This window comes from Salvelinus fontinalis, chromosome 6 (assembly GCF_029448725.1).
Source record: "Salvelinus fontinalis isolate EN_2023a chromosome 6, ASM2944872v1, whole genome shotgun sequence".
NCBI lineage: Eukaryota > Metazoa > Chordata > Actinopteri > Salmoniformes > Salmonidae > Salvelinus > Salvelinus fontinalis.
The window spans coordinates 12,220,799-12,363,880 of record NC_074670.1 but is presented as its reverse complement, the minus strand read 5'-3'; the positions used below and the strand labels follow the sequence as shown (position 1 = coordinate 12,363,880).

At 43.1% G+C, this 143,082-nt stretch overlaps 10 protein-coding genes across 17 annotated transcripts in view; 4 read left to right on the top strand and 6 right to left on the bottom strand.

Moving 5' to 3' along the window:
- LOC129857071 (extracellular matrix protein 1-like) overlaps window positions 1-8,059 on the bottom strand; it is a 15,542-nt gene extending 7,483 nt beyond the window's left edge. The window contains exons 1-6 of the mRNA XM_055924986.1: window positions 7,724-8,059; window positions 6,934-6,990; window positions 6,780-6,848; window positions 5,671-5,739; window positions 5,203-5,555; window positions 4,502-4,707 (exon numbers count right to left, since the gene is read on the bottom strand). Of these exons, the coding sequence (XP_055780961.1) occupies window positions 4,502-4,707; window positions 5,203-5,555; window positions 5,671-5,739; window positions 6,780-6,848; window positions 6,934-6,990; window positions 7,724-7,787 (818 nt within the window). The 5' untranslated portion in view covers window positions 7,788-8,059. The remainder of the gene's footprint in view (window positions 1-4,501; window positions 4,708-5,202; window positions 5,556-5,670; window positions 5,740-6,779; window positions 6,849-6,933; window positions 6,991-7,723) is intronic.
- A 20,893-nt stretch (window positions 8,060-28,952) lies between these two features.
- On the bottom strand, window positions 28,953-33,199 carry LOC129856797 (nuclear receptor ROR-gamma-like). The gene is made up of 4 exons (XM_055924509.1): window positions 33,126-33,199; window positions 30,312-30,460; window positions 29,900-30,009; window positions 28,953-29,126 (listed from the first exon to the last, which is right to left on the bottom strand). Exons 1-4 carry the CDS (start codon window positions 33,197-33,199, stop codon window positions 28,968-28,970), a joined length of 492 nt encoding a protein of 163 aa, XP_055780484.1. The 3' UTR covers window positions 28,953-28,967.
- Window positions 33,200-45,963: 12,764 nt separating this feature from the next.
- On the bottom strand, window positions 45,964-54,504 carry LOC129857069 (extracellular matrix protein 1-like). The gene is made up of 8 exons (XM_055924985.1): window positions 54,232-54,504; window positions 53,390-53,455; window positions 52,819-53,168; window positions 52,238-52,425; window positions 48,542-48,827; window positions 48,151-48,359; window positions 46,980-47,067; window positions 45,964-46,753 (listed from the first exon to the last, which is right to left on the bottom strand). The coding sequence occupies exons 1-8, from the start codon at window positions 54,290-54,292 to the stop codon at window positions 46,565-46,567; spliced, it is 1,437 nt and encodes a 478-aa protein (XP_055780960.1). The 5' UTR covers window positions 54,293-54,504; the 3' UTR covers window positions 45,964-46,564.
- Window positions 54,505-63,761: 9,257 nt separating this feature from the next.
- LOC129857068 (nuclear receptor ROR-alpha A-like) lies at window positions 63,762-87,553 on the bottom strand. Of its 2 annotated transcripts, XM_055924983.1 has the most exons (11): window positions 86,853-87,552; window positions 82,706-82,735; window positions 70,486-70,571; window positions 70,221-70,362; window positions 69,726-70,046; window positions 69,393-69,622; window positions 67,271-67,403; window positions 67,027-67,134; window positions 66,322-66,432; window positions 65,649-65,758; window positions 63,762-64,876 (listed from the first exon to the last, which is right to left on the bottom strand). In XM_055924983.1, the coding sequence occupies exons 1-11, from the start codon at window positions 86,911-86,913 to the stop codon at window positions 64,718-64,720; spliced, it is 1,491 nt and encodes a 496-aa protein (XP_055780958.1). In that variant the 5' UTR covers window positions 86,914-87,552; the 3' UTR covers window positions 63,762-64,717. The 2 variants fall into 2 exon arrangements, with proteins under 2 accessions (XP_055780958.1, XP_055780959.1); XM_055924984.1 differs by lacking the exon at window positions 82,706-82,735 and having other exon boundaries at window positions 86,853-87,553.
- A 2,868-nt stretch (window positions 87,554-90,421) lies between these two features.
- On the bottom strand, window positions 90,422-93,913 carry them4 (thioesterase superfamily member 4). 2 transcript variants are annotated; one of them, XM_055924975.1, is made up of 6 exons: window positions 93,421-93,913; window positions 92,577-92,835; window positions 92,270-92,432; window positions 91,998-92,108; window positions 91,684-91,808; window positions 90,422-91,526 (listed from the first exon to the last, which is right to left on the bottom strand). In XM_055924975.1, exons 1-6 carry the CDS (start codon window positions 93,580-93,582, stop codon window positions 91,483-91,485), a joined length of 864 nt encoding a protein of 287 aa, XP_055780950.1. In that variant the 5' UTR covers window positions 93,583-93,913; the 3' UTR covers window positions 90,422-91,482. The 2 variants fall into 2 exon arrangements, with proteins under 2 accessions (XP_055780950.1, XP_055780951.1); XM_055924976.1 differs by having other exon boundaries at window positions 92,646-92,835; window positions 93,421-93,908.
- A 96-nt stretch (window positions 93,914-94,009) lies between these two features.
- LOC129857067 (cilia- and flagella-associated protein 141-like) lies at window positions 94,010-98,229 on the top strand. Of its 2 annotated transcripts, none has more exons than XM_055924982.1 (4): window positions 94,010-94,232; window positions 94,340-94,376; window positions 94,519-94,645; window positions 97,776-98,229. In XM_055924982.1, exons 2-4 carry the CDS (start codon window positions 94,348-94,350, stop codon window positions 97,875-97,877), a joined length of 258 nt encoding a protein of 85 aa, XP_055780957.1. In that variant the 5' UTR covers window positions 94,010-94,232; window positions 94,340-94,347; the 3' UTR covers window positions 97,878-98,229. The 2 variants fall into 2 exon arrangements, with proteins under 2 accessions (XP_055780957.1, XP_055780956.1); XM_055924981.1 differs by having other exon boundaries at window positions 94,011-94,232; window positions 94,336-94,376.
- Window positions 98,230-98,611: 382 nt separating this feature from the next.
- Window positions 98,612-107,615, bottom strand: LOC129857066 (restin homolog). 2 transcript variants are annotated; one of them, XM_055924980.1, is made up of 5 exons: window positions 107,523-107,615; window positions 102,787-103,084; window positions 100,573-100,627; window positions 100,012-100,129; window positions 98,612-99,825 (listed from the first exon to the last, which is right to left on the bottom strand). In XM_055924980.1, the coding sequence occupies exons 1-5, from the start codon at window positions 107,573-107,575 to the stop codon at window positions 99,792-99,794; spliced, it is 558 nt and encodes a 185-aa protein (XP_055780955.1). In that variant the 5' UTR covers window positions 107,576-107,615; the 3' UTR covers window positions 98,612-99,791. The 2 variants fall into 2 exon arrangements, with proteins under 2 accessions (XP_055780955.1, XP_055780954.1); XM_055924979.1 differs by having other exon boundaries at window positions 102,787-103,087; window positions 107,523-107,613.
- A 492-nt stretch (window positions 107,616-108,107) lies between these two features.
- On the top strand, window positions 108,108-111,801 carry LOC129857065 (uncharacterized). Its single transcript, XM_055924978.1, has 5 exons — window positions 108,108-108,404; window positions 108,590-108,644; window positions 110,419-110,533; window positions 110,666-110,925; window positions 111,340-111,801. The coding sequence occupies exons 1-4, from the start codon at window positions 108,108-108,110 to the stop codon at window positions 110,913-110,915; spliced, it is 717 nt and encodes a 238-aa protein (XP_055780953.1). The 3' UTR covers window positions 110,916-110,925; window positions 111,340-111,801.
- A 15,257-nt stretch (window positions 111,802-127,058) lies between these two features.
- msmp2 (microseminoprotein, prostate associated 2) lies at window positions 127,059-128,149 on the top strand. Its single transcript, XM_055924401.1, is given in 3 exon segments — window positions 127,059-127,189; window positions 127,285-127,393; window positions 127,518-128,149. Coding segments are annotated over 3 exon segments (465 nt in total). The 5' UTR covers window positions 127,059-127,068; the 3' UTR covers window positions 127,753-128,149.
- A 3,359-nt stretch (window positions 128,150-131,508) lies between these two features.
- The window catches only part of LOC129857062 (nibrin-like), a 17,974-nt gene continuing 6,400 nt past the window's right edge, over window positions 131,509-143,082 (top strand). For 2 of the 4 annotated variants that reach the window (XM_055924969.1, XM_055924967.1), the window contains exons 1-6: window positions 131,510-131,709; window positions 132,155-132,276; window positions 132,683-132,810; window positions 132,898-133,057; window positions 133,137-133,240; window positions 133,469-133,586. In XM_055924969.1, the coding sequence (XP_055780944.1) occupies window positions 131,679-131,709; window positions 132,155-132,276; window positions 132,683-132,810; window positions 132,898-133,057; window positions 133,137-133,240; window positions 133,469-133,586 (663 nt within the window). In that variant the 5' untranslated portion in view covers window positions 131,510-131,678. Of the gene's footprint in view, window positions 131,710-132,154; window positions 132,277-132,682; window positions 132,811-132,897; window positions 133,058-133,136; window positions 133,241-133,468; window positions 133,587-143,082 lie in introns of all 4 variants that reach the window. The other 2 variants (XM_055924971.1, XM_055924970.1) reach the window with 2 other exon arrangements.

Here is a 143,082-nt window from a genome sequence, read left to right as displayed (position 1 = left end):
ATTCTCTGGTCTGATGAAACCAAAACTGAACTTTTGACCTGAATACAAAGTGTCACGTCTGGAAGAAACCTGGCACCATCCCTATGGTGAAGCATGGTGGTGGCAGCATCATGCTGTGGGGAGGGTTTTCAGTGGCAGGGACTGGAAGACTAGTCAGGATCTAGGGAAAGATGAATGGTGCAAAGTACAGAGATCCTTGATGAGAACCTGCTCCAGAGCACTCAGGACCTCAGACTGGGACAAAGGTTCAACTTCCTATAGGACAACGACCCTAAGCACACAGCCAAGACAAGGCAGGAGTGGCTTCGGGACAAGTCTCTGAATGTCCTTGAGTGGCCGAGCCAGAGCCTGGACTTGAACCCGATCGAACATCTCTGTTGAGACCTGAAAATAGCTGTGCGGGCCAACGCTCCCCATTCAACCTGACAGAGCTTGAGAGGATCTGCAGAGAAGACTGTGAGAAACTCCCCAAATACAAGTGGGCCAAGCTTGTAGCGTCATACCCAAGAAGAATCAAGGCTGTAATCGCTGCCAAAGGTGCTTCAACAAAATACTGAGTAATGGGTCTGAATACTTATGTAAATGTCACATTTCTGTATAAAAATAAATACATGTTTATGCATTATGGGGTATTGTGTGTAGATTGAGGGGGTAAAAGCGATTTAATCCAGTTTAGAATAAGGCTGTAACATAACAAAGAATGGAAAAATTCAAGGGGTCTGAATACTGCCGAATGCACTTTATATGCTTAATTTTGAGTTATTTATGCAACTTTAGTTGTCATACAAATGTTAGGCTATAGGTTTTTATATTTAATAGGTTCTAAGTCTGCATGATGCGACTGATGATGCTTTTGAAAAAAGCAGGAAAGGCATGTGCTCTGCTCTGTTTCTTGCGCAGGCTACACACACTTCATCATTCACAATTTGACAAGCACTTGATAAAATTCCCACCCATCAGACTATTCTTAATTTAATCTGATCTTTACATATAGCCTACTAATATGTGTGGAATTACTTTTGATTAGAATGGCCCACCTCTTCCAGTTTAGATGGACGTCATATTCTATTTGTGCCCTTCTCGTAGGCCTATTATATAGACAGTGTCGTTTTTTATTGAAATTGTTGCCACTGTCAGCAGAATAGGCTACCCTTTAACTTGTCCTATGAAAAACATATTCTGCTCATGTCTCCAGTCATAAATAGTTTAGTAGAAATGCGTGAAATGTGTTTATAAAAAGACAACATTTTTCCCGTTCAAAGAAAGAATAAACGTAGGCCTATCTGATACAGCCTAGCCATACTCTAGTCTATGCTATACACGCTCACCCATGCATTGAATGGTATTTTTTTGCGAACAATGATTGAGTTCTATTATTAGCCTAAATTATGACCATCCAATCTACTCACATTTCCAATAGTAGGCTATTTTACATAAGAAACAGCATTATATGCATGTAAAGCTTTATTATAAAAGGTGCATTTTTATGGTGAAACATATCTTCCCCAAATATGAAACTCACGCACTGCCTATGTATGCCAGTTAGGCTACGCCGGTTGTAAAGCAGATGAATGTGCTTCATTTTAAGAATTGAGACATAAATATATCAGCACAAGAAAGCTGGGATCCTCTTTATTATAGTGGCCAGTCAAAACTCTGTTTTCACACCCAACTGTGCAATGACTGGGTTTATAAGAACACATGTTTCACTAGACCTGTATGCTATGTGCTCTCTTACTGTGTCCCAGGGGTTCTAGGTCTGTAGGCTATGTGCTCTCTTACTGTGTCCCAGGAGTTCTAGGTCTGTAGGCTATGTGCTCTCTTACCGTGTCCCAGGAGTTCTAGACCTGTAGGCTATGTGCTCTCTTACCGTGTCCCAGGGGTTCTAGACCTGTAGGCTATGTGCTCTCTTACCGTGTCCCAGGGGTTCTAGACCTGTAGGCTATGTGCTCTCTTACCGTGTCCCAGGAGTTCTAGGTCTGTAGGCTATGTGCTCTCTTACCGTGTCCCAGGGGTTCTAGGTCTGTAGGCTATGTGCTCTCTTACCGTGTCCCAGGAGTTCTAGGTCTGTAGGCTATGTGCTCTCTTACTGTGTCCCAGGAGTTCTAGGTCTGTAGGCTATGTGCTCTCTTACTGTTTCCCAGGAGTTCTAGGTCTGTAGGCTATGTGCTCTCTTACTGTGTCCCAGGAGTTCTAGGTCTGTAGGCTATGTGCTCTCTTACTGTGTCCCAGGAGTTCTAGGTCTGTAGGCTATGTGCTCTCTTACCGTGTCCCAGGAGTTCTAGGTCTGTAGGCTATGTGCTCTCTTACCGTGTCCCAGGAGTTCTAGGTCTGTAGGCTATGTGCTCTCTTACCGTGTCCCAGGAGTTCTAGGTCTGTAGGCTATGTGCTCTCTTACCGTGTCCCAGGAGTTCTAGGTCTGTAGGCTATGTGCTCTCTTACCGTGTCCCAGGGGTTCTAGGTCTGTAGGCTATGTGCTCTCTTACCGTGTCCCAGGAGTTCTAGGTCTGTATGCTATGTGCTCTCTTACCGTGTCTCAGGGGTTCTAGGTCTGTAGGCTATGTGCTCTCTTACCGTGTCCCAGGGGTTCTAGGTCTGTATGCTATGTGCTCTCTTACCGTGTCCCAGGGGTTCTAGGTCTGTAGGCTATGTGCTCTCTTACCGTGTCCCAGGGGTTCTAGGTCTGTATGCTATGTGCTCTCTTACCGTGTCCCAGGGGTTCTAGGTCTGTAGGCTATGTACTCTCTTACCGTGTCCCAGGAGTTCTAGGTCTGTAGGCTATGTGCTCTCTTACCGTGTCCCAGGAGTTCTAGGTCTGTATGCTATGTGCTCTCTTACCGTGTCCCAGGGGTTCTAGGTCTGTATGCTATGTGCTCTCTTACCGTGTCCCAGGGGTTCTAGGTCTGTATGCTATGTGCTCTCTTACCGTGTCCCAGGGGTTCTAGGTCTGTAGGCTATGTGCTCTCTTACCGTGTCCCAGGAGTTCTAGGTCTGTAGGCTATGTGCTCTCTTACCGTGTCCCAGGGGTTCTAGGTCTGTATGCTATGTGCTCTCTTACCGTGTCCCAGGAGTTCTAGGTCTGTAGGCTATGTGCTCTCTTACCGTGTCCCAGGGGTTCTAGGTCTGTATGCTATGTGCTCTCTTACCGTGTCCCAGGGGTTCTAGGTCTGTAGGCTATGTGCTCTCTTACCGTGTCCCAGGGGTTCTAGGTCTGTAGGCTATGTGCTCTCTTACCGTGTCCCAGGGGTTCTAGGCCTGTAGGCTATGTGCTCTCTTACCGTCTCCCAGGGGTTCTAGGCCTGTAGGCTATGTGCTCTCTTACCGTGTCCCAGAGGTTCTAGGTCTGTAGGCTATGTGCTCTCTTACCGTGTCCCAGGGGTTCTAGGTCTGTAGGCTATGTGCTCTCTTACCGTGTCCCAGGGGTTCTAGGTCTGTATGCTATGTGCTCTCTTACCGTGTCCCAGGGGTTCTAGGTCTGTAGGCTATGTGCTCTCTTACCGTCTCCCAGGGGTTCTAGGCCTGTAGGCTATGTGCTCTCTTACCGTGTCCCAGGGGTTCTAGGTCTGTAGGCTATGTGTTCTCTTACCGTGTCCCAGGGGTTCTAGGCCTGTAGGCTATGTGCTCTCTTACCGTGTCCCAGGGGTTCTAGGGCTGTAGGCTATGTGCTCTCTTACCGTGTCCCAGGGGTTCTAGGTCTGTAGGCTATGTGCTCTCTTACCATGTTCCCTGGTCTGCAGGCTGTGTTGAGTTATTAGGCCACGTTAGTTATGATACAAACCTTATCAAAACATATAGGCCTATGGGCTAGTCTACATGACGTGCGATTTGAAAAAGTAGGACTAAAAAAGGCACGCACTGTGTCTTGCCGAACTGCACATGCAGGGAATCATTAAGTGATAATACATCATTCACAAGTGATAATATTGTCACCCATCAGATTACTTTTATCTTGTCTTTACATATACTAAATAACATGTGTGAAATGTGTTATGATTTAGAATGGACCATTATCATGCACCTATTGGAATAGGGGAGCTTTTCCCATAGTTCATTTTCATGCACCCAGGTAGGCTATACTCCTGTTGTAAATCGAAGCAATGTGCTTAATATTAGGAAAGTTGAGAAATAAATATAGTAGACCTGGCCTATAGAAAGCTGATGGGATCCTCTTTTTAAAAGAGGCCATAAAAATTATTTTGGCGATTGCATAGCCTTTAGAACTGTTGCGCAACATGAGCTCATGGGTTCTCACAAAGTGTTTGATTAGAATTTCGATTACATTTCTATTGATGTCAGAGTGATTAGCGAGACAGTAAGGTGCTGAGTACCAGCACATTAGCAACTGACTGTTAGCAAGTTTGGTACTCTACTAATGACCATCAGCACCACCAGAGCACAGTTTTGGAGAAGCCTAGTTACCGTGACTAAACAGTCACGTAATATCGTCACCATAACAGCCCTACCCTAAACCTAAAGTAAACCGGTCTCTCTCTCTCCTTACTTGTGACAAGTGTTGGGGTTAAAGGTGAAGCCAGGTTCAGGTATGGGGGAGGAGCCTGCCCCCTGGGTGGTCGGCAGGTAGTTGGGGTTTGGGGTTTGGCTATGGAAACAGCTCAGTCTGGCCCCGCCCTGTTTCTTGCAGCAGTGGTGGTGGCGTGTCTTCACTGAGAACTCATCAGTACAGAAAGTGGACAGGGTCTGTTCCCACTAAGTGACATACACAAACATCAATTCACACATGAAAAATAGAGATAAAAGAAGTCCTAAAATGGTGAAGGTACAGCTTTAGCCCTCAAGGGCCTGACTCATGAACACCTTCCCCTCTACACAGCTATACAGATAGACGCCAAGGCTGATCTGTTGTGTCTGTATGGGTTTTCCTTCTCCTGAGTCCCATCTTCCCTATGCATCCTCTGTCTTCACTACTACTGTCTCGGATTGGGTTAAATGCAGAAGACACATTTCAGTTGAATGCATTCAATTGTACAACTGACTAGGTGTCCCCCTTTTCCTTATCTTCCCTAGACATCCTCATCACTGTCTCATCTTCCCTGGACATCCTCTGTCCTCATCACTACTGCATCTGTGCACATAGAAAGCGGTTCTGTTGGTACAATAGGAGTGAAAGGACCAGAACTGAACACAACACGACAGGACAGAATGGAACAGGACAGAATCAAATGTTGCCACAGAAACACTCACCGCCTGTGTAACGCAGCACAGCATCACTTCCTGGACCTGCGGTGTCCCGTTCCTATGGCAACATGCACTGTACCAGGACTCTACCCGGTTGACGGCGTCACCTTTACGACGAAGGTAGCCAAAGCCTGTCTGGGGTAAGGAGTAGGCAGGGTACCGGGGACGACGGCTGCTATGGAGACAGATGGCCTGGAGGTTGTTAGGGGATGGCTGACCGGGGGGGAAGAGGACACTGGGGTGGGAATCCCCAAACGAGCGAGGCCCAGCCATCGGCCGACCTCCAGGTGTAAAGTCTGTGTCCAGGTGCAGGGTGATCTCCCTCTGGGTCATGTCTACGTCAGCTGCCCTGGAGCCCGCTGGGAACACACACTTCTGTTACTGTACCTCCCTCACACGGGATACAACACACACGTCATACTGCATTGGCTGTGTGATATGAAGTATACCAGCAGGGAAGACATCGCCACCCACCTCTCTCCTTGAGCAGGTAAGACTTCACATGTTCATGGGTGACCTCTCTCTGCTCAATGTCAGGAAACTCTACACAGTGACAGACAGGAGTTAGTACTGACAGCCATACACTAATAACATGTAATGTGCCTACACTGTATTAAGTACATGGCAGAATGGCATGGGCATAGGAGAGGATGAGTCCCAAATACTTTGGAATACTTTCCTTCTCTCGTTTCCTTTCTTTCATTAACACGGATAGATCTGTGAATAGGCTGGATAGAACAAAACCCACCTCACCTATGGGTTACAGTTAAAACACACTCACCTATGGGTTACAGTTAAAACACACTCACCTATGGGTTACTTAGTTAGTTAAAACACACTCACCTATGGGTTACTTAGTTATGGTAAGAACACACTCACCTATGGGTTACTTAGTTATGGTAAGAACACACTCACCTATGGGTTACTTAGTTATGGTAAGAACACACTCACCTATGGGTTACTTAGTTATGGTAAGAACACACTCACCTATGGGTTACTTAGTTATGGCAAGAACACACTCACCTATGGGTTACTTAGTTATGGCAAGAACACACTCACCTATGGGTTACTTAGTTATGGCAAGAACACACTCACCTACGGGTTACTTAGTTATGGCAAGAACACACTCACCTACGGGTTACTTAGTTATGGCAAGAACACACTCACCTACGGGTTACTTAGTATTGGTAAGAACACACTCACCTATGGGTTACTTAGTTATGGCAAGAACACACTCACCTATGGGTTACTTAGTTATGGTAAGAACACACTCACCTATGGGTTACTTAGTTATGGTAAGAACACACTCACCTATGGGTTACTTAGTTATGGCAAGAACACACTCACCTATGGGTTACTTAGTTATGGTAAGAACACACTCACCTATGGGTTACAGTTAGAACACACTCACCTATGGGGTACAGTTAAAACACACTCACCTATGGGTTACTTAGTTATGGTAAGAATACACTCACCTATGGGTTACTTAGTTATGGTGAGAACACACTCACCTATGGGTTAGTTAGTTATGGTAAGAACACACTCACCTATGGGTTACTTAGTTATGGTAAGAACACACTCACCTATGGGTTCCCAGAGTCCCCCAAAGTCCACCCCCCTCTGGGTCATATCAGGCTCCAGCTGACTCACCCCTGGAAGACATATACATGCAGCACTGTGAGGGCATTGAAACACACACACACACTACATTTCACACACACTATATTTCACACTAACCTTGCAGGAGCTCCTCTAGGTCAAAGGAGGCCTCTCGCTGTAACATGTCAGGCTTATCTATGGAAGGGATGAGAGAATGTAAACAGACATAAAAACACAGAGACCGGCACACACGCCCACTGGTTACATAAGCCATCACACTCTGACCATGTAATGCCAGTACTGTTGTCCACCACCTATATTTCACATAGAAATATGACTTATAGATATGCTATTCTCATTGAAAGCAAGTCTAAGAAGCGGAAGATCTGTTCTATGTGCGCTATTTCTATCATTCCCATTTCTTGTTACATTTTTGCTTCTGGTTTTGTATACCAGCTTCAAACAGCTTAAAATACAAATATTTTGGTTATTGAAAAGGAATTTCATAGCGGTTTAGATGGTACAATGATTCTCTACACTATACATTACTTGTTTTGTCACAAACTGAAATTAGGCTAACTATTAGAATTTTAGCAACCAGGAAATTGCGGGGCCACTTCTGCATATTGCACCTTTAATTAACATGGCATGAATTCTTTAGTCTAGATGTTTGTTACACCTAGAATAATAGTTATACTGTAAGTAGACTTGGACAAAGTTGTTCCACACTAAACTGGTGGAATGGAATGTATCACGTCCAACAAATAATGTTTTTCTTCATGATCTTGATAGTGCATAAAAATGGCCTCTTCTGCGCACTTCTAACAGACCATGCACGAACAGAAGGTGAGCCATAAACATACCAGTACATAAAACAAGGACAGAAAAAACTGATGATTACATGCAGAAAACCTCGTAAGCTACAAACCTTCAGATGCCGCGGACACCAGCACTAATGCACACCAGCAGGCTAGAGCCCAAGACCAACCCATTTCGAGTACTGACACGGGAGGTGTCTGATATCCTTGTCCTCTTTCACAGGACTGTTTTCACTCTCTCGTTCTCGCCCCTTTTCACCACCCCACTCTCTTTCCCTGTGTTTCGAAAAGTCGTTCCAAAGCCACGTCAAGTTCAGGAAACGAACCTTGAGCGTCAAATCAAGGTCCTTCCTTTTCAAACCGTTAAGTCTTTTTGGAGCGGTATGAAATAGAGAATGAGAGTTGTGAGAGGGCATAGATACACGTATGTTTGTTTTGTGATTGGAGGGAAAAGAAGGAGGGATATTTTCCACCATGAGTCAGCAGTGACGTGTTATCATGGAAGGAAGCCAGGCTTCTCCAATGGATAAATAAATTATTGTCCTTCATTTCGCAAGAGGCGGAATGTATCACACTGGAAAAAGCATCGGAACGAGCGAAACAGCGCCAATCTGTTTGTGTAGCGTCGAATGCAAGGGAAGCCAGCAAGCATTTGCCCTCCCTTGATAAAACAAGTATAAAGTCATAGCCAATCAGTGTTGAGCTAAACCGAGTGAGCTCAACTGTGAATGGTCCTGGCACACCCAAAAAAGTGTCAAGGAAGCCAGTTTGGACTTGGCTGCAGTCCAATCACATCACATCATGTCACATCCAGAGCCTAATGTCATTGACAGAAACAACTTGAATCTTGTTGTGTTGTTATCCTCCAGTGACTAGCTAGCTAAGATTGTCCCTTTCCTAAATTAGCCATGGATGAAGATAAGGATTTGGACTTGTGGCAAATGATTATAACAGCGATTCTGATCCAACCATAAATTCATACATTGTGCCCCATGCCTGAGAGGATAGAAGTTCAATATGTAGCTAGATGTAGAAGGCTAATGTTAACTAGCTGGCTCATCGTTTCCCATGAAAACAAGTCAGGCTAGGGAACAAGCATTCTAGCCAGGTAGCCTAGAACAACAAAAAATAAATGCGTGTACTGTATGACAGAGTCATAGACCGTTTAGTCAACAAGAAAGAGAGGAGGATGGCATTGGCATTTCTCTACAAGTAGGGTGAGTAAACTTGTGCGTGCATGCACACAGGCACTCACACACACTCACAAATCAAAACCATGGACAGCCACATCATATTTAGCTTATGTCGATTGGATAAAATTATTTTTGGTATCTTTTAGTTGTCACTGTTAGACTAAGCATGATTTGATGATGTTGAAATTATGAAGTTGAAATGGTGCTGGAATAGAGGAGGCAGCTACTGTTTCCTTTGCGACTTGAGTAACTCTCCGTGGTTCTAAATCAATAGTTGTTTAGTAGCCTGAAAATAATACGTTTTTAACCTTAACATAAAATATTAATTGGGAATGATATAAACATTAAAATATCATTAAGAAATTCTCAGCAATCTAATCTAATCTAGTACATTTTTCATCAGTACTAAACACAATTATCACGTTGACACTGAGCATACTCAAATTGGTCAGCATGGTGGAAATAGCTATTTCCATTCCTATAACACCATCTGTAGAAACTCAAATTATCTTGTTGGACAAATCCAGGTAGTGACTCCCAGTTTAAGTAACATTTCTTCCATTTGGTGCCTAATGAACATGACCCAGGACAAGCATCATGATCCCACTATTTATAAGGGCAATGCCTATGGACTCTATGTGCCATTAGCACAAACCTGCTATAGTTCCTGAGTATTATCATTATCATCAAATTGTAATTTGTCAATGGGATATAGGTCCAATAGATTAGGAACAGATTCACTCTCAGGATCAGAGGGTTCCCCCTCTCCATTCAGCAGGGGCATGGTGACAACACACAACTTCTACTAAAGCTGTTGGGCAGTCACAATCAGCATAACAACAATCAATCCATAATACATTAATTTCTCCAGTCATATAGTTATTTATTTACTAAAAACTTATTCAAATCAATCAGTCAGTTTACAAAAAACATCTTTCAGTTTCCAAATCATAATTAAAACCCAATTAATAATCCAACCCAAATTTAGAATTACAATACTTCGTGATTCACGTTAGTTCTATCACTCAAAGTTAAATCCTTCAACTTAACACACACTGGCAGAATGTAAATTTACATACAATATATTCATCTTATAATTCTAGTATTACCTTTTCTCATCACGGTCATAATTACAGATCAGTATCTTAATGGATTCTTAGTCTAAATTACTATAATTTTTGCAGTGTGTAGACATCTACAATCAACTTGATACCCCAAATAAACAATTTAGGGCAACCCTAAATCAATTATGGGCACAGTTGACCAACCCCCCCTTTAGGCACTTATTCTTCTGGCATCTCTTCGTTGTCATCTTCAGATAGCTTCACAGTTCAAAGTGGATGGCCCATGATAATGTCCCAATTTCACTGTATCACCTGGGCCGCCACCACCTTTACCACCCATTATGTCTTGTCCATTTGCCAACCAGTATACCAGCAACATGAGAAACGGATCTCTTTCCATGTGTAACAGTATAACTTTAAACCGTGCCCTCGCCCCGACACGGGCGTGAACCAGGGACCCTCTGCACACATCAACAACAGTCACCCACGAAGCGTCGTTACCCATCGCTCCACAAAAGCCGCGGCCTTTGCAGAGCAAGGGGCAACACTACTTCTAGGTTTCAGAGCAAGTGACGTAACTGATTGAAATGCTAGTAGCGCGTACCCGCTAACTAGCTAGCCATTTCACATCCGTTACACTCACCCCCCTTTCAACCTCCTCCTTTTCCGCAGCAACCAGTGATCCGGGTCAACAGCATCAATGTAACAGTATAACTTTAAACCGTCCCCTCGCCCCAACACGGGCGCGAACCAGGGACCCTCTACACACATCAACAACAGTCACCCACGAAGCGTCGTTACCCATCGCTCCACAAAAGCCGCGGCCCTTGCAGAGCAAGGGGCAACACTACTTCTAGGTTTCAGAGCAAGTGACATTGATTGAAACGCTATTAGCGCATACCTGCTAACTAGCTAGCCATTTCACATCCGTTACACATGCTCCCTCCACGTGGACTCATGTCGCACTCTTGAGAGAAAAGGCATGACAGAAAAGGCAGTTGATAGCTTCGACTGTATGCTGTGTACAAGTTGCTGGTTCGGACTCAGGACTCAGGTCTCAGGTCTCAGGACTCAGGTCTCAGAACTCAGGTCTCAGGTCTCAGGACTCAGGTCTCAGGACTCAGGTCTCAGGACTCAGGTCTCAGGTCTCAGGACTCAGGTCTCAGGACTCAGGTCTCAGGACTCAGGTCTCAGGACTCAGGTCTCAGGACTCAGGTCTCAGAACTCAGGTCTCAGGACTCAGGTCTCAGGACTCAGGTCTCAGAACTCAGGTCTCAGGACTCAGGTCTCAGGACTCAGGTCTCAGTTCTCAGAACTCAGGTGTCAGGACTCAGGTCTCAGGACTCAGGTCTCAGGACTCAGGTCTCAGAACTCAGGTCTCAGGTCTCAGGACTCAGGTCTCAGGACTCAGGTCTCAGAATTCAGGTCTCAGGACTCAGGACTCAGGTCTCAGGTCTCAGAACTCAGGTCTCAGGTCTCAGGACTCAGGTCTCAGGACTCAGGTCTCAGGACTCAGGTCTCAGAACTCAGGTCTCAGGACTCAGGACTCAGGTCGCAGGACTCAGGTCTCAGGACTCAGAACTCAGGTCTCAGGTCTCAGGACTCAGAACTCAGAACTCAGGTCTCAGGTCTCAGGTCTCAGGTCTCAGGACTCAGGTCTCAGGACTCAGGTCTCAGGACTCAGGTCTCAGAACTCAGGTCTCAGGTCTCAGGACTCAGGACTCAGGACTCAGGTAGAAGTGGTGAAGGACCATACTGAACACCATTGTCATGTCTTTGGCATCATTAAACTGAAGACTGTTTAGTTTATCAAATCAATTCTCTGTAATTATTAATACGTGATTAACTAATCAGGTAGATGTAATTAACTAGGAAGTCGGGGCACCAAGGAAAATATTCAGATTACAAAGTTATAATTTTCCTATTCAGATATTTTAATATCTGATCAATTAGTCTTCTAATTAATGAATTATTCTTTACCTCACGTTAGTCTCATTCCAAACGTCGTAAATTGTTGGTTATTTGCACGAACCCAGTCTTCACTATGAGTCATCCATACATCAATTGTCTCAATCATTTACTTATTAACTTACTAAATAATCACAGAAATGCACACACAAACAAACAAGTAGATATGCTTACAAGGAAATGATAGGGGAATGTGCCCTAGTGGGCTAAACCGGTATAGCGGCTTGTTAGACAAAAGGACTGAGAAGGGCGCGAAAGATAAAAGACACTACAAAGTTGATAATTATAACAATTGAAATGCTAATCCTTTGCACATGAACGCTCACTCATTCTGGAATAATTGCAATCAATATATATATTTACGCTCAGTGTGTCGTCGTGATCTCTGTTGGAAAGTTTGTTTCTGTTGGTGATAAAATAATTTATATGTTTAAAGAAAATGATTAAATAATTCCACTCTGAAACCATATAATTGTATGAAATGTATTAGAATCATAAATCTATAATCTGATGATGTGTGTAGTTTTAGTCAGAATTAGAACAAGAACCTTTTGTTCCCTTTTAGTACGTAAGCAGGGTGCAAGTGGGAAACAAATGATAAGAGGAGCTATCGACAGACTGTGCTCCTTACAAGACATTTTGTCTCCACCCGTGGAGGGGAGAAACTGTTAGGCTTGCAGACAATTATGAATCATGTTGCAGATTAAAGAAACAATGTATCCTTGTAGTGGAGAAACACAGACTGTCTGAGCAAGGCGTAGCTTAAGATTTGAACTTGTCTGTGTGTGTGTTATAAAGACTGTGTTTATATTGTGGACTTCAGAACGTTATCGTGAATAAACGTTTTGACTATTGTAAGCTGGGGACTCTTGTCTGTATCATTCAACCAGAATCTTACAAACTCTGGGTTGCAGACTGAGTAGATTAATTGAAGTTAATGAACATTGATAACAAAATTATCATAACAGTTGGAGAGTTTGTCTGCCCTCTCTCTCTCTGCCGTGGTTAGAATGGATAGTTCAGAGTAACATTCAGCAATGTTGTTATAGAATAGTTGTTTCGGCGGCTGTCGGTCTTCGCATTCACGGGTACATAATTTCTAGCTGCAGACTAGTAATTAGTATTGATGAGTAGCTCTTATTCTGTCGGATCAATAGTCTCAGAGTTTAATCACGTGGCATGGTTAAAAGATTCAGCAATCTACTCAAACCTTAACTCCCTCTGTGATGAGGTACTGGTCTGAAACCTTAGCCCTCTCGTGGTTATCGAGGTAAGCTGGTCTGAAGTTGATTCTCCAGGTGGGGGTTATATTCGTAAGAGCAGAAAAAGGCTGTTCCATGATGCCAGATCAATGTCTGTGCTCATTGGGCGGGCCAATGACTTAGTTAACTTTAAAGGGAATTGGGTTCCCTTTCATTAAACAGTTTAAAATCACATTACATAATTTCACAAATAGTTTCATCTTTACTCATTCATTTTATACAACAATTAGATGCAAGCCTCAAAACTGGGACTCTTGTATAAACAGAGTTATGGTAATGTGGCTGTATTGTCTCTCATGAGTTTCACAAACATTAAACGAAATGGACCGATCATAGCTGGATTCTTTCCCGACCGTGTACACCTTCTCCAAAACATGTACGTTGTTCAGTTCTCAAGTTCTATGCTGGAGAAGAGGTTATTTTGTTCTCCTGTGAAAACTCACTCTCTTTTATACTCTGGCCATGAGGAGAGAACTCCTCAAGGAATTTATGACCTGCCTAACAGAGCCTGTTGGTAGGGGGAGAGAGAGAGAGGGAATGGTGCAGAGAGAGGGGGATGGTACTCGCTATCCCCAAAGAGGGCAACGTCATGACAACATTTTAGACATTACTTCAGCTGGTTAGAGGGGTTTGAGGTCCACACTGTTCCTTGGTCAAATTGTCCCTCTTTCAAGCATCTAGATACCATATCTAGAAACCGTGAGATTTCCTTAGATATCGTGCACCAGCTGTTGTTTACATACAGTTGAAGTGGGAAGTTTACGTACACTTAGGTTGGAGTCATTAAAACTTGTTTTCAACCACTCCACAAATTTCTCGTTAACAAACTATAGTTTTGGCAAGTCGGTTAGGACATCTTCTTTGTGCATGACACAAGTAATTTCTCCAACAATTGTTTACAGACAGATTATTTCACTTATAATTCACTGTATCACAATTCCAGTTGGTCAGAAGTTTACATACACTAAGTTGACTGTGTCTTTAAACAGCTTGGAAAATTCCAAAAAATGATGTCATGGCTTTAGAAGCTTCTGATAGGCTAATTGACATAATTTGAGTCAATTGGAGGTGTACCTGTGGATATATTTCAAGGCCTACCTTCAAACGCAATGCCTCTTTGCTTGACATCATGGGAAAATCAAAAGAAATCAGCCAAGACCTCAGAAATAAAATTGTAGACTTGCACAAGTCTGGTTCATTCTTGGGAGCAATTTCCAAATGCCTGAAGGTACCACGTTCATCTGTACAAACAATAGTACACAAGTGTAAACACCATGGGTCCACGCAGCCGTCATACCGCTCAGGAAGGAGACGTCGCCTAGAGATGAACGTACTTTGGTGCAAAAAGAGCAAATCAATCCCAGAACAACAGCAAAGGACCTTGTCAAGATGCTGGAGGAAACAGGTACAAAAGTATCTAAATCCACAGTAAAACGAGTCCAATATCGACATAACCTGAAAGGGCGCTTAGCAAGGAAAGAGCCACTGTTCCAAAACCGCCATAAAAAAAGGGTGAGGTTTACAAACCGAAGAACACCCTCCCAACCGTGAATCACGGGGGTGGCAGCATCATGTTGTGGGGATGCTTTGCTGCAGGGGGGACTGGTGCACTTCACAAAATAGGTGGCATTATGAGAGAGGAAAATGATGTGGATATATTAAAGCAACATCCTAAGACATCAGTCAGGAAGTTAAAGCTTGGTTGCAAATGGGTCTTCCAAATGGACAATGACCCCAAGCATACTTCCAAAGTAGTGGCAAAATGGCTTAAGGACAACAAAGTCAAGGTATTGGAGTGGCCATCACAAAGCCCTGACCTCAATAACATAGAAAATTTGTGGGCAGAACTGAAAAAGTGTGTGCGAGCAAGGAGGCCTACAAACCTGAGTCAGTTACACCAGCTCTGTCAGGAGGAATCGGACAAAATTCACCCAACAAGAAGCTTGTGGAAGGTTACCCGAAACGTTTGACCCAAGTTAAACAATTTAAAGGCAATGCTACCAAATACTAATTTAATGTATGTAAACTTCTGAGCCACTTGGAATGTGATGAAAGAAATAAAAGCTGAAATAAATCATTCTCTCTACTATTATTCTGATATTTCACATTCTTAAAATAAAGTGGTGTTCCTAACTGACTTAAACAGGGAATTATTACTAGGAATAAATGTCAGGAATTACATAACACATATGGAATCATGTAGTAACCAAAAAAGTGTTAAACAAATCAAAATATATTTTAGATTTTAGATTCTTCAAAGTAGCCACCCTTTGCCTTGATGACAGCATTGCACACTCTTGGCATTTTCTCAACCAGCTTCACCTGAAATGCTTTTCCAACAGTCTTGAAGAAGTTCCCAGATATGCTTAGCACTTCTTGGCTGCTTTTCCTTCACTCTGCGGTCCAACTCATTTCAAACCATCTCAATTGGGTTGAGGTCGGGTGATTGTGGAGGCCAGGTCATCGGATGCAGCACTCCATCACTCTCCTTCTTGGTCAAATAGTCCTTACACAGCCTGGAGGTGTGTTTTGGGTCATTGTCCTGTTGAAAAACAAATGATAGTCCCACTAAGCGCAAACCAGAAGGGATTGTGTATCGCTGCAGAATGCTGTGGTAGCCATGATGGTTAAGTGTGCCTTGAATTCTAAATAAATCACTAACAGTGTCACCAGCAAAGCACCCCCACACCATCACACCTCATCCTCCATGCTTCACGGTGGGAACCAAACATACGGAGATCATCCGTTCACCTACTCTGCGTTTCACAAAGACACAGCATTTGGAACCAAAAATTGCACATTTCGACTCATCAGAGCAAAGGACAGATTTCCACCGGTCTAATGTCCATTGCTCGTGTTTCTTGGACAAAGCAAGTGTCTTCTTCTTATTGGTCTTCTTTAGTAGTGGTTTCTTTGCAGCAATTCAATCACGAAGGCCAGATTCACGCGGTCTCCTCTGAACAGTTGATGTTGAGGTGTCTGCTACTTGAACTCTGTGAAGCATTTATTTGGGCTGCAATCTGAGGTGCAGTTAACTCTAATGCACTTATCCTCTGCAGCAGAGGTAACTCTGGGTCTTCCTTTCCTGTGGCGGTCCTCATGAGAGCCAGTTTCATCATAGCGCTTTATGGTTTATGTGACTGCACTTGAAGAAACTTTCAAAGTTGTTTAAATGTTCTGCATTGACTGACTTTCATGTCTTAAAGTAATGATGGAGTGTCATTTCTCTTTGCTTATTTGAGCTGTTCTTACCATCTTATGGACTTGGTCTTTAAATCAAATAAGGCTATCTTCTGTTTACCACCCCTACCTTGTCACAACACAACTGATTGGCTGAAACGCATTAAGAAGGAAACAAATTCCACAAATTAACTTTTAACAAGGCACATATCCATAAAGTTGAAATGTAGTAACACTCTTTTGGTTACTACATGATTCCATATGTGTTATTTTGTAGTTTTGATGTTTTCACTATTATTCTACAATGTAGAAAATAGTAAAAATTAAGAAAACCCTTCAATGAGTAGGTGTGTCCAAACTTTTGACTGTTACTGTAGGTATTACAGACTCAGTCAGGGGCAAGATGAAAATGTCAGGGCATGCCCTAAGTACACGTCCTGGTAATCCGTCTGGCCCTGCAGCCTTGTGAATGTTGACCTGAATGTTTAAAGTTCTTACTCACATTGGCTACGGAGAGCGTGATCACACAGTCGTCCAGAACAGCTGGTGCTCTCATGCATGCTTCAGTGTTGCTTGCCTCGAAGTGCGCCTAGAAGTAATTTAGCTTGTCTGGTAGGCTCGTGTCACTGGGCAGCTTGCGGCTGGGTTTCCCTTTGTAGTCTGTAATAGTTTGCAAGCCCTGTCACATCCGACGAGCATCAGAGCTGGTGTAGTAAGATTCAATCTTAGTCCTGTACTGAAACTTTGCCTGTTTGATGGTTCGTCTGGATTTTCTTATGTGTCCGCCTCTTTAAAGTGCCATCTCTACCCTTTAGCTCAATACAGATGTTGCCTGTAATCCATGGCTTCTGGCAGATGCAGAAATGCCCACAAGCAGGAACACCCCAAATTGCGATACAAACTTTCTAAATGTCTAAAAAAAATCACAGGACAAGTTATTGGAACATAGCTGCTGTGCACACGCAGAATAATAATAATTTGATTTAACTAGGCAAGTCACTTAAGAACAAATTCTTATTTACAATGACAGCCTACCGGGGAATAGCCCTGTTCAGGGGCAGAATGACAGATTTTTACCAGCTCGGGGATTCGATCCAGCAATCTTTCAGTTATTGGCCCAACACTCTAACCACTAGGCTATCTGCCACCCCAGATAATCCAGTGCAGAATTAACACTGAAGGATTCCATTGTAAATCCACAGACTGTGGCTCCCCCTTGCCTCACCCCTTTATCCCTTTCCTTTCCCTCTGTCCCTTCATCCCTCCTCCCCTTCATCCCTCCTCCCCTTCATGGGTGACACACAAACACAATGTCCCTGAGCAGTGTTTCTCAGCTTTAGAACTTCCCGGGAAAAGCAGAATTAAGAGGAGGAAGAGTAATATAGCTTATATGACTAAAACTCAAGGGACAATCTACCGATAATCTTCAAACGGTACTTTAATCTCACAAAAATAGTACTTTTGATGGTACAGAGATTGTATGCCAGATTTGACTGATAGTTTTTGTTCTGAGATGTGTCTAGAAGAACCAGTAAGTCAGAAATGTGTGTTTGTGCTGGAACAGAACACACATTCCCCAGGAAAGGCCAGAGAGCACAGCAAAAAACAACTCAGAGATTTCACAAATAGTTTCATCTTTACTCATTCATTTTATACAACAATTAGATGCAAGCCTCAAAACTGGGACTCTTGTATAAACAGAGTTATGGTAATGTGGCTGTATTGTCTCTCATGAGTTTCACAAACATTAAACGAAATGGACCGATCATAGCTGGATTCTTTCCCGACCGTGTACACCTTCTCCAAAACATGTACGTTGTTCAGTTCTCAAGTTCTATGCTGGAGAAGAGGTTATTTTGTTCTCCTGTGAAAACTCACTCTCTTTTATACTCTGGCCATGAGGAGAGAACTCCTCAAGGAATTTATGACCTGCCTAACAGAGCCTGTTGGTAGGGGGAGAGAGAGAGAGGGAATGGTGCAGAGAGAGGGGGATGGTACTCGCTATCCCCAAAGAGGGCAACGTCATGACAACATTTTAGACATTACTTCAGCTGGTTAGAGGGGTTTGAGGTCCACACTGTTCCTTGGTCAAATTGTCCCTCTTTCAAGCATCTAGATACCATATCTAGAAACCGTGAGATTTCCTTAGATATCGTGCACCAGCTGTTGTTTACATACAGTTGAAGTGGGAAGTTTACGTACACTTAGGTTGGAGTCATTAAAACTTGTTTTCAACCACTCCACAAATTTCTCGTTAACAAACTATAGTTTTGGCAAGTCGGTTAGGACATCTTCTTTGTGCATGACACAAGTAATTTCTCCAACAATTGTTTACAGACAGATTATTTCACTTATAATTCACTGTATCACAATTCCAGTTGGTCAGAAGTTTACATACACTAAGTTGACTGTGTCTTTAAACAGCTTGGAAAATTCCAAAAAATGATGTCATGGCTTTAGAAGCTTCTGATAGGCTAATTGACATAATTTGAGTCAATTGGAGGTGTACCTGTGGATATATTTCAAGGCCTACCTTCAAACGCAATGCCTCTTTGCTTGACATCATGGGAAAATCAAAAGAAATCAGCCAAGACCTCAGAAATAAAATTGTAGACTTGCACAAGTCTGGTTCATTCTTGGGAGCAATTTCCAAATGCCTGAAGGTACCACGTTCATCTGTACAAACAATAGTACACAAGTGTAAACACCATGGGTCCACGCAGCCGTCATACCGCTCAGGAAGGAGACGTCGCCTAGAGATGAACGTACTTTGGTGCAAAAAGAGCAAATCAATCCCAGAACAACAGCAAAGGACCTTGTCAAGATGCTGGAGGAAACAGGTACAAAAGTATCTAAATCCACAGTAAAACGAGTCCAATATCGACATAACCTGAAAGGGCGCTTAGCAAGGAAAGAGCCACTGTTCCAAAACCGCCATAAAAAAAGGGTGAGGTTTACAAACCGAAGAACACCCTCCCAACCGTGAATCACGGGGGTGGCAGCATCATGTTGTGGGGATGCTTTGCTGCAGGGGGGACTGGTGCACTTCACAAAATAGGTGGCATTATGAGAGAGGAAAATGATGTGGATATATTAAAGCAACATCCTAAGACATCAGTCAGGAAGTTAAAGCTTGGTTGCAAATGGGTCTTCCAAATGGACAATGACCCCAAGCATACTTCCAAAGTAGTGGCAAAATGGCTTAAGGACAACAAAGTCAAGGTATTGGAGTGGCCATCACAAAGCCCTGACCTCAATAACATAGAAAATTTGTGGGCAGAACTGAAAAAGTGTGTGCGAGCAAGGAGGCCTACAAACCTGAGTCAGTTACACCAGCTCTGTCAGGAGGAATCGGACAAAATTCACCCAACAAGAAGCTTGTGGAAGGTTACCCGAAACGTTTGACCCAAGTTAAACAATTTAAAGGCAATGCTACCAAATACTAATTTAATGTATGTAAACTTCTGAGCCACTTGGAATGTGATGAAAGAAATAAAAGCTGAAATAAATCATTCTCTCTACTATTATTCTGATATTTCACATTCTTAAAATAAAGTGGTGTTCCTAACTGACTTAAACAGGGAATTATTACTAGGAATAAATGTCAGGAATTACATAACACATATGGAATCATGTAGTAACCAAAAAAGTGTTAAACAAATCAAAATATATTTTAGATTTTAGATTCTTCAAAGTAGCCACCCTTTGCCTTGATGACAGCATTGCACACTCTTGGCATTTTCTCAACCAGCTTCACCTGAAATGCTTTTCCAACAGTCTTGAAGAAGTTCCCAGATATGCTTAGCACTTCTTGGCTGCTTTTCCTTCACTCTGCGGTCCAACTCATTTCAAACCATCTCAATTGGGTTGAGGTCGGGTGATTGTGGAGGCCAGGTCATCGGATGCAGCACTCCATCACTCTCCTTCTTGGTCAAATAGTCCTTACACAGCCTGGAGGTGTGTTTTGGGTCATTGTCCTGTTGAAAAACAAATGATAGTCCCACTAAGCGCAAACCAGAAGGGATTGTGTATCGCTGCAGAATGCTGTGGTAGCCATGATGGTTAAGTGTGCCTTGAATTCTAAATAAATCACTAACAGTGTCACCAGCAAAGCACCCCCACACCATCACACCTCATCCTCCATGCTTCACGGTGGGAACCAAACATACGGAGATCATCCGTTCACCTACTCTGCGTTTCACAAAGACACAGCATTTGGAACCAAAAATTGCACATTTCGACTCATCAGAGCAAAGGACAGATTTCCACCGGTCTAATGTCCATTGCTCGTGTTTCTTGGACAAAGCAAGTGTCTTCTTCTTATTGGTCTTCTTTAGTAGTGGTTTCTTTGCAGCAATTCAATCACGAAGGCCAGATTCACGCGGTCTCCTCTGAACAGTTGATGTTGAGGTGTCTGCTACTTGAACTCTGTGAAGCATTTATTTGGGCTGCAATCTGAGGTGCAGTTAACTCTAATGCACTTATCCTCTGCAGCAGAGGTAACTCTGGGTCTTCCTTTCCTGTGGCGGTCCTCATGAGAGCCAGTTTCATCATAGCGCTTTATGGTTTATGTGACTGCACTTGAAGAAACTTTCAAAGTTGTTTAAATGTTCTGCATTGACTGACTTTCATGTCTTAAAGTAATGATGGAGTGTCATTTCTCTTTGCTTATTTGAGCTGTTCTTACCATCTTATGGACTTGGTCTTTAAATCAAATAAGGCTATCTTCTGTTTACCACCCCTACCTTGTCACAACACAACTGATTGGCTGAAACGCATTAAGAAGGAAACAAATTCCACAAATTAACTTTTAACAAGGCACATATCCATAAAGTTGAAATGTAGTAACACTCTTTTGGTTACTACATGATTCCATATGTGTTATTTTGTAGTTTTGATGTTTTCACTATTATTCTACAATGTAGAAAATAGTAAAAATTAAGAAAACCCTTCAATGAGTAGGTGTGTCCAAACTTTTGACTGTTACTGTAGGTATTACAGACTCAGTCAGGGGCAAGATGAAAATGTCAGGGCATGCCCTAAGTACACGTCCTGGTAATCCGTCTGGCCCTGCAGCCTTGTGAATGTTGACCTGAATGTTTAAAGTTCTTACTCACATTGGCTACGGAGAGCGTGATCACACAGTCGTCCAGAACAGCTGGTGCTCTCATGCATGCTTCAGTGTTGCTTGCCTCGAAGTGCGCCTAGAAGTAATTTAGCTTGTCTGGTAGGCTCGTGTCACTGGGCAGCTTGCGGCTGGGTTTCCCTTTGTAGTCTGTAATAGTTTGCAAGCCCTGTCACATCCGACGAGCATCAGAGCTGGTGTAGTAAGATTCAATCTTAGTCCTGTACTGAAACTTTGCCTGTTTGATGGTTCGTCTGGATTTTCTTATGTGTCCGCCTCTTTAAAGTGCCATCTCTACCCTTTAGCTCAATACAGATGTTGCCTGTAATCCATGGCTTCTGGCAGATGCAGAAATGCCCACAAGCAGGAACACCCCAAATTGCGATACAAACTTTCTAAATGTCTAAAAAAAATCACAGGACAAGTTATTGGAACATAGCTGCTGTGCACACGCAGAATAATAATAATTTGATTTAACTAGGCAAGTCACTTAAGAACAAATTCTTATTTACAATGACAGCCTACCGGGGAATAGCCCTGTTCAGGGGCAGAATGACAGATTTTTACCAGCTCGGGGATTCGATCCAGCAATCTTTCAGTTATTGGCCCAACACTCTAACCACTAGGCTATCTGCCACCCCAGATAATCCAGTGCAGAATTAACACTGAAGGATTCCATTGTAAATCCACAGACTGTGGCTCCCCCTTGCCTCACCCCTTTATCCCTTTCCTTTCCCTCTGTCCCTTCATCCCTCCTCCCCTTCATCCCTCCTCCCCTTCATGGGTGACACACAAACACAATGTCCCTGAGCAGTGTTTCTCAGCTTTAGAACTTCCCGGGAAAAGCAGAATTAAGAGGAGGAAGAGTAATATAGCTTATATGACTAAAACTCAAGGGACAATCTACCGATAATCTTCAAACGGTACTTTAATCTCACAAAAATAGTACTTTTGATGGTACAGAGATTGTATGCCAGATTTGACTGATAGTTTTTGTTCTGAGATGTGTCTAGAAGAACCAGTAAGTCAGAAATGTGTGTTTGTGCTGGAACAGAACACACATTCCCCAGGAAAGGCCAGAGAGCACAGCAAAAAACAACTCAGAGATTTCACAAATAGTTTCATCTTTACTCATTCATTTTATACAACAATTAGATGCAAGCCTCAAAACTGGGACTCTTGTATAAACAGAGTTATGGTAATGTGGCTGTATTGTCTCTCATGAGTTTCACAAACATTAAACGAAATGGACCGATCATAGCTGGATTCTTTCCCGACCGTGTACACCTTCTCCAAAACATGTACGTTGTTCAGTTCTCAAGTTCTATGCTGGAGAAGAGGTTATTTTGTTCTCCTGTGAAAACTCACTCTCTTTTATACTCTGGCCATGAGGAGAGAACTCCTCAAGGAATTTATGACCTGCCTAACAGAGCCTGTTGGTAGGGGGAGAGAGAGAGAGGGAATGGTGCAGAGAGAGGGGGATGGTACTCGCTATCCCCAAAGAGGGCAACGTCATGACAACATTTTAGACATTACTTCAGCTGGTTAGAGGGGTTTGAGGTCCACACTGTTCCTTGGTCAAATTGTCCCTCTTTCAAGCATCTAGATACCATATCTAGAAACCGTGAGATTTCCTTAGATATCGTGCACCAGCTGTTGTTTACATACAGTTGAAGTGGGAAGTTTACGTACACTTAGGTTGGAGTCATTAAAACTTGTTTTCAACCACTCCACAAATTTCTCGTTAACAAACTATAGTTTTGGCAAGTCGGTTAGGACATCTTCTTTGTGCATGACACAAGTAATTTCTCCAACAATTGTTTACAGACAGATTATTTCACTTATAATTCACTGTATCACAATTCCAGTTGGTCAGAAGTTTACATACACTAAGTTGACTGTGTCTTTAAACAGCTTGGAAAATTCCAAAAAATGATGTCATGGCTTTAGAAGCTTCTGATAGGCTAATTGACATAATTTGAGTCAATTGGAGGTGTACCTGTGGATATATTTCAAGGCCTACCTTCAAACGCAATGCCTCTTTGCTTGACATCATGGGAAAATCAAAAGAAATCAGCCAAGACCTCAGAAATAAAATTGTAGACTTGCACAAGTCTGGTTCATTCTTGGGAGCAATTTCCAAATGCCTGAAGGTACCACGTTCATCTGTACAAACAATAGTACACAAGTGTAAACACCATGGGTCCACGCAGCCGTCATACCGCTCAGGAAGGAGACGTCGCCTAGAGATGAACGTACTTTGGTGCAAAAAGAGCAAATCAATCCCAGAACAACAGCAAAGGACCTTGTCAAGATGCTGGAGGAAACAGGTACAAAAGTATCTAAATCCACAGTAAAACGAGTCCAATATCGACATAACCTGAAAGGGCGCTTAGCAAGGAAAGAGCCACTGTTCCAAAACCGCCATAAAAAAAGGGTGAGGTTTACAAACCGAAGAACACCCTCCCAACCGTGAATCACGGGGGTGGCAGCATCATGTTGTGGGGATGCTTTGCTGCAGGGGGGACTGGTGCACTTCACAAAATAGGTGGCATTATGAGAGAGGAAAATGATGTGGATATATTAAAGCAACATCCTAAGACATCAGTCAGGAAGTTAAAGCTTGGTTGCAAATGGGTCTTCCAAATGGACAATGACCCCAAGCATACTTCCAAAGTAGTGGCAAAATGGCTTAAGGACAACAAAGTCAAGGTATTGGAGTGGCCATCACAAAGCCCTGACCTCAATAACATAGAAAATTTGTGGGCAGAACTGAAAAAGTGTGTGCGAGCAAGGAGGCCTACAAACCTGAGTCAGTTACACCAGCTCTGTCAGGAGGAATCGGACAAAATTCACCCAACAAGAAGCTTGTGGAAGGTTACCCGAAACGTTTGACCCAAGTTAAACAATTTAAAGGCAATGCTACCAAATACTAATTTAATGTATGTAAACTTCTGAGCCACTTGGAATGTGATGAAAGAAATAAAAGCTGAAATAAATCATTCTCTCTACTATTATTCTGATATTTCACATTCTTAAAATAAAGTGGTGTTCCTAACTGACTTAAACAGGGAATTATTACTAGGAATAAATGTCAGGAATTACATAACACATATGGAATCATGTAGTAACCAAAAAAGTGTTAAACAAATCAAAATATATTTTAGATTTTAGATTCTTCAAAGTAGCCACCCTTTGCCTTGATGACAGCATTGCACACTCTTGGCATTTTCTCAACCAGCTTCACCTGAAATGCTTTTCCAACAGTCTTGAAGAAGTTCCCAGATATGCTTAGCACTTCTTGGCTGCTTTTCCTTCACTCTGCGGTCCAACTCATTTCAAACCATCTCAATTGGGTTGAGGTCGGGTGATTGTGGAGGCCAGGTCATCGGATGCAGCACTCCATCACTCTCCTTCTTGGTCAAATAGTCCTTACACAGCCTGGAGGTGTGTTTTGGGTCATTGTCCTGTTGAAAAACAAATGATAGTCCCACTAAGCGCAAACCAGAAGGGATTGTGTATCGCTGCAGAATGCTGTGGTAGCCATGATGGTTAAGTGTGCCTTGAATTCTAAATAAATCACTAACAGTGTCACCAGCAAAGCACCCCCACACCATCACACCTCATCCTCCATGCTTCACGGTGGGAACCAAACATACGGAGATCATCCGTTCACCTACTCTGCGTTTCACAAAGACACAGCATTTGGAACCAAAAATTGCACATTTCGACTCATCAGAGCAAAGGACAGATTTCCACCGGTCTAATGTCCATTGCTCGTGTTTCTTGGACAAAGCAAGTGTCTTCTTCTTATTGGTCTTCTTTAGTAGTGGTTTCTTTGCAGCAATTCAATCACGAAGGCCAGATTCACGCGGTCTCCTCTGAACAGTTGATGTTGAGGTGTCTGCTACTTGAACTCTGTGAAGCATTTATTTGGGCTGCAATCTGAGGTGCAGTTAACTCTAATGCACTTATCCTCTGCAGCAGAGGTAACTCTGGGTCTTCCTTTCCTGTGGCGGTCCTCATGAGAGCCAGTTTCATCATAGCGCTTTATGGTTTATGTGACTGCACTTGAAGAAACTTTCAAAGTTGTTTAAATGTTCTGCATTGACTGACTTTCATGTCTTAAAGTAATGATGGAGTGTCATTTCTCTTTGCTTATTTGAGCTGTTCTTACCATCTTATGGACTTGGTCTTTAAATCAAATAAGGCTATCTTCTGTTTACCACCCCTACCTTGTCACAACACAACTGATTGGCTGAAACGCATTAAGAAGGAAACAAATTCCACAAATTAACTTTTAACAAGGCACATATCCATAAAGTTGAAATGTAGTAACACTCTTTTGGTTACTACATGATTCCATATGTGTTATTTTGTAGTTTTGATGTTTTCACTATTATTCTACAATGTAGAAAATAGTAAAAATTAAGAAAACCCTTCAATGAGTAGGTGTGTCCAAACTTTTGACTGTTACTGTAGGTATTACAGACTCAGTCAGGGGCAAGATGAAAATGTCAGGGCATGCCCTAAGTACACGTCCTGGTAATCCGTCTGGCCCTGCAGCCTTGTGAATGTTGACCTGAATGTTTAAAGTTCTTACTCACATTGGCTACGGAGAGCGTGATCACACAGTCGTCCAGAACAGCTGGTGCTCTCATGCATGCTTCAGTGTTGCTTGCCTCGAAGTGCGCGTAGAAGTAATTTAGCTTGTCTGGTAGGCTCGTGTCACTGGGCAGCTTGCGGCTGGGTTTCCCTTTGTAGTCTGTAATAGTTTGCAAGCCCTGTCACATCCGACGAGCATCAGAGCTGGTGTAGTAAGATTCAATCTTAGTCCTGTACTGAAACTTTGCCTGTTTGATGGTTCGTCTGGATTTTCTTATGTGTCCGCCTCTTTAAAGTGCCATCTCTACCCTTTAGCTCAATACAGATGTTGCCTGTAATCCATGGCTTCTGGCAGATGCAGAAATGCCCACAAGCAGGAACACCCCAAATTGCGATACAAACTTTCTAAATGTCTAAAAAAAATCACAGGACAAGTTATTGGAACATAGCTGCTGTGCACACGCAGAATAATAATAATTTGATTTAACTAGGCAAGTCACTTAAGAACAAATTCTTATTTACAATGACAGCCTACCGGGGAATAGCCCTGTTCAGGGGCAGAATGACAGATTTTTACCAGCTCGGGGATTCGATCCAGCAATCTTTCAGTTATTGGCCCAACACTCTAACCACTAGGCTATCTGCCACCCCAGATAATCCAGTGCAGAATTAACACTGAAGGATTCCATTGTAAATCCACAGACTGTGGCTCCCCCTTGCCTCACCCCTTTATCCCTTTCCTTTCCCTCTGTCCCTTCATCCCTCCTCCCCTTCATCCCTCCTCCCCTTCATGGGTGACACACAAACACAATGTCCCTGAGCAGTGTTTCTCAGCTTTAGAACTTCCCGGGAAAAGCAGAATTAAGAGGAGGAAGAGTAATATAGCTTATATGACTAAAACTCAAGGGACAATCTACCGATAATCTTCAAACGGTACTTTAATCTCACAAAAATAGTACTTTTGATGGTACAGAGATTGTATGCCAGATTTGACTGATAGTTTTTGTTCTGAGATGTGTCTAGAAGAACCAGTAAGTCAGAAATGTGTGTTTGTGCTGGAACAGAACACACATTCCCCAGGAAAGGCCAGAGAGCACAGCAAAAAACAACTCAGAGAGAGACCACATGTAACTCTCCCTCTCACTGTTACTGTGTGGGACTGATCCTAGTCCCTGAACGCAGGGCAACCTCTCTGACCGGATTTGAAGCGTTTGTGGTTGTAGGGCGGAGAGAGAGAATGGTTGTCTTAATCATGTCCTAACAACTCACCCGGGTCTTAGTCACTTCTCCTTGGGAGCTCAGTAAACAACATTCTTCAGTTCTCTCATACAAACTCTTAGACCGAACAAAAGTCTTCCCATACACACAACAAAGCTCAGCTGAATGTCAGCCACTGTCACTCTCACACACAGTTAAGTGGTGTCCTGTACCCACATCCAGCTAGGATACTTTCAGCTACAAGGTACCGAAGGTAAAGTCATGAAAGAAAGACAGACATCCGCACACTGCTGAATGCCTCTGCAGTTCATCAAGGGGTGAATCTTAACTCCCACTTAAGTTGAATTTTGACCCTCAATGACATCAATGCGTGACTAAGTTACATTTGAAACTCAAGTGGAAATGATGATTCAAGCCTGGACATTGCACTCGATGAACAGCCGCAGCATTCAGCAGTGTGCTGGGGTCTACTTTGCTTTCACCACGCTCTCTCACACACAAATACACACAGATGTCGATAGAACACACTCAGCTCATTGGATAGTCTATGAATCAAACACACACACCGTTGAGGACGGCTCAAAGCTGGAATGTCTGTGTGTGTTTTGTCATAGATGTGACGTTAAAACATGTCAATTCTACCAGTGTGCAGCTGCATGTACTGAGCTTTCCCCAGCTATGTTTCTTCAAGCTCTTTCCCTTCCTGGTATGCAATAAACATCCTATTTTGTACATTGGGAAAACAGACAATACAGGAACACCAGTCATTTTTTTAATCATATCAGCAGTTTATTGGAAGCCATGGGAATCACCATGGTAACACTTAGGAGACAAACTAACAGAGAGAGAATGTTAAAGAAACACACTGGTAATGTTTGTAAAATCTGTTTACAATAACAGTCATGCCCAAAGTTAGTCATTCAAATGCCTACATACTGTAGGCCTACAGCAATATTACCCAGCATCAAAGTTTTATATGTTCTAGATTACTCATATTTACATTTCTGCCTGTCTAGGATTTCTGACTCTGTTTTAATGCAACACACAGCCTCATTTAAAGCTCGATAGAGACACGTAGGATTGTTGGTCAAATTCGATCCACACACAGTTCATGACTAGCTATATACTTGACTGTGTGTTTGGGTTCTGAACCGTGGGGCCCATGGGCTATAGCTCAGGTACTCAGTCTGATGGGTTAGCCAACTCTGTAAAGTCACACGTTTAAAAACAACTCAGAAAACACCCATTAGATTTCATAGTGATCATCTAAATATGGTCATTTATACCAGCTAGCAACTGGTCTGGATACAGTCACAACAGCCGCCCCAACAGTCACAACAGCCGCCCTGAGTCAAAATAACATACATCATCTCAAGGACGAAATAACACTCTCAAAAAGGAAAAACAAAACAACAACCTATAAAACATTGTTTTGCATGAAAATCGCTTCAACGTCCAATCACTAATAGGCTACTGAAATCATTTAATCAAATCAAATCATTGCTCTCTGAAATGACAAAAAAATATATTTATTCAACAAGTGAAGCATTCAAAGTAATTTCATCTCATGTTATCAATGCATTCTCATGTGTCTGTGTCTCTGTGTGTCTCTAAGTGTCTGTATGTGTCTGTGTCTATGTGTGTGTCTGTGTGCGTCTGTGTGTGTGTCTGTCTACTACTGTATGCAAGTTTCTTCGTCTAATTATCTGTCAACATGTACGGTGCAGTTCAGAGGGAGTTCACAGGAAGTCCTCCGAAGGCAGGTCGGAGGTGAACAGCTCCTTGTATAGAGGAGGGAAGACAGAGTGGACGACGAGCAGGTAGCGCTGGCTGAACCAGTGCAGCTTCTGCACATGAAGACTGCACAGAGACTGCAACACTGACACCTTTTGGTAGAGCTGGGGACAACACACACACAGAGAGCTAGTCAATTACAGTTCTACACACAGTCCAGTGATGTCATAGAGTGTAAACACCAATGGTGGAAAAAGTACTCAATTGTCATACTTGAGTAAAAGTAAAGATACCTTAACAGAAAATGACTCAAGTAAAAGTTAAAGTCACCCAGTAAAATACTACTTGAGTAAAAGTCCAAAAGTATTTGGTTAAAAATATACTTAAATATCAAAAGTAAATGGAATTGCTCAAATGTTCATAAGTATCAAAAGTAAAAGAATAAACCATTTCAATGTCCTTATATTACACAAACCAGATGGCAACATAAAAAAACATTTACAGATAGCCAGGGGCACACTCCAACACTCAGACATAATTTACAAATTAAGCATTTGTGTTTAGGGAGTCTGAAAGATCAGAGGCAGTAGGGATAACCAGGGATGTTCTCTTGATAAGTATGTGAATTGGAAAATTTTCCTGTCAAAATGTAACGAGTACTTTTGGGTAGCAGGGAAAATGTATGGAGTAAAAAGTACATTCTTTTCTTTAGGAGCGTAGTGAAGTAAAAGTAAAAGTTGACAAAAATATAAATAGTAAAGTAAAGTACAGATACCCCCAAAAACTACTTAAGTTGTACTTTAAAGTATTTTTACTTAAGTACTTTACACCACTGGTAACGCTCTCCACTCACTACTCCGTCAAACTTGAATGCGTGAGTGTGTGTCTGTGAGTGTGTATGTGCAAGTGCCTGTGTGTGTGTGCCTGTGTGTGTTACTTTGTGCTGAAGGCTCTCTTGGTTGTCTCTGCGTAGCATGTGGCTGAGGCATAGCTCCAAGTCTCTCCTCATTCTATGTACTCTGCCTCTATCCTCAATACAGGGGCGATCTACACACACACACACACAAACAAAAATACACACAAAAAAAGATTAAAAGAGATAAAATAGATAATTTTATACCATTAATCAGCTTATTATGTTCTATGACTTTATGGATCTATGACTTTATGAATCTATGACTATGACTTTACGTTTCTGTGACTTTACGGATCTGTGACTTTACGGATCTATGACTTTACGTTTCTGTGACTTTACGGATCTATGACTTTGCTGATCTATAACTTTATTGTACTAAGATTATCTGCAACAATATAATTTTACAGAATGTGTGTGCATTTGTGTGTCTTACCTGGGTTAATGAGCACCAGTGAGCTGAAGAGAGCCATCTGCTGCTCAGTCAGTCTCAGGGCACACACACTGTGAGCGAAGTCAAACACCGCCACCATCAGATCACCACAGCCTGCAACAACACAGTTAGCATAGTTAGCACCACTAAGACTAAGAACCAATTGGTGAAGTTAATATGAGATCGTGTCCTCCGTAATTATTGGGACAGTGAAGGATTTAAAAAAATTATTTTGGCTCTGTACTCCTAAAGTTTGTATTTGAAGTTAAAGTTCAGATGGTTAGACACACAAATATCATACAGTCTCCACATTAATGTAGAAGTGTTAGCAAACATATTATATTCTTTACAATAAAAGTGACTCCAAAATGACAATGCATTATTTACCATTTATTTCTATTGGGCACAAAATAATCTGAAACACAACCAAAACAAACAACAAATGCATCCAATAAATGTTTTGAGTCACAAGCTTGATGTAATCATTGCGTGCTTTGAATATGGGACCAAATACTTAACTTTTTTCTATTTTAATACACATATATATGAATTCGTCCCAATAATTTTGGTCCCCTAAAATGGGGGTGCTATGTACCCTCAAATTAAAGCGAACAGTCTGCACTTTAACCTCAGTCATTTGATTTCAAATCCAAACTTTTGGAGCAGAGCCATAAGAATAAAAAATCCTTCACTGTCCCAATAATTATGGAGGGCAGTGTCATGACGTTGCCTGCTTGGGTACTGCAAACCCCATCCCCCTCTCCCTGCCTCTCCCTTTCCTACCACAACCCATGCGGTGATCACAGAGAGATGTCGTAAATTCCTGAGAATCTCCCCACCACAAACAGTATTAAGACAGAGGGTAAACTTTCAGGACAAAGGAATTCTCTTCCACCTCACAGAACTTGAGGTACGAACATATTTCATATTCCTGCACAAGTAGGAAAGATCGGTGGACAGTCCAGCTATGAACCGGTCCATTTGTCATCACGTGGGAAACTCATGTGAGACTGTGGGACCACATTACCATACCGCTGTTTATATAATAACCTCAGATAAGAGGTTTACATCTGTGTGTTGTATAAAATGAATGAGTGAGTATGATACTGTTTGTATAATTGTGTAATATGATTTTGGACTGTTTAATTAAGAAAAATACAAATACCTTTTTGATTTGAACTAAATCCAAGGACCGCCCTGAGCCCAGTATGGGTCAGAGACCATGGAACCACCCCTCTCTGCTATCTGAATAAAAGCCAACTCTTAAGAAATTACCATTAGACCATGTTTCTCTCAATCACGAGAGGACAAAGGTTGCAGACCAGCTTACCTCGATAACGAGAGGGCCAAGGTTTGAGACCAGACTGCTGAATCTTTTAACCATCCCACGTGGTTAAAACTCTTATACGAATCATAACAAGTCTTTGATATTGACTTCTAGTCTGCAGCTAGGAATTCGGTATCATTGAACGCGAAGAAAGACAACCGCCGAAACATCCATTCTATAACGAATGTCACTCTGAACTCTCCACAATAACTCCAACAAAAACGAACTTCTCTCCAACGATCAAGACGACACACACACTGAACGTAACTATATATATATTGATTGCAATTGTTCCCGAATGAGTGAGCGTTCATGTGTAAGGATTAGCATGTCAATTGTTATAAAGAGTATACTCTGTAGTGACTTCTGAATCGACCCCCCATCCATCCCTTTTGTCTAACAAGCCGCCATGCCGGTTCAGCCCACTAGGGCATATTGCTCCCATCATTTCATGTAACTATTTTAAGTTTGTTTGCTTGTTTATGCATTTCTGTGAATTCATTAGTTAGTAATAAATAAATGATTTAAGACAATTGATGTATGGATGACTCATAGTGAAGACTGGGTTCGTGCAGATAATCAACGATTTACGACGTTTGGAATGAGACTGACGAGGTAGAGTAAATAAATCATTAATTAGAAGACTATTGATCAGATATGAAAATATCTGAAAGGTTATATTGGGAAATTATAACTTTGTAATCTAATAACTTTCCCTGGTGCCCTCGAATTCATAGTTAATTAGTTACGTTATTACTCAAGTGATAGCGTAATCCCTAATTACAGGAATCTTTTATAAAAACTATAAGTCTTCAATTTAACGATAGCAAAGACACGACAGCAGTGTAGCATCCATTCAACAGCTAAGACTAGGAACCAATGGACTAACCCAGAGACTTGAAAAGTCATCTCTGCCCAGATGTTCATCCACCGCTGTCGCCGTACCTGGAAGAGAGCCCGGTCCGCTCTTTTGAAGACCACATTCAGGTATCTTCGACAAGCGGATTGCCACTGGACCCCTGCTCCCAACTATTGGCTCGGGCAGAGGGTATGGCTTTCCACCCGAGACCTGCCCCTCCGGGTGGAGTCCTGTAAATTTTCCCCCCCGTTTTATCTGCCATTTCCCCATCTCTAAAATCCTTAGCCCCTCTGCTGTTCGTCTTCTGTTGCCCCTCACCCTTTGTATCCCTCCTACGTTTCATATGTCCAAGATAAAACCTGTCTCACTGTACTTTGTCTTCTGACTGGTGTCCCTATGGGACCGCATAATACTGTCACACAGCTCCTCTATGTGAAGCAGGGAGGGGGTGTAGGGCAGTAGGGGTCTTCTGGGTCATACAATCTAATTCCCACCCCTATCGTCTGGTCAGGAGATGGCTGACGGGAGTCGAACCGTGAAGAAGAGGGAGTGAGAAGGAAGGGGTAATAGATATTAAACAGTGCTAGTCTGATTATGTGTTTCGAGTGTGTGTATGTGTCCACTCCCTTACCTCTTTTGTGTAAGTGCCCACTGCCAGGAGACACACAGGAGCCGTGGTAGGCCAGACCTGGAGCCTGGAGCCATGGGGGAACTAAATTGTTTAAATAAATTATATATCTAATTAATTAATTTATGATCCTATATGATGGAAGGTCCACAACACTATACCTTAGACACCCACCTGAATGACCTAGATACTAAGGAGAAGTCCCTAACTGTTTTATGGGCCTGCTGTAAGCGGTCTGTATGCAGCCAAAATGCGGTCAGAGACCTAGAGCAGCACTGCCCCCTCAAGATTCTGAGCCTGCTTGGCAGGGTTGGTCCTGCAAAGCCAAAGCCCCCTAAAGGGAGAGCATACTATACACGGAAATGCCAAGCTGCTAATGAGAACCTTGACGACCTTGTACCTAGCCTGTGGGGATTCCGGTGGGGTGCCCCCACCCAGGCAGTGTCAGTGCTGGCAACACAAGCTGCAGTAACCCATGGGGAGGGGGTCACACTCGGGCATTCAGAGAGGGGGTATATTATTTTGGCCCTGTTGGCACAAAATCAAAAGTCTGACTGCATGGAGATGTGTAAGGGGTGCAGGACTGGCTGCATGGAAGTCAGGCGCAGGAGAGCAGAACTGGGTAATAACCATAGCAGTTTAATAAGCAAAACCAACAGCACCCAGGAAACAACAAAATATGGGTACAAAATAACCCGTCGCGAACCAGTCAGAGTGCACAAGCACTTTACAATAAACAATTTCGCACACAGACATGGGGGGAACAGAGGGTTAAATACACGACAAGTAATGAGGGAATGTAAACCCGGTGTGTGGGAAAACAAGACAAAACAAATGGAAAATTAAATGTGGATCAGCGATGGCTAGAAGAGCGGTGACGTCGGCCGCCGTACGCCGCCCGAACAAAGAGAGGAACCGACTTCGGCGGACGTCGTGACAAGATGCTTGGTAATATGGTCAATACGGGGACCGTGTTGTGGGTATTTCAGGGAATAGGTGTACATTTGACCTCCATCATCTAGGACGTGACAATGCTTAATAAAATCTCTCCATTTCTGCCCATTTTTTTTTGCACAGTCTTGCAGGCCTTCTCATACAGCTGCAACTGTAAGTGCATTTGTAAATCAAGACCTATCTTGAGTTGGGCTCTGGGATGGTGCAACTGTTGAGAATGTGAGCCTATGGTTGTGTGGGGGAAAGGGTTGAGTGTGTATGTGCATATCCCACAACTGTTGCGAAGGAGTAAAGATGTTAGGGACAATATAGGATGATTCACAATAATTGCTTGTTAATATAATAATTGCTTGCAATAATGTAATTTTGGTAATGGCGAGACTGGTTAGAGATAAAATCCTTTGCATAAATTGCCTACATCACTACAAATATGAATAGCTAATTATGGAAAATAAGGAACAGGATTTTGATATATATAATGCAAATCGAGGTGAGGGCGATGGAAATGCATTTGGCGGTTGATCTGTTCTGTAAATGGCACTGTGTGCTCTTTTCAAAGGATGGATCCCAGTCTTTTCAGGGCTATAGGATACGGGGGTCGGGGGTGGTCTGCCGGGCATTGGGATGACAACCCAACTCGGGATGAGGAGGGCTTTTAGCGGGTGGAATAGTAGGCACCAATTGGAGGTTTACTTAGTAGCAATGCAAATATCATGGTACAGCTATATAGACACTCAATCATCATGTTACTTTTTAATGGTACGTTTACAAACATATATTTTGATAAATAGAATTGAAAGTTGTGTCTCATTATGGTAAGTGGTGAAATAAGTATAGCCAGTTACAACTGTAATGGCCTAGCAGATAATAAGAAAAGTCCACTATCGGCATATCTATTTATTATTGCCATCGAAATGTTAGCTGTTAAGATTAGATCAAACAATAATATTAAGGGATTAAAAATCCGTGGCTTAAAAACTAAGGTGTCATTGTACGCTGATGATTCATGTTTTCTTTTAAAACCACAATTAGAGTCTCTCCACGGCCTCATAGAGGATCTAGATACTTTTGTTATCCTCTCTGGATTAAAACCAAATTATGACATTACGTATTGGATCACAAACAAATGCAAATTTTACAATACCGTGTAGTTTACCAATTAAATGGTCTGACAGAGATTTGGACATACTCGGTATACAAATCCCAAAAGAATGAAATGATCTCACTCCAATAAATTTTTATAGAAAATTAGCAAAAAATAGATACAATCTTGCTACCATGGAAAGGAAAATACCTGTCTATTTGTGGAAAAATCACCCTGATTAACTCTTTAGTCATATCACAGTTTACCTATTTGCTTATGGTTTTGTGTACACCTAGTGACCTGCTTTTTAAACTATATGAACAAAAAAATTCAATTTTATTTGGAATGACAAGACAGACCAAATTAAAAGGTCCTATTTATATAACGAATATGAATTCGGAGGGCAGAAATGAATAAATAATAAAGCATTAGACCTCTCACTAAAGGCATTAGTCATACAAAAGTTACACTTAAATCCAAACTGGTTCTCTAGTAAATGTTATGTTCAAGAATGGCCTTTTTCCCTTTATTCAGATTGCACCTGCTCACTTTCGGTTGTTTGAAAAGGAAATATTCTCCAAAATATCGTTATTTTTTAAACAAGCCTTAGACAGTTGGTTGCAATTTCAGTTTAATCCACCTGAAAAGACAGAACAAATAATACAACAAATATTGTGGTTAAACTCAAATATACTAATTGATAAAAAAAACATATTTTTCGAAGAAATGTTTAAAAAAGGTATAATTTTAGTGAATGATATCATAAATAGGACTGGTGGAGTTATGTCCCACATGCAGCTAGCACAGACATATGGAAATGTCTGCTCTACCCAAAATTACCACCAACTAACTGCAGCATTACTACAAAAATGGAAGAGGCAAGTAGAAGGGGAAAAAAGTAAGGAACTTGTATGTCAGCCCCGTATTAAATTATGGACAGGGGGCAGTGTTTCCACTTTGAATGAATTGCATACCCAAACGGAATTTCCTCCTACTCTGCCCCAGAAGGTAATACAAGCATATTATTATTACTATTGTATAGAAAACACTCTGAAGTTTCTAAAACTGTTTGAATTATGTCTGTAAGTATAACAGAACACATTTGGCAGACAAAAACCTGAGAAGACTTCCAAACAGGACGTGAGAACTCGATTTTCAAAACAGTGCCAAATGATACCCCATATAGTTATGGATAAGCGAACACTTCCTAGGGCTTCCACTAGATGTCTGCGCCACCCGGGCCTCCCGGGTGGCGCAGTGGTCTAGGGCACTGCATCGCAGTGCTAGCTGCGCCACCAGAGTCTCTGGGTTCGCTCCCAGGCTGGGCTGGGTTCGTGCCCAGGCTCTGTCGCAGCCGGCCGCAACCGGGAGGTTCGTGGGGCGACGCACAATTGGCATAGCGTCGTCCGGGTTAGGGAGGGTTTGGCCGGTAGGGATATCCTTGTCTCAGTATGTAAAATGTCATGAAATGTAAAAAATGTAATAAAATGTATGCACTCTACTGTAAGTCGCTCTGGATAAGAGCGTCTGCTAAATGACTAAATGTAAATGTAATGTCACCGTCTTTAGATTTTGGTTATATGATTCTACTATAAAGGAGGGGCTCATAGGAGCTATTTTACTGAGTGGTCTTCAGAAATTCTCAGTCTCATTTTGCGCGCGAGTGAGAGAGAGTGCTCTCTTTCCAATGCTCTTTCTTCAGACAATGAAATTCTCCGGTTGGATCCTTATTGATGATTAATGTTAAACACATCCTAAATATGGATTGCATACATCATTTGACTTGTTTCTACGACCTGTAACGGAACTTTTTGAGTTTTTGTCTGGAGGGATTGCTCGTGCGTCATGAAAATGGATTCGTGGGCTGAACATGCTAACAACAAGTGGCTAAATGATGGGCTTTATGGAACTTTTCAGTCATTTATTGTCGAACTGGGAATCCTGGGAGTGCCTTCTGATGAAGTTATTCGAAGGTAAGTGCATATTTATAGTGTTTTTGTAGCTTCTGTTGACGCCAAAATGGCGACTATTTCTTTGGCTGGATTGTGCTCTGAGCGCTGTTCTCAGATTATTATTTTTCCGTAAAGTTTATTTTGAAATCTGACACAGCGGTTGCATCGAGGATAAGTTTATCTTTAATTTTGTGAATAGCACTTGCATATATTATAAATATATTTTTTATTATGAGTATTTCTGCAAAATCACCGGATGTTTTGGAATCAAAACATTACTGCACGTAACGCGCCAATGTAAACTGAGATTTTTTTAATATATATATTGTCACGGCTCCTCCTCTGCATTGCAGGGGCGGTTCCTCCTGCAGGCAGAGGAGGGTCGTTAGTGATTGGAGCCACCTGGGCTCAGGGTATAAAACTGCTTCACTAATCACCTCTCTCTCTCTCTCTGCTCCTCCAGGTATGATCATGTTTTGTTTGTTCCTTTGTAGTTTTGCATAGTTTTCACTCAGTCATGTTCACACACACATATTCACGCATCCATGCACTTTACATACACCTTACATTCTGATACTTCCACACCTCATTCCTTTTTCTTAGTTTTAAGTTAATAGTTTTGTTTATAATAAAGAACACTTTTAATTGGCCTATACCTGTTGTTCGTGTCCCCTCATTTTTGTCACAGGCTATGAGCCGGCTTGTGACAATATATATGCACATTATCGAACAAAACATAAATGTATTGTGTAACATGATGTCATATGACTCATCTGATGAAGATGTTCAAAGGTTAGTGATTCATTTTATCTCTATTTGTGGGTTTTGTGAAAGCTATATTTGCTGTGAAAAAATGTCTGTGCTTTTTTGGATTTGGTGGTGAGCTAACATAAATATATGTTGTGTTTTCGCTGTAAAACATTTAAAAAATCGGACACGTTGGCTGGATTCACAATATGTTTATCTTTCATTTGCTGTATTGGACTTGTTAATGTGTGAAAGTTAAATATTTCTAAAAAATATTTTTGCATTTTGCGCACTGCCTTTTCAGCGGAATGTTGTGGGTGTTCCGCTAGCGGAACCCCTGGGCGAGAAAGGTTAAAGAACATAAATGGTCAAAGAAAAGTGTGATAAATAAAAACATATACCAATTTAATTTAAGGATCAAAAAACTGACAGCTGTGCCATATAAATTGCTAAATAGTTGGGAAGAGATTTTCGATGTACCCATTCCATGGCACATGGTTTATGAATTGATACGCAAAACAATGCCGGATTCAAAACTTTACATTTTTTCTATTTACATTTCTATACAAAATTCTTGCAACCAATAGAATGTTATATATATGGGGGATACAATCTTCCCAGCTCTGCAGATTTTGCTGTGAGTAGGCAGTGTCATTAGATCATTTATTTTGTTATTGTCTGCATGTAGCTCGTTTTTGGTCACAGGTCCAGGAATGGCTGAAGAATTGCAACATTTGCCTAGAACTAATGCTGCTGTCACGATCGTGTGGCGGATTGACGGACCAAAACGCAGCATTTGGAAAATAAGCCATCCTCTTTTATTTTAAAAGATGACGAAAAATAAACACGAAACACTTAATACAAACTAACAAAACAACAAACGATCGTGAAGCTAATAAACGTCGTGCACATACAACAGGCTACAAACGTTCTGACATAGACACTCAACACAAAACCATATACTACACCCCATAACCCCTTTACCATATAAACACCCAACACCAACAAAACATAAACATTCCCCATGTCACACCCTGACCTAACTAAAATAATAAAGAAAACAAAGAATACTAAGGCCAGGGCGTGACATAACCCCCCCCTTGAGGCGCGAACTCCGGGCGCACCATACACAGTCTAGGGGAGGGTCTGGGTGGGCTTCCCTCCACGGTGGCGGCTCCGGCTCTGGTCGCGGTCCCCACGTCACCACAGTACCTAACCACCTCCTAGGCTTCCTCCAAACGACTCCCCTCCACATTAACCCCATTGTATTAAGGGGCAGTTCCGGACTAAGGGACAGCTCCGGACTAAGGTCCAGTACCAGGGTAAGGGGCAGTACCAGGATCAGGGGCAGTACCAGGGTAAGGGGCAGTACCAGGGTAAGGGGCAGCACCAGGGTAAGGGGCAGCACCAGGGTAAGGGGCAGCACCAGGGTAAGGGGCAGCACCAGGGTAAGGGGCAGCTCCAGGGTAAGGGGCAGCTCCGGACTGAGGGACTGCAGCTCCGGACTGAGGGACTGCAGCCCATGGCTGGCTGACAGATCTGGCTGCTCATGGCTGGCTAACGGATCTGGCTGCTCATGGCTGGCTGACTGATCTGGCTGCTCATGGCTGGCTGACGGATCTGGCTGCTCATGGCTAGCTGACGGATCTGGCTGCTCATGGCTAGCTGACGGATCTGGCTGCTCATGGCTAGCTGACGGATCTGGCTGCTCATGGCTAGCTGACGGATCTGGCTGCTCATGGCTAGCTGACGGATCTGGCTGCTCATGGCTAGCTGACGGATCTGGCTGCTCATGGCTAGCTGACGGATCTGGCTGCTCATGGCTGGCTGACGGATCTGGCTGCTCATGGCTAGCTGACGGATCTGGCTGCTCATGGCTGGCTGACTGATCTGGCTGCTCCTGTCTGGTCGGCGGCTCTGGCAGATCCTGTCTGGTTGGCGGCTCTGGCAGATCCTGTCTGGTTGGCGGCTCTGGCAGATCCTGTCTGGTTGGCGGCTCTGGCAGATCCTGTCTGACGGACGGCTCAGATGGCGCTGGGGAGACGGATGGCTCAGATGGCGCTGGGGAGACGGATGGCTCAGATGGCGCTGGGGAGACGGATGGCTCAGATGGCGCTTGGCAGACGGGCAGTTCAGTCTTCGCTGTGCAGACGGCAGACTCCTGCCGGCTGAGGCGCACTGTAGGCCTGGTGCGTGGTGCCGGGACTGGTGGCACCGGGCTGGGGACACGCATCTCAGGGCTAGTGCGGGGAGCAGCAACAGGACGCACAGGACTCTGGGGACACACAGGAGGCTTGGTGCGTGGTTTAGGCACTGGTGGTAAAGGGCTGGAGACACGCACCATATAGCTAGTGCGTGGAGGAGGCACTGGTGGTACTGGATTGGGGCGGGGAGGTGGCGCCGGAAATACCGGACCGTGCAGGCGTACTGGCTCCCTTGAACGCCGAGCCTGCCCAACCTTACCTGGTTGTATGCTCCCCGTCGCCTGACCAGTACGGGGAGGTGGAATAACCCGCACCGGCCTATGTAGGCGAACCGGGGACACCATGCGTAAGGCTGGTGCCATGTACGCCGGCCCGAGGAGACGCACTGGTGACCAGATGCGTTGGGCCGGCTTCATGACATTCGGCTCAACGCTCAGTCTAGCCCGGCCGATACGTGGAGCTGATATGTACCGAACCGGGCTATGCATGCGTACAGGAGACACCGTGCGCTCTACTGCTTAACACGGTGTCTGCCCGTACTCTCGCTCTCCACGGTAAGTACAAGGAGTAGGCGCAGGTTTCCTACCTGACTTCGCCACACTCCCTTTAAGGCCCCCCCCAAGAAATTTTTGGGTTGTACTCACGGGTCTCCAGCCTTGTCTCCGTGCTGCCTCCTCATATCGCCTCCTCTCGGCTTTCGCTGCCTCCAGCTCTTCACGAGAGAGGCGATATTCTCCAGGTTGATCCCAAGGTCCATCTCTTTCCAATTCCTCCTCCCAACTCCAGAAATCCTGTGTAGGTAGGTCCTGTTGCCGCCTTCCATGCCGCTTGGTCCTATGGTGGGTAATTCTGTCACGATCGTGTGGCGGATTGACGGACCAAAACGCAGCATTTGGAAAATAAGCCATCCTCTTTTATTTTAAAAGATGACGAAAAATAAACACGAAACACTTAATACAAACTAACAAAACAACAAACGATCGTGAAGCTAATAAACGTCGTGCACATACAACAGGCTACAAACGTTCTGACATAGACACTCAACACAAAACCATATACTACACCCCATAACCCCTTTACCATATAAACACCCAACACCAACAAAACATAAACATTCCCCATGTCACACCCTGACCTAACTAAAATAATAAAGAAAACAAAGAATACTAAGAATACTAAGGCCAGGGCGTGACAGCTGCAGATAGCAATACTGGGTGATTTGAAAAGCGATATTCAATCAATCAATAAAATTATTATTATTTTAGCAAAAATATATATTTTTAATTTACAATCTGTTGAAGCTATGAGAATAGAAAGGTTCAGTACTTTTGTCAAGCATCACAGCACAGTTGAAAAATATATGTCAAATAGAAATCCAAAATGGATGGTGTTGAGAGATAGATGGGAGGGGTTGAATGGAGCTGAAGGATGGGACTAACAACAAGATAACCAATGTAAAACATATGGGTCTGTAAAATGTATATAGGTTCAGGAATTTTGTGAAATAGCACAGTTACAAATAGAAATCAAACTGGATGGACATCAGAAATAAAGGAAGGACTAAAAACGATTGTAAAATAGATAGTGTCTGTAAAATGTGTATAAGATGTATAAACTGAAGGCAGAAGCCTAAGTGTTATTGTTTATTAGTTTACTCCAATTGGGGGAAGGGTGGAAGGGTGTGCGGGAATAATAAAGGTATATTCTAAAAAAAAAAAAAGTATATATGTCTATATAGGTATGTGTATGTATATGGTAATATTTACCCCCCAAAATATATGGGGTATTGGAAATGATACAGACAGTTACATTGATGGAAGCAACCATCTTTCTGCAATATTAAGCTGATCCACCCCTTTTTTTAAAAAGGAAAGGGGTGAGTTTTCATCATGCTGACACACTCTCTGGGCTCCCTGGGGTGTGGCTAGTTACGAGGCAAAGTATCCTAATCACTATGATCTCATTGGAGAACTAAAATCACAATCCTATCATCACAAAAACATTCTCTTCATCCTTGATGTTTTCTACACCACGTAAAGGACGTTAACCTGGTGTTAAAGCTCCTTAAATTTTTGTTATGTCTTTACACATTTTCCATATTCCATCTCTCATCATTCCCAGCATTTGAAATATATTGTCCCAGTGTTCATTGTTTGATGTTGAAGTTTTGGACATTCCATTCACCCATACCAGAGACCAGAAAGGAGTCGTCTGCTGCATTACAATTTACGATCTGTAGACGCTGATCCACTGTCCTGATCTGAAAAGTGTGTGTTTATTCAACCTTTATTTTACCAGGAGACATCTTTTTTTATGTGTGCATGCGTGTCTCACCATCCCGGCTCATGCCCTGGGTCACACACTTCTGCAGTCGGCAGCTCTGGCAGCGGTTGTGGCTGGCTCTGTCTATAGGACAGTTACTCTGTCTGGAACAGGAGTAGGACACGGACGGCAGCTGGCTACGCCGGAAAAAACCCTGAGGGGGAGAGAGGACCATTGACATAACCAATGAAAGCCCTGGAAATAAGTCATCTGACCACACAGTTTGTTATGTCTGCTTGGTCAGAGTGAAATTAGATGTGTAGTGCTGCAGTCTCACCTTGCAGCCCTCGCAGGTGATGACTCCTGATGATTCATCACCACAGATCACAGGCTGTGACTATTACCAAAGAATTCTCTTGGTAGGTAATACGAACATTTGATTGTGAGGTATTCTACTTCGGGTGAACAAAAGGACATACGTTTTTGTGTGTTATCATAATCACACCATGAGTAGTTAATCATGAAGCATACACCCCCGCCTTTCTTCTTCCCAGAGAGTTCTTTATTCCTGTCTGTACGATGTATTGAGAACCCAGCTGGCTGTATGGACAAAGACAGTATATCCCGAGACAGCCATGTTTCCGTGAAACAGAGTATGTTACAATCCCTGATGTCTCTCTGGAAGGAGATTCTCGACCTGAGCTCATCTAATTTATTAGCCAGAGATGAACATTAGCAAGTAATACACTAGGAAGCAGTGGATGGTGTGTGCGCCTGCTGAGTCGGACTAGAAGTCCACTCTGAATACCTCTTCTCCGCCGGCGGTGTTTTGGATCAGCCTCTGGAATCAGTTAAATTGCCCTGGGGGTACGAACAAAGGATCCAATTCATGAAAGTCGTATTCCCGGTGGTAATGCTGGTGAGTTACCGCCGCTCTGATATCCAAAAGTTATTTCCAGCTGTATGTAATAACACAAACATTTCCTGGACTAATAATGTAAGAAATAACACACAAAAAGCTAAATACTGCAAAGTTGCTTGGGAGCTAGAAGCAGAACTGCCCTATCTGTCAGGCGCCATCTTGCCTATCAACTGTTCAGAGGAGACTGCGTGAATCAGGCCTTTATGGTCGAATTGCTGCAAAGAAACCACTACTAAAGGACACCAATAAGAAGAAGAGACTTGCTTGGGCCAAGAAAAATTAGCAAAGGACATTAGACCAGTGGAAATCTGTCCTTAGGTCTGATAAGTCCAAATTTGAGATTTTTGGTTCCAACCGGCGTGAGACGCAGAGTAGGTGAACGGATCATCTCTGCATGTGTAGTTCCCACCGTGAAGCATGGAGGATGAGGTGTGATGGTGCTTTTCTCATGACACTGTGTTTTATTTAGAATTCAAGGCACAGTTAACCAGTATGGCTACCACAGCATTCTGCAGCGATACGCCATCCCATCTGGTTTGTGCTTAGTGGGACTATCATTTGTTTTTCAACAGGACAATGACCAAAAACACACCTCCACGCTGTGTAAGGGCTAGAAGGAGAGTGATGGAGTGCTCTCTCAGATGACCTGGCCTCCACAATCAGGAGACCTCAACCCATTTGAGATGGTTTGGGATGATTTGGACCACAGAGTGAAGGAAAAGCAGACAACAAGTGCTCAGCATATGTGGGAACTCCTTCAAGACTGTTGTAAAAGCATTCCTCATGAAGCTGGTTGAGAGAATGCCAAGAGTGTAAAAAGCTGTCATCAAGGCAAAGGGTGGCTACTTGAAGAATCTCAAATATAAAATATATTTTGATTTGTTTAACACACCAACACTGTTGGTTACTACATTATTTCATAGTGTCTTATTTCATAGTTTTGATGTCTTCACTATTATTCTACAATGTAGAAAGAGTCAAAATAAAGAAAGACCCTTGAATGAGTAGGTGTGTCCAAACTTTTGACTGGTACTGTATATAGTGAGAACACCCTGTATCATTTGTATGTGTGTGTTCATTGGCCTAGTTCGCAGTCCTGTAGTCAGACTTAGATCCCCATAAAGCAATCAGGCTTGTTATTGTGGGACCAAAACAGACCTGTCTATTCTCATGCCCTGACTCAAACTGGCTAGCTACCACAGTACCAAGGGAAGATCAACTGTAGCAAACACCGTAGTCAAGCTGTCCACCCACACAGACAGCGTTGTGAAGAAGGCGCAGCAGCGCCTCTTCAACCTCAGGAGGCTGAAGAAATTCGGCTTGTCACCAAAAGCACTCACAAACTTCTACAGATGCACAATCGAGAGCATCCTGTCGGGCTGTATCACCGCCTGGTACGGCAACTGCTCCGCACACAACCGTAAGGCTCTCCAGAGGGTAGTGAGGTCGGCAGAACGCATCACCCGGGGCAAACTACCTGCCCTCCAGGACACCTACACCACCCGATGTCACAGGAAGGCCATAAAGATCATCAAGGACAACAACCACCCAAGCCACTACCTGTTCACCCCGCTATCATCCAGAAGGCGAGGTCAGTACAGGTGCATCCAAGCAGGGACCGAGAGACTGAAAAACAGCTTCTATCTCAAGGCCATCAGACTGTTAAACAGCCACCACTAACATTTAGCGGCCGCTGCCAACAAACTGACTCAGCTCCAGCCACCTTAAAAATGGGAATTGATGGAAATTATGTAAAAATGTACCACCAGCCACTTTAAACAATGCCACCTAATATAATGTTTACATACCCTACATTACACATCTCTTATGTATATGTATATACTGTACTCTATATCATCTACTGAATCTTGCCATCTTTATGTAATACATGTACCACTAGCCACTTTAAACTATGCCACTTTATGTTTACATACCCTACAGTACTCATCTCATAGGTACATACCGTACTCTATACCATCTACTGCACCTTGCCTATGCCGTCTGTACCATCACTCATTCATATATCTTTATGTACATATTCTTTATCCCTTTACACTTGCGTGTATAAGGTAGTAGTTGCGGAATTGTTAGGTTAGATTACTTGTTGTTATTACTGCATTGTCGGAACTAGAAGCACAAGCATTTCGCTACACTCGCATTAACATCTGCTAACCATGTGTATGTGACTAATAAATTTGATTTGATTTGATTTGATAAGCGCCTGTACGATAACAGGCTTAGAAAGGTGGAGAAGACTCTCCTGTCCTGACCCAGCGTCACTGGGGTAAGGTATACAGACTTCTGCAACCTGATTGGCTGAACGCAATATGCAACATCTGGGACTAACATTCTTAGCCACTTAGCATGGTAGTGGAAAATAGTGTTTCAGAAAAAAAGCACAGTTTCCCCGTTTTTTTTCTTCTGCCTTCTCGCCATTAAATCAAATTACGGAGGAAATCGATGCCTTTGCAGCCTGAATGGAGAATGTTTCATGTAATAACCGGTCCACTAAGGATACAAGTGTATATAGCCGGCTTCATACAATGCCTTTGGACGGTAAGATGAAACGACTCAATATCGCCATCTGCCAGGCTTTGGGCTAAACTCCGTGGCTGTGACAGCTAGTGAGGACCCTGTCTGTCTATTAATGAAAGTTCTACTACACTAACTTAGTGGATAAATGTCAGTCACACAGTCACTATAACATAAGCTCCACTTCCATCAACATTTCAGTTTATTCAAATAATCATTTCAATGTTGTGCATGTGTCAGATAACGACAAATTACAATAACTGGCAGTGCTTCACTCCAAAATAATTAAGACATATTCTATAAAGATTTATTTCAAACGTTAGAAATAGAACAGGACAACTGGACTAGCAGTTCTGGAGCTATATGAAAAATACAACTAACAAATCTGAAACACATCTGCTTTACGAAACAAATCCCCATTTGAATTACCACTTATTTTTTATATTCATATCAGCTCTCCAGGTGTTCTATCATTATAACACCCTCTTAATGACAGACACTGACAGTCATACTGAAATATTATGTGCACTCGGATACCATACATTAATTGGTTGTCATCTGGCCATGCTAGAAAATATGGAATAAATGGCACTTTCTAACTATAAATTCTGCTTACTCTTACTCTTACTCTTACCCACACCCTAACCCCTGTTTGAGTAAATCATGCACTTTCTCAATAGTTACTCTGTATTAACCAATTCTATCCTTTCTGGCATGGTCATCTAGTGACTACTGCACAAATCCCCTGACCGCCAATTCTGACTGCCATCAGAGTAAAAACTAAATCAGGTGAGGAGGAATTTCCTCTTTCTGAGGGGTGGGGACTTGGTTGCCTTGGTGATGGCATTCATGAGCAGTCTGGAGAGGCACATAGGGGAGTCCTGGGAGAAGGAGGAGGAAGGGCAGGACTTCTGCAAGACAGCGGAAGAGGAGGGCTTCCCCTCAAGACAGCGTCTCTGCGACAGCATCACTAGCTGGGTTCACAGTCAAAGAGAGAAGTTAACAACTATATCAAAAAGCCTGCAATATGCAAAGAGCTACAATATAAAAATAATTGTTTATAACTAACTTAACTCTCAGTCTAAGATCCTGTTGACACCTGATGGCCAATCATGTTCATTTTATCCCATTGGGACAACCTGGTTAATATGAGATACGGGGTTGTCTGAGTGAACCTGCATCATTAAGTGTCAAACTCACCTGTATCTGAACACATGCAGTTCTCTGGTCTGATGGTAGGGAGCAGCATTGGCCCACTAAGTTCTGGACAGGGAGATCCAAAGGGAACCTGAGAGACCAGATTGCAAGATCATCTCAGTATACTACATCTTTGTTTAACTCGATAATCAAACCAAATCAGTCAAAGGGCTATGTAAGACAGATATGTACAAATGTCCCTGGATCAAACTAGCTGCTGTAATAAGATACTTGTGAAGTTATTGTATACTATTGTTTTTAAACTTTTGGTAATGGTTTTTGATACAAAGCAAATCTGGAATTTTAATGTCATTAACCACATTTCCATCCACAGTTTTATTGCGAGTAAGCTCATACCGTATAAAACAAAACCCACAACAACTGTAATGGAAAAATGAATTTTTTGTAGAATTGTATAAATACTGACAGATCATTTGTTCGTTTGACATGGTGGGATCTTTTCGTCTGTAAAATTAGTTATGTGAGAAATGGCGGTGGAAATGCCTTTATGCGCAAGTATTGATATAATAACCATCATATCGACGTAAACTTGCAGTCACTCAATAATATGGTGTGTGGTCCTTCCACTACGACTCAGGAAACTATACAGATTATTAGGCTACAGATGAAACAAGTTATGAAGAACTTCACAGGGTGGTGAAAGTGCACAGTGATGAGCTTGATGTTCCTTTCCAATAAATATTAAGGATCTTATTCTGGTGACATGGTGATTAATGTTTGACTGCCATTTGAAAAATGTAAATATTGCTCGCTGTTATCCATAATAATCTCATAATGTAGACAAGCCTACCCACACTGTATCTGCTAGCTGTTGGCTAGAGCACATGTGCCAAGACCAGAGTTGGCAATATTTAAAATCTGTCACCAACTGGATGGAAACCTAGCTATAGTCCCCATCTACTACAGTGAAATGTACCCTTTCTGAAAGTTCTGGTTCTGTCACCCAGAAAGATAAACAATCAGGCTGGGCAGCATAAAAATGTGACTGAGGAGGAAAAAAGTCAAATTAAAAACACACACACACACACACACACACACACACACACACACACACACACACACACACACACACACACACACACACACACACACACACACACACACACACACACACACACACACACACAGAATAATCCTAAACAAACACACTTACTTCTTGATGATCTTGTATGTTTCACAGATGTGTCCGAGGGTGTGAGTCTGTGGTGCGGCAGAGTCAAGCTTTTGGTCATAGTCTGGATGAGGGGCGCGGGAGGAGAAACAGGTGTACCTGTCCTCACCTTCTCCCACATCACAACACGAGGAGTTGCGAAGTCTCCCCTTCTGCTCTTCCTCACAGAACCTGTCAAGCACCTCACGCCACTAAGAGAGGAGAGAGATGGAAAAAATATATTATTGTTCACTGTATAGAGGATAGTTTATACAGTTGTTTCAGTTTATCAGCCTTCTTCAGTGTAGGTATGAATTGGATCCTTACTTTTCCCACGTTGCCAAGTGCAGGTAGGCAGGCCATAACACACACACACACACACACTGCTCCTTACCTTTCCCTCAGCACAGGGTAGCACGTCCTCCTGTCCCTTACAGCAGTGTTTGAACCCTCTCTCCAGACGGTTCATAGCCTTTGATTGGCGGGCCAGCCAGCCAAAGCCTGTACGTGGCAGGTACTTGGTGGTGGAGAGGGGTCGGCGGTTGTGTAGGCAGCAGACCAATTCAATGTTGTCGGAAGTGGGGCGTCCAGGGGGGAAGCTGATGTCAGAGTCTCTGGGAGTAGCTTGGGGGCTCTTCTTGTGCTTCTCCCCTCTGGCAGCACATAGACCAGGCTGGGACCTGGGAGGAAAGGACACAATACATATAGTCATTAGTTGCCAGGGCTGTGGCGGTCATGACATTTTGTCAGCCTGTGATTGTCATGCAAATGACTGCCAGTCTCATGGTAATTAGAGTTAATTAACATCAACACGTTTAGCATCTCCTGGCTTCCACACATAGCCTACAAACCACTGATGCAGACCTTTGGAACATCTACATTTTCAGAAGTCTAATAAATCCATTTAATATAGCCTACACCATCACAATAAATCCATGACTTATTTTTGACAGGTTTAAAGAAACATGACACCCTTTTCCTTGATGACAGCTTTGCACATTCTTAGCATTCTCTCAACCAGCATCATGAGGTTGTCATCTGTCATCATTAATTTATGGAATTTCTTTCCTTCTTAATGCGTTTGAGCCAATCAGTTGGGTTGTGACAATGTAGGGAATGGTATACAGAAGATAGCCATATTTGGTAAAAGACCAAGTCCATATTATGACAAGAACAGCTCAAATAAGCAAAGGGAATTGATAGTCCATCATTACTTTAAGACTTGAAGGTCAGTCAATCTGGAACATTTCAGTCGCAAAAGCCATCAAGCGCTATGATGAAACTGGCTCTTATGAGGTCCGCCACAGAAAAGGAAGACCCAGAGTTACCTCTGCTGCAGAGGATATGTTCATTAGTTACCAGCCTCAAAAATTTCAGCCCAAATAAATGCTTCACAGAATTCAAGTAACAGACACATCTCAACATCAACTGTTCAGTGGAGACTGCGTGAATCAGGTCTTCATGGTTAAATTGCTGCAAAGAAACCACTACTAAAGGACACCAATAAGAAGAAGAGACTTGATGGGCCAAGAAACACAAGAAATTGATATTAGACCGGTGGAAATTTGTCCTTTGCTCTGATTAGTCCAAATTTAAGATTTTTGGTTCCAACCGCCGTGTCGTTGTGAGACACAGAGTGGGTGAACGGATTATCTCTGCATTTGTGATTCCTACCGTGAAGCATGGAGAATGTGGTGTGACAGTGTGGGGGTGCTTTGCTGGTGACACTGTCAGTGATTTATTTAGAATTCAAGGCACACTTAACCAGCATGGCTACCACATCATTCTGCGGCGATATGCCATCCCACCTTGATTGCGTACAGAACAAGGACCCAAACACACCTCCAGGCTGTGTAAGGGCCATTTGACCAAGAAGGAGAGTGATGGAGTGCTGTATCAGATGACCTGGCCTCCACAATCAGCCGACCTCAACCCAACTGAGATGGTTTGAGATGATTTGGACCGCAGAGTGAAGGAAAAGCAGCCAATAAGTGCTCAGCTTATGTGGGAACTCCTTTAAGACTGTTGTAAAAGCATTCCTCATGAAGCTAGTTGAGACAATGCCAAGAGTGTGCAAAGCTGTCAAAGGCAAAGGGTGGCTACTTTGAAGAATCTCAAATATAAAATATATTTTGATTTGTTTAACACTTTGTTGGTTACTACATGATTCCATATGTGTTATTTCATAGTTTTGAATTTTTTCACTATTATTCTACAATGTAGAAAATAGTAAATAAAAAAGAAAGACCCTGGAAGGAGAGTTCTCGTCTATATTATATGTAACTGTTTACTTAACACCACATAACCAAGCTGGCACTAAGACCGCTCTCAACCAACTCTATAAGGCCATAAGCAAAGAAGAAAATGCTCCCCCAGAAGCAGCACACCTAGTGGCCGGGGACTTTAATGCAGGCAAACTTAAATCAGTTTTACCACATTTTTACCAGCATGTCACATGTGCAACCAGAGAAGAAAAAAACATCCAAGACCACCTTTACTCCACACACAGATGCATACAAAGCTCTCTCCCACCCTCCATTTGGCAAATCTGACCATAATTCTATCCTCCTGAGTCCTGTTTACAAGAAAAAACTAAAGCAGGAAGTAGGACTCGCAGGACTCGCTCAATATGGATGTGGTCAGATGACGCAGATGCTACACTACAGGACTGTTTTGCTAGCACAGACTGGAATATGTCCTATGGTCCTTTGCTGTTGTTCTGGGATTGATTTGCACTTTTTGCGCCAAAATACGTTCATCTCTAGGAGACAGATCGCGTCTCCTTCCTGAGCAGTATGACGGCTGCGTGGTCCCATGGTGTTTATACTTGCGTACTATTGTTTATACAGATGAACGTGGTACCTTCAGGCATTTGGAAATTGCTCTCAAGGATGAACCAGTCTTGTGGAGGTCTACACATTTTTTTCTGAGGTCTTGGCTGATTTCTTTTGATTTTCCCATGATGTCAAGCAAAGAGGCACTGAGTTTGAAGGTAGGCCTTGAAATACATCCACAGGTACACCTCCAATTGACTCAAATGATGTCAATTAGCCAATCAGAAGCTTCTAAAGCCATGACATAATATTCTGGAATTTTCCAAGCTGTTTAAAGGCACAGTCAACTTAGTGTATGTACATTTCTGACCAACTGGAATTGTGATACAGTGAATTATGTGAAATAATCTGTCTGTAAACAATTGTTGGAAAAATGACTTGTGTCATGCACAAAGAAGATGTCCTAACCGACTTGCCAAAACCATAGTTTGTTAACGAGAAATTTGTGGAGTGGTTGAAAACGAGTTTTAATGACTCCAACCTAAGTGTATGTAAACTTCCGACTTCAACTGTACATGTACACATTACCTCAACTAACCTGTACCCTCCCACACTGACTCGGTACCGGTGCCACCTGTATATAACCTCATTATTGTTATTCTTATTGTGTAACCTTTTATTATTACTTTTTATTTTAGTCTACTTGGTAAATATTTTCTTAACTCTTCTTGAACTGCACTGTTGGTTAGGGCTTGTAAGTAAGCATTTCTCAGTAAGGTCTACACTTGTTGTATTCGGCGCAAGTGACAAATATAGTTTGATTTGATGTAAATACACTTAAATAGAAAATGGAGGGCCCATTTCCCATGGTTAATATTCATGCAGCCACGTAGGCTATACTCCTGTTGTAAAGCGAAGCAATGTGCTTACTATTAGGAAAGTTGAGAAATAAATATAGTAGACCTGGCCTATAGAAAGCTGGTGGGATCCTCTTTTTTAAAAGAGGCTATACAAATTCTTTTGTCGATTGCATAGCCTTTAGAACTGTTGCACAACATGAGCTCATGGGTTCTCACAAAGTGTTTGATTCGATTTTCAATTACATTTCTATTGATGTCAGAGTGATTAGCGAGACAGTAAGGTGCTGAGTACCAGCACATTAGCAACTGACTGTTAGCAAGTTTGGTACTCTACTAATGACCATCAGAGCGCAGTTTTGGAGAAGCCTAGTTACCGTGACTAAACAGTCACGTAATATTGTCACCATAACAGCCCTACCCTAAACCTAAAGTAAACCGGTCTCTCTCTCTCCTTACTTGTGACAAGTGTTGGGGTTAAAGGTGAAGCCAGGTTCAGGTATGGGGGTGGTCGGCAGGTAGGTGGGGTTTGGGCTTTCCCTATGGAAACAGCTCAGTCTGGCCCCGCCCTCCTTCTGGCAGCAGTGGTGCTGGCGTGTCTTCACTGAGGACTCAATTGTACAGAAAGTGGACAGGGTCTGTTCCCACTGTAAGTGACATACACAAACATAAATTCACACATGAAAAATAGAGATAAAAGAAGTCCTAAAATGGTGAAGGTACAGCTTTAGTGGGCCTGACTCATAAACGGCTTCCCCTCTACACAGCTACACAGCTATACAGATAGACTCCAAGGCTGATCTGTTGTGTCTGTATGGGCTTTCCTTCTACTGAGTCTCATCTTCCCTGGACATCCTCTGTCCTCATCACTACTACTGTCTCATCTTCCCTAGACATCCTCTGTCCTCATCACTACTGCATCTGTGCACGTAGAAGGTGGTTCTGTTGGTACAATAGGAGTGAACGGACCAGAACTGAACACAACACGACAGGACAGAATGGAACAGGACAGAATCAAATGTTGCCACAGAAACACTCACCGCCTGTGTAAGGCAGCACAACGTCACTTCCTGGACCTGCTGTGTCCCGTTCCCATGGCAACATGCGCTGTACCAGGACTCTACCCGGTTGACTGCTTCAGCTCGACGACGAAAGTGGCCTCCTCCGTTCCGGGGAAGGGAGTAGGCAGGGTACCGGGGACGATGGCTGCTATGGAGACAGATGGCCTGGAGGTTCTTAGGGGAGGGCCGGCCGGGGGGGAAGAGGACACTGGGGTGGGAATCCCCAAACAAGCGAGGCCCAGCCATTGGCCGAACTCCAGGTGTAAAGTCTGTGTCCAGGTGCAGGGTGATCTCCCTCTGGGTCATATCAGGCTCCAACTGAATCTCCCCTGGAAGACAGATATACACACAGCACTATGAGGGCATTGAAACACACACACACAGTCACACACACACAGTCACACACACACACACAGTCACACACACACACACACACACACACACACACACACACACACACACACACACACACACACACACACACACACACACACACACACACACACACACACACACACACACGTATATATACAGTACATGTCACACTAACTTTGCAGGAAATCCTCTATGTCAATGGAGGCCTCTCTCTGTAACAGGTCAGGAAGGGATCTGTTATCTGTGGAAGGGATGAGAGAATGTAAACACACACGCCCACACATACTAGTTAATAAATAAGCCATAGGACTCTGACCATGTGATGTCAGTACTGTTGTCTGCCACCTAGATTTTTGGAAATCATGAAATCAGAATACTTAAAGCTAATATGTAACTTTTTGGGTGACCCAATTCACATAGAAATGTGACTTATAGATATGTTATTCTCATTGAAAGCAAGTCTAAGAAGCGGAAGATCTGTTCTATGTGTACTATTTCTATCATTTCCATTTCTTAAGTTACATTTTTGCTTCTGGTTTTGTATACCAGCTTCAAACAGCTGAAAATCCAAATATTTTTGGTTATTGAAAATGTATTTCATAGCGGTTTAGATGGTACAATGATTCTCTACACGCTTGTTTTGTCACAAACTGAAATTAGGCTAACTATTTGAATTTTATCAAGCAGGAAATTGCGGAGCGACTTCTGCATATTGCACCTTTAATTAACATGGTGTGAATTCTCTAGTCTAGATTTTTGTTACACCTAGAATAATAGTTATACTGTTAGTAGACTTGGACAAAGTTGTTCTACACTAAACTGGTGGAATGGAATGTATCACATCCAACAAATAATGTAATAATCTTCATGATCTTGATAGTGCATAAAAATGGCCTCTTCTGCGCACTTCTAACAGACCATGCACAAACAGAAGGGGAGCCATAAACATATACCAGGACATAAAACAACGACAGAAAGAACTGATGACTACATGCAAAAACCTTGTAGGCTACAAACCTTCAGACGCGCACACCAACACTAATGCACACCAGCAGGCTAGAGCCCAAGACCAACCCATTTTGAGTACTGACACGGGAGTTATCCTTGTCCTCTTTCACTGGACTGTTTCAACTCCCTCTGTTTTGCCCTCTTTCTCCCCCACTCTCTTTCCCTGTGTTTAGCAAAGCCACGCCAAGTTCAGGAAACAACTCGACAAATGACAACTGGAGTCCCTTCTTTTCAAACCGTTTTGTCCTTTTGGAGTGGTATGAAACAGAGAATGAGTGTGTGAGAGCTGTGAGAGAGCATAAATACATGTATGGTTGTTTTCTGATTGGAGGGAAAAGAGGGAGGGTATTGTCCCACCATTAGTCAGCAGTGCTATGTATTCATGGATGGAAGCCAGTCTTCCCCCCCACAAAATTGACCAATAACAAAATAAATAATTGTTCTTCATTTCGCAAGAGGTTGAATGTATCACACTATGGAAAGCAACTGATCATGCGAAACAGTGCCTCTCTGTATGTGTAATATCGAATGCAAGGTGAAGCTAGCAAGCATTTGGTCTCCCTTGATAAAACGCTTGTAAAATAATAGCCAATCAGTGTTGAACTAAACCTAGTGAGCTCAACTGTGAATGGTCCTGGCACAGCCAAAAAAGTGTCAAGGAAGCCAGTTTGGATTTGGCTGCAGTCCAATCACATCACATCATGTCACATCCAGAGCCAAATGTCATTGACAGAAACAATTTGAATCTTGTTGTGTTGTTGTCCTCCAGTGACTAGCTAGCTAAAATTGTCCCTTTCCTAAATTAGCCATGGATGAAGATAGGGATTTGGACTTGTTTTCCATACTGGCAAATTATTATAACAGCGATTCTGATCCAACCATAAAATGTATTGTGTCTCTTGCCTGAGAGGATGGAAGTTCAATATGTAGCTAGATGTAGAAGGCTAATGTTAACCAGCTGGCTCATCGTTTCCCATGAGAGCAAGTTAGGCTAGCGAGCAAGAATTTTAGCCAGGTAGCCGAGGACAACAAAAAATAAAAGCGTGTACTGTATGACAGAGTCATAGAACGTTTCGTCCACATGAAAGAGAGGAGGCGTTGCTAGAAAAGTGACTTATAGATCTGTTATTCTCATTGGACAGTGCAGTTAGATTAACAAGAATTTAAGCCTTCTGCCAAGATCAGATATGTCTATGTCCTGGTATATTTTCTTGTTACTTACAACCTCATGCTAATCGCATTAGCCTACGTTAGCTCAACCGTCCCGCAGGAGACCCACCGATCCTGAAGAAGTTTAAGAAAGAGCTTCATAGAAATAACGCACATAGGACAGATCTTCCGCTTCTTAGACTTGCTTTCAATTTACAGTAGCTATTACAGTGAAATAATACCATGCTATTGTTTGAGGAGAGTGCACAGTTATGAACTTCAAAAGTTATTAATAAATCAATTTGGCACATTTGGGCAGTCTTGAGACAAAATTATGAACAGAAATGCAGTGGTTCATTGGATCAATCTAAAACTTTGCACATCCACTGCTGACATCAGTGGCCAAAATCTAAATTGCGCCAGCATACCACCCTGCATACCACTGCTGGCTTGCTTCTGAAGCTAAGCAGGGTTGGTCCTGGTCAGTCCCTGGATGGGAGACCAGATGCTGCTGGAAGTGGTGTTGGAGGGCCAGTAGGAGGCACTCTTTCCTCTGGTCTAAAAAATATCCCAATGCCCCAGGGCAGTGATTGGGGACACTGCCCTGTGTAGGGTGCCGTCTTTCGGATGGGACGTTAAACGGGTGTCCTGACTCTCTGAGGTCATTAAAGATCCCATGGCACTTATCGTAAGAGTAGGGGTGTTAACCCCGGTGTCCTGGCTAAATTCCCAATCTGGCCCTCAAACCATCATGGTCACCTAATAATCCCCAGTTTACAATTGGCTCATTCATCCCCCTCCTCTCCCCTGTAACTATTCCCCAGGTCGTTGCTGCAAATGAGAACGTGTTCTCAGTCAACTTACCTGGTAAAATAATGGTAAAATAAAAAAATAAAAAAATTAATACATTATGGCCTTTCTCTTGCATTTCAAAGATGACAGTACAAAAAAAAAAAAAGTTTTTTTTTTTTTTTTCCGTTGTATTTTCTTTACCAGATCTAATGTGTTATATTCTCTTACTTTCATTTAACATTTCCACAAACTTCAAATTGTTTCCTTTCAAATGGTATCAAGAATATGCATATCCTTGCTTCAATGCCTGAGACAAGCAGTTAGATTTGGGTATGTCATTTTAGGCGAAAATTGAAAAAAATGAATGATCCTAAAGAGGTTTTAAGTTACATTTTTGCTTCTGGTTTTGTATACCAGCTTCAACCAGGAAATTGCGGAGCGACTTCTGCATATTGCACCTTTAATTAACATGCTGTGAATTCTCTACTCTAGATGTTTGTGAAACCTAGAATAATAGTATCCATGCTGGCTTTCGCAGGCTACCTGAGACATGAAACAGGTAGGTGGGAGGGCCAATTTGTTAATGCGCAATTTGCTTAAATGGGTAATGGAAACACTTCTACCACTATATTTTTACTCAACACTAGGTTTTGCGGAAACGTTTTTTTTTAGGTGTGAAGTCATTACGTCCAGCAGTTTTTATCTACACAATATAGTTCAATGGAAACGCACCCTAGTGGAAAAAGGTGCAAATGCAGCCCGCAATTCAAGGGCGTTCCTACAAGTGGGCATTCCTCGCATCTACAGGAACCCTTCTTTATACTTCTATTGGTACATTTTTAAGCTGACTCCAGTACATAGGCAGGAGGCAGGGGCACTCCAGTACAGTAGGTGGCGGTAATGTACCATAATGTTGGATGCCAACCACCGATCAACCCCACTGAAGAAGAGGCAGGGGCGACAACGGTAGCTAGCTATAGCTAGTACACACCAGTAGACTGTCCTTCGCCCCCACCTGTCGGGCACACATTTTATTTGTCACGTGTGTAATACAACACCGTGAAATGCTTACTCACAAGACCTTAACCAACAATGCAATTAAAGAAAAAATAAGAGTTAAGAAAATATTTACTAAATAAACTAAAGTAAAAATAAATAAATAAAAAGTAATACAATAAAATAACAATAACAAGGCTATATACAGGGTGGACCGGTACCAAGTCAATGTGAGGGAGTACAGGTTAGCCAAGGTAATGTAGACATGTAGGTAGAGGTACAGTGACTTTGCATAGATAATAAACAGTAGCAGCAGTGTAAAAACAAAGGGGGGTGAATGTCAATGCAAATAGTCCGGGTGGCCATTTGATTAATTGTTCAGCAGTCTTATGGATTGGGGGTAGAAGCTGTTAAGAAGCCTATTGAACCTAGACTTACCACTTGCCATGCGGTAGCAGAGAGAACAGTCTATGACTAGGGTGTAGTCTTTGACAATTCTTAGGGCCTTCCTCTGACAAAGCCTGGTATAGAGGTCCTGGCAGGAAGCTTGGCACCAGTGATGTAATGGGCCGTACGCACTACCCTCTGTAGTGCCTTGTGGTCAGATGCCGAGCAGTTGCCATACCAGCCGGTGATAAAACCAGTCAGTATGCTCTCGATGGTGCAGTTGTAGAACTTTTTGATGATCTGAGGACCCAAGCCAAGTCTTTTCAGTCTCCTGAGGGGGAATAGGCATTGTCGTGCCCTCTTCACAACTGTCTTAGTGTGTTTGGATCATGATAGTTTGTTGGTGATGTGGACACCAAGGAATTTAAAGCTCTCAAAATCCTCCACTACAGCCCGTCGATGTGAATAGATAGTCCGGATAGTAAATAGTCCGGGTGGCCATTTGGTTAATTGTTCATATAGCTTGGGGTTAGAAGCTGTTAAGGAGGCTTTTGGTCCTAGACTTGGTGCTCCAGTACCGCTTGCCGTGCGGTAGCAGAGAGAACAGTCCATGACTTGGGTGACTGGAGTCTTTGACAATTTTTTGGTCTTTCCTCTGACACCGCCTAGTATACAGGTCCTGGATGGCAGGAACCTTGGCCCCAGTCATGTAATGGGTCGTACGCACTACCCTTTTGTCATGACTCTCCTGGCTGTGGATCCAAGGCCTCAGATCAGCTTGGCAAATGACGAACGATGACCCCTCTCACCCACAAAAGAGGAGAGGGAGAGGGGGCTGGGACGGTTTTATGGTCACCTTCGCACCCTGTCGTAAATCAACAAGGAGATAACTATCTCTTGCACTCTAGTGTTGGGATCGGAATGGCTTTGTCTAAGAGAGACTTTTGCTGCCCAAAAACTCTAAGAGTGAACTTTGGAACAATATTTCTAACATCCAAATGTGGGAAATGGTCAGTGGGGACCGAAATAATAATCATGTCATATTGTTTTTCATTTTGTGACGTTATTATGAAACCCCCATTATCTGTCAAGTTTCCATCGTTGTCTATGTGATATAAAAATGGATTAAACTATTTTTGTTAAGATAGGAATGTGATTTTAGGAGTCATAAGAGATAACTTCTAATCATATCCTTTGCACATTAAGTAGCCACGGCCCGAATGAGATCAGAGAGCTTGACAGCGTGATGAAAGTGCCCTATTCGACCAGAGTGCTTAAAAGGACTGACAAAGAATGAACATATCATACCAGACTCTCAACCTCAACACTAGATGAGAAGATAACCTCACCTATAAGACCAGAAAAGTGTGGAGCGTTAGCTACATGTGGGAAATGTTTGAAACGTTGAACCAACACGAGGTGACGATGATAACCTCACCACCAAACCACGATACCGCCAGTCTGCAGCTGCACGTGTAAAGTGCTTCAAACTCTGACTAAAGACACAAGGTGGGAAGGAGAAAATACCATCTCAGACAGTCATTGGTGCATCTGAAAATCTGCTCTGAAAACAGCCCAGACAAGCCAGGACAACTAAGAAGAAGGACATTGTGACCTCTGGTGGACAACCAGAGCCTTACACCAATCATCTTCCCTGTAGAAGGATTGATTGGTTTCAACAGAGATAGACGACGAACAAAGGCATCCACAAGTAAATACATTCATTACTTATTTTCCCAAAACGGGCAGTGGTTCGTGTGCAAGGTACTTGATTAATGTGAGGACAGTCCTAGAATGTATCCACGATAAGTGTCCATTTCCTCTCTATCCCTCTTCCCCCCTCAATTTATGTTGTAACAAGCCATCATATCTTGTCAGTCCACTAGAGACTTTTGTCTCAAGTAAGTGTGCATGTGTTTTCTGTGTTATTATTTAGTTAGTTAGAAAATAAATAATTAAACCAATTTGTGTAGTACTGAATAATCAGCAAAGGCTCGGGTTCTTGCAGATCCAAGATGGTTATGACTGTTCAGAATGAGAACTGACGAGGTAATGATTAATAAGTGACTGTTATCGATATATAACTTATATATATCATCTTCAGTTTAATTTGGGAGATGGTAACTCATTAAACAACTTATTCCATGGTGCCCCAAATTCCTAATTAGTTAATTGTTACATGATTAATTGAATTGGGGAATAATTAAACATAGTTAGTGGCTTGAATAAATAATAGTCATCAGATTAATGAAAGTCACGTCATTACACTCAGTAGCGCCTTACGGTCAGATGCCGAGCAGTTGCCATACCAAGCGATGATGCAACCGGTCAGGATGCTCTCGATGGTGCATCTGTAGAACCTTTTGAGGATCTGGGGACCCATGTCAAATCTTTTCAGTCTCCTGAGGGGGAAAAGGTTTTGTCGTGCTCTCTTCATGTTTGTATGAAGAGGGTATGTTTGCACCATGATAGTTTGTTGATGTGGACACCAAGGAACTTGAAACACTCGACCCGCTCCACTACAGCCCCATCGATGTTAATGGGGGCCTGTTCAACCCGCATTTTCTTGTAGTCCACGATCAGCTCCTTTGTCTTTCTCACATTGAGGAAGAGGTTGTTGTCCTGGCACCACACTGCCAGGTCTCTGACCTCCTCCCTATAGATCGTCTCATTATTGTCGGTTATCAAGCCTACCACTGTTATGTCTTCAGCGAACCTAATGATGGTGTTGGGGTTGTGTTTGGCCACGCAGTCGTGGGTGAACAGGGAGTACAGGAGGGGACTAAGTACACACCTCTGAGGGGCCCCAGTGTTGAGGATCAGCGTGGCAGGCGTATTGTTGCCTACCCTTACCACCTGGGGGCGGCCCGTCAGGAAGTCCAGGATCCAGTTTCAGAGGGAGGTTTTTAGTCCCAAGGTCCTTAGCTTAGTGATGAGCTTTTTGGGCACTATGGTGTTGAACGCTGAGCTGTAGTCAATGAACAGCATTCTCACATAGGTGTTCCTTTTGTCCAGGTGGGAAAGGGCAGTGTTGAGTGAGACTAAGATTGCGTCATCTGTGGATCTGTTGGGGGAGTATGCGAATTGGAGTGGGTCTATGGTTTCTGGGATAATGGTTTTGATGTGAGCCATGACCAGCCTTTCAAAGCACTTCATGCCTACCGACGTGAGTGCTACGGGGCGGTAATCATTTAGGCAGGTTACCTTCGCTTCCTTGGGCATAGGGACTATGGTGTTCTGCTTGAAACATGTGGGTTATACAGACTCGGTCAGGGAGAGGTTGAAAATGTCAGTGAAGTCATTTGCCAGTTGGCAGCGCATGCTTTGAGTACACGTCCTGGTAATCCATCTGGCCCAGCGGCTTTGTGAATGTTGACCTGTTTAAAGGTCTTGCTCACATCGGATACCGAAAGCGTTATCACACAGTCGTCCGGAACAGCTGGTGGTCTCATGCATGCTTCAGTGTTGATTGCCTTGTCTGGTAGGCTCACGTCACTTGGAAGCTTGAGGCTGGGTTCCTATTTGTAGTCCGTAATAGTTTTTACACCCTGCTACATCCGATGAGCGTCAGAGCCAGTGTGTTAGGATTCCATCTTAATCCTATTCTAAGTTTCCGGATTAGTGTCACGCTCCTTGAAAGCGGCAGCTCTAGCCTTTAGCTCGATGTGGATGTCAACTGTAATCCATGGCTTCTGGTTGGGATATGTACGCACGGTCACTGTGGGGATGACATCGTCGATGCACTTATTGATGAAGCCGAGGACTGAGGTGGTATACTCCTCAATGCCATTGGATGACTCTCTGAGCATATTCCAGTATGTGCTAGCAAATCATTCCTGTCGCGTAGCATCCGTGTCATCTGACCACTTCCGTATTGAGCCTGTCACTGGTACTTCCTGCTTTAGTTTTTGGTTGTAAGCAGGAATCAGGAGGATAAAATTATGGTTAGATTTGCCAAATGGAGGGTGAGGGAGAGCTTTGTATGCATCTCTGTGTGTGGAGTAAAGGTGGTCTAGAGGTGTTTTTTCCTCTGGTTGCACATGGGACATGCTGGTGGAAATTAGGTAAAACAGATTTAAGTTTGCCAGCATTAAAGTCCCCGGCCACTAGGACTGCCACTTCTGGATGAGAATTTTCTTGTTTGCTTATGGCCTTATACAGCTGGTGCCAGCATCGGTTTGTGGTGGTAAATGGACTTTTACGAATAATATAGATGAGAACTCTCTTGGTAGATAGTGTGGTCTACAGCTTATCATAAGGTACTCTACCTCAGGCCAGCAATACATTGAGACTACTTTAATATTAGACATTGCGCACTAGCTGTTATTGACAGATAGACTCACACCCCCACCCCTCATCTTACCAGACGTAGCTTCTCTGTCCTGCCGATGCATGGAAAATCCCACCAGCTCTATATTTATTTATTTTTATTTAACCTTTATTTAACTAGGCAAGTCAGTTAAGAATCACAGGACAAGTACTTTCCAATAAGGACAAGTTATTAGAAACATAGCTACTGTGCACACGCAGAATAATAATAATTTAACTAAGCAAGTCAGTTAAGAACAAATTCTTATTTATATTGACAGCCTACCGGGGAATAGCCTTGTTCAGGGGCAGAACGACATATTTTTACCAGCTCGGGGATTTGATCCAGCAACCTTTCAGTTATTGGCCCAACACTCTAACCGCTAGGCTATCTGCCACCCCAGATAACCCAGTGCAGAGTTAACACTGAAGGATTCCATTGTAAATCCACAGACTGTGGCTCCCCCTTGCCTCACCCCTTTACCCCTTTCCTTTCCCTCTCTCCCTTCATCCCTCCTCCCCTTCATGGGTGACACACAAACACAATGTCCCTGAGCAGTGTTTCTCAGCTTTAGAACTTCCCAGGAAAAGCAGAATTAAGAGGAGGAGGAGGAAGAGTAAGATAGCTTATATGACTAAAACTCAAGGGACAATCTACCGATAATCTTCAAACGGTACTTTAATCTCACAGAATTAGTACTTTTGATGGTACAGAGATTGTATGCCAGATTTGACTGATAGTTTTTGTTCTGAGATGTGTCTAGAAGAACCAGTAAGTCAGAAATGTGTGTTTGTGCTGGAACAGAACACACATTCCCCAGGAAAGGCCAGAGAGCACAGCAAAAAACAACTCAGAGAGAGACCACATGTAACTCTCCCTCTCACTGTTACTGTGTGGGACTGATCCTAGTCCCTGAACGCAGGGCAACCTCTCTGACCGGATTTGAAGCGTTTGTGGTTGTAGGGCGGAGAGAGAGAATGGTTGTCTTAATCATGTCCTAACAACTCACCCGGGTCTTAGTCACTTCTCCTTGGGAGCTCAGTAAACAACATTCTTCAGTTCTCTCATACAAACTCTTAGACTGAACAAAAGTCTTCCCATACACACAACAAAGCTCAGCTGAATGTCAGCCACTGTCACTCTCACACACAGTTAAGAAGTGGTGTCCTGTACCCACATCCAGCTAGGATACTTTCAGCTACAAGGTACCGAAGGTAAAGTCATGAAAGACAGACATCCGCACACTGCTGAATGCCTCTGCAGTTACATTTACATTTAAGTCATTTAGCAGACGCTCTTATCCAGAGCGACTTAAAAATTGGAAAGTTCATACATATTCATCCTGGTCCCCCCCGTGGGAATTAAACCCTGGTACCCCCGTGGGAATTGAACCCACAACCCTGGCGTTGCAAGCGCCATGCCCTACCAACTGAGCCACACGGGACCACGTTCATCAAGGGGTGAATCTTAACTCCCACTTAAGTTGAATTTTGACCCTCAATGACATCGATGCGTGACTAAGTTACGGTTGAAACTCAAGTGGAAATGATGATTCAAGCCTGGACATTGCACTCGATGAACAGCCGCAGCATTCAGCAGTGTGCTGGGGTCTACTTCGCTTTCACCACGCTCTCTCACACACAAATGTGGATAGAACACACTCAGCTCATTGGATAGTCTATGAATCAAACACACACACCGTTGAGGACGGCTCAAAGCTGGAATGTCTGTGTGTGTTTTGTCATAGATGTGACGTTAAAACATGTCAATTCTACCAGTGTGCAGCTGCATGTACTGAGCTCTCCCCAGCTATGTTTCTTCAAGCTCTTTCCCTTCCTGGTATGCAATAAACATCCTATTTTGTACATTGGGAAAACAGACAATACAGGAACACCAGTAATTTTTTTAATCATATCAGCAGTTTATTGGAAGCCATGGGAATCACCATGGTAACACTTAGGAGACAAACTAACAGAGAGAGAATGTTAAAGAAACACACTGGTAATGTTTGTAAAATCTGTTTACAATAACAGTCATGCCCAAAGTTAGTCATTCAAATGCCTACATACTGTAGGCCTACAGCAATATTACCCAGCATCAAAGTTTTATATGTTCTAGATTACTCATATTTACATTTCTGCCTGTCTAGGATTTCTGACTCTGTTTTAATGCAACACACAGCCTCATTTAAAGCTCGATAGAGACACGTAGGATTGTTGGTCAAATTCGATCCACACACAGTTCATGACTAGCTATATACTTGACTGTGTGTTTGGGTTCTGAACCGTGGGGCCCATGGGCTATAGCTCAGGTACTCAGTCTGATGGGTTAGCCAACTCTGTAAAGTCACACGTTTAAAAACAACTCAGAAAACACCCATTAGATTTCATAGTGATCATCTAAATATGGTCATTTATACCAGCTAGCAACTGGTCTGGATACAGTCACAACAGCCGCCCCAACAGTCACAACAGCCGCCCTGAGTCAAAATAACATACATCATCTCAAGGACGAAATAACACTCTCAAAAAGGAAAAACAAAACAACAACCTATAAAACATTGTTTTGCATGAAAATCGCTTCAACGTCCAATCACTAATAGGCTACTGAAATCATTTAATCAAATCAAATCATTGCTCTCTGAAATGACAAAAAAATATATTTATTCAACAAGTGAAGCATTCAAAGTAATTTCATCTCATGTTATCAATGCATTCTCATGTGTCTGTGTCTCTAAGTGTCTGTATGTGTCTGTGTCTATGTGTGTGTCTGTGTGCGTCTGTGTGTGTGTCTGTCTACTACTGTATGCAAGTTTCTTTGTCTAATTATCTGTCAACATGTACGGTGCAGTTCAGAGGGAGTTCACAGGAAGTCCACCGAAGGCAGGTCGGAGGTGAACAGCTCCTTGTATAGAGGAGGGAAGACAGAGTGGACGGTGAGCGGGTAGCGCTGGCTGAACCAGTGCAGCTTCTGCACATGAAGACTGCACAGAGACTGCAACACTGACACCTTCTGGTAGAGCTGGGGACAACACACACACAGAGAGCTAGTCAATGACAGTTCTACACACTGTCCAGTGATGTCATAGAGTGTAAACACCAATGGTGGAAAAAGTACTCAATTGTCATACTTGAGTAAAAGTAAAGATACCTTAACAGAAAATGACTCAAGTAAAAGTTAAAGTCACCCAGTAAAATACTACTTGAGTAAAAGTCCAAAAGTATTTGGTTAAAAATATACTTAAATATCAAAAGTAAATGGAATTGCTCAAATGTTCTTAAGTATCAAAAGTAAAAGAATAAACCATTTCAATGTCCTTATATTACGCAAACCAGATGGCAACATAAAAAAAACATTTACAGATAGCCAGGGGCACACTCCAACACTCAGACATAATTTACAAATTAAGCATTTGTGTTTAGGGAGTCTGAAAGATCAGAGGCAGTAGGGATAACCAGGGATGTTCTCTTGATAAGTATGTGAATTGGAACATTTTCCTGTCAAAATGTAACGAGTACTTTTGGGTATCAGGGAAAATGTATGGAGTAAAAAGTACATTATTTTCTTTAGGAGCGTAGTAAAGTAAAAGTAAAAGTTGACAAAAATATAAATAGTAAAGTAAAGTACAGATACCCCCAAAAACTACTTAAGTTGTACTTTAAAGTATTTTTACTTAAGTACTTTACACCACTGGTAACGCTCTCCACTCACTACTCCGTCAAACTTGAATGCGTGAGTGTGTGTCTGAGTGTGTATGTGCAAGTGCCTGTGTGTGTGTGCCTGTGTGTGTTACTTTGTGCTGAAGGCTCTCTTGGTTGTCTCTGCGTAGCATGTGGCTGAGGCATAGCTCCAAGTCTCTCCTCATTCTATGTACTCTGCCTCTATCCTCAATACAGGGGCGATCTACACACACACACACACACAAACAAAAATACACACAAAAAAAGATTAAAAGAGATAAAATAGATAATTTTATACCATTAATCAGCTTATTATGTTCTATGACTTTATGGATCTATGACTTTATGAATCTATGACTATGACTTTATGAATCTATGACTATGACTTTACGGATCTGTGACTTTACGGATCTGTGACTTTACCGGATCTGTGACTTTACCGGATCTGTGACTTTACCGGATCTGTGACTTTACCGGATCTGTGACTTTACCGGATCTATGACTTTACCGGATCTATGACTTTACCGGATCTATGACTTTACCGGATCTATGACTTTACCGGATCTATGACTTTACCGGATCTATGACTTTACCGGATCTATGACTTTACCTGATCTATGACTTTGCTGATCTATGACTTTACCGGATCTATGACTTTGCTGATCTATGACTTTGCTGATCTATGACTTTGCTGATCTATGACTTTGCTGATCTATAACTTTATTGTACTAAGATTATCTGCAACAATATAATTTTACAGAATGTGTGTGCATTTGTGTGTCTTACCTGGGTTAATGAGCACCAGTGAGCTGAAGAGAGCCATCTGCTGCTCAGTCAGTCTCAGGGCACACACACTGTGAGCGAAGTCAAACACCGCCACCATCAGATCACCACAGCCTGCAACAACACAGTTAGCATAGTTAGCACCACTAAGACTAGGAACCAATTGGTGAAGTTAATATGAGATAGTATACTCCAAACGTTTGGATTTGAGGTTAAAGTTCAGAAAGTTAGACACACAAATATTATACAGTCTCCACATTAATGTATAAGTGTTAGCAAACATATTCTATTCTTTACAATAAAAGTGACTCCAAAATGACAATGCATTATTTACCATTTATTTCTATTGGGCACAAAATAATCTGAAACACAACCAAAACAAACAGCAAATGCATCCAATAAATGTTTTGAGTCACAAGCTTGATGTAATCATTGCGTGCTATGAATATGGGACCAAATACTTAACTTTTTTCTATTTTAATACACATATAAATGAATTTGTCCCAATAATTTTGGTCCCCTAAAATGGGGGTGGTATGTACCCTCAAATTAAAGCGAACAGTCTGCACTTTAACCTCAGTCATTTGATTTCAAATCCAAACTTTTGGAGCAGAGCCATAAGAATAAAAAATCCTTCACTGTCCCAATAATTATGGAGGGCAGTGTAGCATCCATTCAACAGCTAAGACTAGGAACCAATGGACTAACCCAGAGACTTGAAAAGTTCAGTGCTGCCAAACTTCCCATCGAAGAAGACGGTGCTGTTCTCTGTGTTAAAACACCTGCTCATTCTGACCAGAACCACCTCCATCGAACCTGAGAGAGAGATGGAGCGAGGGAGAGAGAGAGGGGAGAGAATATTTAATAATGGCAATGTGCACTTCTTACAGGAAGACTTTTCTTGAGAGAGAACAGTAGAGTAAGTAGTGATTGACAGGTGGATTCGGCTCACCAGTCTTGAGCAGGGTGATCTGGTCGTTCTGTCCAAGCCCACGGAACCCTGGGATGCGTTTGGCGAACTCCACCACGTACTGTACCGCTTCAGTCAGCCTCACGGCACAGTGCTGCCACATCTCATCTACTGACTGGAGACAGGGAGAAGAGGGAGGGAGGGAGACAAGAGAAAAAGAGAGATGTGAGGGGAGAGGGAATTCCAGAAAGAGGTGAGAAGGAGAAGAGAGAAACAAGATGTCTTCACATCTGGGGCGGCAGATAGCCTAGTGGTTAGAGCGTTGTACTAGTAACTGAAAGGTTTCAAGATCAAGTCCCCGAGCTGACTAGATAAAAATCTGTTGTTTCCCACTGTTCCTAGGCCGTCATTGAAAATAAGAATTTGTTCTTAACTGACTAGTTAATAAAGGTCAAATAAAAAATAAAATGAAAAACTTGATTTCAGGGGTCAGACTTCTTTTAACTTATTAATGAAACTGTTATTTACTACTGATGACTGACTAAAGATTTATACAGTGGGGCAAAAAAGTATTTAGTCAGCCACCAATTGTGCAAGTTCTCCCACTTAAAAAGATGAGAGAGGCCTGTAATTTTCATCATAGGTACACTTCAACTATGACAGACAAAATGAGAAAAAAAATCAAGAAAATCACATTGTAGGATTTTTAATGAATTTATTTGCAAATTATGGTGGAAAATAAGTATTTGGTCAATAACAAAAGTTTATCTCAATACTTTGTTATATACCCTTTGTTGGCAATGACAGAGGTCAAACGTTTTCTGTAAGTCTTCACAAGGTTTTCACACACTGTTGCTGGTATATTGGCCCGTTCCTCCATGCAGATCTCCTCTAGAGCTGTGATGTTTTGGGGCTGTTTCTGGGCAACACGGACTTTCAACTCCCTCCAAAGGTTTTCTATGGGGTTGAGATCTGGAGACTGGCTAGGCCACTCCAGGACCTTGAAATGCTTCTTACGAAGCCACTCCTTCGTTGCCCGGGCGGTGTGTTTGGGATCATTGTCATGCTGAAAGACCCAGCCACGTTTCATCTTCAATGCCCTTGCTGATGGAAGGAGGTTTTCACTCAAAATACATGGCCCCATTCATTCTTTCCTTTACACGGATCAGTCGTCCTGGTCCCTTTGCAGAAAAACAGCCCCAACGCATGATGTTTCCACCCCCATGCTTCACAGTAGGTATGGTGTTCTTTGGATGCAACTCAGCATTCTTTGTCCTCCAAACACGACAAGTTGAGTTTTTACCAAAAGGTTCTATTTTGGTTTCATCTGACCATATGACATTCTCCCAATCTTCTTCTGGATCATCCAAATGCTCTCTAGCAAACTTCAGAAGGGCCTGGACATGTACTGGCTTAAGCAGGGGGACACGTCTGGCACTGCAGGATTTGAGTCCCTGGAGGCATAGTGTGTTACTGATGGTAGGCTTTGTTACTTTGGTCCCAGCTCTCTGCAGGTCATTCACTATGTCCCCCCGTGTGGTTCTGGGATTTTTGCTCACCGTTCTTGTGATCACTTTGACCCCGCGGGGTGAGATCTTGCGTGGAGCCCCAGATCGAGGGAGATTATCAGTGGTCTTGTATGTCTTCCATTTCCTAATAATTGCTCCCACAGTTGATTTCTTCAAACCAAGCTGCTTACCTATTGCAGATTCAGTCTTCCCAGCCTGGTGCAGGCCTACAATTTTGTTTCTGGTGTCCTTTAACAGCTCTTTGGTCTTGGCCATAGTGGAGTTTGGAGTGTGACTGTTTGAGGTTGTGGACAGGTGTCTTTTATACTGATAACAAGTTCAAACAGGTGCCATTAATACAGGTAACAAGTGGAGGACAGAGGAGCCTCTTAAAGAAGAAGTTACAGGTCTGTGAGAGCCAGAAATCGTGCTTGTTTGTAGGTGACCAAATACTTATTTTCCACCATAATTTGCAAATAAATTCATTAAAAATCCTACAATGTGATTTTCTGGATTTTTTCTCCTCATTTTGTCTGTCATAGTTGAAAATTACAGGCCTCTCTCATCTTTTTAAGTGGGAGAACTTGCACAATTGGTGGCTGACTAAATACTTTTTTGCCCCACTGTAAGAGACCAGTGATGTGTTGGTACAGTACCTTGCTCTGGTAGGTATGTATCTCCTCTCTGCTGAACAACTTCCATCTCAGAGCCTGCAGTTCCTCCAGTCTGAACTGACTGGTGTCCCTATGGGACCGCATAATACTGTCACACAGCTCCTCTATGTGAAGCAGGGAGGGGGGGTAAGGGCAGTAGGGGTCTTCTGGGTCATACGATCTAATTCCCATCCCTATCGTCTGGTCAGGAGACGGCTGACGGGAGTCGAACCCTTAAGAAGAGGGAGTGAGAAGGAGGAAGGGTAATAGATATTAAACAGTGCTAGTCTGATTATGTGTTTCGAGTGTGTGTACAGTATGTGTCCACTCCCTTACCTCTTTCGTCTGAGTGCCCACTGCCAGGAGACACACAGGAGCCCTGGTAGGCCAGACCTGGAGCCTGGGACTCGCCTGGGGAGCACACCAGGTAGGGGAGCACATCTGTCGGGCAGGGTGGCAGCTCTGGCTCTCCAGGGAAGGAGTAGGCCGGAGCCGGGGCCTGGAGCAGGTGGGGTGTCCGGAAACGGCATGCCTTGCTGGGGTAGGGCAGGGCGGGCTGGGCCTCTGCCTGGAGATGCTGCTGCTGCTGACGGTGTCTCTCCACCTCGGCACGCAGAGACTCACGCTGACGCTTCGACATCCGACCAAACTTCACCGCTGGGGAAACAAAAACAGTTTGTGGTGGAGATGAGTTGAATTACCCTCATATAAAGTTAATTAAAGGTTAAATAAAATATATATTTTTAAGTAAAGTGATTTGAAAAGTGTGTATTTATTCAACCTTTATTTTACCAGGAGACATCTTTTTTTATGTGTGCATGCGTGTCTCACCATCCCGGCTCATGCCCTGGGTCACACACTTCTGCAGTCGGCAGCTCTGGCAGCGGTTGCGGCTGGCTCTGTCTATAGGACAGTTACTCTGTCTGGAACAGGAGTAGGACACGGACGGCAGCTGGCTACGCCGGAAAAAACCCTGAGGGGGAGAGAGGACCATTGACATAACCAATGAAACCCCTGGAAATAAGTCACCTGACCACACGGTTTGTTATGTCTGCTTGGTCAGAGTGAAATCAGGTGTGTAGTGCTGCAGTCTCACCTTGCAGCCCTCGCAGGTGATGACTCCATAGTGAACTCCTGATGATTTATCACCACAGATCTTACAGGGAATCACCTCAATCTGAGCTACACACACAATAACACGCACATTACAGTTCACACACATTACAGTTAACAGTAACATAATACAGTTAACACACACATTACAGTTAACAGTAACACATTACAGTTAACACACACACATTACAGTTCACAGTAACACAAATACCTGTGGACTACGTTGGCCAGCAGAGCCAATGTAGCCAATGTCCAAACCCAGATCCTTCAGAACTAAAGTGTGAGCCCATTCAGAACTGTCTATCAAGGAGATAAGGGAGACTTAGGGAGACTTAGGGGGAGAAGAGAAAGTGAAATATAGATGATGGTAAAGAGAATTGAGGGCAGGAAGGGGAAAGAGAAACCTAGACTGCAGAGAGGTAACATTAACACAAAATCAGACTGAGAAAGTTGGTTGACCACACAAATATGGAGTGGAAAACGGGTTTTTGGTCTGTGTACGTGACACCTGCGTTGTGTGTGTTCAGCAGGTATGTCAGTATATCTATCCCATTGAGGTTTGACCATTCCCCTAACAAATCAACAACACTTCACATGAACACACACACAAACACACATATTGCAGCTTTGCTACAATAATACGGGCTTGTTAAAAAGAGGCAATTTGCTTGGTTGTCATCAAACGTTGCAATCAGAGTGAAAGAATGAATATTCTGTTTTCCTCTCATTAGCATTTCTTACATTGTTAAAAATGAACCGAATGACATCAAATACGCAGCGACAGACAGAAGAGACAACAGTAGAGGGGGAATATTTGCGAATGGAGAGAGGAGGAGGAGGTGAAGGTGTCAACCTCAGTCTTTCAAGTGGTTAACTGGCTTCTCTTTTGCTCTGACTATCCTTCTTTCATCTCACCTCTCGCTCTCTCCATCCCTCTCTCTCTATCTGTCTCATAAAGGATAGTGCTGCCAGTAATAGAGTCTTTCATCTTGGTTGACACTGCCAGGAATGTCCATCCCCCCCCCCCCTCCCCCCTCCCCCCTCCTCATCATTCAACAAATCATACATTATTACATATTACAGAACATATGAAAATAAATACGCTATTCCATCGTGATTTTAGAGTTCGGGAAGAGTGTTTGTCTTTCTTTGTGCTGGTGTGTGTAAGTTAGTTTGTCAAGCGGTGAGACAATCCCTTGTGTTTACAGTACAGCAATTAATTGTGTGAAATGTGTGTGTGTGTGTGTCTGTGTGTCAAGTGTTTGTGCCCTCTTTTCAGGTGCCACAGAAATCTCCCAGAGGCCGTAAGAGAGGGCAGTCAGCGGTGAAACTGAGAAACCTCCTGCACATCTGATAGAATACACACTATACTGCACATCTGATAGAATACACACTATACTGCACATCTGATAGAATACACACTATACTGCACATCTGATAGAATACACACTATACTGCACATCTGATAGAATACACACTATACTGCACATCTGATAGAATACACACTATACTGCACATCTGATAGAATACACACTATACTGCACATCTGATAGAATACACACTATACTGAACATCTGATAGAATACACACTATACTGCACATCTGATAGAATACACACTATACTGCACATCTGATAGAATACACACTATACTGCACATCTGATAGAATACACACTATACTGCACATCTGATAGAATACACACTATACTGCACATCTGATAGAATACACACTATACTGAACATCTGATAGAATACACACTATACTGAACATCTGATAGAATACACAGTATACTGAACATCTGATAGAATACACACTATAATGAACATCTGATAGAATACACAGTATACTGCACATCTGATAGAATACACACTATACTGCGCATCTGATAGAATACACACTATACTGAACATCTGAAAGAATACACAGTATACTGAACATCTGATAGAATACACAGTATACTGAACATCTGATAGAATACACACTATACTGCACATCTGAAAAGAGTAACAAACTATAACCCTAAAGACTGCATGCATGATATTGTCTATGTGCAGTAAAACAACTGAACAACACTTCATGAAGACTGACTAATTGTGTGAGAATGTTAATGGGATAGTGGATGGACAGAATGGATGGGTGGGTAGATAGAACATGTAGAGTGACTGCCTGCAAAACTGTATAGAGAGAGAGCTAAAGAGAGAGAGAGCAAGAGAGAGAGAGAGTGTCAGTGGTCTCTGTTTTTTGCTCTCTCAGTTCTGATTCTCAACCTCAAACAACAGGAAACCAACCTGACCCACAACCTTTCACTGTTGACGCACATACACACATGTATGTTTCTATCTTTTCCATTCATTTGGGATTGAGGACCAGTATGTACTGCAGGGCTGTATGAGGATCAGCAATACCATAGACAACATATGGTGTGGGATGTGGACTCATCTCCACATTAGATCATTGATGATTTAAAACACTTAGGAATAATTTGCAACTGCCACAGCAAACTGTGTTTCCATCTTGGTCCCTATCTCTCAATCTCTCTATTCTCTTTCTTCATCTTATTCTGAAGCCACATTGCTGATATTGGTCTATTTCCTCTATGTGTCCTTTATTCTCATATCTCTCCACCTATACAGACCACAGGCCTCTAGATAAATCTCTCTCTCAAATATATCTATAGATCTCCATCCCCAAGACCAGTCAGTGATCTTCTGTGATGTGCACAGCAGCCCTATCTTTAACTGTTACAGGCATCTCTACCCCAGGCAGGCCTATCCATCTAGTTAAGATCAACAGCTAACCTGGCTAACAGCTAACCTGGCTAACTGCTAACCTGGCTAACTGCTAACCCGGCTAACAGCTAACCTGGCTAACAGCTAACCTGGCTAACAGCTAACCTGGCTAACTGCTAACCTGGCTAACTGCTAACCTGGCTAACTGCTAACCCGGCTAACAGCTAACCTGGCTAACTGCTAACCTGGCTAACAGCTAACCTGGCTCCAACTTCATCAGAGCCGCCATTTACCCAGCCTCCTCCACATCTGTTGATAGCACCAGTGGTGGTATTGCTGGAGCGGATGAGGAGCGATGGCAGCTAACTAATATAACATGACCTCCTACACTTCCTTCTCCTCTGACTAGTCACCATGGTAGTGTCTGCTACGGCACTATGGGCCTGGGACATCCTACACACTAACAAACAGCAGCTCGTCTAGGGATGGCAGGTGGATCCATGTTGCTGTTCTCAACCTTGACTTTTCAATCTCTCCTCAGTGTAGTAAATGATGATATGGTCTCGACAGTTACTGACATGATACTATTGACACCGAGTTCTCAGTCCCCCCTCATCCCATCCCTGATCTCTTGAGCCAAACCAGCTATAGGCCAGATTCAGAAGAAAATACAGAATTACTGATCTAAATTAAGAAAGAAAAGCGGGAGAGAGAGTTGAGAGAGAGATAATAGAAGATGAGAGTAACAGTGAGCGAGAGAGAAGTGACTGGTAAGGAGAGAGGGAGAGTGGGGATAGTGAGGGAGAGCAAGAAATACTGTAGAGAGAGCCAGATAGATAAATGTTATGCAACACTAGTCCACAGATACACATATAATCTCTATTCCCCTCCCTCATCATCTTCCCTCTCTGTCAATGAGCATCAGAAATCACCTAGGCTACAACTGGATTGCATTAGCCTCCCCTACATACAAGTACTTGGGAGTATGGCTATGACGGTGCACTGTCCTTCTCTCAGCACATATCAAAGCTGCAGGCTGAAGTTAAATCTAGACTTGGTTTCCTCTATCGTAATCGCTCCTCTTTCACCCCAGCTGCCAAACTAACCCTGATTCAGATGACAATCCTACCCATGCTAGATTACAGAAACATCACTTATAGATCGGCAGGTATGGGTGCTCTCGAAAGGCTAGATGTTCTTTACCATTCGCCCATCAGATTTGCCACCAATCCTCCTTATAGGACACATCACTGCACTCTATACTCCTCTGTAAACTGGTCATCTCTGTTTACCCGTCGCAAGACCCATTGGTTGATGCTTATTTATAAAACCCTCTTAGGCCTCACTCCCCCCTATCTTAGATATCTACTGCAGCCCTCATCCTCCACATACAACACCTGTTCTGCCAGTCACATTCTGTTAAAGGTCCCAAAAGCACACACATCCATGGGTCTCTGGTCTTTTCAGTTCGCTGCAGCTAGCGACGGGAACGAGCTGCAACAAACACTCAAATTGGACAGTTTTATCTCAATCTCTTCATTCAAAGACTCAATCATGGACACTCTTACTGACAGTTGTGGCTGCTTTGTGTGATGTAATGTTGTTTCTACCTTCTTTCCCTTTGTGCTGTTGTCTGTGCCCAATAATGTTTGTGCCATGTTTTGTGCTGCTACCATGTTATGTTGCTACCATAATGTTGTCATGTGTTGCTGCTTTAGGTCTCTCTTTATGTAGTGTTGTCGCTCTTGTCGTGACGTGTGTTTTGTCCTATATTTATATTTTATTTATTACTTATTACTTACTTATTTTTAATCCCAGCCCCCATCCCTGTAGGAGGCCTTTTGTCATTTGGTAGGCTGTCATTGTAAAAAAGAATTTGTTCTTAACTGACTGGCCTAGTTAAATAACGGTTCAATAAAAATAAATAAATTCATAACCCTCGACTTATTCCACATGTGGTTACAACCTAAATTCAAAATGGATTAAATATAATTTATTTTCATACATCGACACACAATACCACATATTGACAACGTGAAAATATGTTTTTAGAAATTCTTGCAATTTTTGGGGAAATGCAATACAGAAATATCTCATTTACATACAGTTGAAGTCAGAAGTTTACATACACCTTAGACAAATACATTTAAACTCCGTTTTTCAAACTTCATGACATTTAATCCTAGTAAAAATTCCCTATCTTAGGTCAGTTAGGATCACCACTTTATTTTAAGAATGTGAAATTTCAGAATAATAGTAGAGAGAATTATTTATTTCAGCTTTTATTTCTTTCATCACATTCCCAGTGGGTCAGAAGTTTACATACACTCAATTAGTATTTGGTAGCATTGCCTTTAAATTGTTTAACTTTGGTCAAATGTTTCAGGTAGCCTTCCACAAGCTTCCCACAGGTGAATTTTGGCCCATTCCTCCTGACAGAGCTGGTGTAACTGAGTCAGGTTTGTAGGCCTCCTTGCTCGCACACACTTTTTCAGTTCTGCCCACAAATTTTCTATAGGATTGAGGTCAGGGCTTTGTGATGGCCACTCCAATACCTTGACTTTGTTGTCCTTAAGCCATTTTGCCACAACTTTGGAAGTATGCTTGGGGTCATTGTCCATTTGGAAGACCCATCTGTGACCAAGCTTTAACTTCCTGACTGATGTCTTGAGATGTTGCCTCAATATATCCACATAATTTTCCTTGCTCATGATGCCATCTATTTTGTGAAGTGCACCAGTCCCTCCTGCAGCAAAGCACCCCCACAACATGAGGCTGCCACCGCCGTGCTTCACAGTTGGGATGGTGTTTTTTGGCTTGAAGCCTCCCTCTTTTTCCTCCAAACATAATGATGGTCCTTGTGGCCAAACAGTTCTATTTTTGTTTCATCAGACCAGAGGACATTTCTCAAAAAAGTACAATCTTTGTCCCCATGTGCAGTTGTAAACCGTAGTCTGGCTTTTTTATGGCGGTTTTGGAGCAGTGGCTTCTTCCTTGCTGAGCGGCCTTTCAGGTTATGTCGATATAGGACTCGTTTTACTGTGGATATAGATACTTTTGTACCTGTTTTCTTCAGCATCATCACAAGTGCAAATCAATTCTGGGATTGATTTGCACTTTTCGCACCAAAGTACATTCAACTCTAGGAGACAGAACGCGTCTTCTTCCTGAGTGGTATGACGGCTGCGTGGTCCCATGGTGTTTATACTTGTGTACTATTGTTTGTACAGATGAACGTGGTACCTTCAGGCATTTGGAAATTGCTCCCAAGGATGAACCAGACTTGTGGAGGGTTTCAATTGTTTCTGAGGTCTTGGCTGATTTATTTTGATTTTCCCATGATGTCAAGCAGAGGCACTGAGTTTGAAGGTAGGCCTTGAAATACATCCACAGGTACACCTCCAATTGACTCAAATGATGTCAATTAGCCGATCAGAAGCTTCTAAAGCCGTGACATCATTTTCTGGACTTTTCCAAGCTGTTTAAAGGCACAGTCAACTTAGCGTATGTAAACTTCTGAACCCACAGGAATTATGACACAGTGAAATATAAGTGAAATAATCTGTCTGTAAACAATTGTTGGAAAAATGACTTGTGTTATGCACAAAGTAGATGTCCTAATGGACTTGCCAAAACTATAGTTTGTTAACAAGAAATTTGTGGAGCGGTTGAAAAACGAGTTTTAATGACTGCAACCTAAGTGTACGTAAACTTCCGACTTCAACTATTCATGGGTATTCACACCCATGAGTCAATACTTGGAAAACCTTCCTGGTCTTTGTGGTGGAATCCGTATTTGAAATTCACTGCTCGGCTGAGGGACCTTACAGATAATTATATGTGTGGGGTACAGAGATGAGGTAGTTATTCAAAAATCATGTTAAACACTATCATTGTACACAGAGTGAGTCCATGCAACTTATGCGACTTGTTAAGCACATTTTTACTCCTGAACTTGTTTAGACTTGCCATAACAAAGGGGTTGAATACTTATTGACTCAAGACATTTCAGCTTTTCATTTTTAATGAATTAGTAAAAATGTCAAAAAACACAATTACACTTTGACTTTATGGGGTATTGTATGTAGGACGGTGACAAAACATTTTACTTTAATCAATTTATAATTTAGGCTGTAACACAACAAAATGTGGTGTGAATACTTTCTGAAGGCACTGTATTATACATAAAGCGAGAGTCAAATCAAATACAGTGAGGTTGTGATGGTTTCCGCGACAAGGTTCATTGAGCTAACGCAGAAGGGCAGTAGAAAGCCACTATCAGAGGCTATGCAGCCTAATAAAAAAGGGCCTTTTATATTAAATGTCCATTGTCCTTCATAAGGGGTTGAATATCTCTGACATGAGCAGCGAGTACCATTCAGCACCTTTCCCTTGTCTTTGTATAAAGTCCCCTGTCAGCATTCTGCACTCTGCTCTGTAAACGGACAAAAACCTCAACTTTCCTCCACAGGAAACACCCCGCAGAATTACACCCTCCAACATACAGATGCATGACAAAGAGAACACAGGGCATACGGTTATCCTTAGAGAGTAAGAGATTTACTTGAGATAACATTGGAACATTGTGTGAATACTTTGAAATAAAATCTCCAATCTAATTGACGTCACACTGACATGTTTCAACCAAAAATAACTCATGTTTTTCTGTCAAAAAATGTTGGTGTAGATAACGATTACTTGATATGATTTTTTATTCATATCAATACATTTCTTATTACTGACAAGCAGTATCTGGACAAGTATGACAATAAAGATGTTCCAAAGGGAATCAGAAATGTTGGTTAAATATGATCAAAGAATAAAATAGCTATAAATGTAAATGTATTTAGGGTGATTATTGATCCTTAATGTTACTTACTTCTTGGTAGATTTCAACAATTTGCTATAAATGAATCAATTCCACATTTGAAAAACCTTAATATGAAACATGACAAAATATAGAAGCAAATATCATAATTAGAATGAAATGACTTTAAATGAAACATCTGAGACTTTGAATTATATATGCTGTAAATATCAAATACGTATCCATCACACTTAACCTTAATATGCTCTTAATGCTTTACAATTAAAACTTTTGTAAATGTGCTATAACATATTTATAATACTAATATAACTTAATTAGTAAAGGAATCTCTGGAATTTAAGACACATTTAATTTATGTATATTTTGAAGTTTCTTGTGCCGTTTGAGACCCATTTAATGTAAGGTATTTGTTATTGGTAGGTTATTGAGCGGTGATAGCTGATGTGGGGACAGTATGCCTCAAAATGGAAGTTGTGCATCACCCAGGTGGGTGCTATATTGAAAGTGGATGTGGGAGCTATACAATTGAAAGCGCTTTGAGAGATAGTGTAAAACAACATTTTTATGCAAGATAATGCTAGATAAATAACACCGTTTTTTTACAGTATTGCCATGAGAATTCTCTACATGACAAGCTTGAAGACTATATCTTCAATGAAGTGATACGCATCACACTGAATGTGTTTTGAGTGGAGCCTCTGAATAGTTATTTTGGAAAGTGTAATTTGTGACTAATACCATGCTGTCTGGTTAGAAGAACTGTGGCTCTAGTGAGTAAAAAAAACGGAAATTTTCACAATCAATAACAAAGACATCTTACGTATTTCAACATAAGCATTTTAGAAAGGCTGTTTTGAACCCCAGACTGAGTCCAAGGGGAACAATAATGAGTTGTGAGGTAAACCAAGTAATGGTGATGGGTGTGTGACCGTGTGACTGTGTGACTGCTCTCTTTCATTTCTCATGTTTGGGGGTGAATGTGTTACTTCAAATTTTGGTATCAACTCTTTGAAGTAAAGTGAGGTGCTTTGGAAGTGTGTATGTGTGTGCAGCTGTATGTATGCGTAAGGAAAGTCTTTTGAAGTAAGAGAACAGGAATCTGAACAGGAATCCCCCAGAAGCATCAGCAGACTCGTGTTTGTGAACGGAGAACGCCGCCTGAACCAAGCCTATGGCTATGGTGGTGGGCCACTCTCAGAGAAAAATGATTTGAAATGCAGAAATGTTCACTGTTGTATTTAAGTAATGTCATCATTGTAAAACAGTCTACAGTTGTGTTAATTATTCTAACAGGGTTTAGGAGCTAAGGTGAAAACTCTCCTTCCTTGACATTAAAATTAGAACCCAGTGTGTGTAATATTAGAAATGACATCTGCATCATGTTATATTCAGTGACAAACACACAGGAGATATGCACTGAGTGTACAAATCATTCAGAACACCTTCCTGACATTGAGTTGCACCCCCTTTGCCATCAGAACAGCCTCAATTTGTCGGCGCATGGACTCTACAAGGTGTCGAATGCATTCCACAGGGATGCTGGCCCATATTGACTCCAATGCTACCCAAAGTGGTGCCAAGTTGTCTGGATGTCCTTGGGGTGGTGGTCCATTCTTGATACACACGGGAAACTGTTGAGTGTGAAAAACCCAGCAGCATTGCAGTTCTTGACACAAACCGGTGCGCCAGGCACCTACTACCATACTCTGTTCAAAGGCAATTAAATATTTTAACTTGCCCATTCGCCCTCTGAATGGAACACACACACAATCCATGTCTCAGGGCTTAAAACTCCTTCTTTAACCTGTCTCCTCCCCTCAATCTACACTGATAGAAGTGGATTTAACAAGTGACCTAAGGGTTGGTAGCTTTCACCTGGTAATGTTTTCTACACTCAGTGTATATCACACTACCACACACACACACACTGAGGCGCCAACCACAGAGGGGCAGCTGTGCTACGGTGTGTGTGTGTGTCTACACAGTCCCTATGGCGCCATATGGATGCGTGAATAGAAACTGGTGCAGAGGATGCTCTGAGAGGACCATCTCACAACACAGTACGGTCTCATGCCAAACTCCCTATCCCTCTCTCCCCTTCTACCTACACAGTCCCTGTTCCTCTCTCCCCTTCTACCTACACAGTCCCTGTTCCTCTCTCCCCTTCTACCTACACAGTCCCTGTTCCTCTCTCCCCTTCTGCCTACACAGTCCCTGTTCCTCTCTCCCCTTCTGCCTACACAGTCCCTGTTCCTCTCTCCCCTTCTGCATACACAGTCCCTGTTCCTCTCTCGTGTGTCACATCACAGACTGTGTGAGTGGTAGTTCTCGTGTGTCACATCACATACTGTGTGAGTGGTAGTTCTCGTGTGTCACATCACAGACTGTGTGAGTGGTAGTTCTCGTGTGTCACATCACAGACTGTGTGAGTGGTAGTTCTCGTGTGTCACATCACAGACTGTGTGAGTGGTAGTTCTCATGTGTCACATCACAGACTGTGTGAGTGGTAGTTCTCATGTGTCACATCACAGACTGTGTGAGTGGTAGTTCTCATGTGTCACATCACAGACTGTGTGAGTGGTAGTGAGAGAACATGGAAATGTGTTGCTGTAATTTAAGTCTTTGAAACATAAGCAGGTAAAATACTTAGTCATATCAGGACAGTATCCACGACCACAGTAATGACACTTAAATGTCCTAGTGCCCACTTACTAACCAATGAGAGGCTTCAAAGATCCCTCATTTGGTTTCAAAACAACCTAAACAAGTAGTCATAGTTAACCATTTACATATTTAGACAAAAACGACCAAATATTTTGAAGACTGATTAGGCCCAACTTCCACCTTGACATTTTATAACTACCTCACTGGTGTATTTTTACAATAAGGGATAATGCTGTGTAAGATGTTTTGAAATATATACATTATTTTAAAGAGTGTTATCAAAATAGATGTTTACATTATATCACTTCTACAGCCCTGTAGAATCAGACGAAACGGTTCTATTCTGACTCCATTATGCTTCTAGAAAAACTAGAACAAAAATCAGCAGACACTTGGGGGGGCAGGTAGTCTAGCGGTTATGAGTTGGGCTCTTAACCTCTTGTTCGAATCCCCGAGCCCCTGAACCCCCTGAAAAACCTGTCCCTGGAGCAAGACACTTAACCCTAATTGCTCCTGTAAGTGGCTCTGGATAAAAGCATCAGCTAAATGACTCAAATGTCAAAGCAGCTACAGAGTCAAGTTGTTGGAGGTTGTGGAAAGAAACAGGAGCATAATCTGGTGATGATGTTGGACATGCCAACAGGCTGAAACACAACTATCATCATTCTGAAACAGATATTTACATGATCATGTTTTGAGTTTACAAATGAATATGACTGTGAGCGGATACGTTGCTGTTGCTGTACTTGAAGAGTTGGAGGAATACGGAAGGAGAATGGGGGACGAAAAAAAGCCAAACAAACATACTTCAAATGTAGGCTACAGTACAGTATACATTCTCTCTCTCAAACACACAGATACGGTACTGTACAGAGTAACACACATTAAATCAAGGCCATCACTCCTACCTCGCATCATCTTCACTCCACTTCTCAGTCTTCTTGTCCCACTTTCACAAACTTTATTTCTCTCTCTCTTTCTTGTTGTCACCCTCACCCTCAATTCACAATCACTGTCAAATTGTCACTGTCACTCTCTTGATCTCTTTCCTCTCTTCTCTCTCGGTCTGTCCTTTCTCTTGCAGAGTGACTATCTTAGTGCACCTACAGCATGTTTAGGCCTCAGAGTCTCCGCTAGTCACTGCTCAAGCGCTCTGTCAGTCACACAGTGTGTGTGTGCGTGTGAAAGACAGAGGGCCTTTCCCCTTTCGCTCTCTCTCTTTTCTTACGGTAATTTTTTCCCGTTCTTTGTTGTGCGTAACCCACTCACCTAGTCACCCTCAAAGCCTTAACCCCTCTCTGTACCCACCGTTCTATCTCCCTCAAATATACATTGAAATACAAAAAAGTTTTATTGGCATGAAAGGACATATACTGTACTTCTCTAACACGTCAAGAGGATAGGACTGTACCAACAGCACAAAGTGACAGCCTAACTAGCCAATTGAGTATGGACTGACATCTGAAACAGCCAATAAAGAGAGAGCTCTCTGATGATACACATTCCATCATCCGTATGATTATTATTCAAAGTGAAAACTAGTATCATGAAAACCGACCAAACATTTTTCAATTTTCTCCCTCCACTCAAAAGTAACAGGTGTGTTGTAGTCAGGAGCAGAAACAGCCCAGAAACACCACCACATGTGAAGGAGATGCTATCTGATACCATCTGCATCCAGATGCCAGAATACCAATATAGAGTTTATCTCCAAACCTAAATCCAGCAAACAGGAGAATACTGTCTACACAAAGTACCACAGGTGCATAACAGAGCTATAATGTTGATGTTGGCACCACAGATAAACCTGTGTGTGTGTGGTGTGTGTGCATGCGCATTTTTCAGCACAGGTGCAAACGTGTGCAAATACTAGCGATCCTGGCATAACCACACTGCATGCTCATATAACTAGCACACACATAACACATGGGCATGTACAGACAAGCATATTGACACATAACCAAACACACACAAACACTTACTCAAATGAGTCTTCTTGGACACAGTGTCTCCTGTAGCAAAGAAAATAGAAGTTAAATTCTGCTTGAACACAAGACACACTTCCTCTCTCACATCTTAGTTCAATGCTCTACTGTAGCTTCAGCCCCATGTCCCTTATCATCCCACTCACTCCCAACTGGGCTCATCTCGGTCTCTCTGACAGAGGAGGACTGAGCCTATGTTTCTCTGGCAATAACAATAGGGCTCCCGAGAGGCGCAGTGGTCTAAGGCACTGCATCTCAGTGCTTGAGGCGTCACTACAGACACCCTGGTTCGATTCCAGGCTGTATCACAACCGGCCGTGATTGGGAGTTCCATAGGGCGGCGCACAATTGGCCCAGCGTCGTCCGGGCTTGGCCGGTGTAGGCCGTCATTGTAAATAATAATTTGTTCTTAACTGACTTGCCTAGTTAAATAAAGGTTACATTTCAAATGTAAAAATAACAGAGGAGGACTGAGTCTATGTCTCTCTGACACAACAGAGGAGGACTGAGTGTATGACTCTCTGACACAACAGAGGAGGACTGAGTCTATGTCTCTCTGACACAACAGAGGAGGACTGAGTCTATGTCTCTCTGACACAACAGAGGACTGAGTCTATGTCTCTCTGACACAACAGAGGACTGAGTCTATGTCTCTCTGACACAACAGAGGAGGACTGAGTCTATGTCTCTCTGACACAACAGAGGAGGACTGAGTCTATGTCTCTCTGACACAACAGAGGAGGACTGAGTCTATGTCTCTCTGACACAACAGAGGAGGACTGAGTCCATGTCTCTCTGACACAACAGAGGAGGACTGAGTCTATGTCTCTCTGACACAACAGAGGAGGACTGAGTCATGTCTCTCTGACACAAAAGAGGAGGACTGAGTCCATGTCTCTCTGACACAACAGAGGAGGACTGAGTCTATGTCTTTGACACAACAGAGGAGGACTGAGTCTATGTCTCTCTGACACAACAGAGGAGGACTGAGTCTATGTCTCTCTGACACAACAGAGGAGGACTGAGTCTATGTCTCTCTGACACAACAGAGGAGGACTGAGTCTATGTCTCTCTGACACAACAGAGGAGAACTGAGTCTATGTCTCTCTGACACAACAGAGGAGGACTGAGTCTATGTCTCTCTGACACAACAGAGGAGGACTGAGTCCATGTCTCTCTGACACAACAGAGGAGGACTGAGTCCATGTCTCTCTGACACAACAGAGGAGGACTGAGTCTATGTCTCTCTGACACAACAGAGGAGGACTGAGTCAATGTCTCTCTGACACAACAGAGGAGAACTGAATCTATTCCAGGATGATGCTGGGCCTCTGCACACAGGGCCTGATGTATTTATAGTGTCTGTTGTATGAAATTAATTGGTGTGGAAGAGCCTTGAAAAAGAGACAGTTGGGAGAGTAGGAGCTGACACAAGCAGAGTGTGGATGGAGTTTGAACTCTCTCTCAGGCACACGCAGACACACACACCTTGGTAAGTAAGAGACAGACACAGTTATAGTGGAGGAAGGTGGGAGTCTAGCTTTCTGACCACAATTGTGAGAAAGTTCATATTAGACTGGGTGTGTGTATGTGTGTGTGGGGGTTGTTTCCAAGCTGAGGTGTGTATTTTTAGTGTGTGTGCGTGTGTGTTGAGAGAGGGCAGGGGAGATAAGCATCGCTGGGTGGAGGCAGACAGAGGCAGAGGTAGCCTGGGTCTTTGTGTCTGGGGTAGAGAAGGTCTGCTGCGGCTTTCACTGCTTCCCTCCGTTTCCCCTCCTCATCAAATCACGTTTGCTTCATAAGCAGAACACAGAGGTCTGGTGAGAGCAGAGCAGTTGACAAACACACACAGAAAACATACACACTTGAGACTCAGAAAACGCAGACACACACACTGCCGTTTGCGATTGTACGCAAAAAGTAAGGATTTGAGTCGCTTTTCAACCTTCACTGGACTAAGAACGTCATGCTGTCGGATCATGAGTCAATTTCATGTGATTCCAAACTAACCTAAATCCTAAACCTAAGTGCTAATGATCTGATTCCAGTGAGAACTGCAGTGACACCTGACCCATGCCACTGAGTATCAGCCCAAGCCACAGTGTGGGGACTAAGAGGCCATGTTACACAAGACCAACATGAAGGCAATGGAAACCGCTTTCTTCTTCTAACTCCTCAATGTGCTCTACTTTTCAGAAAGACTGGTCTGTCAGCATCAATACCAACCCGCCCCATCTTATCTCTCTCTATCGCTCTCTTTCTCTCCGTATCTGTCTATCTCCCTTGCTCTCTCAATCCAATCAAACAGCAGCATTCTGTCTTTTTCAATCAATACTTTATCTAACAATGGAAGTCTTGCTAAGATTTAGACGGCGCTATTTAAAAGCGGTTTCCAGGGTTTCTCTTCTCCCCGTCTCTCTATCCTAGTCTGTATGGAGATATAGCAGCTGCAGGCTGGAGAGTGACAGAAGAACACAGAGATCACCGCTGCATGTTACACATTATCAGCTCTCCACACACACTGTGATGTAATAAGGGAGCGACTGCTGGTGCATTCACGTGTGTGTGAGAGTGTGCGTGTTTGTGTGTGCCTGCATGTATGTACACAGTATAGAAGAGAGTAGCTCTCTGGTGCAGAAGTGTATAGCTATCATGATGTCCTGTCAATGAGTAACGGAGAGAGTAATATGCAGTGTCACGGCACCGTGAGAAAGGGTTTTAATGTGTTCTAAAGCCAGATAAGTATCTAGAGGACAACTGCGGCATCATTGCAGGATATTTGTATCAGAGCACCCTCTCAGCCAGACCTGGTTAAATGTAGGGAATAAAGATGAAAATATCCATCTGATGCTGTAGCCTATATTTAGCTATGGTGTCCATCTCACTCCATGGAGAGCCCGGTGTCTGCTGGTTCTTGTTATTGAATTTCAATTTGTGGCCAATTAAGACCTAGAGAAGACAACCAGGTGAGTGGAGCTTCTAACTAATCAGTGACCTTCATTGATTAATCAAGTACAAGGGAGGAGTTAAAACCCGCAGACACTCGGCCACCATAGAATGAGTTTGACACCTGTGGTTTAGGCCTGGAGGATGACGTCATTTCATGAATGACGTATGGAGTACGTGTGATAGAGACTGAAGGAATCTAAGTTGAAAGCCATGGTTCGATTTTAGACTGTGCAGTGCTGGGAAATGCAGCAGGCCCAAAACAGGCCAACACAGCTAAGAGCTAATCCCTGGTTTTATAGAGGATTACTGCCATGTTTATGCTCAAGGAGCAAGAGTTACACCATCAGGTGGACAACAGAAGAGAGGTGAGTTAATGAGAGGGGGGAGAGAGAGGGAGGCGGTAGGGTGGAAGGGGAGGAGAGTGAATGGGGTAAGAAGAAAAAGAGTGAGGGATAGGGAAGATGGGAGGAGGGAGAGTGAATGAGGCAGGATGAGAAAGTGGAGGATGTGAGGGGGAAGGCAGAGAAAGAACTTGGAGGGAGGGAGCCTTGGTGATCTGACAAAGACAGAGTGAGGGGGGTAAGAGAGAGAGAACGAGACAACTAATGTGTAAGAGAGAGACATAGTGACAGGGATAGATAAGAGATAAAAAGAGAGAAGGAGATAAAGATAGAGAGAAACGGGAGGAGAGAGGGGAGAGATAAGCATTAGAATGAGGCTCTCTTAAAGGAGGGGACAGGGTGATAGGGGAGGAGAGGGAGAAGGGGGCAGTGACTGTATACCAACACTCATACAGCACTTCTGTCATCCCTAGGTGTGCTCCCGCTACACAATAGTCAATGCTCTAGACTGGCAAACAGGTGTGTCTGTGTGTGTGCATACATGTGCATCCACGCACACAAGAACACACACACAAGAACACACACACACACACACACAAACACACACAGAGTATATTGCAATGTGCACACATACACATGCATTCACCTTTAAATGTGCATTCATTTATAATGCAAACCTGTGACCTTTCATTTCACCCAATCCACAATGTATAGCTAAAACAATAATAATTCCATCTGCAAATAATTGACATTTGTGAAATGTAAATGACCGAATAGACTAGGCCTAGCCTACCATAGCCTACACATGAATACACTAGGCCTAGCCTATAAATAATCAAGATAATATATCTCACCTCTTTTGATTGGTTCTTCTGTAGTGATGTGTTCGAGTGATTCGGGCTCCTCATATTCCATAACTCCCCCCGTCAAAACAAACTGCGTGTGCTTGCACCTGGCTCTGACACACACTACGCCACTTCACACTCCTGGGACAAGCGTGTCTACACACCCCTTTTTATTGTCTATTCTACCGCGCGTTTTGCTATGCACTTAGTATGCAATGCACCATAAATAACTTCAAAAACTTTGGATCTTTATTTCTAAATATATAGAACTACCTGCTGTTCTAGAGGCAGGGACGGCGCATGCGCTTTAAAACTTGCACTACCATCTCTGTTAGAGTCAGTACGCTCATTTACTCTGACAACGTCTTTGTCATTTTCTGTTGTCACTCTCTCTCCATATTCCGTATTGTCTTCACGTGAGTATAATATCAGCCAACTTCATTTTTACAACGAACTTCCTTGTACAAGCAGTTCAGGCTACTCCGGTTTCAACCCGCTTGCTCTTTGCGCCCTGGCTGTCGTCCCGAGCTCGCGCTCAGAGGTTATGTCACCAGGACTTATGTAATAACTCACGGCCGTTTGTTTGTTGCAGCGGGTCGGTCTTTATTCTGTAGTTCCCGGTTTAAACATAGCCCAACCAACGCATTTGCCTAAATAAATATGAGGGCAGGCAAGCAAAACCCAAAACGTTTAGGCCTATAGGCTAGGCCTATATGTTTGTCTGGAGGAGCTTGATATATGATAAGGCATATGGAAATATAAGAAAACGTGTCATTATAGACTAATTATAAAACGTTGAATTTTATTTTATTGCTTTCCTTTTCGGTTTAAATTAGGTCATTAATAGAAGCGCATGTAGTCTCCAGCAGTGTGAATGGTAAAGGGTTACCAAGGCCCGGTTTACCTGTTACATAATCTACAACGTACTGAATTATCCGGTGTAAACAAATTACTGTATTTAACCACTACAGTTACTTAACCTGGTGGTTGTTGATGGTTCTAACTCAGGTCATATCAGATTTAAGCAATAAAAAATAAAAATTGTGGCCTATAAATAGCTACAATAGTTGGGAACAAATTGTAACCAACCATCCTAAACTAAAGCAACAGTGGTGACCTGCGCATGCGCTTTACAACATGCACTATCATCTATGTTATTGATACTCAACTAATTTACTCTGAGAACGTCTTTGTCATTCTCTGTTGTCCCTCTCCCTATTCCGCCTTGTCTTCAGGTAAAGGTAACATCAGCCAACTTCATTTTCAGTTCAGTTCAGGCTACTCAGGTTTCACCCGGGATGAACAGTGTGTTCCCGTTCATTTTGGTGTGGTCTCAAGAAGATGACCGTGGAAATCTCGACCTCTGCGTTTGAAGCTCTGGGGTAGAGCGACTGTTGCGCTTTTGCACATTTGATTGCGCAAGAAAGGTGCGTCATTGCTATCCTTTTTTAATTACAGCCGCGCGGTTTAGCAACTGTCGGTTTCCTTCGGCTGGACCAGAGTTACAGGCTTAACTGTCTCAGTGAGGTGATCTGCTTATTATTTAGTCTATATGATATGGCATTTGTGTGAGCAAGGCCATCAATCTGTAAAGAGATAAATCAGATCAATACATAACTGACAATATGCCAGGGCTACAGATTATGGCAATCAAATATGAGATGAAATAAAACAAAAAGCGAATCTCTCAGTGAAAGAAAGCTATACTACTCTCTGGACATACAATGTATGTGTGTTTAGGTGGTTTTAACAAAATGAAATGACTGGAAAGTTGTCCACCTCAGTTCCACTGCACCCTCGCTCCTCAAAGCCCATCTGACCACACCTGAGTCTCAGGCTCTCCCTACCGCCGCTCTGGCTGTGTCTTCCACGCACGCACACACACACACACACACACACACACACACACACACACACACACACACACACACACACACACAGCTGCTCTGCAGCCATCTCTCTCCAATATGAGGACAGAAACTCGAGGGGCCTAAGGGAAGGGGGATGGGGGAGTTCACACCTAACCACACACACACACACACACACACACACACACACACACACACACACACACACACAGCAAAGTACTCCAAAACCACACCAGTAAACTGTGTGCATGTATTTCATGAGGAGGGACACTGTAGGGTTCCTGTGAAACACTAATTATATCAGAAACTCCAGAGAAATGGGCCACTAGTATCAGTTAGTTACCAGACATATTATTTTCAGTTAGTTATCATGCCTAGTATTATCAGTTACCAGGTCTACTAGTATCAGTTAGTTACCATGTCTACTAGTTTCAGTTACCATGCTTACTAGTATCAGTTAGTTACCATGTCTACTAGTATCAGTTTGTTACCATGCCTACTAGTATCAGTTCATTACCATGCCTGCTACTATCAGTTAGTTACCATGCCTACTAGTATCAGTTCATTACCATGCCTAGTATTATCAGTTAGTTACCATGCCTACTAGTATCAGTTAGTTACCATGCCTACTAGTATCAGTTAGATACCATGCCTACTAGTATCAGTTAGTTACCATGCCTGCTACTATCAGTTAGTTACCATGCCTACTATTATCAGTTAGTTACCATGCCTAGTATTATCAGTTAGTTACCATGCCTACTAGTATCAGTTCATTACCATGCCTAGTATTATCAGTTAGTTACCATGCCTACCAGTATCAGTTGGTTACCATGCCTGCTACTATCAGTTAGTTACCATGCCTGCTACTATCAGTTAGTTACCATGCCTACTACTATCAGTTAGTTACCATGTCTACTAGTATCAGTTTGTTACCATGCCTGCTACTATCAGTTAGTTACCATGCCTACTAGTACCAGTTAGTTACCATGCCTACTAGTATCAGTTAGTTACCATGCCTACTAGTATCAGTTAGTTACCATGCCTACTAGTATCAGTTTGTTACCATGCCTACTAGTATCAGTTTGTTACCATGCCTACTATTATCAGTTAGTTACCATGCATACTAGTATCAGTTCATTACCATGCCTGCTAGTATCAGTTCGTTACCATGCCTAGTATTATGAGTTCGTTACCATTCCTACAATGTGTTATGGGTGCCTACGATACCCTAAGAGTCTAATAAAATAGCATTTTGAAAGGGCCAGATTGGGACCATAGTGACTATGTTTTGTCCTCAGAGCCAGTCTCAGTAGTGAGAGTGCTGGTTAAGGCTATGTGGTCTGCTGGGTTTATGCTGACAGAATCCTCTGAACTCTGTGATGTGGACAATGTGTCAGTTTTTACAGTAATGCTGACTGTCATTAATTTCTTACTGGAAGGGGATCATTCACAAAGAGGGAGGGGTCAGAGACAAGATAGACTGACAAATAAAGAGCGAGAGGGAGACAGACAGTGACAGAGAGAGAGAGGAAGGAAAGAAGAGTGGAAAGAAGGAAGAAGAGGTGAGAGGGAGATGTAGATTCGTAGAGAGAGGACGACAGATGAAGAGAAAAGGGTCTGTATGACATCAGTCTGTCTGAAGGTTGTTTATAACACATGGAGCAGTGAGAATGGAAAAGGTATCCCACATTGAGCCAGATACCATAGAAAAACAGTCTACAGTACCCAAGAGGTAAGGCTTTATTCAAGAGGTCATACTGGTCACAAAATAACATATCAGCAATGATTAAAATCTCAAACTGTAAAAGGCCCAATAAATTATTAATAATTATACAAATAAAATACAAAAAATAAACTATCTATTAAATATATCGGAGTGGGTGTGGATCCAACTTTTCTAGACCCCTCATTCCAACGGCTAAAGGTCCCGAAGCTTCTTTACACACAGTCTCTGTTCTACTCGTAGAGAACAAGCTACTCTGGTGAATGGTGCCCGTTTAATAAAGTTAGATCAAAGCTGAATCAATGTCTGCCAGATCACACAATGATGGTATTCTACATAACTGAACCCAATATAATAGTGTAGTATAAAATTACTGTAAGACAAAACACCACCTCATTTCTTATGAGATTTTAGGATGATTGTGCAAATGGGCACATTTTTCTCTCATGTGGCCAAAACTCAACAGCACGTGCCACTAGGCAAAATATGTGCTATGATTGAACCCAACACAGGTATGCAGATGCTGCATGGATGTTTCACCGGTAAAACATGAAGATTATCCTTCACAATTGACTGAGAAATGTGAAGGGAGGTGCGTAAAGTAGAGAATCCTGCACATGCAGAAGTGTCGGGACCTTTAGCTGTCGGGAAGAAGGGTTCAGAAAAGTTGTATCCACAGCCTCGACCTAAATATAATATACCAGAGGTTATGTCCTTCACTCTGACTGGAGCTGGTTGTCCAGGAGTGTGTAACAGTGGAGAAAGAGAGGTAAAATATCCACAACCGGTTGTGTCTATGATATACAGTATCTGTATGCTATGTCAGTGGAGCGCAAGGCATCAGGTGTCTCAGGCAAACTGCTAGAGTTAAGAAGATTACTGGATCTGACAGTCAGAACCACACACACACACACACACACACACACACACACACACACACAAACACACAAACATTTGAGTGTAGACAAACACAGCCCCTAGGAAGTCAGTGCTGTTTCTGATGTTGTGTGTTTGTAGCGTCTGGTTGGTCGATGAGTTGGCCTATCCATCATCCTCCTAATAGGTCTCCCATTGTGATTGACAGAAACAGCCCTGAGAGAAGGAGAAGGAGAGAGAGTGAGGGAGAATGAGAGTGAGAGAAGGATGAGGGAAAAGAGAGAAACATTCTAAGACTGAGAGAACACTTCAGACTGAAAGTCCAATGACACACATCTAAAAACAACCAACACGTGAGGGTGGGTGACAGTACCTGTGGCCTCTGTGTGTAGTTTGGAGCTGTCCGTATTGGTCACTTGACAGGAAACAAATGTTTTCCGTCCCTCCTTCTTATCCAATGAGCAGGTGAGCAGCACTGTACTACCCAATGGGATGGGGCTTTGGGGAGGAGAGGCGGGATACAGTATGTGTCATAACCAGGAAATGTGGTCAGGAAAAATCTAGAACCTCCCTTAGAGCCCTACAATAATGACCACAATAACATGAAAACATGTTTTTAGAGCTTAATAAGCCGTGAGTGAGTGATGGAGAGAATGAGGAAGGGAGTGAGGGAGAAAGTGTGTGTACCTGCGGTAGTTGATGTTGAGGTTGGCAGTCATGACAGGCCCAGAGAGGTAGGTGGCGTGGGTCCCTGTTACAGTGTCAATCATGGTAGCTATTGCCCCCCCATGGACGTGCCTGGAATCGCACACATCATTTATAAACATTACACTTCTGACTAAATATGATGTTTGAATGCTAGCAGTTGATTGTGTCATTTTTACAGAGATACACACAAGGACAAACATTGTCACAGTATACACATGCCATCAGCACACACACACACACAAACAGCTCACCCCGGGGGTCCCTCCAGTAGGTGGCCAGCCTGGAACACACACACACACTTCTGCTCCTGCTTGTTGACAAACACAACGTACTCGAACGCTGCTCCCTGCTCCCTGATGTTCCGCGTGAACAGACGAGCCTTCGACTGAATGATCTTACTCAAATACACCCCACCTTGGAAGAAGACACACACAGAGTTACACACATACACACAACATCTTACTCTGACACTATGCCCAGGATATGAGAGAGACAGGGTTATACAAACACTTTTTTTACGCCACATTTTAGTAATTTATCTTGTCCAGAGCGACTTACAGTAAGTAGTGAGTGCATGCCTTTTCGTACACACACACTCCATCCATGTGAAAGAAACCCTTCCTGTACCTGTGGCGTACTTGAGGGAGCGGTTATAGCTGGGCAGTCTTCTCCAGACCCCCCACTTCTTCTCTCCGTCATCTGTCTCTACCTCACACTGGCTGTTATAGTGCTCATACAGACGCCTCATGTCGGAGCCCCAGGACAAGTTGGGCAGGCTGAAGTCCCGTGGCTGGAAAGAGAAAGGCCAGGGCAGCACCTAGTGGACAATCACTACTATTACACCCTCATCCATATGTAACAGTATAACTTTAAACCGTCCCCTCGCCCCGACACGGGCGCGAACCACCAACCCTCTGCACACATCAACAACAGTCAACCACGAAGCATCGTTACCCATCGCTCCACAAAAGCCGCGGCTCTTGCAGTGCAAGGGGCAACACTACATCTAGGTTTCAGAGCAAGTGACGTAACTGATTGAAACGCTACTTCGCGTACCCGCTAACTAGCTAGCCATTTCACATCCGTTACACATACTTTATTACAGTATTATCTGACCGAGTACATGGGGTCCCACTGTATGACAACAGAACAGCATGACATGGCAGAAACATCCAGAACGAAATACATTACAGCACAGTTCACAATGCACATTGTGGGAAAAAAATACTGTTTCTATCGGCAGTAACGTTAGGGAAAAGGGAAAGATGACAAATGTTTAGGTAAGATGAATCATGACTCACATGTTCTCACTCACATTGCCCTTGACAGTAGGCTACACTAATGTTATGGCTGTTTGTAGCTAGCTAAATATGTGTGACTGTGTGTGTGTTTCTGGACCTACCGCCATGGTTCGGACACTGTTGATAGAGGACCAGGGAAGCTGGAAAGTCCCTCTTGGAGTCATTTGTTGTCTGATGTTGGTGTTGAAATTTCCCTTTGAGATTTCACGTCCCATTATTTGGCACAGTCCCCTGGCCATCTGCTGCACTCCTGTTCGTATCATGATGACAATGTCGGGGTAAGATTGCCAAGCCCTATTCTGATGTAACTACAAGTTACTATAACGTTACGGTTACTAATAGCCAGCCCTTCAGCTTTACTGACTAGTGGCTGTTGTATGATAGCAATACAGATTCAGTATCAAACCTAACATAGAACTATAACTTTCTACTGTAACAAACTAACAACAGGAGGATAAATACGGAGCTTTTGTCAATTTTGTCTCGCCTCTGGTTTTGCCGGTAGAATGACTTTCATGTGTATCTCATCGCCCCATGTTACCACTTCCTGCACAAGGAACGACGACGGGCAACACGCGTCATCCTGGTCATGTTACCACTTCCTGCACAAGGAACGACGACGGGCAACACGCGTCATCCTGGTCATGTGATCTGTATCGTTCACTGTAATTGGCAGCGAAGGAATGATATTTCCGGCTACATAGGTTAGTTACCATGCCAACGTAGACAGACTCTAATTCATCTATTGAGACGCTGACATTTTTTTGACCATTTATTCGTTTATTGTGCAGTTTTTGTTAAAGCAAGATACTTTGTGACTATTTACTTCAAATAAACTGCCAGCAGGATGTTTGGTTGTGAGGAACGACGTTCCAAAAACAAACGTGTGCAGAGGGCGAGAGACAGAATCAAGGTAAGCGTGTCAATACTAGCAACACACAGACAAAAAAGTGGTCAGATACCTATAGCTAAGTGGCTGGAAATATGTTATAGTCTGCATTTTCACTCTTTTAAAGAAAGATGGCGAGATGACTAACCGCATTGCAGAGCTGGACAGGTGTGTAAACTATACCGTTCTGTACTGTTGGGCTAATTGTAACTGCAACGTTTGATACGTTATCCCTGAAATACCTTGAAGTTACAGTCCTTTCACTTCTCAATGTAGTGAAAGGACCCCCCCTTCTCTTTCTGTCTCTCAGTATCTGTGGTGTGATGCAAAAGGCTGAGTTTGAGGGCTCCACACAGGCTGGTTCCATGAAGACCCTGAAGCTGAGAGAGCTGATCCAGCAGAGAGAGACTGAGCTGGGAAAGGCTGCTCTGACGATGGTGAGGGAGTGGAGGGGTGCTGAAACAGGGCCCTGTCTCCTCAACAACACTAAAAAAGTACTTCCGGGTCACGGAATTTCAGAATGTTCAGAATAGATGTCTGCACATAATAGCAAAAAAAGTGTCAATAGCCTAAATGCCCCCAATGCAAATCACTGTGTATGGAATACATATTGGCTTGTAGAGCAAATACTATTCTAGATGCCGCAGTAGAAGTGTTGTAGGGAATACTCAGAAGAGTCTGTCGAATGTATTTATGGTGTAATTTCATAGGGCTCTGAATAACACAGATCAAGATAGCTTAGGATTCAACACAATAGTACCTGGGTCTGAACCCCGCCCTGTGCAACTGGGTCCTGGACTTCCTGACGGGCTGCCCCCAGGTGGTGAAGGTACTGTAGGAAAAAACACCTCCACTTCGCTGATACTCAACACTGGGGCCCCACAAGGATGCGTGCCCCGTCCTGTACTCCCTGTTCACCCATGACTGCGTGGCCATGCACGCCTCCAACTCAATCATCAAGTTTGCAGACGACACAACAGTGGTAGGCCTGATTACCAACAATGAAGAGACAGCCTACAGGGAGGAGGTGAGGGCTCTGGGAGTGTGGTGCCAGGAAAATAACATCTCACCCAACGTCAACAAAACAAAGGAGCTGATCGTGGACTTCAGGAAACAGCACCCCCCTATCCACATCGATGTGACCGCAGTGAAGAAGGTGGAAAGCTTCAAGTTCCTCGCGTACACATCACTGACAAACTGAAATGGTCCACCTACACAGACAGTGTGGTGAAGAAGGCGCAACAGCACCTCTTCAACCTCAGGAGACTGAAGAAATTTGGCTTGGTACCTAAAACCCTCACAAACTTTTACAGATGCACAATTGAGAGCATCCTCTCGGGCTATATCACTGCATGGTACGGCAACTGCACCGCCCGCAACCGCAGGGCTCTCCAGGGTGGTGCTGTCTGCCCAACGCATCACCGGGGGCAAACTACCTGCCCTCCAGGACACCTACAGCACCCGATGTCACAGGAAGGGGAAAAAGATCATCAAGGACAACAACCACCCGAGCCACTGCCTGTTCACCCCGCTATCATCCAGAAGGTGTGGTCAGTACAGGTGCATCAAAGCTGGGACTGAGAGACTGAAAAACAGCTTCTACCTCAAGGCCATCAAACTGTTAAATAGCCATCAGTTGCACATTAGAGGCCACTTTAATAATGGAACACTAGTCACTTTAATAATGTTTACATATTTTGCATTACTCATCTTATATGTATATACTTTATTCTACTGCATCTTAGTCTATGCCGCTCTGACATTGCTTGCCCAAATATTTATATATTCTTAATTCCTTTCCTTTACTTTAGATTGTGTGTATTGTTGTGAAATTGTTAGATATTACTGTTAGATATTACTGCACTGTTAGAGCTAGAAACACAAGCATTTCGCTACACCCACAATACATCTGCTAAACACGTGTATGTGACAGATAACATTTAATTTAATTTTCACTGTTGTCAAACAGCTTAAATTGGGGTGCCTAGACACTATAAGGTACAAATATAGCACTGTACAGGAAGGAACACTCCGTATTATTCAGAGCCCAATGAAATGACACCATATATACATTCTACAGACCATACTGAGTATTCCCTACAATGCTTCTACTGCGACACCTAGAATAGTTCTTGCTCTATAAGCCAACATGTATTCCTTATACAGTGATTTGCATCGTGGCCAATGGAATGGGTGTAGTAAAAGGCCAGCAACACTAAATAACACCATTACATTCTACAGACCCTGAGTACTCCCCACCCCATTTTTACTTCTGCACAAATAATCGTATAGTGTCCAGGCACCCCATTTTAAGATGTTTGACCACAGTAAAAGTACAGCAACACTTCCTATGACCTAGTTTTTTGTTCTAACTCATCTGATTTGTATTCTAGGAACTCTAGTGAGTAGACTGGGCCCTGGTTTTGTGGACACACAATCAATCGCTTTTCCTGTGTGCAATTTGTCTGTGCAATACAACAAAAATACAGTACTTTTTTCCTTAAACATTACATTTCAAATTGCATCCTTAAACAATAGCACCAGTAAATAAACAAAAATCATACAATCTAAATATATATAGATCTTTTTTTATGTTTAATGTATATTTCTTTACCAGTAGGCTATTATTAAGCGCCAACCATTTTCTCAATATGCTCCACCTTATAATATTCTTTATCTTACTGTACATTGACTCTGTACCGGTAGCCCCTGTATATAGCCTCGCTATTGTTATTTTACTGCTGCTTTTTCATTATTTGTTACTTTTATATGTTATTTAATTTTTGTATTTTAAATGTATTAAATCATTATTTATTTAACTTTTTTATATATATATATATTATATTCGTTTTTTTTTGTTATTAATTATTATACTTTTTTTAACTGCATTGTTGGTTTGGTCTTGTAAGTAAGCATTTCACTGTAAGGTCTACTACACCTGTTGTATTCGGGGCATGTTTGATTTGATTTATATTAAGTACTAATTCTCTATAGTTTAGATTTTTACCCCATGTAGTTATTATATTCTCCTAATTTTAACATTATGCACAAAGCTGCAATTTTGTGTTTTGTGGCAGACAGCGTTTTTACCGCAGACTTTTATTTTGAAGGCAGAATCAGGAAACCTGAAGTATAAATTAATGTGGATAGGATCCAGCTAGTGTTGTTGCCATGAAGCTAATCCCGGTCTCCATACCGTTTTAGAGACCTTGTTCTCTTAGGGGACGTTATTAAATAACCTATAATCAGCCCTTTCATGAAGTAAGGTTCGTAGCATCATATCTCTAACCTATTCCTCTGACTGAGGAAAATTAATGGTCTTATTCTTGTTAATTTGTGTTGCAGTGTCCTTCACACACATACACTGTCAGAGCAATTACACATTTGTAAGACCAGGTAGGGGTAAATGTAGGCTACATATTGTCAGGTTTTCCAAATAGGACACACCAACTTATCAAACTTATGAATTGCTTGCATTGTCCATATTTGTACCAGAACTTCCACTACGGCTTCCCCTGTATCTACAGTACATGCTCGCCATGATGTCTGCTTTCTGTGTGTGTGCAGGTCCGTAGAGCAGCACTGCAGGCCCTCCTGGAGCATGAGAGACAGCAGTACGTCATAGAGCTCAACAGACTGGGCAAGACCATCTACAAACAGAGAGTCTAGACTCTAGTCTCCACTAGACCCATAACAACACCAACGACCATCTAAAGTTTATGCTGAAAGCCATCTAGCAGCTAGGATGTGTGAACAACTATAGAATACTTTGAAGTATTAATATGAAAACATTTACTCACAGCCATCTACAAGCACCTTGTTTACAATCAGACCTTTTTTTATTCATGTAAATACAACGACGTAAAACTGTAATCCTAAAGATAAAACACATATTGTGTATTTTATCTGTAGGATTACAGTTCTACGTCGTTGTATTTGCATAAATAAAAAAAGGTCTGATCAGAGTGGATAAACTGCTTCTGTAAAAGTACACTTTTAAGCAATAAACTAATTACTGGGCCTCATGACTCATGTCACCTTAACAAAACAAGATTTTGTGTGACAGTCAGGGAGGTAGCACTGTACATAAACTTAACACATATTTGGTTAACAAACAGGTCTCCTTGTCAACAGCAAGCAAGACCAAAAACATCTACCGATACACAGTCTGGCATTTGTCCATTAAGTAGAACTCTCTACTGGTCATTTGCTTCAGTCTTTGAGGAGTAATTATGTAACATATGAGCTCACTACATTTAAGATACTGTATTGTAGCTCACAATGACAGGTCCAATCTCTCTAGCCATATCTGGGACACTTGGTCATGCAGGGTTGGAGATTCTAACACAGCCTGAGAAAGTACCTGGAATTTCCAGATAAACAACAAGGAGAGCAGTCGTTGATAATATCAATCAGATCAATTCAGTTTAATACAATCATTCAGGGAGACACCTCCAGAACAGAAGCATAGAAAATGTCCAACGGGGCTCTTGGAGACAGAACCTTCATATTCTAATCAGACAGTACCAAATGTTCTCTAAAACATCAACCAGAGAGGCTTGGAGTCAATACAAAGACAGTGACTTTGCCGGCTGCTACAGAATCACACAGTGTTCATAATGTCATCAATACAATAATAATCAGTGTGTTCTCGGTCCTTGTACCTTCAGTAGCTCAGGTCTAGTGACCATCAACCCATACAAAAGTGTGTCACAAATAGAACATTGGAAATCATGTGTATTATAGAAACGGAAAACATATAAATATGCTAATCATTGTGTTAATTACTGTTAACTGAATATTCACTTTATTCATCTTAAATTTTCCCAATACCCACACGCACGCACACAGGGCAATGTTATACTCTGATTAATGCACACCACACCCAAATGCAATAAAGGTCAATCATAAATCTATACACAATAAAGGTAATTCATACATCTATGCACTATAAAGGTCAATCATACATCTATGCACTATAAAGGTCAATCATAGATCTATGCACTATAAAGGTCAATCATAGATCTATGCACTGTAAAGGTCAATCATAGATCTATGCACTATAAAGGTCCTTCATAGATCTATGCACTATAAAGATCAATCATACATTTATGCATAATAAATATTTAATAGACAATTGAACCAGATGGGCATGCACCTGCACACTTCTCTAGAACTCTTCTCTAGAACCTTTGCAACATTCAGAAGTCACCTCAGAGACACCTTGCTCCATCTCTCAGGGAATTAGCCCTAACCTCTTTCAGTCATTCCTACATTAATGTACTGTACCATAGGATGAAACTCACTAATTAAATAATGTAATGTCTCCCTTCCTTACCTGTATACATAAACTAACAGTGTACTGTATGTAATGAAGACATGCCATTCAGACTGGGTTTTCCAAACCCTTCTTGTTTTTTATTTTCCTGAGTATTGAGAGGTACAGTGAAGTGAAGGTGGTTGTAGGTGGTGAATGTTATGAGCTGCACAACGATGATGTGTATGGGTGTGTGTGCATCACGGCAAGTATGAGGGAGGGAGTGAGTGAGGGAGGGATGGAGGCTGATCGTGTAGTCCAAGTCTTCATTTTGGGGCCTCTGTGATTCCACACAGCTTCCTGCAAAACAACAAAGAAAACAACAACAATCATTAGTTATCAATAGCAGGTGAGCACCCAGTAACCACAGAACTACATGACACAGTACACCGTGACCATAGAAGTCTTTCATAATGGTGACCACAAGACTGTGTTACTGGGTGTGTGTGAGTGTGCTTGAATGCCTGGGTGTGTATCTGCTCTTACCGTCCTTCCTCATTGGTCTGGTCCACAAACGCACACAGTGCCTTGTCCCGGTCCAGAATCTGCTGTTTCAACACCTGGATCTCCTCCTGAGCTTTCTTCTTCTGTGCTTCTTGTTCATCTAGAGGGGGAGCGAGGGATAATGAGAGAGGGGTGGAAAGCGGGAGGGTAGGAAAAAAGACAGAAGGAAATGGGTAGATAAGGAGGAAAGGGTATTGAGAGAGAGGAGAGGAAGGAGGAGAGAAAGACATTGAGGGAAATGGGGAGGGCAGGAAAAAATGTATTGAGAGAGAGAAAGGTTGTGAGGTCTGGGGTCCGGTCAACAACCAAGAATTCACAAAATGGGACAAACACCAAATTGAGACTCTGCATGCAGAATTCTGCAAAAATATCCCCCGTGTAAAATGTAAAACACCAAATAATGCATGCAGAGCAGAATTAGGCTGATACCCACTAATGATCAAAATCCAGAAAAGAGACGTTCAATTCTACAACCACCTAAAAGGAAGCAATTCATGACTGAGCTGACGGTCTCCCATCACTGCAGTAAAATAGCCATCGTACCTTTAACTTTCTGAAGGGCCGCCGACGCGTCAGTCTTCTTTTTCTCCACATCGGCCTGAGGAGAAAAAAAGAGGGGAGATGAGGAAGATGAGGACCGGTATTTGAAGCATTGTGGGCCTTATCTAGCTAGGCCTTATTAAGGGCTACATAAGGCATACAATGATTCCTTCATAATATGCACTTTATTTAAAGTGTGACTAATAATTTTTTTGACTAATAACTGAGAACAAAATGTAATTCCTGACTGATCACTGCTAAGAGAATACCTGGCAGAATTCCTCTCACATGCCACTCAACACAAAACATACAGTACCTTCAGAAAGTATTCACACCCCTTGACTTTTTCCACATTTTGTTGTGATACAATCCCTGAGCGGTTTCCTTCCTCAACCGCCACTGAGGACGCCTGTATCTTTGTAGTGACTGGGTGTATTGATATTGATATAAAATGTAATTAATAACTTCACCACGCTCAAAGGTGTGATACCAAAAGGTGTCCTTCTTTGCGAGGCACTGGAAAACCTCCTTGGTCTTTGTGGTTGAATCTGTGCTTGAAATTCACTGCTGGACTGAGGGACCTTACAAATAATTGTATGTGTAGGGTACTTAGATGGGGTAATCATTATGTGGGGTAATCATGTTAAACACTTGTGGCACACAGAGTGAGTCCATGCAACTTATTATGGGACCTGTTAATCCTTTAGAGTTAATTCAATCTAATTATCATAATATAAAAAATCCCCATCAAAATCTGTCTGTTTAAGATAGAGATACTGTATGGGCTGTGTCTCAATTCACTACATCCACCTTGCGCATTTGCAGTGGAAAGTGGCAGAGCTACAATGCTGTTTGTCAGATCAGCATACATCATACATCGTCTCCTCACGAAAACTTCTGTAGTGTCGGAACAAGTGTCATGGGGCTCATCTGAACGTAACCCTGTAACGGGTCAAAAAATGAATGGAAGTATGGAAGTAGTTTTGTACCAAAAAATGGTTTATTTCCTGAGCTTTCTTATATCTCCTAGATATAGGACAGACACATCAAAACCTTATTCCTTATTATTTATTTTTTGACTGTCTGTTTTACCATTTATGAATGTGTTATTCAATGCCTTTCTATGTGCTATATTTTTCTTTATATACCTAAAGATATAAACAATTCCAAACAAATAGCTAAATAATCCATGATATGGCCATCTTAACATTTTTACTCCTCAATTTATTTGGGCTTGCCATAACAAAGGTGCTGAATACTTATTGACTCAAGACATTTCAGCTTTTAATTTTTTATATATTTTTTAACATTTCAGAACACATAATACCACTTTGACATTTTGAGGTATTGTGTGTAGATCAGTGACACAAAATCTCAATTGAATCCATTTTAACTTTAGGTTGTAAAACAACAAAAAGTGAAGGAGTGTGAATTATTTCTGAAGGCACTGTAATACATCCCATGTCAGTTTACCTTCTAGTGTGTGTAATCTGCCACAGTGGTGAATGATGTGCTGATGTGCTAATCAGATCAAGTTGCCCTCTAGTATGAAACACAAAACATTAACACACCTCACCTGATATACACCTCTACATGTAAAAATGTACGTATTACCTTGACTAACCTGTACACCCGCCCATTGACTTGGTACCGGTACAACCTGTATATAGCCTCGTTATTGTTATGTAATTTTCTTGTGTTACTTTTGATAAAACATTTTTACTTGAGTTTATTTAGTAAATATTTTCTTAACTCTATTTCTTGAACTGCATTGTTGGTTAGGGCTTGTAAGTAAGCATTTCACGGTAAGGTTGTATTTGGCGCACGTGACAAATTCCATTTGATTTGATTTGATGGTGATCGGTGAATACAGGGCCCTTACATGAGGGTTAGGAGGACTAATGAATCTACAGAAAATAAGTCAACTGACCATCATCATATCCAACACTCCCACTGTAAGTGAATTTGACCTATAAACATCACAAGCCAGTCTGTTGCCAATGGTTTCACAATGGATAGGAAGATTGTTTTAGTGCTGCCTTTGTTTCAGTGTTCTAATTCCTAATTCTCTGGTTCTGTGTCTCTGGTGAGACTTGGTACAGGCATTCTGTTAATGGATTATTATAGATCATAACACGACTATAAACAGTTCTCTATGTAGCAGGTGTCTGTTTGCATAATGTGTGTGTGTGTGTGTGCGTGTGTGTGTGGGCCTACCTTCTCTGTATGACAGGTCTTTAGACTCTTGTCCGCCTCGCCTGTGGCTTTAGCAGACTGCTCCTTCTTCTTAGTCAGCTCGTCTCTCTTGGTGTTGATGGGCTCCAGCTCACCATTCAGCTTCTGGATCTTCATCTTGACCTGGACGATGTCGTTCTCCTTCTGCTTGACCTGAGAGGAGCTCTCCAGAGCGCGGGCTTTAAGACCCCGCAGAGTCAGCTCCTGGCGGACCGCCTGGTACATCAACACCACCATCACACCCACGGCCAGGAACACTAGCGCAGACACAGCCCGCATACTGCTGGGACAGGACAGAGAGAAGGAAGGAGGTAGAGAAAGAGAGAGGGAGGAAGAGATGAGGCTCAAGTCAGGTCCAGTTTGTCTTTCTTGGCTGCTGTCTTGATCGGTCACTCCTCAACCATCCCTGTAGTCAGCCTGTGTGTGTTGGAGAGTGTGTGTGTTCACATTCCCTCCCTCTGGTTGCTGATGGCAGTCTGTCCACCTGTAACCGGTTCGTCCTGCTAGGCGGAATGTTTGGTAGACAAAGCGAAATCTACTTCCTTGTTTAACTACCACACTCCTCCCCACTTCTCTCTCTCCCTCCCTTCCTCTCTTGCTCTCTCACCTTCTGTTTCAGAGGTCATGGTTAACAGATATGCTCTCTCTCTACTGTTTATCTATCTCTTTCATTTGCATTTAATTTCTCCTCCCTCTTCCTCTTAGAGGGTACACAGACAACCAGAGATTATGAAATTGTTCCATGTAGTAAGTCATCATTTAGGGTGCAGTGTGTGCAATGGGGAGATTTAAGATCATTAAAGTTCATATTCAGTTTAGAGTCATTAACACAATGTTTAGCATATTAGTATATATTATGTTCCTTCTGTAAAACACATGATTTCCAGTGTATGTGACACTCAAGGTGTGGGTTGATGGTCACTAGACTTGATACTGAATGTTATGGATTATTCTCATATCTGTTGATAGTGATTAACGCCAGACTGGATGTACAAGGACCGAGGACACACTGATTATTCATATTGTATTGATGACATTGTGTTAACACTGTATGATTCTGTAGAGCTGGCAAAGTAGCAGCCTTTTGTTTTGACTTCCTACCAGCCTCACAGGCTGGTGTTTACTCTGGTGCTGTCTGATGGAGACAGGCCCTTTATATCCCTATCAGACAGCACCAGAGTAAACACCAGCCTCTTGGAGACAGGCCCTTTATATCCCTAAGAGGCTGGTGTTTACTCTGGTGCTGTCTGATTAGGATATAAAGGGCCTGTCTCCAAGAGGCTGGTGTTTACTCTGGTGCTGTCTGATTAGGATATAAAGGGCCTGTCTCCAAGAGGCTGGTGTTTACTCTGGTGCTGTCTGATTAGGATATAAAAGGCCTGTCTCCAAGAGACTGGTGTTTACTCTGGTGCTGTCTGATTAGGATATAAAGGGCCTGTCTCCAAGAGGCCGGTGTTTACTCTGGTGCTGTCTGATTAGGATATAGAGGGCCTGTCTCCAAGAGGCCGGTGTTTACTCTGGTGCTGTCTGATTAGGATATAAAGGGCCTGTCTCCAAGAGGCTGGTGTTTACTCTGGTGCTGTCTGATTAGGATATAAAGGGCCTGTCTCCAAGAAGGCCGGTGTTTACTCTGGTGCTATTCTGATTAGGATATAGAGGGCCTGTCTCCAAGAGGCCGGTGTTTACTCTGGTGCTGTCTGATTAGGATATAAAGGGCCTGTCTCCAAGAGGCTGGTGTTTACTCTGGTGCTGTCTGATTAGGATATAAAGGGCCTGTCTCCAAGAGGCTGGTGTTTACTCTGGTGCTGTCTGATTAGGATATAAAGGGCCTGTCTCCAAGAGGCCGGTGTTTACTTTGGTGCTGTCTGATTACGATATAAAGGGCCTGTCTCCAAGAGGCTGGTGTTTACTCTGGTGCTGTCTGATTAGGATATAAAAGGCCTGTCTCCAAGAGACTGGTGTTTACTCTGGTGCTGTCTGATTAGGATATAAAGGGCCTGTCTCCAAGAGGCCGGTGTTTACTCTGGTGATGTCTGATTAGGATATAAAGGGCCTGTCTCCAAGAGGCTGGTGTTTACTCTGGTGCTGTCTGATTAGGATATAAAGGGCCTGTCTCCAAGAGGCTGGTGTTTACTCTGGTGCTGTCTGAATAGGATATAAAGGGCCTGTCTCCAAGAGGCTGGTGTTTACTTTGGTGCTGTCTGATTAGGATATAAAGGGCCTGTCGCCAAGAGGCTGGTGTTTACTCTGGTGCTGTCTGATTAGGATATAAAGGGCCTGTCTCCAAAAGGCTGGTGTTTACTCTGGTGCTGTCTGATTAGGATATAAAGGGCCTGTCTCCAAAAGGCTGGTGTTTACTCTGGTGCTGTCTGATAGGGATATAAAGGGCCTGTCTCCAAGAGGCTGGTGTTTACTCTGGTGCTGTCTGATTAGGATATAGAGGGCCTGTCTCCAAGAGGCCGGTGTTTACTCTGGTGCTGTCTGATTACGATATAAAGGGCCTGTCTCCAAGAGGCTGGTGTTTACTCTGGTGCTGTCTGATTAGGATATAAAGGGCCTGTCTCCAAGAGGCTGGTGTTTACTCTGGTGCTGTCTGATAGGGATATAAAGGGCCTGTCTCCAAGAGGCCGGTGTTTACTCTGGTGCTGTCTGATTAGGATATAAAGGGCCTGTCTCCAAGAGGCTGGTGTTTACTCTGGTGCTGTCTGATTAGGATATAAAAGGCCTGTCTCCAAGAGGCTGGTGTTTACTCTGGTGCTGTCTGATAAGGATATAAAGGGCCTGTCTCCAAGAGGCCGGTGTTTACTCTGGTGCTGTCTGATTAGGATATAGAGGGCCTGTCTCCAAGAGGCTGGTGTTTACTCTGGTGCTGTCTGATTAGGATATAAAGGGCCTGTCTCCAAGAGGCTGGTGTTTACTCTGGTGCTGTCTGATTAGGATATAAAGGGCCTGTCTCCAAGAGGCTGGTGTTTACTCTGGTGCTGTCTGATTAGGATATAAAGGGCCTGTCTCCAAGAGGCTGGTGTTTACTCTGGTGCTGTCTGATAAGGATATAAAGGGCCTGTCTCCAGGAGGCTGGTGTTTACTCTGGTGCTGTCTGATTAGGATATAAAGGGCCTGTCTCCAAGAGGCTGGTGTTTACTCTGGTGCTGTCTCCAAGAGGCCGGTGTTTACTCTGGTGCTGTCTGATTAGGATATAGAGGGCCTGTCTCCAAGAGCCTGGTGTTTACTCTGGTGCTGTCTGATAGGGATATAAAGGGCCTGTCTCCAAGAGGCCGGTGTTTACTCTGGTGCTGTCTGATAAGGATTTAAAGGGCCTGTCTCAAAGAGGCTGGTGTTTACTCTGGTGCTGTCTGATAAGGATATAAAGGGCCTGTCTCCAAGAGGCCGGTGTTTACTCTGGTGCTGTCTGATTAGGATATAGAGGGCCTGTCTCCAAGAGGCCGGTGTTTACTCTGGTGCTGTCTGATTAGGATATAGAGGGCCTGTCTCCAAGAGGCCGGTGTTTACTCTGGTGCTGTCTGATTAGGATATAAAGGGCCTGTCTCCAAGAGGCTGGTGTTTACTCTGGTGCTGTCTGATTAGGATATAAAGGGCCTGTCTCCAAGAGGCCGGTGTTTACTCTGGTGCTGTCTGATTAGGATATAGAGGGCCTGTCTCCAAGAGGCCGGTGTTTACTCTGGTGCTGTCTGATTAGGATATAAAGGGCCTGTCTCCAAGAGGCTGGTGTTTACTCTGGTGCTGTCTGATTAGGATATAAAGGGCCTGTCTCCAAGAGGCTGGTGTTTACTCTGGTGCTGTCTGATTAGGATATAAAGGGCCTGTCTCCAAGAGGCCGGTGTTTACTTTGGTGCTGTCTGATTACGATATAAAGGGCCTGTCTCCAAGAGGCCAGTAAGACATTGGGATAATTTGAGTGGGAAGGGGAAAGCAACCGACTGTAGACAAAAGTCGAATAGTGAAGTTGGGGGAGGTGCATCTGTGACAGCCAAAAGTCAGACACTGATGTGGTTTTCCAATAGCCAGGCTCAGTGCAACATGTCAGTGTTCCCATTGTTTATAAAAGTTGTTCTTTATTATGTCAAAATAAACATGTCTCCAACCCCCATATCACACACTCACAAACTGAAAATATACAGTGCATTCGGAAAGTATCCAGACCCCTTGACTTTTTCCAAATTTTGTTACGTTACAGCCTTATTCTAATATAGATTACTTTTTTTTCTCCAATTCATCAATAAGCATGCACCCTGTAAGGAAGTCCAGGATCCAGTTGCAGAGGGAGGTGTTTAGTCCCAGGGTCCTTAGCTTGGTACATTTATATATTTCCTTAAATATTTTTTACAACGGTGGGGGAGTTCCAAGATGGAGGCGCAAGTGGCTTCAACACAGCGCCCCATGTCATCTACTGTATATAAATTATTGGTTGTAACGTAATGCACCAGATAAGATTTTTTTATTGACTTTACCAACGATTTTGCTCTGCTTGTTGTTTTACTGTAAATTCCTAGTTACTTGACAAGTTACTGGAAACATAGCTAGTGTGGCCTTACCTCAAACTGGCAGAGCTTTATCGGTTAATAGGTTTGTCATGACTAAATGTTTATACTAGAACTAAATCAAAGGTAGCCGTAGCCTATAGGCTAGGGCGTGTTATAATAAATTATGATATCATTCCTAATTCGAGTTCCGCATGTTATACAGTATTATCACGTTACCTTTTTACGTTTATATTCCCTTGAATTCCGGAGTGCTGATGACCATTTTGCATTCATCCACTTACTTCCGCGTAGCAGTGCAAGGTATGCTAGTGCTATCTGGGAGCCTTGGGACGTCCATACCCTAAATCCTAACCTTAAACCCTACCCTTACTCTAACCTTAACCATAATCCTTACCTAACCTTAAGCATTATTAACCATTTTAAATGTCAACTTCAAAGGGAAGTAGGTCCGTCCCAAGGATCCCAGATAGCATAGACCGTGACAGGTGGGCGGGCACGGGGATGGTTTTGGTGAAGCGCTCTCCAAAAGAAAGAAGAGGAAGAAGTGCGTTCTCCGCGGAGTCGACAGAAGCAGATGTTTCTGTTTTTCAGGGATATAGTGGATATAGTATTTTCAACCTGACTTCCGTTTCACCTGAAAACTGAAGCACGGACGCCGCTCAAGTAGTTGGTGGCCACCTGTCCTTTCACACTCCATTGGTACTTCCGCTGTAAGTCTGCGAGGACGTTGTCAACACTTCTGCCGAGCAGTCGACAGGGACCAGCGAAAACGACTGTTCCTTGGTCAAACTCCACGGCACGATGAAGACACCGGGTGTGTTGGTGGGGGTGTCTCTGCTGACTAGCGTAGCTCTGCTGGGACTGATAAACGTGCGGCGGAAAGAAGAGATGAAGGAGCAGAAACATGTATCGTTCGAGACGATTAAACTGCGTGTGACCAGAGACGTACTGGGAGAGTACCAACACGAGGTGATCAGAGCCCACAACCTGCTGGACAAGACCAAGGCTCAGGTGGACACTCTGGGGTCAGAACTCACCCCACTGCAGGCTGCAGAGGCCAAGAAGAAGAGTGAACTGGAGGCATGCCAGGGAGAAAAGGTAAGGAAGGAGGGGTATGTCTGGGGTTTAGAGTGTACACAATTGATTTCCTGTGTGTGTGTGTGTGTGTGTGTGTGTGTGTGTGTGTGTGTGTGTGTGTGTGTGTGTGTGTGTGTGTGTGTGTGTGTGTGTGTGTGTGTGTGTGTGTGTGTGTGTGTGTGTGTTCTCTCTCTCTCCTGTTACAGAAACATGTCGCTGATGAGGTGGGGGCCGTTGAGGCAGAGAACAGTAACTCCAAAAGTGAGTGTTTAAACACCTGAAACTCTATGGTTACATCAACACTGTTCTGAAAGGATCTTCGCCTTATTACTGATACGACAATGATAACATGTATGATCGTTCACTGCTCCTCAATGAAGTGGACTTCGATTAAGACAGCTCCCCGCACCTCGGATTCAGAGGGGTTGGGTTAAATGCAGAAGACACATTTCTGTTGAATGCATTCAGTTGTGTAACTGGCTAGGTATCCCCTTTCACAGTCAACTATAACTTAAAAACAGGTTTAAAACTGGTCCATGACCAGTTCTAGGTGTAAGCTTTGTTTTCTCTTCTAAATATTTTGGTGGATGAAAGAGACATCTTGTGGTGGAATAAGCTCATTGCAGGTCGCTGGGATTAAGAGTAGTGTTAGTAGTATTCTGTATATGCGACTGGTCTTATTGAATATGTTTTATTCACTAATCTGTCTTCTAGTATCCCCCTGTCTCTGTCCTGTAGCCTCTAGCTCCGTGTTCTGTCTCTGTCCTGTAGCCTCTAGCTCCGTGTTCTGTCTCTGTCCTGTAGCCTCTAGCTCCGTGTTCTGTCTCTGTCCTGTAGCCTCTAGCTCCGTGTTCTGTCTCTGTCCTGTAGCCTCTAGCTCCGTGTTCTGTCTCTGTCCTGTAGCCTCTAGCTCCGTGTTCTGTCTCTGTCCTGTAGCCTCTAGCTCCGTGTTCTGTCTCTGTCCTGTAGCCTCTAGCTCCGTGTTCTGTCTCTGTCCTGTAGCCTCTAGCTCCGTGTTCTGTCTCTGTCCTGTAGCCTCTAAGCTCCGTGTTCTGTCTCTGTCCTGTAGCCTCTAGCTCCGTGTTCTGTCTCTGTCCTGTAGCCTCTAGCTCCGTGTTCTGTCTCTGTCTTGTAGCCTCTAGCTCCGTGTTCTGTCTCTGTCCTGTAGCCTCTAGCTCCGTGTTCTGTCTCTGTCCTGTAGCCTCTAAGCTCCGTGTTCTGTCTCTGTCCTGTAGCCTCTAAGCTCCGTGTTCTGTCTCTGTCCTGTAGCCTCTAGCTCCGTGTTCTGTTTCTGTCCTGTAGCCTCTAGCTCCGTGTTCTGTCTCTGTCCTGTAGCCTCTAGCTCCGTGTTCTGTCTCTGTCCTGTAGCCTCTAGCTCCGTGTTCTGTCTCTGTCTTGTAGCCTCTAGCTCCGTGTTCTGTCTCTGTCCTGTAGCCTCTAGCTCCGTGTTCTGTCTCTGTCCTGTAGCCTCTAGCTCCGTGTTCTGTCTCTGTCCTGTAGCCTCTAAGCTCCGTGTTCTGTCTCTGTCCTGTAGCCTCTAAGCTCCGTGTTCTGTCTCTGTCCTGTAGCCTCTAGATCCGTGTTCTGTCTCTGTCCTGTAGCCTCTAGATCCGTGTTCTGTCTCTGTCCTGTAGCCTCTAGATCCGTGTTCTGTCTCTGTCCTGTAGCCTCTAGCTCCGTGTTCTGTCTCTGTCCTGTAGCCTCTAGCTCCGTGTTCTGTCTCTGTCCTGTAGCCTCTAAGCTCTGTGTTCTGTCTCTGTCCTGTAGCCTCTAAGCTCCGTGTTCTGTCTCTGTCCTGTAGCCTCTAAGCTCCGTGTTCTGTCTCTGTCCTGTAGCCTCTAAGCTCCGTGTTCTGTCTCTGTCCTGTAGCCTCTAAGCTCCGTGTTCTGTCTCTGTCCTGTAGCCTCTAGCTCTGTGTTCTGTCTCTGTCCTGTAGCCTCTAAGCTCCATGTTCTGTCTCTGTCCTGTAGCCTCTAAGCTCCATGTTCTGTCTCTGTCCTGTAGCCTCTAACCCCCTCTCTGTCTGGTCCTGTAGCTGAGTTTGAGAAGCAAAAGGCTGTCTGGGTAGCAGAGATGATGTCTCTCAAACAGCAGGTGGAGCAGCGCAGCAAAGTGTGTGTCTTTGTGAAGAAGGACTCTGTAGAGGGAAGGTAAGAGACTGGGACTGGAGCCCTGAACATGGAAAACCTCTATACATGTCCATCTGTATGTATAACTAACTGTACACCACAGGTATATGGACACTTGCACACATTAGCTCTATCTGTCTCTGACTCCCAAAGGAAACTGTGTGGGGATGAACCGCCTAAACAAGAGGCCACTCCAAAACCAGATGCCCCCAAACCAGAAGAATCCAAACCAGATGCTCCCAAACCAGAAGAACCCAAACCTGATTCTCCTAAAGAAGCCCCTAAAAAAGAGGCTGCCCCCAAACCAGATGCTCCCAAACCTGATTCTCCTAAAGAAGCCCCTAAACAAGAGGCTGCCCCCAAACCAGAAGAACCCAAACCCGAGGCCCCAAAGATGAGATGAGCAGAGCTGGGTATCTTTTGTTCTGTCTTTTTCTGTTAGCATTCCACTGATTGGTATTCTCTTGATAGCATTAGGAAACAGCTTATAGCAGACTCAAAAAAGACTCAAAAACACCATCAATAAAAAAGACTTCTATCATGAAAAAGGATAGTATTTCAGTCAAATACAGTGTCACTATCTTTTGAGTCTTGCTGTCTGGGACTGTATTAGAGTTGACTGTAGTGTCAGTATGATGTTGTTAACCAGCTTTATGATGTCCTAGTTATTATCCCCATCTCTCATTGTTGACAGAGGTGTGTGCATGACAGATGTATTATCCACCTCTGGAACAATGTCTCATCTGTCTATCAGGATGTTGGTTGTATTTTCCTTTGTTGTGTGAAGGATGACTGACTCTTTCATTTTGACCTTTGTTTGTTTTTAGGGTGGGTGACGAGAACGGGAAGAGCAACATGGAATCAAAGAAAATACATAAGGAAGGCAATTGAAAAATGGAGACCTTCTGCAGGACATTTCTCTGTTTCTTTTTAAACTCGTTAGAACTTGTCCTTCATGCTACTTTAGAGTGTCTATTAACTACCATCTAACATGAGTGGATATTGAATACTTTTTGTTAACCTTGTCCATTCCTCTCTCTCAGTATGACCCTCCCTCAGGGGGTGTTTGTGTGTGATTTGAACAAATGTGTATGTGCCACCAGTATCGACCAATCGGAAAGTCCAGAGCCTCTCTCTGTCACTCCTCATCATCCTCACTCTGTTACCCCGGTGACGGTATTATGCAGTGGTGGCGACCATAGCATTGACCAATCAAAAGTCGTGGATTAAACTAACTGTTATTTCTGTTAGTCTGATTCTGATGTAATAAAGCTTAACCCTAAAGGAAAGTTGTGAATGTGGATTTTATTAACTATTGATACAGAACCATTTCATATTTAATGTGAGCACAAACATTGGCATTGTTTACTGTATGTTCTGATTCGCTCCATCTTTAAACATTTCAAGACAAATAACTAATAACAGCTGCTGGAGATCTGTTAGAGTATCACAATGATGTAAAACTCATATAGAATGAAGTCACCTCATTATTGGCACCCTTGATAAAGATGAGCAAAAAGTACTATATAATAAATATTACAAATAATGAGCTATTGTATATTGTGTGCTCAAATAAATAAAATCTTTATAGTAATACAATTGCTCAGAGAAAAATATTTTGTTGATCAAGTATTTCTTTTTTTTTCTTTTTTATCTCAAAGACAAGTGTCAAAGTTATTGGCACACCTGTTTTACAAGGTTTGTGTACCCACACCAAGCCAGTCTCTGAGCCTTTTTCTAGGATGTTTTATGAGATTGAAGGATTTTAGACCATTCCTCCATACAGAATCTTTCCAGATCCCTGATATCTGTTGGCCTGTGCTTATGGACTGGCCTCTTCAAGGTTTTTTTAGTCCGGAGACAGATGGCCATTGCACAATGTTGATTTTTGTGGTCAATTAAGCATTTATTTGTGGATTTTTTATGTTTGCTTGGGGTCATTGTCTTGCTGGAAGATCCACTTGTGGCCAAGTTTCAGCCTTTTTGTCAAAAATATTTTAGTACTACTTGGTAGAGTTCATGATGCTGTTGACCTTAACAAGGGCCCCAGGATAAGTGGAAGCAAAACAGCCTTTTAACAAAGATCCGACACCATACTTTACAGTAGGTATGAGGATATTTCTGCATATGCATTCTTCTTTTGACACCAAACCCAGTGTAACAGTATAACTTTAAACCATCCCCTCGCCCCGACACGGGCGCGAACCAGGGACCCTCTGCACACATCAACAACAGTCAACCACGAAGCATCGTTACCCATCGCTCCACAAAAGCCACGGCCCTTGCAGAGCAAGGGGCAACACTACATCTAGGTTTCAGAGCAAGTGACGTAACTGATTGAAACGCTAGTAGCGCGTACCCGCTAACTAGCTAGCCATTTCACATCCGTTACACTCACCCCCCTTTCAACCTCCTTTTCCGCAGCAACCAGTGATCCGGGTCAACAGCATCAATGTAACAGTATAAACTTTACGTCGTCCCCTCGCCCCGACACGGGCGCGAACCAGGGAACCTCTGCACACATCAACAACGGTTGCCCACGAAGCATCGTTACCCATCACTCCACAAAGGCCGCGGCCCTTGCAGAGCAAGGGGCAACACTACATCTAGATTTCAGAGCAAGTGACCTAACTGATTGAAACGCTAGTAGCGCGTACCCGCTAACTAGCTAGCCATTTCACATCCGTTACACCAGCACTGGTGTGCATGGCCAAAGAGCTCTATTTCTTGTTCCAGTCAAAGTGCCAGTGTAACGGATGTGAAATGGCTAGCTAGTACGCGCTAGTAGCAGTTCAATCAGTTACGTCACTTGCTCTGAGACATTAAGTAGGGTTGCCCCTTGCTCTGCAAGAGCCGCGGCCTTTGTGGAGCGATGGGTAACGATGCTTCGTGGGCGACCGTTATTGATGTGTGCAGAAGGTTACTGGTTCGCGCCCGTGTCGGGGCGAGGGGACGGTTTAAAGTTATACTGTTACACCAATGCCATTTAGTAAACCCCAGGTGTTTCCATATGCTGGTTGCTCTTAGTAAAGGCTATTTACTGAAGCCCGTCCAAATAGCCAACTGGCATGGAGGTGGCATCTTTTTGTAGATTTGGTGACCCGAAGATGCGACCAAGTTTTGCAATTTGACCACTACACCACTGGGGACAAGATATACTTGCATCCGATACCAGCCAAGTTTACCACTGTTTCAGTGGTTTAAAACTCCTATATTGTTGCCTTAATAATGTTAAGTGGTATATTTGGTTTTTCAGAAAAAAAATTGTACACACTGCCTGATTTTATGAAAGTCAACCATGCCTCTTCTTACTTGTGAGTGCTTTGCCTTTCCCCAAGGTGATGAATGACAGAGGGATTTTATATGCGTGTTACCTGATTTTTATGCCCCAGTGAAACAGGAAGCAATGGAAAGCCACAATTCTGTTCCTTAAACTGAGATCAACTTAAAAAACAAAAATGTTAATTTGGATAAAATAAAATATAAGAATATTTAAGGTGCCAATAATTTAGACAAGTGTCTTTTTGAGAATTAAATGTTTTTCTCTGTGCAATTGTATTGGTATAAAATAAAATAATTGTCCTTATTTTTTTCCATACAATATATTGTGGAGACCTCTGTCTTTTTGTCACTCCATCCCATTCACTCTCTGTCCTTTTATCTTTACCTTTCGCTTGCTCTCCCTCTCCTATCCATTTAATGTCTCCCCCTCTCCACCTTTCTCCCTCCTATCTCTTCCCCTTTGCCTCCCCCTTCTCTCTTTCTATTCCCCCCTACCTCCCTCCCCCCTACCTGCCTCCACAGATGACAATGCTCCCTTCAGGCTTAAATTAGGCCTAGCCAATTAGGGAGCTGTCATTCCGCTCCAGCAAACTCACAAGGTCACTGTTACCGCCCGGCAACTGTAGGACAGAGAGAGTGGGGAAAGGGGGAGGATGGGGGAGTGGACCTCTGCCCAACATCCCACTAACATCACTAATACATATAGTATGTCCTGATATGCCTAATATCTGTCCTTAATCGAAGCAATGAGGAAGAGGACAATTCAAATGATGTAAGGTGGTAGTCATGACGTTAAATGATTCTTCGTCATTCAGTTTAATATGAAAGTACTACATGTTCTAACAGTACAGGATAAATAGAATTAGAAATTAACAGATGACAAATCCTCAACAGATAAATAGAATCGTTACTATTAGACTTAATCATGCTGCAAAGCTGAACCAGACTTCATTTAGACTTGAAATTGTATTGTAAATGTATGATAACATTTTGTATAATGTTGTTTAAGTATTTGTAGTTGGAGTCTCATATACATTTTTTTTAATAACCCTCTGTTGGTCGGTTTTGCTGGAAAGCAGTCAGATTTTTTGTTGTTCATATTTACTTTATAACATCCTTTGTACCCTTTTTGTCCTACAGGAACCCAGTAGATGGCACATGTGAGGCAGGCTCATGATTGAAAGAAGGGAAGTAAACAGAATATTTGGATGATTGTGAAATAAGACTGTGAATCCCTTCACACGACACAACACCAAACCCCTTGTTGAACTGGTTGATTTTCCCTTTTCAGATTCCTCCCTCATTCTACCCCTAAAGGTGTGGGTTCATACCACCCAGAGAAGTGTTGCTCTGCTCTCATTGAGCCCTTCACGCATCAAGAGTGTTGACCCTTGACCTGCATTCAGAGTGAGATACACAGACACACGGCAGAATCTCACCAGATGACATCACAAGCCACCATGGGGTTCCATTGACAACCAGAGGTCACCTTGATGACTAAGGTCAACATGACGACTAGGTTCACCTTGACAACCAAGGGTCACCTTGACAACCAGGGCTCCTTGATGACAGGGGGTGGTTGAAAATAAAGAAAAGGGCTGTAAGGAGAAAACACAGGTTATTTATATCTTGTCTACAGTACATCCATCCACAGTAGGCCCACCACAGGGCCACTGCCGGAGAGAGCAACAATCAATCCAAACAACTTTCCTATCTACTAAACTCACAAAGATAGTCCACTTACAAGGCTGTATGTGACATTCTAGCCATAGTTACAGTGACGTTATAGCCATAGTTACAGCTATGAACACATATTCAAACATGGAGTTAATTGACTTTAGTCTATGACCATGTGGGTGTGTGAGTGTGTGAACTCACAGCTGGATGAAAGTCTGATGTATTGATCCAGCTAATGCAGGGAGGAAGGGCCCTAGGCCACAGCAATCAATACACTCCTAATTATGTATGGGTGTGTGTGGAGCCCCCCAAATCTACAGGGGTGTATATATACCCCGTCCCACAGGGAACTCACACAAACTCCTACACACAGACCACAACCATACCACACACTGACACATAGCTACACACCACACAGCTACACACACACATATGTTCTCAAATCCCCCAGCACTTTAAAAAGACATAGACTTGTACTTACATACTTTACAGAAACTTCACAAACCTACGCACCCACATGCTGAGACCTAACACCTTTGTAACTAGAGTAGATGTGTGAATGGGACATGCATTGAACGGCTGTTGCTCTTCATGTCAACAACCCAGAACATGGGCAATGGATATGACACACACATACTGGACCAAGATAAAGAGGACTACGCTATTGGGACATAGAAAACATTGTAAGTATAAGACTCTCTCTCTCTCTTGCTCTGTAGGACTGTTGGATCAGTTGGTTTCCTGTCTTTCATCTGTTTCGTCTGTCCCTCCCAACCCACCTTTACTCTCTCCCCACAAAGGGCTCTTCCCTCTGCTCTGTTACTTTGCTGTAGGTGGAACTCTGGATATCATTCATGTCTGGTCCTCTCCCTATGAAACTAAATAACATGTTAAATGTGCACTTACATCAAATGTCTTAAACCAGTTTATACCACCGTTTTTTATTTTTTAAATAAATTGTTCACGTTGATGTCCAAATTCACCTTTTCCTGATGTTTCTTTTTCATCATCTCTCTAACTCTTAACACTAGCACACCAATGATCTGTCCTAAAAACCCACCCATATCTGTCTCTTTTCAGACAGAAGACAGGATGGCTGCACGGGGTCCTGTTTGGCCAGGGGCTGTGTGATATGTTTGATATTCGGTTGTTCTCCTGCGTAATCAAGTCAACTAAATATCAGACATATTCCTACAGAGCCTGGCACACACCTACAGACCCTGGATACTAACAGGCCAGTCGAGTCAGATAATCAGGGTTTGTATTGTTTGTAAATCATTTTTAAAATGCTTTATTCATGAGCTATTATTTGACTTTATTCTAAAGAGTTATCCAGTTTTTGAATAGACGAGCATGGACGACTATATTGTAAATTAAAATGAAACAAACATTTCTATTGTATATGTTTTAACATTATTAAAATAACCAATTGACAACATTCAGGTAATGTAATGTAGTATTTGGCTGCTTAGATTTCGTTAAAAAAATATATATATTGTCTTTGCTATTGCATCTACTTTGAATAAAGACGGTTAAACCTGGAAAAGACTGATTGGAAAATGTTGCCACAGTGTTTCAAGAGATAAGATCCGTGTCTGCTGTGTATACAGAAAACATTGAACAAATGAGAAGTGCGGAGGTGTGAGGGTTAATGACGTTTGATGTCAGAGTATTGGTGTGTAGGGAATCCATCATCTCTTTCGCAATATTTGCACCTCCAGTTTGGCAGCTGCCAACAGACTCCGCCCACTAAACAAACAACCATTTACAGTTCACTACGGTTTGTTCATTAACAAATGCAAATGTACCTTTTTATGGGCAGTACAGCGAATTGTATCTGGTTGTCAGGTCACTGGGGGTACAGTTGACTTTTACTATCTGCAATAGTTTAGAACTATTACATTTACATTACATTTAAGTCATTTAGCAGACGCTCTTATCCAGAGCGACTTACAAATTGGTGCATTCACCTTATGACATTATATATTATATAGATATCAGGCGCAGATATACCAAATCCGCTGTGGATATCTAAATTGGGACTGATGCACTTACACAAAGATTGTGTTATCCGATGTGCACTAATCAGGAGTGAACAGTAGGCTAATTATAATGGCACCTTAGTACAGTTATGAGCCATGGCCATAGCAGCCCATCCCAGTCCCACAAATAGGAAGTGGTCCAGTGCCATAGCAGTCCATCCCAGTCCCACAGATAGGAAGTGGTCCATGGCCATAGCAGCCCATCCCAGTCCCACAGATAGGAAGTGGTCCATGGCCATAGCAGCCCATCCCAGTCCCACAGATAGGAAGTGGTCCAGTGCCATAGCAGTCCATCCCAGTCCCACAGATAGGAAGTGGTCCATGGCCATAGCAGTCCATCCCAGTCCCACAGATAGGAAGTGGTCCATGGCCATAGCAGTCCATCCCAGTCCCACAGATAGGAAGTGGTCCATGGCCATAGCAGCCCATCCCAGTCCCACATATAGGAAGTGGTCCATGGTCATAGCAGCCCATCCCAGTCCCACAGATAGGAAGTGGTCCAAGGCCATAGCAGTCCATCCCAGTCCCACAGATAGGAAGTGGTCCATGGTCATAGCAGTCCATCCCAGTCCCACAGATAGGAAGTGGTCCATGGCCATAGCAGTCCATCCCAGTCCCACAGATAGGAAGTGGTCCATGGCCATAGCAGCCCATCCCAGTCCCACAGATAGGAAGTGGTCCATGGTCATAGCAGCCCATCCCAGTCCCACAGATAGGAAGTGGTCCATGGCCATAGCAGCCCATCCCAGTCCCACAGATAGGAAGTGGTCCATGGCCATAGCAGCCCATCCCAGTCCCACAGATAGGAAGTGGTCCATGGTCATAGCAGCCCATCCCAGTCCCACAGATAGGAAGTGGTCCAAGGCCATAGCAGTCCATCCCAGTCCCACAGATAGGAAGTGGTCCATGGCCATAGCAGCCCATCCCAGTCCCACAGATAGGAAGTGGTCCATGGCCATTGCAGTCCATCCCAGTCCCACAGAAGTGGTCCAAACTGTGGAGGCTGCTGATGTTGCCTCTACATTTAAGAGGATGCACGTGGATTGGCCTTCCAAAAACTCCACATCAAATTATCAAACCTCACGGAGACAGTAAAACTGAGATATTTTCCTCTCTCGTTGTCTCATTTCCCTCCCTCCCTCCCTCCCTCCCTCCCTCCCTCCCTCCCTAGCTGTCTTCCTCCCTAGCTGTCTTCCTCCCTCCCTCACTCTTTCTTCCTCTCTTCCCCGCTTGCTCTCTCTGTTGTTCTCTTTTTCTCCCTCACCCTCTCTCCCTCTTCTCTCTCTTACTCACCCCTCTCTGAATCCATGTCGTTCAACAGTATTACCTATGCAGAGATATTGCGAGAAGTCTTCGGGAGGCTATTTTTATATTTTAATTATCATATCTTTGACTTAGTTTGTGAATGAGAAACTTTCCACATTACTTCCAGACACTAACAGTTTGTGCTAGTCACTAAGCAACGGCTAATATGATTAAGGATAATGAGTAACATCATCATGTGTGTGATGTATACATGCAGTGGTGGAAAAAATATACAATTGTCATACTTGAGTAAAAGTAAAGATACCTTAATAGAAAATGACAAGTAAAAGTGAAAGTCACCTGGTAAAGTACTACTTGAGTAAAAGTAAACAATTATTTAGTTTCAAATATACTTAAGTATCAAAAATAAATTGAATTGCATAAATATACTTAACTATCAAAAGTAAAAGTATGAATAATTTCAAATTGCTTATATTAAGCAAACGGCACAATTTCGTTTTTATTTTATTTACGGATAGCCAGGGACGCACTCCAACATTCGAGATATAATTTACAAACGAAGCATTTGTGCTTAGTGAGTCCCCCAGATCAGTCAGTAGGAATACCCAGGGATGTTCTCTTGATAAGTGTGTGATTGGACCATTTTTCTGTCCTGCTAAGCATTCAAAGTGTAAATTGTTCTTTTTGGTGTCTGGATAAACGTATGGGGTAAAAAGTATATATTTTTTTAAAGAAATGTGGTTAAGTAAAAGTAAAAGTTGTCAAAAATATAAATAATAAAGTACAGATGCCCCCCAAAACGTATTATTTTTATATATACATTTATTTGGGGGTAGATCAGCTGTCACGACTTCCACCGAAGGTAGTACCTCTCCCTGTTCGGGCGGTGCTCGGCGGTCAGCGTCACCGGTCTACTAGCCATCACCGATCCTTTTTTCCTTTTCTGTTTGTTTTGTCTTTGGTTCTTTCACACCTGGTTTCATTTGCCTTAATTTCTGTGTATAATATTTACCCTGTTGCCTGCCTAGGTTTGTGCGGGATTATTTTATTTGTGATGTTGCTCAGTTAGGTTGTGCCCATTTTTTGTTTCACGCATTTAATAAGAGTGTGTTATTTAGGAGCTTTGTTTGTTCCTCCTTGCGTGAGTAACGGGTTTCTCTGTTGTCGAGGCCGTTTGATTTTTGTAGTGTCATACCTGTTTTGGTGGACTTGCCCATTAAAAGTGCGCATCTCAGACATCTCTGCTCTCCTGCGCCTGACTCCTTCACCTACCTCCTAACGCAACATTGTCACATCAGCTTTAATATTGCAGATAGAATGTAGCTTCCATCAATGTAATTGTCTGCATCACTTCCAATCCCCCATATTTTTTTTTGCAAATGTATAAACACATATAAACTCAGCAAAAAAAGAAACGTCCCTTTTTTAGGACCCTGTCATTCAAAGACAATTCGTAAAAATCCAAATAACTCCACAGATCTTCATTGTAAAAGGTTTAAACACTGTTTCCCATACTTGTTCAATGAACCATAAACCATTAATGAATATGCACCTGTGGAACGGTCGTTAAGGCACTAGCAGTTTACAGACGGTAGGCAATTAAGGTCACAGTTATGAAAACTTAAGACACTAAAGACGCCTTTCTACTGACTCTGAAAAACACCAAAAGAAAGATGCCCAGGGTCCCTGCTCTTCTGCGTTAATGTGCCTTAGGCATGCTGCAAGGAGGCATGAGGACTGCAGATGTCTGTACTGTGAGATGCCTAAGACAGCGCTACAGGGAGACAGGACGGACAGCTGATCATCCTCGCAGTAGCAGATCAAGTGTAACAACACCTGCACAGGATCGGTACATTCGACATCACACCTGCGGGACAGGTACAGGATGGAAACAACTGCCCGAGTTACACCAGGAATGCACAATCCCTCCATCAGTGCTCAGACTATCCGCAATAGGCTGAGAGAGGCTGGACTGAGGACTTGTAAGCCTGTTGTAAGGCAGGTCCTCACCAGACATCACCGGCAACAACGGTCCAGTGCCATGGGCACAACGGTCCAGTGCCATGGGCACTATGGGCACAAACCCACCGTCGCTGGACCAGACAGGACTGGCAAAAAATTCTCTTCACTGACGAGTCGCGGTTTTGTCTCACCAGGGGTGATGGTCGGATTCGCATTTATCATCGACGGAATGAGCGTTACACCGAGGCCTGTACTCTGGAGCGGGATCGATTTGGATGTGGAGGGTCCGTCATGGTCTAGGGCGGTGTGCCACAGCATTATCGGACAGAGATTGTTGTCATTGCAGGTAATCTCAATGCTCATCCTGACATGACCCTCCAAAATGACAATGCCACCAGCCATACTGCTCGTTCTGTGCGTGATTTTCTGCAAGACAGGAATTTTAGTGTTCTGCCATGGCCAGCGAAGAGCCCTGAACTCAATCCCATTGAGCATGTCTGGGACCTATTGGATCGGAGGGTGAGGGCTAGGGCCATTCCCCCCAGAAAGGTCCGGGAATATGCAGGTGCCTTGGTGGAAGAGTGGGGTAACATCTCACAGCAAGAACTGGCATACCTGGTGCAGTCCATGAGGAGGAGATGCACTGCAGTACTTAATGCAGCTGGTGGCCACACCAGATACTGACTTTTACTTTTGATTTTGACCCCCTCTTTGTTCAGGGACACATTCAATTTCTGTTAGTCGCATGTCTGTGGAACTTGTTCAGTTTATGTCTCAGTTTTTGAATCTTGTTATGTTCATACACATATTTACACATGTTAAGTTTGCTGAAAATAAACGCAGTTGACAGTGAGAGGACGTTTCTTTTTAAAAGTTTTTTTCCCTTCCGTTTATATACATACACATACACACTGTACATACAGTACATAGATACATATGTAACGGATGTGAAATGGCTAGCTAGTTAGCGGGTACGCGCTAGTAGCATTTCAATCAGTTACGTCACTTGCTCTGAGACTTTAAGTAGGGTTGCCCCTTGCTCTGCAAGGGCCGTGGCCTTTGTGTAGCGATGGGTAACGATGCTTCGTGGGCGACCGTCGTTGATGTGTGCAGAGGGTCCCCTGTTCGCGCCCGTGTCGGGGCGAGGGGACGGTTTAAAGTTATACTGTTACACATACATATATACATACATAGATAAATATAAATACATACACATATTTATATATATATATTTTCCTTTATTACTTTCTAACCCTTCCACCCCTCCCTAATTGGAGTAAACTAGTGAACAACAACACTTAGGCTTCTACTTCCAGCTTATACACACTATATACATTTTATGGCACAGTCTATTTTACAATAGTTCTATTTTGTTTGTTTTTACTCCTGTCCTTCCGCTAACCTCAACCTCGCCATCTGTTTCTTTCACAAAATTTCTGAACAAAAATATATTTTTTACGGACAAAGTATGTTTTACGTTAGTTATCTTCTTGTTATTAGTTGCTATTATTCCCAACCTCAGCTCCATTCAACCCCTCCCATCTATCTCTTAACACCATCCATATTGGATTTCTATTTGCCATATATTTTTCAAGTGTGCTGTGATGTTTCACAAAAGTTTTGAACCTTTCTTATCTCATAATTTCCACAGATTGTAAATTAAAGTTTTTGCTAAAAGTATTATTATATTATGGATTGATTGACTATGACTTTTCAGATCACCCAGTAGTGCTATCTGCAGAGTTAGCTGGAAGTAAATGTTGCAATTCTTCAGCCATTCCTGGACATGTGACCAAAAACAAGATACATATGGACAGTACCAAAACAAATGATCTAATGATTCTGTCTGTTCGCAGCTAAATCTGCAGAGCTGGGAAGGTTGTATCCCCCATATATTTGTTGCAAGAATTTTGTATAATAATTTAAAATGAAAAATTCTAAGTTTTGAATCCGGCGTCGTTTTGCGTATCAGTTCATAAACCATGTGCCATGGAATCGTACGTCGAAAATCTCTTCCCAACTATTTTGCAATCTATATTCTGGTGGATTAAATAGAAATTGCAACCAACTTTCATGTTTTAAAAATAGCAATATTTGGGAGATGATTTCCTTTTCAAATAACTGAAAGTGCGAAGTTGTAATCTGAATAAAGGGAAAAGGCCATTCTTGAACATAGGGTGAGACATTCTTGTTAATTTCCTAGTGAACCAGTTCTGATTTAAGTATAACTTTTGTATGACTGAAGCCTTTAGTGAGAGGTCTAATACTTTAATATTTAATATTTTCTGTCTTCTGAATTCATATTCATTATATAAATAGGCCCGTTTAATTTTGTCTGGCTTACCCCCCAAAACTACTTAAGTAGTACTTTAAAGAATTTGTACTTAACTGCTTTACACCACTCTGTACATGCTTCTGAGAGCATTAGGAAAAATGTATTGCACATCACAATGATGTCAATTTGACTGATGTGGGTAGTAGTGTATACTGGGTGGGTGGGTTTTCTGATGTCAGACAATATGAATATCTATGAGATGCTGCTTACCCAGGATAGGACAGAAAATATCAATATGGTTTCACAGCAGCACCATAGATCTCTATATCTCCTGTATGTATCACACACGGTGTGTGTGTGTGTGTGTGTGTGTGTGTGTGTGTGTGTGTGTGTGTGTGTGTGTGTGTGTGTGTGTGTGTGTGTGTGTGTGTGTGTGTGTGTGTGTGTGTGTGTGTGTGTGTGTGTGTGTGTTGTTTTGTGAGTGTTATCAGGACACCCAAGGCGGTGAATGCAAACAATTTCAAGAAGAAAGAACATTAATGTGTATAAACAACAGATTACAAGATAAACTCTGACACACACACACCAAACTTTGAAATAGTGTGGATAACATTGCCTATATCTACATAATTTGAAAGTGGTTTCATTTCTCCAGGCCCATCCCTCAGCTTTTTACCAAAACACAGGCGGGGTTAGCCCCTTTGCTATTGTTTCAATTAAGGATTCCAGCTTTAATGACTCATCATAAGTAATAGAAACTCTTGTTATACATAATGACTGATATGCATGAATGTATTATTGTAATTGCATCATAAAGCAATTGTTGGACAATGCAGCCATTAAAAGACTTCCTCGTAATCCAAAGTGCATCTGCTAAAGAAATATGTTCAGGCACGTAATGGGTAAAGTTCAGGTCGGAAGTCTACATACACCTTAGACAAATACATTTAAACTCAGTTTTTCACAATTCCTGACATTTAATCCCAGTAAAAATTCACTGTCTTAGGTCAGTTAGGATCAGCACTTTATTTTAAGAATGTGAAATGTCAGAATAATAGTAGAGAGAATGATTTATTTCAGCTTTTATTTCTTTCATCACACTCCCAGCGGGTCAGAAGTTTACATACTCTCAATTAGTATTTGGTAGCATTGCCTTTAAATTGTTGAACTTGGGTCAAACGTTTCAGGTAGCCTTCCACAAGCTTCCCACAATAAGTTGGGTGAATTTTGGCCCATTCCTCCTGACAGAGCTGGTGTAACTGAACCAGGTTTGTGGGCCTCCTTGCTCGCATACACTTTTTCAGATCTGCCCACAAACGTTCTATAGGATTGAGGTCGGGGCTTTGTGATGGCCACTCCAATACCTTGACTTTGTTGTCCTTAAGCCATTTTGCCACAACTTTGGAAGTATGCTTGGGGTCATTGTCCATTTGGAAGAGCCATCTGTGACCAAGCTTTAACATCCCGACTGATCTCTTGAGATGTTGCCTCAATATATCCACATAATTTTCCTTTCTAATGATGCCATCTATTTTGTGAAGTGCACCAGTCCCTCCTGCAGCAAAGCACCCCCACAACATGAGGCTGCCACCCACGTGCTTCACGGTTGGGATGGTATTTTTCGGCTTGCAAGCCTCCCTCTTTTTCCTCCAAACATAACGATGGTCATTATGGCCAAACAGTTCTATTTTTGTTTCATCAGACCAGAGGACATTTCTCCAAAAAGTACGATCTTTGTCCCTATGTGCAGTTGCAAACCATAGTCTGGCTTTTTTATGGCAGTTTTGGAGCAGTCCAGCACTTCCTTGCTGAGCGGCCTTTCAGGTTATGCCGATACAGGACTTGTTTAACTGTGGATATAGATACTTTTGTACCTGTTTCCTCCAGCATCTTCACAAGGTCCTTTGCTGTTGTTCTGAGATTGATTTGCACTTTTATCACCAAAGTACGTTCATCTCTAGGAGACAGAATGCGTCTCCTTCCTAAGCGGTATGATGGCTGCGTGATCCCATGGTGTTTATACTTGCGTACTATTGTTTGTACAGATGAACGTGGTACCTTCAGGCGTTTGGAAATTGCTCCAAAGGATGAACCAGTCTTGTGGAGGTCTACATTTTTTTCCTGAGGTCTTGGCTGATTTCTTTTGATTTTCCCATGATGTCAAGCAAAGAGGCATTGAGTTTGAAGGTAGGCCTTGAAATACATCCACAGGTACACCTCCAATTGACTCAAATGATGTCAATTAGCCGATCAAAAGCTTCTAAAGCCATGGCATCATTTTCTGGAATGTTCCAAGCTGTTTAAAGGCACAGTCGACTTGCCAAAACTAGTTTGTTCACAATAAATTTGTGGAGTGGTTGAAAAACGAGTTTTAATGACTCCAACCCAAGTGCATGGAAACTTCAACTGTATATAACAGAGGAGGCTGGTGGAAGGAGCTATAGGAGTATGTCTGGTATACTGAGTGGTCATTTTATGTGGTCTTACAACATGGTCCCTCAAATATTGCAGACACCTTCTCTTAATGACTTTCCCTCCCTCATAAACACACAAGGGTGCACACACACACATACAAACGCAAACCAAACACACACACATGCACAGAAACCAAACACTCATCTGCTGTCCCGTGATGGCATAGGTTAATGGTTACTAAACAGCTACATTGATAGAGATCACCAGTGGTTTAACTCTCTGAAGCCACATGATCACCAGTGGTTTAACTCTCTGAGGCCACATGATCACCAGTGGTTTAACTCTCTGAGGTCACATGATCACCAGTGGTTTAACTCTCTGAAGCCACATGATCAGCAGTGGTTTAACTCTCTGAAGCCACATGATCACCAGTGGTTTAACTCTCTGAAGCCACATGATCAGCAGTGGTTTAACTCTCTGAGGTCACATGATCACCAGTGGTTTAACTCTCTGAGGCCACATGATCACCAGTGGTTTAACTCTCTGAAGCCACATGATCAGCAGTGGTTTAACTCTCTGAAGCCACATGATCACCAGTGGTTTAACTCTCTGAAGCCACATGATCAGCAGTGGTTTAACTCTGAAGCCACATGATCACCAGTGGTTTAACTCTCTGAGGCCACATGATCACCAGTGGTTTAACTCTCTGAAGCCACAAGATCACCAGTGGTTTAACTCTCTGAAGCCACGTGATCACTAGTGGTTTAACTCTCTGAAACCACATGTTACATCCAGTTTGGGGGATCCATAAAAATAACTGCTTCCTGGGGCAACTGTTATCTGAGTGAGTCCACACTGTTTGCACAGGGACAATCACTGCAGGGAAACAAGAGGAGATGACGAAGGCAAGTCATAACGGCGTGTGTGTGTGTGTGTGTGTGTGTGTGTGTGTGTGTGTGTGTGTGTGTGTGTGTGTGTGTGTGTGTGTGTGTGTGTGTGTGTGTGTGTGTGTGTGTGTGTGTGTGTGTGTGTGTGTGTGTGTGTGTGTGTGTGTGTGTGTGTGTGTGTGTCCAAGGCATAGAAGGATAATCATAAAGAGAGAGAGAGATAGACCTATAGAGTTAGGAGAGGGGGACAGAGCTGATGAGATGGAGGTGCTCTATAAATATCTGAGTCTGAACAGACCACACCACAGTCCAAGACTGACACCAAGGGAGACAGGCTGAGGGAGAGGAGGGATAAGGAATACAGGACAGAGAGACAGAAGACATCAGGAGCTGAAGACTTTGTCCAAGAAGAGAAACCGAAGATAGAGGGGGAGAAAGAGGAGGACGTGCGAGAGTTTCACAACAAATAAACAGAGGGATCTTTGAGTGGTAAATGAGATGGAAAAAGAGAATTAAAGATGGTGAGTGTGGAAAAGAGAGAAAGAGAGAGATTAAGGGAGAGTGATAGATGAACAGAGAGGGAGCATTTGTATAAAATGGAATGAACTGATTTCCTTTCTATTGCCTTAACTAAGATTGTACAGTATACCTTTCTTTCATCATAATTGACCATGTTGGTTCTATGCACCACACTAAACCCTATGGACTGACCATTGTCTGGCTGTTAAGTTGGTTCCTCATCCACAGACAATGATGACAGACCCAGTGAGGATGATGAGGATGATGCTGCTGGCTCTAGTCTTCATCCTGAGTGTCACTATGCCCTGTTTATCTGTCTACAACAGTGGGGAGTGCTACTTCGATACCAAAGGTGCGTGTATGTGTGTACAGTATGTGGTATGTGTGTACAGTATGTGTGTGCGTGTGAGTGTATTAACCATGTGTGTGTGTGTATGTGTCTTATAGGAAGCTGTGAGTACATGGGCCAAGTGTATGGAATAGGTGAGAGTTGGATGACTAAGGACTGTTACCAGTGTGTCTGTATGGATCCATTTGGAGTGGGCTGCTGTGATCAGTAAGTGTGAAAATCACACTGTAGCCTTTAATATCACAATACACACCCTGGCATTGACACTGTTTGATTGTATTGACGGTTGATAGAACAAAGTGTGTTATTAATGACTTTACCTTCCTCACAGTGGATCTCAACCCGTGGACTACCCTGACTGGTGTGATGTGATCCGCAAGCCAGACTCCTGCAACCTCATCGCTGTGATGAAAGCCAATCACAAGCTGCCTTGTCTGTGGGGACGGGGTCGTCTGAGGCCAGGAGCGCGACAGCCATGAAAATCTGATAGAGGCCCTTTATTTGGATCGGTCCATTATTTGCCACTCATAAATGGGAAGATGAGAAATGATTTAAACACTGATTGACTGATAGTGTTTCTCACTGTTTCTAATGAACAAATGCAGATAGACTGTTATTAACACAGGCAGTGCTTGACTTGGACTGAAATAGGTTCCGGTAATCATGTTGGGTGCTGGTACTGTTTATATTTAGGTGCAGGAGCTCCACAATACTTTTGAGATAATATTATATAAGAGGAACAGGAGCCCAAGCAGTAGAACATTTGAGATGCTGGTACTCAGCTCCAGTGAGCTCCTGCCCAAGTCAAGGCCTGAACACAGCAAAGAATAAGAATTACTGTAATACAAGCCACAGTAGCTAATGGCACAGTGACACCAAAAGATTGAGGGAGGGGTTATAAAGTCAGACAGTGTATTATTGAATTTCCTTCATACATGTATGTTACATTAGACATGTTTAATCCACAAGACGTTAGTACCTAGGTCCTACATGTACCTGATGTTTAAATAAACAGATACGTTTCAAATGCCTTCTGTTCTTCTTCTGTGCGTGTAGAGTGGTGCTTGAGCAAAATCACTGGGGAAGCCAAGTCAGAAAAAAAGCCATATTACAACCCTTGTTTGCTCTGTAACCTGTTAGTTCACCTGCCTTGCCACCGTGATATATAGGCCTAAAGGCAGAGACAGAAAGAAGACACAGTGATAGAATAAATTCAACCACACCTTTGTTTCATCAGAAAATCAGTGTCACACCCTGATCTGTTTCACCTGTCCTTGTGATTGTCTCCACACCCCTCCAAGGTGTCGCCCATCTTCCCCATTATCCCCTGTGTATTTATACCTGTGTTCTCTGTTTGTCTGTTGCCAGTTCGTCTTGTTTGTCAAGTCAACCAGTGTTTTGTTCTCAGCTCCTGCTTTCCCCAGGCTCTCTTTTTCTTGCCCTCCTGGTTTTGACCCTTGACTGTCCTGACTCTGAGCCTGTCTGGCCACTCTACCTGCCCCTGACCCTGAGCCTGCCTGCCTGGCCACTCTGCCTGCCCCTGACCCTGAGCCTGCCTGCCTGGCCACTCTGCCTGCCCCTGACCCTGAGCCTGCCTGCCTGGCCACTCTGCCTGCCCCTGACCCTGAGCCTGCCTGCCTGACCACTCTGCCCGCCCCTGACCCTGAGCCTGCCTGCCGTCCTGTACCTTTGCCCCTACTCTGGATTACCGACCTCTGCCTGACCTGATCCTGAGCCTGCCTGCCATCCTGTACCTTTGCCCCACCACTCTGGATTATCGACCCCTGCCTGACCTGATCCTGTCATTTGCCTGCCCCTGTTGCTGTAATAAACATTGTTACTTCAACACAGTCTGCAATCTGCATTACCTGAAACATTATACAGAGAGCAACCTCCGTCCGGTGAAGTCCACAAAGCATATTGCATGGAACAAACAGTTACATGACCTACAGCATGGTCAAGCAAGTTAAAGTTTCTGACATTTTCGGACTACTAAACAACTATTGGAAAGTTATCCCAAATCGCAAAGAAAACAGTAGCTGTCTCCCCTATTCCGGCAACATTTCAACTTCACCATTTCAACATCATCAAATCACCTCTGCTTAGTCTAATACAGTGATAACTTAAAGATACCAAAAACAATTTAGTTCAATCAACGTAAGCTAAATATGATGTGGCTGTCCATGGTTCTGATTTCTGTCTCTGTGTGTGTGTGTGTGTGTGTGTGTGTGTGTGTGTGTGTGTGTGTGTGTGTGTGTGTGTGTGTGTGTGTGTGTGTGAATTCATGCAAGTAGAAAAAACAGAATGCCGCAATCCTCTCTTCATGTCGATGAAACGGTCTATGATTCTGTCATACAGTACACGCCTTTATTTTTTTGTTGTTCTAGGCTACCTGGCTAAAATGCATGCTCACTAGCCTAAATTCCTTTCATGGGCAATGTTAGAACTAGTTAACATTAGCCTTCTACTTCTAGCTAGCTACATATTGAACTTCCATGCTTTCAGGCCAAGGGCACAATGTATGAATTCATGGTTGGATCAGAATCACCTTCGTAATCATTGGCCAGTACAGAGAATTAAGTAAAATCACAAGTCCAAATCCCTATCTCCATCCATGGCGAATTTAGAAAAGGGACAATTTTAGCTAGCTAGCCACCGGAGGACAACAACACAATGAGATGCAATAATTCAAGTTGTTTCTGTCAATAGCCGTGTCTACACTTTACAGTTCATGCAGCTTTTGTATTCTGATAATGGAGTTCTGATCATGCAATTCCGAACAAGTCATGCCTCTTCATTTACATTTAAATGTGCCCACCATGTTCACATTGTGTCCGTTGTGTCCGTTACTATATTCAAATGCCAGTATGTATTCTACAAATGGTGGAATAGGCAAAATATGATAAAAAGGGTGTGTTCGTCAATTCATTCTGGAGTGCCAGAGTGCGCTCTGGCCTTCATAAATTCAAACTATTGGAATTTGTCAAATGAGCCATTTATAATTTCAGAGTGTGAGCGTTCAGAGCACACACTGGACGATCTGGCTGAGGAGTATGGTTGATCTGAGCATTCTGACCTCACAACAGCAGTCAAGCACCCAAGCTAACTGGCTAAAGTTGGCTAGCTACTTCCACACACAAATGATAGACACCTCACTCTGACCATTTTGCTCACCCTAGTAGAAGTGGTTAGGCTGTTTTCATGTTGTCTAGAGCGTTGGTGACTAACTGTGTTGCTGGCAACAATTGAGTTAAAAAAATTGCCTACGTTTACTGACACCGGTCATATTCAACAGGTGTTGTGGATTGGTAAATTCATCAATTATTCTGCGCTCTGGCACACTCAGATGAGAGTGCACTGAAATCGAAGTAGATAGCCAGAGTGAATTTACGAACGCACCCTAACACAACAACAACTGATGGCAGTAGCTAACTATTGTAGCTAAGTAGCCAGCTAACCTCTGTAGCTAGCCAGCAAGATAGCAAGCAACGCTAAAGGGATTGCAAACGAGTTAGCATAACTCTAGCCCCATAAAAATATTTTTTCTTCATATTAACTAGCTGGCTAGCATTTGAGGCCAGCAAACACGTTCCCCGTACACTAGGAATGTATTTCCTCCAACGTTATAATGAAAAGGTGCCTCTGTCCCAAAACACAAGTTTTATGGAGACTTGTGGGAGGAGTGCTGAGTGCTGAAGTCCCCCACTGTACGTGCTTTCAGTAGCCTGATTTCATCAAGACTGATGGGAAATCCGCACAATACGAGCTTCGTAGTCTGATAGCAAAAGTCACATGTACGTGTCAAGTGTAGACAAGACCAATTAGGTATTGCTCTCCATGTGATGTGATTATAGTGAAGCCAAATCCAAACTGGCTTCCCTTGATACCATTCACAGTTGAGCTCGCTCAGTTAGCTCAACATTGGCTATTATTGTATACTTTTTTTTAAATCAAGGGAGGCCATACAGCTGACAATGATGTCATACTATTTTCGATCAGACAACTTTAGTTAGATGGCCTACACATACAGAGACAGGGGGGCGGATGCACTCGCTCGGATGCATTCTCCGGTGTGATAGAAAGATAAATAATTGTGTTTTTTTCTTTACATTTTTGGGGGAAGCCTGGCTTCCCTTGGCATCCATGAATACACCTCACTGATATTGTCACTACATAAAGCACATTTGAAGCACAGTCAGACATTGGCCTTTCTATTTTGTGCACATATTCTCACGAACCATTGGCAGGCATCACTGTATGGGGGATTACATATTACAAAATTATACTGGATTCAGTTCGGCATCATGTCAATGCCCACAGTTGGGACTCTTATTTTGAAAGGAAGTTGATGTGGACTTTCGCGCTGACTGTACGCAACTCGGACTCGCATTAGATATTTTACTATTTGTAGATGTATACCTAGCTAGCTAGTTATTGACAGAGAAGAGCACATGTTCGGTGGTTCGTTCTATAGCTCGTAGTGTATTATAACATGTGGACACTGAAACCTTTAGAATCCGGAGGTAACTTTTGTTTTGCCCAGCTCTAGTTAGGTACAGTAACGTTAGCTATCTTAGCCATAGCGGATGACCAACCCACCAGCTGACAACATTAGCAGCTAGCTACATTTGACAGCTCGTTCTAGATGTTAGCTAGCTATGTTTCTCAGTGTATTTTGGAGTATCAGAATACGCGCTTAGAAGATGAGAATCAAACCTGTTACAGTAACGATTACAAATTGTTTGGATAGCTAGCCATCTAACTAGCTAGCTAGTATTCTTCCTATGACACAATTCATCCAAGTTACACCTGGCTAGCAAGCTAACGTGCAGTCCTACACTGTTGCAGTTGGTAATCTTCTATCTAACGCATAACATATGATTATTAAGCCCTTAATCATCCTCCAGTTGTTTTGAATAAGAACATTACTTTTCTCATTATTCAATCTTATGACATATCCTGTCCCAGGTGTCACCCACTACCTCCTGCCAGATAAGGAGTATGTCGTGGGGCGTAAGAACTGTGAGGTCATCCTGCCCAATGACCAGTCCATCAGCCGGGCTCATGCTCACCTCACTGCTACAGATCAGGTGAGAGAGACGGGGATATTCTTTATTAGTAATAACTGTATTTTTACTCACACACACAAACCCTACACACCCGCTTAACCAGAGCACTACCCTACAACTCCTAAATACTTCACTGAAAAATATATAGGCTGAATGTGAGCAGGCCTACATTCTGTCCCTAGTCCATCAAATGCTGTCATGTCTCCCTTGCACTAGAAGGTGCTCTCGCACTGTTCACCATCCTAACTAGCCAGCATGAATCTTGTCTTGTAGACAGAGCTGGGTTTTTTGCCTAATGTTGTGCATGTGTTACATAAGGAGACACTTGTTTTTAGGGATATCAACATCCACGTCTTGTATTGTTTGGTTAAGAGAGTTTTTCATAAAGTAGATGTAACCAACAAACTGTTGTTGTGTTGTGTGCCAGGCCCTGACCCTGAGGGACAGTTCTAAGTATGGCACGTTTGTTAACGAGGAGCGTCTGTCAGGAGACACCCCTCGCAGCCTGACGGCAGGGGACAGAGTGACATTTGGGGTCTTTCACAGCAAGTTCAGGTGTGCATCCACATTTACGCAATGATAATACTTTTGATGGAAACAAATTAGAAATCTATATTTTGAAATGTCTCTCTCTCTCTCCAGTGTGCAGCAGGTAACTGCGGTGGTGTGCTCCTCCTGTGTTGATAATGAAGGGAAGGTCTCACTGTCTCAGACCCTGCAGCTTCTGGGTGGCCGGCTGACCAACACCTGGACACAGGACTGCACTCACCTGGTCATGCCCACTGTTAAAGTCACCATCAAGGTCAGCACATGACCACAAACTGTGTGTGTGTGTGTGTTAATTCATCTGTTCATACAGAATGTGCTCTCTCCCCATGCAGACTATCTGTGCTTTGCTGTGCTGTCGGCCCATAGTCAAGCAGGAGTTTTTCACTGAGCTCACCAAAGCCCTGCAACAGAAACAACCACCTCCAAAAGCTGAGAGGTACTAAGAGATACCACACACAAGACTGCTGCTCACCTCCACAAAACCACACAATAATAGCTGCCTCTTCATCCAGGCCTCATTTTATAGACCTACGGTGCATTTCCACATTTTGTTATGTTACAGCCTTATTCTGAAATTGATGAAATAGTTTTTTTTTTTAATTGCCCAAATCGCTCACTATCCCTTCAACGTTATTGAAGGACTGTTTGTGGGTGTTATTAATAGTTTCTTCCCAGAGATAGACGAGCCCAGTCTGAATAAGGATGAGGTGGACCTGACCGAGAGGCCAGAACGTAAAGAACTTTTCACTGGCAAGACCTTCCTCTTCCTCAATGCCAAACAGGTACTGGCCTGCCTCTCTCGCTCACACTGCAAACAGGTACTGGCCTGCCTCTCTCGCTCACACTGCAAACAGGTACTGGCCTGCCTCTCTCTCTCGCTCACACACCAAACAGGTACTGGCCTGCCTTTCTCGCTCACACACCAAACAGGTACTGGCCTGCCTTTCTCGCTCACACAAACAGGTACTGGCCTGCCTTTCTCGCTCACACAAACAGGTACTGGCCTGCCTTTCTCGCTCACACACCAAACAGGTACTGGCCTGCCTCTCTCTCTCGCTCACACACCAAACAGGTACTGGCCTGCCTCTCTCTCTCGCTCACACACCAAACAGGTACTGGCCTGCCTCTCTCTCTCGCTCACACACCAAACAGGTACTGGCCTGCCTCTCTCTCTCGCTCACACACCAAACAGGTACTGGCCTGCCTCTCTCTCTCGCTCACACACCAAACAGGTACTGGCCTGCCTCTCTCTCTCGCTCACACACCAAACAGGTACTGGCCTGCCTCTCTCTCTCGCTCACACACCAAACAGGTACTGGCCTGCCTCTCTCTCTCGCTCACACACCAAACAGGTACTGGCCTGCCTCTCTCTCTCGCTCACACACCAAACAGGTACTGGCCTGCCTCTCTCTCTCGCTCACACACCAAACAGGTACTGGCCTGCCTCTCTCTCTCGCTCACACACCAAACAGGTACTGGCCTGCCTCTCTCTCTCGCTCACACACCAAACAGGTACTGGCCTGCCTCTCTCTCTCGCTCACACACCAAACAGGTACTGGCCTGCCTCTCTCTCTCGCTCACACACCAAACAGGTACTGGCCTGCCTCTCTCTCTCGCTCACACACCAAACAGGTACTGGTCTGCCTCTCTCGCTCACACACCAAACAGGTACTGGTCTGCCTCTCTCTCTCGCTCACACACCAAACAGGTACTGGCCTGCCTCTCTCTCTCGCTCACACACCAAACAGGTACTGGCCTGCCTCTCTCTCTCGCTCACACACCAAACAGGTACTGGCCTGCCTCTCTCTCTCGCTCACACACCAAACAGGTACTGGCCTGCCTCTCTCTCTCGCTCACACACCAAACAGGTACTGGCCTGCCTCTCTCTCTCGCTCACACTGCAAACAAATAAACATTTCAAAGTCACATGCGCTGAATACAACAGGTGTAGTAGACCTTACCGTGAAATGCTTACTTACAAGCCCTTTACCAACATTGCAGTTCAAGAAATAGAGTTAAGGAAATATTTACTCAATAAACTAATGTGAGAAAAAAACTTCCTGTCAGGAAGTCCAGGATCCGGTTGCAGAAGGTGGTGTTTAGTCCCAGGGTCCTTAACTTAGTGATGAGCTTTGTGGGAACTATGGTGTTGAATGCTGAGCTTTAGTCAATGAAGAGCATTCTCACATAGGTGTTCCTTTTGTCCAGGTGTGAAAGGGCAGTTTGGAGTGCGATTGAGATTACGTCGTCTGTGGATCTGTTATGGTGGTATGCGAATTGGAGTAGGTCTAGGGTTTCTGGCATGATGTTGTTGTGAGCCATGACCAGCCTTTCAAAGCACTTCATGGCTACCAACGTGAGTGCTACGGGGCGGTAATCATTTAGGCAGGTTACCTTCACTTTCTTGGGCACAGGTACTATGGTGTTCCGCTTGAAACATGTTGGTTTTACAGACTCGGTCAGTGAGAGTTTGAAAATGTCAGTGAAGTCACTTGCCAGTTGGTCCACGCATGCTTCGAGTACAAGTCCTGGTAATCCGTCTGGCCCAGCGGCTTTGTGAATGTTGAACTGTTTAAAGGTCTTGCTCACATCGGCTACGGAGAGAGTGATCACACAGTCGCCTGGAACAGCTGGTGGTCTCATGCATGGTTCAGTGTTGCTGGCCTCGAAGCAAGCATAAAAGGCATTTAGCTCATCTGTTAGGCTCACGTCACTTGGCAGCTCGCGTCTGGGTTTCCCTTTCCAGCATGTCATATTTTTCAAGCACTGCCACATCTGACGAGCATGTGAGCCGGTGTAGTCGAATTCAATCTTAGTCCTGTATTGACCCTTTGCCTGTTTGATGGTTCGTCTGAAGGCATAGCGGGATTTCTTATTAGTGTCCCACTCCTTGAACGTGGAAGCTCTAGCATTTAGCTCGGTGCGGATGTTGCCTGTAATCATGGCTTCTGGTTGCAAAATGTATGTACGGACACTGTGGGGACGATGGCGTCAATGTACTTATTGATGAAGCCGATGACTGAGGTGGTATACTCCTCAATGCCATTGAATGAATCCCGGAACATATTCCAGTCTGTGCTTGTAAAACAGTCCTGTAACGTAGCATCCGCGTCATCTGACCACTTCCGTATTGAGCGAGTCACTCGTACTTCCTGCTTTAGTTTTTGCTTGTAAGCAGGAATCAGGAATATAGAATTATTGTTAGATTTGCCAAATGGAGGGCGAGGGAGAGCGTTGTATGCATCTCTGTGTGTGGAGTAAAGGTGGTCTAGAGTTTTTCTCCCCCTCTGGTTGCACATGTGACATGCTGGTAGAAATTAGGTAAAACAGATTTAAGTTTGCCTACATTAAAGTCCCCGGCCACTAGGAACGCCGCTTCTGAATGAGCATTTTCTTGTTTGCTTGTGGCCTTATACAGCTCGTTGAGTGCGGTCTTAGTGCCAGCATCGGTTTGGGGTGGTAAATAGACGGCTACGAATAATATAGATGAGAACTCTCTTGGTAGATAGTGTGGTCTACAGCTTATCATGAGGTACTCTACCTCAGGTGAGAAATACCTTGAGGCTTCTTTAATATTAGACCATGCGCACCAGCAGTTATTGACCAATAGACACACACCCCCGCCCCTTGTCTTACCAGACATAGCTGCTCTGTCCTGCCAATGCACTGAGAAGCCAGCCAGGTCTATATTATTGGTGTCGTTGTTCAGCCATGTCTCGTTGAAACATAGGATATTACAGTTTTTAATGTCCCGTTGGTAGGATAGTCCGAATCGTAGATTGTCCAGTTTGTTTTCCAATGATTTCACGTTGGCCAATAATACGGAGGGTAGTGGTGGTTTACCTCCTCGTCGACAAATTCTTACAAGGCACCCCGCAGCCCTCCCTTTTTCTACGTCTTTTCTTCACGCTGATGACAGGGATTTGGGCCTTGTCTCGACAAAGCAGTATATTCTTAGCGTCAGAATCATTTAAAGAATAAATCTTAATCCAGGTTGAGGTGAGTAATCGCTGTTCTGATGTCCAGAAGCTCTTTTCGGTCATAAGAGATGGTAGCAGCAACATTATGTACAAAATGAGTTACAAACAATGCAAAAAAGAAATAAAAAAATAGCACAGTTGGTTAGGAGCCTGTAAAAAAACAGCTACTGGCCTGTTGTTTTGGCCCCAAACAAACAATGGCAGATGGAAGGGAGGGTGGTGCGGCAGGTGCTGCTTCTCCTACAGATGCTGTTATTTGATCTAAACCATCAGGTGTACGCCGACCCCAGCTAAGTAACTTGTGCAAAGATTTAAAGCGCAATTATGTTTTATCTTCAGTATATTGCCATGATTGTCAGTTATGTAGCTTCTCTACTGATAATCTCAGTGCGTCCTTGCTGGGATGACTGCTTGAGAATATCAACACCAAACACATTGGTTCACCGTTCCACGGGAGCGGACAGCACACAGCATACCATAATGTTCTGAATAATAGCCAAGTCTACCTCGCTCTCTATTCCCCTGAACCGCATAGGAGTAACAAACACAAGTCCAACATTTATCGGAAACTGTTCAATCAATCAAGTTTATTTTATATAGCCCTTCGTACATCAGCTAATATCTCGAAGTGCTGTACAGAAACCCAGCCTAAAACCCCAAACAGCAAGCAATGCAGGTGTAGAAGCACGGTGGCTAGGAAAAACTCCCTAGAAAGGCCAAAACCTAGGAAGAAACATAGAGAGGAACCAGGCTATGAGGGGTGGCCAGTCCTCTTCTGGCTGTGCCGGGTGGAGATTATAACAGAACATGGCCAAGATGTTCAAAATGTTCATAAATGACAAGCATGGTCAAATAATAATCAGGAATAAATGTCAGTTGGCTTTTCATAGCCTATAATTAAGAGTTGAAAACAGCAGGTCTGGGACAGGTAGGGGTTCCATAACCGCAGGCAGAACAGTTGAAACTGGGACAGCAGCAAGGCCAGGTGGACTGGGGACAGCAAGGAGTCATCATGCCCGGTAGTCCTGACGTATGGTCCTAGGGCTCAGTTCCTCCGAGAGAGAGAAAGAAAGAGAGAAGGAGAGAATTAGAGAGAGCCACGATGTTCATAAATGACAAGCATGGTCAAATAATAATCAGGAATAAATGTCAGTTGGCTTTTCATAGCCGATCATTAAGAGTTGAAAACAGCAGGTCTGGGACAGGTAGGGGTTCCATAACTGCAGGCAGAACAGTTGAAACTGGAACAGCAGCAAGGCCAGGTGGACTGGGGACAGCAAGGAGTCATCATGCCCCGTAGTCCTGACGTATGGTCCTAGGGCTCAGGTCCTCCGAGAGAAAGAAAGAGAGAAGGAGAGAATTAGAGAGAGCATACTTAAATTCACACAGGACACTGGATAAGACAGGAGAAGTACTCCAGATATAACCAACTGGCCCTAGCCCCCCGACACAAACTACTGTAGCATAAATACTGGAGGCTGAGACAGGAGGGTTCAGGAGACACTGTGGCCCCATCCGATGATACCCCCGGACAGGGCCAAACAGGTAGGATATAACCCCACCCACTTTGCCAAAGCACAGCCCCCGCTGTGCTGTTAAACTACTTGTTCACTACCCTCCTGCTCTTCGGGGATGTGCAACTCAATCCTGGGCCTAACATCACCGAGCCAGCAATACTCACCGGAGTGGATGGTCTCGTTCACTGATCGTCGTCGCTGCGGAAGTGGGTGAGTGCCAAGATGGAATTTGACTCTTCAAACATATCCAAGTCGCAATATGTTATCCCGGACTCTGCTTCTGGTACGCAAGCTGTTTTAATCAGTTCCCCGCATCCAGTGCAGGCGGGAGGGATAGTTAATTGCACTACTGAACTGCCCCAATTCAAAACGAAACAAAACAGCCTAAACCCAGCCGTCAGAAAACACATGAAAATGTAACTTTTTTGAATGTGTCAATCACTCTTGAGTCATCTGGGACCCACGAGCTAAGCCCAAGGGACTACTAGAGGGGCACTTGAACATTTGTAGTGTCATTCCAAAAAGTGATCAAATTCAACATCCTTTTCACAGACTCCAACATTGACTCCCTCTGCCTTTCAGAGACATGTCTCCATAAAAACTCTCCATATGCTGCTTTGATTGTGCCTGGCTACAATGTTTTCAGGAGAGACAGGACTGAAGGAAGAGGGGGTCTGGTGATTTACATTAAAGAACATATCCGATGTAAACAAATTGAGTGGTCATGTGATAATGAACTAGAATGTATTGGCCTGAATGTTACACGGTCTCCCAAATGTATTTTACCCTTATTGGAATGTATCGACCACCTTCCACCAAAAATGTGTTTTTTTATCAGTTTAATAACATGTGATTGTGGGAATGTGATTTAAGGGAAAGAGGTCATCTTAATGGGAGATTTTAACATTAATTATGATGACAAGTCTTGTAGGAAAACCCTCAAACGGATCACTAATACCTTTGACCTTACACAGCTAGTTAAAGGGCCAACCAGGGTGACTTGTTGCTCTAAAACACAGATTGATTTGGTGTTCAGTAATAAACCAGAGAGAGTGACTAAATCATTCAATATGGTTACTGGGCTATCTGATCATAATCTGACACTCATAGTAAGAAAGCGAACTAAGAACAGGTTTAACCTCTCTACTGTTAGAAAGCCGGATCAACTAAGAATACGGTACCTAAGAGTGAATTAAATTATTTTGAAAATGAAATTAAGGGAATTAACTGGAATGATCTCTTGTCCTATACAGATGTGGAAGCTGATAGTCAGGTTTTTCTATCCACAATCCAGACTACAATAAATGGTTTCCTAAAGAAAATTAAATCCAAACCTGGCCAAAAGAGCACTCATCCTTGGCTAAATGGAGAAATCTGGAAATTGATGAAAGAATGAGAATATGCTCTAAAAACAGCCCTAAAGTCCAAATTAGAGCATGACAGACTTAGGTTTACCATGTTGAGAAATAAGGTGATGAAAGAAATCAGATAGGCCAAGGCAAACCTTTTTATTAACATAACTGGTGAAGCAAAAGGAAATTCTAAATTTATCTGGGAGAATCAAAAAAAGTTAACAGGGAAATACCATAGTAAAACACTGCAAAAAGATTGTTATTCACCATGATTTCTAATCTAACACAGGATGCAGTCAAAATAGCAATAGCCTTCAATTCCTACTTTATTGACTCTGTCAGGGTACTGACACAAAACTCTCCACTGGTTTCTTGGGGTCAGTGTTAGTGAATGACGCTCAACCTGTCTTCCTCATAAGGGAGGTTTTTGAGTCAGAGGTGAACAGGGTGATTAGCTCACTAAAGAACTCTAAAGCTAAAGATGTGTTTGGGCTGGACTCTACCTTTCTTAAAAACTACAAAGAGTCACTCGTTGGCCTCAATACTAAGGTCACCAACACATCTATTGGTCAGGGGGTGTTTCCAAGGGTATGGAAGTCGGCTGTTATTATGGCCATCTTTAAATCGAGTGACCCTGCTGACTTGAGTAACTACAGGCCCATTAGTATACTACCTGTGGTGTCGAAGGTTGTTAAAGTGTGTAGCAGAGCAACTGATTGCCCACCTCAACAACAGCCCCTTCACATTACACTCCATGCAGTTTTGTTTCAGAGCAAAACACTCCACAGAAACGGCCAACTGCTTTCTTCTGGAAAATGTGAAGTCCAAGATGGACAAAGGGAGCGTTGTTGGGGCTATGTTTCTGGACCTAAGGAAGGCTTTTGATACTGTTAACCATGAGGTTCTCATCACAAAATTGTCCAAGTTCAACTTTTTCCCCGATGCCTTGAGATGGATGAAATCATACCTTGAAGGCAGAACTCAGTGTGTCAGTGTGGCATCATTCCAACCTCTCTTTTAAAAAGCAGGTGAAAAGGGTCATTCAAATTCAACCTAGCTTATTTCCGATTTATACGAAATTGTTTGACTACAGAGGTAGCAAAACTGTACTTCAAATCTATGATACTCCCCTACTTAACATACTGCTTGACTAGTTGGGCCCAAGCTTGCTGTACAACATTTAAAACCCATTCAGTATGTCTACAAACAGGATATCAAAGTGCTTGATAGGAAGCCCAATAGCCATCATCACTGTTACATCCTCAGAAAGCATGAGCTCCTGAGTTGGGAAAATCTTGTGCAATACACCGACACATGTCTTGTATTCAAGAACCTAAATGGCCTGGCTCCCCCTCCACTCAGTATTTTGTTACACAGAAAACCCAAACATCTGGCAGCAAATCCACAAGGTCTGTCATGAGAGGTGACTGTATAGTTCCCTTAAGGAAAAGCACCAATAGTCAATCTGATTTCTCTGTGAGAGCTTCCCATGTCTGGAATACACTGCCATCGGATACACAAAACTGCACCAACTGATCACACTTTCACAAAAGAAATATAATGAACTCAAACTCAATCCTCTCTCACACTTCAAACAGGTACTGGCCCGTCTCACTCGCTCGTGCTCTCACTCAAAACAGGTACTGGCCTGCCTCTCTCACTCCAAACAGGTACTGGCCTGCCTCTCTCACTCAAAACAGGTACTGGCCTGCCTCTCTCACTCCAAACAGGTACTGGCCTGCCTCTCTCACTCCAAACAAGTACTGGCCTGCCTCTCTCACTCAAAACAGGTACTGGCCGGCCTCTTTCTCTCTATGCATAGCCGTTATACAATCCAACGTTACAGAACAGCATTCACCCCACATGGCTCCCCAATGTGAGAGTCTGAATAAATCAATTAAGGGCTTCCATTAGTCTTTATATCCTGTTTATTGCCTCTTCTCATCAGCTGGAGACCAGGTAATGATGTTAGGTGGTTGGTTATTTGTGGTCACTCAGTTATGTATTCGGGTAAATGGTTGTTAAAGTCTGTGATGTGTTTATTTTATCTCTCAATACAGTCTGTCTCTCTTTCTCTCGCACTCTCTCCCTTTTTCTGGCTCTTTCTGTCGCTCTCCCACTCTGTCGCTCTCCCCCTTCCGTTCTCTCTCCCTCCCCCTCCCGCTCTGTCTGTCTCGCTCTCCCTCCCGCTCTCTCTCTCTCCCTCCCGCTTTGTCTCTCTCCCCCTCCCACTCTCTCTCTCGCTCCCCTCCCGCTCTTTCTCTCTCCCTCCCTCTGTCTTTGCGTCTCTCTCTCTGTGTCTCTCTCGCTCTCTGTCTCATTCTGTGTCAGTGTGTCTGTCTCTCTCTGTCTCTGTCTGTGAATCCAGGTGAAAGCTATGATCCCTAATTGATGTCACCTGTTAAATCCACTTCAATCAGTGTAGATGAAGGGGAGGAGACAGGTTAAAGAATGATTTTTAAGCCTTGAGATAATTGAGACATGGATTTTGTATGTGTGCCATTCAGAGTGTGAATGGGCAAGACAAAAGATAAGTGCCTTTGAATGGGGTATGGTAGTCAGTGCCAGGCGCACCGGTTTCAGTGTGTCAAGAACTGCAGCGCTGCTAGGTTTTTCATGCTCAACAGTTTCCTGTGTATCAAGAATGGTCCACCACCCAAAGGACATCTAGCCAACTTGACACAACTGTGGGAAGCATTGGAGTCAACATGGGCCATCATCCCTGTGGAACGCTTTTGACACTTTGTAGAGTCCATGCCCTGACGAATTGAGGCTGTTCTGAGGGCAAAAGGGGGGTGCAACTCAATATTAGGAAGGTGTTGATCATGTTTGGTATACTTGGTGTATAATAAAATAATGAAGAATAATATAAAATGGTAGTAAATAATACAAATAAATAACATCAATAAAATCATATAAAGTCAATAGTAGAAAAATAGTAGTAAATAGTAAAAATATAATGAATATTAGGGACAATAAAAGTTTAAACATGAAAAAAAAATGATTTTTATTTAACCTTTATTTAACTAGGCAAGTCAATTAAGAGCAAATTCTTATTTACAATGACGGCCAAACCCGGACGATGCTGGGACAATTGTGCGCCTCCCTATGGGACTCCCAATCAGGCCGGATGTGATACAGCCTGGATTCGAACCAGGGACTGTAGTGATGCCTCTTGCACTTCTACCTTTATATATACTGCTACCATTATCAGTAGTAGCACTTCTACCTCTAATATCTCTACTGGTACCATTATCACTAGTAGCACTTCTACCTCTAATATCTCTACTGGTACCATTATCACTAGTAGCACTTCTATCTCTAATATCCCTACTACTACCATTACCACTAGTAGCACTTCTACCTCTATCTCTACTACTACCATTAGCACTAGTAGCACTTCTATCTCTAATATCTCTACTACTACCA

Coding starts and splice junctions, on each gene's coding strand:
- LOC129856797 (XM_055924509.1), bottom strand. CDS start 33,199: ATGGCTCCAGGCTCCAGGTCTGGCCTACCACGGCTCCTGTGTGTCTCC. Junction 30,461..33,125: donor TGGGCACTTACACAAAAGAG/GTAAGGGAGTGG, acceptor ATTGGTTCTTAG/TCTTAGTGGTGCTAACTATG. Junction 30,010..30,311: donor ACTGGTGCTCATTAACCCAG/GTAAGACACACA, acceptor GTGTGTGTGTAG/ATCGCCCCTGTATTGAGGAT.
- LOC129857069 (XM_055924985.1), bottom strand. CDS start 54,292: ATGGGTTGGTCTTGGGCTCTAGCCTGCTGGTGTGCATTAGTGTTGGTG. Junction 53,456..54,231: donor GTTGGTGTGCGCGTCTGAAG/GTTTGTAGCCTA, acceptor TCCCTTCCACAG/ATAACAGATCCCTTCCTGAC. Junction 47,068..48,150: donor ACATACAAGATCATCAAGAA/GTAAGTGTGTTT, acceptor CTGGTCTCTCAG/GTTCCCTTTGGATCTCCCTG.
- LOC129857068 (XM_055924983.1), bottom strand. CDS start 86,913: ATGGAATATGAGGAGCCCGAATCACTCGAACACATCACTACAGAAGAA. Junction 70,047..70,220: donor CCAGGGCATGAGCCGGGATG/GTGAGACACGCA, acceptor TTGTTTCCCCAG/CGGTGAAGTTTGGTCGGATG. Junction 66,433..67,026: donor TGAACTTTTCAAGTCTCTGG/GTTAGTCCATTG, acceptor GTGTTGTTGCAG/GCTGTGGTGATCTGATGGTG.
- them4 (XM_055924975.1), bottom strand. CDS start 93,582: ATGATACGAACAGGAGTGCAGCAGATGGCCAGGGGACTGTGCCAAATA. Junction 92,836..93,420: donor ACAGTGTCCGAACCATGGCG/GTAGGTCCAGAA, acceptor ATTGTCCACTAG/GTGCTGCCCTGGCCTTTCTC. Junction 91,527..91,683: donor ACTACACACAGAGGCCACAG/GTACTGTCACCC, acceptor TCCTTCTCTCAG/GGCTGTTTCTGTCAATCACA.
- LOC129857067 (XM_055924981.1), top strand. CDS start 94,167: ATGTTTGGTTGTGAGGAACGACGTTCCAAAAACAAACGTGTGCAGAGG. Junction 94,233..94,335: donor GGGCGAGAGACAGAATCAAG/GTAAGCGTGTCA, acceptor ACTCTTTTAAAG/AAAGATGGCGAGATGACTAA. Junction 94,377..94,518: donor CGCATTGCAGAGCTGGACAG/GTGTGTAAACTA, acceptor TCTGTCTCTCAG/TATCTGTGGTGTGATGCAAA.
- LOC129857066 (XM_055924979.1), bottom strand. CDS start 107,575: ATGCAAAATGGTCATCAGCACTCCGGAATTCAAGGGAATATAAACGTA. Junction 103,088..107,522: donor GGGAATATAAACGTAAAAAG/GTAACGTGATAA, acceptor GTCCTGTCCCAG/CAGTATGCGGGCTGTGTCTG. Junction 100,130..100,572: donor GGCCCTTCAGAAAGTTAAAG/GTACGATGGCTA, acceptor CTCCCCCTCTAG/ATGAACAAGAAGCACAGAAG.
- LOC129857065 (XM_055924978.1), top strand. CDS start 108,108: ATGAAGACACCGGGTGTGTTGGTGGGGGTGTCTCTGCTGACTAGCGTA. Junction 108,405..108,589: donor AGGCATGCCAGGGAGAAAAG/GTAAGGAAGGAG, acceptor CTCCTGTTACAG/AAACATGTCGCTGATGAGGT. Junction 108,645..110,418: donor AGAGAACAGTAACTCCAAAA/GTGAGTGTTTAA, acceptor CTGGTCCTGTAG/CTGAGTTTGAGAAGCAAAAG.